Source organism: Eptesicus fuscus, chromosome 14 (genome assembly GCF_027574615.1).
Source record: "Eptesicus fuscus isolate TK198812 chromosome 14, DD_ASM_mEF_20220401, whole genome shotgun sequence".
Lineage (NCBI taxonomy): Eukaryota > Metazoa > Chordata > Mammalia > Chiroptera > Vespertilionidae > Eptesicus > Eptesicus fuscus.
This window is the reverse complement of record NC_072486.1, coordinates 54,454,008-54,598,186: the sequence shown is the minus strand read 5'-3', so window position 1 is coordinate 54,598,186 and position 144,179 is coordinate 54,454,008. Positions and strand designations below refer to the sequence as shown.

The window sequence follows — 144,179 nt, the reverse complement described above, 5'->3', positions numbered from 1 at the left end:
TCTTTTTATTTTGAAAGAGAGAGGAAGAGAGAGACATTGATTTATTGTTCCACCTATTTATGCATTCATTAGTTGATTCTTCTTTTTTTGAATCCTCATCCAAGGAGTGAGGATATTTTTTTTCATTGAGACTGGAAGGGAAGGGGGGTGAGGGGGAAGAGAGAGAGAGAGAGAAAGAGGAGAGAGAGAGAGAGAGAGAGAAACATTGATGTGAGAGAGACACATCGATTGGTTGCCTCCCACACGCAACCCAACCAATGGGGGGTGGGGATGGAACCTGCAACCCAGGTATGTGTCCTTGATGAAACCCAAAACCCTCCAGTGTGTAGACTGATGCTCTAACCACCTAGATACAATGGTCAGGACCATTGGTTGATTCTTACATGTGCCCTGAATAGATATCAAACTGGAAACCTTGGTGTAAATCCTGACCAGGACCTCACCCATGTTTTTGATTTATCAACCTGTGGAGTGAAAACCTCTCACCAAGGTAGTTCAGACTCCTTCTTCAGGGTTCAGTCCTTTCCTCCAACATAGGACTTTTCTATTGTTGACTGAAGAATTCATAAATATTTGTTCCTAATGGACATAAGATGCCAATCTTCTGAATATCCTTAACTCTCAGGTCCTGGTAAGCCTGTTCAAGGGTCAGAGAGTGGCCGAAACCGGTTTGGCTCAGTGGATAGCGCGTTGGTCTGCGGACTGAGAGGTCCCAGGTTCGATTCCGGTCAGGGGCATGTACATTGGTTGCGGGCACATCCCCGGTGGGGGGTGTGCAGGAGGCGGCTGGTCGATGTATCTCTCTCATCGATGTTTCTAGCTCTCTATCCCTCTCCCTTTCTCTCTGTGAAGAATCAATAAAATATATTTTTTTATAAAAAGGGTCAGAGAGTGATTTAGTGACTTGTCCTCAGTGAACTGTTATAACCTACTAGAGGCCCGGTGCATGAAAATTCATGCACTGGAGAGGGAGTCCCTCAGCACGGACTGCCCCCTCTCACAGTCCAGGAGCCCTCAGGGGCAGGAGGCGACCCAGCAATCAGGGGAAGGCGATGCCCATCACACCTCTGCTGCTGCCACTGCTGGCAGTGCAAGCCTCAACCGGCCCTGGTTACCTGAGCCTCAGGCGGCCCTGGGTGGCTGGGCAGCCACCATCTGAGGCTTGCCTGCACCTAGGGTGGGCCCTGGGGGGCTGAGGGCCTGGGGGACTCTGGAGGCAGGAGGGGCTGAGGGACCTGGGAGCCGTCATCTTTATGGGGGGGCAGTCAATTAGCATATTCCCTCCTTATTGACTGTGGGCACTGCCATCTTTGAGAGTGGGGCAGTCAATTAGCATATTCCCTCCTTCTTGGCTGTGGGTGCCATCATCTTTGCAATGGTGTGAGGGTCAATTAGCATATTCCCTCTTTATTAGATAGGATGAGTAAATATATACGTATACTAATGAGACAGGTTTGAACCATGAAGCTGAATGTGGTGGAGCATGGAGGGTGAGAACATGGGATTTGGAGTGAAACGTGACTTTAAGTTCCTGCCTCCACACCTACAGGCTGTATGGCCTGGAGCTTTGTTGCTTCATCTATCTACTTTCAATTATTTTGAATTAAATGTTTCATATAATTCTTATGTTTTTATATATCACACAGAATTGTTATGAGGATAATGTTTAAATACTTTCTGGAGTGAGGTGTCAGCAAATAAAGAAAAATAAACGTGAAGTGTTTTAAAATATCAATTTCTGTAACAACTAGAAGGTAATTGTGCTGAGTTATATAAGTATCGGTTTGATTAAATTGGATATTCATTTGTTTCTATTATGATTTTTTAATTATTTGTCAGTAATTTAATGTAGCATTTTTTTAAAAAAACAGGGGTTACTTTAAAAAGTTATCCTGTGATTTTTTTTTTTCCATGAAATTTTAACCTGAAGTTCAAACGTCATGTTGGGGAACAAGAAGAGGATACTAATTTGTGGATTGGATACTGTGCTTTTCACCTGGGTGACTACAAGAGAGCTTTGGAGGTTAGTAAAAAGAGAATTTATAACAGAAGGGCTTTGAAAATGTTATTATAATAATACTTGCTTATGAGAATACATGCTTATGATAAAATTCAAACAACATAGAAGGGTACAAAGTAAAAAAAAAAAAAAAAGCTGTTCCCAATTGTACTTATTTGTTAATGGAGGCAGCCATTGGCTCTTTTTTGATGAGTTGCTTCAGAATTCTTTATATGTTCAAGTATGTGTATATATCTTGTTTCCTTTTGCTTTTAGATATAAATTAGTGACATTGTACAACATTACTATTTCTTAAGTCTTCAGGAAAGGAAAAATAAACTATTTTGATAGAAAAGATTTTATGAGTCTTTCTTCAAAAGAAGTTCATTTTTCTTTTGTTTGGTTATTTTTTAGAGATATGAAAGATTACATTATCTTTAATTTTGAAGTTGTTTTTCTTGGTCATTGTAATGAACAATGCATAAGATTATGGATCTAGATAAAATTATAGATGCCTTTTGTCAAGCAATTTTTAATTCATAAATGAAATTGTTTAAACAATTCCCACATATTCTTACTCTCAAAATGTAATCTAAGGATATTTAAAGAACCTGCATAACTAAAATGAAAGTATCCAAGATCAGGTAATGTGGTGAGATGAAGAACAAAAGCAACAAAATTGGTGAAGGAAAAGAGAAGATGTGAAAAGGATAGTATAGAGGCTGGTAGTGTTTGTGAAAGATGTAGGAGAAAGGAGATTAACCCAAATGTAATAAGAAAAAGCAAAGGCATCTAGTATAGACCGATAAATAGTAAGAGTATATGAAAAGTGTAGTTGACAAAATGAATCTCAGAAAGAGGTTGTGGGTAGGGGGGGAAAAAGGCTTTTAAAAAATGTAAAGCCAAATAAAGCCAAAGAACAATTAGAATGAAGTGAAATTTGTAGTGTAGTAATGCTATCAGATTTTAAGTTAACCGAACCTGTGCAGTTTTATAAAGTATATTTTGTTTGTCTTTTTAAGTTAGTAAAAATAAAATATTTTCATAACTGTTCATTTATGCAGTTTATAGCTCATATCATTGTTAAAAAGGGGAAAAAACAAGTGTAAGAGTCTGTGGACCACAGTCCTACACGGGTGGGATTGAGTTTTAGCTGCAGTGTTTTGTTTGTTTGTCTTTTGTTAATCCTCACCCGAGGATATTTTTTCATTGATTTTTAGAGAGAGTGGAAGGGAGGGAGGGGGAGAGACAGAGAGAGAGAAACATCGATATGAGAGAGACACATCAATTGGTTGTCTCCCACACACGCCCCAACCTGGGAGGAGATCAAGGCTGTAAGGTTGAGCCAAACGGTCTAGGGCAGTGATGGGCAGCCTTTTGAGCTTGGTGTGTCAAACTTCGCCAAAAAACTGAGCATAACTCGGGTTATGCATTCATTGCTTGATTCTTTTTTTTTTTTTATATATTTTATTGATTTCTTACAGAGAGGAAGGGAGAGGGATAGAGAGCTAGAAACATCGATGAGAGAGAAACATCGACCACCTGCCTCCTGCACACCCCCCACCGGGGACGTGCCTGCAACCAATGTACATGCCCTTGACCGAATCGAACCCGGGACCCCTCAGTCTGCAGGCCGACGCTCTATCCACTGAGCCAAACCGGTTTCGGCTGCTTGATTCTTATATATGTGCCCTTTCCAGAGATGGAAACGGCAACCTTGGTATATTGGGTCAACACTAACCAACTGAGCTACCTGTCACTTTGAGGAAAAAGCATTATTTCGCAAATGTTTCATCCTCGGCATGTGGCCGCCTCAGCGGCCGCGTGTCATCAGAAATGGCTACGCGTGTCAGTGCTGACACGCGTGTCATAGGTTTGCCATCACTGGTCTAGGGCTAGCTGCAGTGTTTTTAACCTTACAGGTAGGGAATAGTTGAGCATTCAGAGTCCCTAAGTAGGAAGTTTTCCAATCTCAGTAAGAAGTCCTATTCCATCATAGAAGGATGGCCCATCTATTGTGTTATTGCCGAAATAACATCACTGCTTAATACATATTTCAGGAATATGAAAATGTAACAAAAGAGGAAAATTGCAATCCTGAAGTGTGGGTGAATCTAGCCTGTACCTACTTTTTTCTTGGAATGTATAAGCAAGCTGAAGCTGCTGGATTCAAAGGTAAAATGGGGCCCTTTAATGTCTGATATTCATCACTAATTGTCAGAGTCATTTTGTTGATTTAAAAATTTAATTTCTATTTCTGTTGATGAAAATTCAAGTAATATTAGAAAACTAAAAAAAAAATAGCTTTACTCTTCAAAGAATATTGTTTTTGAGCAAATTTATGTCTGTGCTCTGGCCGAGTAGCTAAGTTGGTTAGAACGTCAACCCAATACACCAAGGTTGTGTGTGCTGCTCCCCCACCACCCTTTCTTAGAAGGTACAGCTTCTGGCAGAAGAATGAGGGAAGAAAAAGAGCAAGGTATCTTTCTTAGGCCCCAGCAGGATAGCATGTTCATGCTTTTGGTGGGAGTGGGGGATAGTTGTTCAAGCTCTTATGGATGTGGATTTTATAGCTGCTGTTTCTGCTTCTGAGTGAGAAGCCAAGTAATTTCAGTATGAAGAATCCGTACTTCTTTACTTTTGCTTTACTTGTCATGACAGTCATTTTGGAGAACTAGACTCAAATTTGCAAACAAGAATAGGGCAAAGGGAAATATGGGAGGAAAGATTAAGAATTAGAGTATGAATGAAATTAAATTCAAACAAAGGTAGAGAAAGTGGGCAAAGTAATATATTTTAAGAAATTTGTGCCCAGGCCAGTGTCGCTCAGTTGGTTGAGCATTGTCCCATGCACCAAAAGGTTGCAGGTTTGATTCTGGTCAGGGCACATACCCAGGTTGTGGGTTCGATCACCCATCCCTAGTCCGCGTGTGCAGAAGGCAGCCGAAAATTGTTTTTCTCTCACATTGTTGTTTCTCTCTCTCTCCCTTCCTCTCTCTCTAAAAAAATCAATGAAAACATATTTAAACTAACAAAAAAGAAATAAATTTGTAAGGGAAGAATGTATTCCAGGGTAGAATTCTTAGTGAATTAACTGACATACATATTTAGAATTTCAGCTCAAATTCATGGAAAATATGGAACTTAAAGCCTTACTTGATTTGTACCCAAATTGTGTCATATGTACTAATGTAGTTTTTCCCAATTATTTATAAAGGCCTTTAAGTTACTTGCTTTATCTGTGCCTAGAACAGTGTTAGACACACAGAAGATGATCAAGGTAGCTATATATCTTTTCATACATATTTTTTCATTGTTTCTAAATTTTTATTTATTGATTTTAGAGAGAGAGGGGAAAGGATATAGAGTGAGAAACATTAATTTGTTGTTCCACTTATTTATTCATTCATTGCTTGATTCTTATATATGTGCCCTGACCAGAGATGGAAACCACAACCTTGGTATATTGGGTCAACACTAACCAACTGAGCTACCTGGCCAGAGCTATTTTATTTTTTTATACATTGAAGTATGACTTTTGCTATAAAAAGATATAGGATTGAGTGTACAGAATTGGGAAATTCTCCAAGAGTGCAAAGAGGATTTTGAACTTGAAAGGTGATAACCTTTTTGCTTGGCTTCCTGTTTCATTGTAGCAGATTATCATGCTCGAAGATCTATGGAGTAGAGGCTGGACTAGCACTTAAGAAAATATCCTATTTAATAAAGAGGGAATATGCTAATTGACTGCCACACTCTCAAAGATGGTGGTGCCCACAGCCAATAAGAAGGGAATATGCTAATTGACTGTCACACCCTCAAAGATGGTGGTGCCCATAGCCACAAGATGGTGATGCCCAGTTCCCTCAGCCCCACCGGGGTGGCAGGCACGTTGCAAGGCTGGGCCCGCCCCCAGGTAGGCCTGGCCACTCTGCGCACCTGCCTCTGGAGTCCCCCAGTCCCCTCAGCCCACCAACTGCCCAGGACCGGCCCGAGGTGCCGGCAAGCCTTGGATGGTGGCTGCCCAGCCGCCCAGCTGCCCAGGGCCGCCCGAGGCTCAGGTAATCAGGGCTGGCCAAGGCTTGTGCTGCTGGCAGTGGCAGCAGCAGAGTTGTGATAGGGGTGTCGCCTTCCGCCCCTGAGGGCTCCCGGACTGTGAAAGGGGGCAGGCCGGGCTGAGGGACGCCCCCCCCCCCCCCTTCAGTGCATGAATTTTCATGCACCGGCCTCTTGTGGTAGTATAACTGTGGAAAAAGAGATTTCAGAAGGAATTGACCAAGCATACTGGGAAGAACAGCTGAATGAGAATGGATTCCTACATGTATTGAAATGACCATAACTGTTTATTTCCAGTGTTTGGTTCAGTGAACAGCACAGTGGTGGGCTGTGGTCCGCCATAATAGAATCAGGTAGAAAAGTGATTGGGAAGAGCAGAGCCTTAGGATGCTTTTCTTCTGGTTCTTGATGCTGTCACACAGGTGGAAACTAGACTAAAATAATATGTGTTGTTATGTAGCAGAGATATAGCAGGAGCAGATAAGTAAGGATTTGGGAAGGCTTATCTGAGTCTCATGTCATTCCTGCATGGGACTAAGTGCTGTAGGCAATTAAGTTCTTTAATAAGCAGCTTGGATTTTTCTTTTTTTTAGCTCCAAAAAGCCGACTTCAAAACCGCCTCCTCTTTCATTTGGCTCACAAGGTATTCATATTCTGATTTCACACATTTAAAAAATTTTTTTTCTTTTATTTTCTTATTACCAACAACGGTAAGAAATAATTAACTAGAAATTCTTGTTAATTATTAGAAATTCTTGTTACAATGTCTGCCTTTATCTGTAAAAACTCTTTTCCATATAAAGTCTACTTTGTCATATTTATATAGCTACATCAGATCTTTTTTGATTACTGTTGGCCTGTTATGACTCTTTACATCCTTTTACTTTCTACTTCTTTGTATCCTTATATTTTAAATGTCTCTCTTGTAAACAGCATATAAAAAAGGGTAAAGAGGCCCTGGCTAGGTAGCTCAGTTGGTTAGAGTGTTGTTCCAATACACCAAGGTTGTAGGATCAATTCCCTGACAGGGCACATACAAGAAACAACCAATGAATGCATAAATAAGTGGAGTGGCAAAATCAATGTTTCTCTCTCCTGTGTCTCCCTTCCTCTTTCCCTCTAAAATAATTTTAAAAAAAAGAAGAAGCCTGGCCGATGTGGCTCAGTGGTTGAGCGTGGTCGCTGGTTCCATTCTAGGTCAGGGCACATACCCAGGTTGTGGGCTTGATCCCCAGTAGGGGGGGCACAGGAGGCAGTCAATCAATGTCCTGCTCTCACATCATTATTTCTCTCTCTTTCCCTCTCCCTTTCTCTCTCTCTAATATCGATAAAAAACATATTTTTTTTAAAAAAAGAAAAGATAAAGAGAACAAGAAAATGAGGAAAGGGAGAAAATATCAAGAAAGAAATAGAACAGAAAAAGTAGGTAAGATAAAGAGGGAAGAGGGATCAAGTAAGTAATATGACCTCTAACTTAAAGGCTTTCCATCGTCAAGACTATGCTTCCAGAGGCTATTTCCATTCTTTCTCTGAAGGATCGACAAAGGAGGAGACAAGAACTGAAGGGAAATAGGGAGAACATAGAGACAAAATGGCTGGAGGAGGAGGAGTTAAAATCTCTATAACGTAGGTGTTGATATCTCTGACTATACTGTAATATGAATTTTTTTAATATTAAATTTAGAGAGAGGAAGGGAGAGAGAGAGACAGAGAGATACAGATGTGTTGTTCCACTTATTTATGCATTCATTGATTGTTTCTTGTAGGTGCCCTGACTGGGGATGGAATGTGCAACCTTAGTATATCAGGACAACACTCTGACCAACTGAGCTACCCAGCCAGGGCTAATGTGAAACTTCACATGTCTTTTTCTCTCTTACAATTTTAGTTTAATGATGAGAAGAAGTTGATGAACTTCCATCAGAATCTTCAGGATATCACGGAAGATCAGCTCAGTTTGGCCTCAATCCACTATATGAGATCTCACTACCAAGAAGCTATTGATATTTATAAGCGAATACTGCTAGATAACAGGTCTGTGTCCTTTTATGTCTACTCAAAATCTCATTTTATTAGTTTCTTCTGTAACTAGTTTGGCTAAAGATATAATGTCCTTTAGATCTTGTATCACCATGTGTTCAAATCTGTTAGCTAATCTGGTGAGCGTAAGAACTCTTTATTGTCTAGATAAAGGTTTTTCCACATTTATTTCATTATCACCCTTCCAAGGAGCCTTTTTAGACCTTCCCCCCCCCCCCCAATTGCCCTCCCATGGAATTATAATACCACATATATACTGTATATTTGTTTATGTACTGTATGTATAGCTATGCTTTGTATACAAAATTAGTATAATTTCCCACCTCTTTATAAGAACCAATTATTGCCCCATATACGAGTGATATTTCCCCTATTGATAATGTATGGTCTAGGTGTATCAATTTCAAAGTTGCAGTACCTTTTAGGTAACTTGGTGATGAAATTGGAAAAATTAACATTGCAACTTTATCACTGACCACTTTGCCTCTCTCCCACATCCCCCAAATATCTCATCCACCTCTCTTCTCCTTCTTTTGCTTTACTTTCACAGTCTCCCACTCATTCCCATTTTAAGTCATCAGGTCTACTTGCCTTGTCTGTCCCATCTTCTGTATGGTGTGTGCTTATTTGCATTTATACTCAATTATGTTGTACTAGAGGCCTGGTGCACAAAATTTGTGCATTGGAGGGGTGTCCCTTAGCCCAGCCTGCACCCTCTCCAATCTGGGACCCCTTGGGGGATGTCCGACTGCCAGTTTAGTCACAATCTGTGACTGCTGGCTCCTAACCACTCGCCTGCCTGGCTTCCTGATTGCCCCAAACTACTCTGCCTGCCAGCCTGATCACCCCCTAACCGCTCCCCTGCCGGCTTGATTGACACCTAACCACTCCCCTGCCAGCCCCATCACCCCCAACTGCCCTCCCCTGCAGGCCTGGTTGCCCCCAACTGCCCTCCCCTGCTGGCCATCTTGTGACAATGTGGGGGTGGTCATCTTGTGATGACATGGGGGCAGCCATCTTGTGATGCAAGGGCATGAGAGTCAATTTGCATATTACCTCATTATTAAATAGGATGTTAGTTTTTTTAACATGAGTAGGTAGGAATTAAACTTTTCACTTGCTTCTCTAATTATCATCCTTTTTTCTACTTATCAAAACATCCAAAATTACAATACCAAGAAAAATCCTGCACTGATTACATCTTGCCTTCTTTCTTCAAAAGGCAAATTCATATCCTTTTTGCCTTGCTGTTCTTGGCTGTTAAAAAAGTCTTTGTAGTTTGACAGCATTTCTGTTAACCTTTAATTCTTTTCTAATAGGGAATACCTTGCCCTTAATGTTTATGTGGCTCTGTGTTACTACAAGTTGGATTACTATGATGTGTCTCAAGAAGTTCTGGCTGTTTACCTTCAGCAAATTCCTGATAGCACCATCGCACTCAATCTTAAGGCCTGTAATCATTTTCGTCTTTACAATGGCAAAGCAGCTGAGGTAGTGATGGAAATTTGTTTTTTAACTTAATTCCGTTTCAAATTACCCTATGCTTCCTGGGTTATTAATGACACTATTATCTATAAGTCTTGATCAATACCCCTTTGTTATTGCCAGTGTGATTCTATATGAACCTAATTATTTCAATATTTATATTTATCAGATCTTCTAAAAAGAATCTTGACTTCTAAATTCTCTGTGTATGCCTAATATATTGTAGATGATCTTTTCCTAGATGCCCTACATTAACTATGTTAAAATCAGATATTTTCACTTCTTCCTCCAAAATATTTTTGAGGCTCTTTGGTTCACTATCAGCAATATGTAAATCACATCCAATCTTAGGATATCCATCACTCTCTTCTCCTTCATTCCCCATCTAATCATTTACCAGTTCCTACCAGTTCTATGTTCTAGATATCCCTTTTGTCTATCTGCTTTCTCTTTTGCCAGTGCTCTAGTCCTCATCACTTATTTCAGTTCTTTCCCTGCCTCTAGTCTTGTCCTCTCCGGCCCAACCAGTGAGTTTGCTCCATATGCCATACTCTCTAACTGCCATTACTTTGCATACACCTTTCTCATTCCTGGCCATCTTCCTTGGGTTGGTACACTTCATTGTCTCCTTCAAGGTTATTATAAGAATCAGTAGTGGTAGATGTTTTATAAATACTTAGAACTTAACTACCTTATAAATACTGTGCAGAATACTTTATATCCTTTATTTAGTTTTCCTGACAACCCTGTGGTAAATTCTGTTAGAACTCTCTTTTTATAGGAAACTACTGAGAGTACACAGGAGGCCATACATTATGACCCCCCTTTTATTTTATTTAACATTTCACACACACACATGCATGCATATATATACGGGTATATAGCTGTAAACATATATAGATAGAGAGCATGTACTATACTATATCTATGTACAGATTTGGTTATTTAAGGGGAGGAGGAGGTAGGATTACAGTTGTGAGTATGCAGAACACAAGAGTTTACTTTGTGTTATTATTTATTAATTATTTTATTATTTTTCCATACAAACAACTGTAAACCTATTTTTGCCCAACATTGTACAAATTTCTTTAAAAGAAGAATTTATTAGAGAGAGAGAAAGGGAGAGAGAGAGAGAGATAGTAACATCAATTAGCTGCCTCCTGCATGCCCCCTACCAGGTATTGAGCCCAAAACCTCATTGTGGGAATTGAATCAGCAAATTCCTGGTTTATAAGACGGTGACCAACCAACTGAGCCACACTGGCCAGGTCTTGTACACATATTTTTAAGTTAACTATGAGGCGACCATGTTTGGAAATTATTTCTTGGGCATTACTTTATGTCAGAAGCCACCAAAATTTAAAAGTAAAATTTCTGCATATGTCAAAATTTTTAAATCTTACCCTTATCCGAAAAACAGTTTTAACTGGTATCATGCTACCCAGAGTAAGAGGAGGAAAGAAAGAAACTAAAACCAGCAAATTGACTATATCAAAGTAAAATTTGTGAAAATGTAATACCAAGGAACTTACTTCGTGCTGACAGGATATTCAACTCCTCAGGGAAACAGTGTGAAGTAGTTGGCAGGGAAGGAGGAGGGGTGGAGAGCACATGTCTTTAGCATAAGCCCAGATTCACTTTCTGTGGCTTATGTCAATAAAGGTGGTTAGTTGTGGCAAAAGAAATGCCAGTCAACTAAATTGCTCAGTATATAATCGAACAGTCCATTTATATATTACATTAAAATACATTCTTGGGTGTGCTCATTTCAACTAAAGAGTCCCTTGAGTCTATCTAATTGGCTAGTTTCCAGCATCAGCAGTTTAATAGTAAACTGGGTTTGCAATTTGATCTCTTCAGAATTTTCATCCTTGGTAAGAACAAAGAAAAGAAATATATTTTTGCCTTTCTACCTTGAATCAATCTTGGGGACATTGCCAATTTTATTTGCACACGTTCTGTCTATAGTCTGGTGTGAATAGCATGGTTAACCAGTATTCTATAGGTGTAGTGCTATCCAAGTCAGGTTGCCAAACTGCACTTCCCATCTCCAAAAGGCATACCTTTTTCACTTGAAATTGTCAGTGCAGTTTACATATTGATTTTATAATGTACTCCAGCAGTAGATTACTGTCAGATGTATCCTGAAAAACTTTTATGTTTTATAGCAGTAGGATATAGTTTGTACTTAAGATAATTTTATTAAAATTTTTTTAAAAGATGGACATGCATTTTATTTTTTGTTATTTTTTAAATTTTATTTAATTTAATTTATTTTTTAATATATTTTATTGATTTCTTACAGAGAGGAAGGGAGAGGGAGATAGAGCCAGAAACATCAATGAGAGAGAAACATCAATCAGCTGCCTCCTGCACACCCCCCACTAGGGATGTGCCCGCAACCAAGGCAAATGCCCCGATCGGAATCAAACCCGGGACCCTTGAGTCTGTAGGCTGACACTCTATCCACTGAGCCAAACCGGTCAGGGCTAAAAATTTATTTTATTGATTTTGAGAGAGAAACATTGATATGTTGTTCCACTTATTCATGCATTCATTGGTTGATTCTTTTATGTGCCATGACTGGGGATCGAACCCAAAACCTTGGTGTATGGGAGGACACCATAACTAACTGAACTACCTGGCCAGGGCTGGTGATAATTTTATTAAAACATTTTTTTATTTTATTTTTATTATTTTTAATTTTATTAAAACATTTACAATCAGGCATTCCTCTAGTAACTTGTGTAATGAGTTCCATATTATATGGTTCATTCTCTCCACAAACACGAATGGCATTTGTTAGGTTTGATCAAATAATTGAATCTATACCCCTCCCTTGGGAACTGACCTTTAGGCAACTTCACAACGGACACTTCCTTTCACTTAGATCACATTCCACTTGCTCAGACCATTATCCCTCCCCTCCGGACCTTCCCAATCCTTTAAAAACCTCTGACTCCCCATCTTTGGGGGCTGGCGCCATTTTGGAGCTCAGCCCATCTGGTATCCAGATGACCTAATCTCTATATATAAAAGCCTAAGTGACCAAATGACAGGTCGACTGGTCGCTCTGATGCGCACTGACCACCAGGGGACAGACACTCAATGCACAGGATTGGACTCCCTCCTGTCTGGATCGGGCCTGCGGGGATCGGGCTCCCTCCTATCAGAATCAGGCCTCTGTGGATCAGGTTGAAACCAGCTAACTGACATCCCCCAAGGGGTCCTGGATTGTGAGAGGGCACAGGCCAAGTCGAGGGACCCCACCAGTGCACAAATCTATGCACCAGGCCTCTAGTAAATTTATACTTCCCTACCACTTTGGCCTCATGCATTCCTCCTTCAGCAGCCCTAACAGCTCTTCTCTAATAATCATGAAATAATTTGTAATGATTGACTTAATTCTTAATGTACATTTAATAACTTGCTTAAGATTTTACAAGTATCAAATTTAGGTCTCAAACCCATGTCTATCTGACTCTAAAGCCTTATAGTCTATTGATCCATTTGTTTATTCCTGCTCTCAGTACCATACTGCCTTAATTACTATAGCTTTACAATAAAATTTCACAGGATTCAGTTAGCTAATATTCCATTTAAGATTTTTATGTCAATACTTACCAGTTTGATTAGTCTATAATTTCTATTTGTCTCACCTATTTCTTTTTCTCCTTTTTTGGTCATTTTTTGGATTGGTTTTGATTGGCTATTTTTTATCTTTATATTTGTCCTTTGCTAGTTTCAGAAGTTATACACTCTGTTTTTATACGTTAGTGCTTCCCATAAAAATTACCACAGACATCCCTCATTTAACCAAGTTTAATGTTAATTTTTTTTTTTTTAAATATATATTTTATTGATTTTTTACAGAGAGGAAGAGAGAGGGATAGAGAGTTAGAAACATCAATGGGAGAGAAACATCGACCAGCTGCCTCTTGCACACCCCCCACTGGGGATGTGCCCGCAACCAAGGTACATGCCCTTGACCGGAATCGAACCTGGGACCCTTGAGTCCGAAGGCCGACGCTCTATCCACTGAGCCAAACCGGTTTCGGCTAATGTTAATTTTAATTCTCCTCCTAAGCAATACAAAGACTTGACAATATTTCACTTCATTTACCCCCTTCCTAAATCATATGCTATTTTTGTCTTGTTCTTAGAGTGAGAGAGAGGAAGGGAGAGGGAGAGAGGAAAAGCAACAACATTGATTGATTGTCTCCTGTATACATCCTGACATGGGACCAACCAAAACCATACCCTGGGCATGTACCTGACTGGGAATTGAACAGGCAACCCTTCAGTGCATAAGATGACACCCAACCAACTGAGCCACACTGGCAAGGACTTTAGTATCATATTTTAAAAAAATTATTGCTGTTAAATCTATTCATTTATTTCGTACTAGAGGCCCGGTGCATGAAATTCGCGCACGAGGTGGGTGTGGGGGTATGTGTCCCTCAGCCCAGTCTGCACCCTCTCCAATCTGGAACCCTGGTGGGATTGGGCCTAAACGGGCAGTCGGACATCCCTCTCACAATCCAGGACTGCTGGCTCCCAACCCCTCGCCTGCCTGCCTGCCTGATTGCCCCTAAACACTTCTGCTTGCCAGCCTGATCACCCCCTAACCACTACCCTGTGAGCCTGATCAACACCTAACCGCTCCCCTGACGGCCCGATTGCCTCAACTCCCCTGCAGGCCTGGTCACTCCCAACTGCCCTCCCCTGCTGGCCTGATCGCTCCCAACTGCCCTTCCCTGCCAGCCTGGTCACCCCTAACTGCTCTCCCCTGCTGGCCTGGTCGCCCCTAACTGCCTTCCCTTGCAGGCCTGGTCACCCCCAACTGCCCTCCTCTATAGGCCTGGTCGCACCCAGCTGCCTTCCCTTGCAGGCCTGGTCACCCCCAACTGCCCTACCCTGCAGGCCTGGTCCCCCCCTACTACTCTCCCCTGCAGTTCTGGTTGCCCCCAGCTGCCCTCCCCTGCAGGCCTGGTTTCCCCCAACTGCCCTCCCCTGCAGGCCTGGTCCCCCCCAACTGCCCTCCCCTGCAGGCCTGGTTTCCCCCACTGCCCTCCCATGCAGGCCTGGTCCTTCCCAACTGCCCTCCCCTTCATGCCTGGTTGCCCCCAACTGCCCTCCCCTGCAGACCTGGTCGCCCCCAACTGTCCTCCCCTGCCGGCCTGGTTGCCCGTTCACCCCTAACTGTCTTCCCCTGCAGGCCCGGTTGCCCCCAACTGCTCTTCCCTGCCAGCCTGGTCACCCCCAACTGCCCTCCCTTGCAGGCCTGGTCCCTCCCAACTGCTCTCCCCTGCAGGCCTGGTCCCTCCCATCTGCCCTCCCCTGCTAGCCATCTTGTGTGTTGGAGTGATGGCCAATTTGCATATTACCTCTTTATTATATAGGATTATCAACATTTAAATATAGTTTTTCCTTTTTATTCTTGTTTTGGAGGGGTACCTATTTTATTTTTTAATATATATTTTTATTGTTGATAGTATTACCCATATCTCCCTTTTTATTTTTACTTGTAACTGAAACCTTCCATCTGGGATTCTTTTTCTATTGACTGAAGTAAAATTTATCCTTCAGTCCCTGGCCAGGTAGCTCAGCTGGTTAACGCCAAGGTTTTGTGCTCAATCCCCATTCAGGATACATACGAGAATCAACCAATTAATGCATAAATAAGTGAAAGAACAAATCAATGTTTCTGTCCCTTTCTCTCTCTCTCTCCCCCTTATACTCTCTCTAAAATCAATAAATAACTTTTTAAAAATTAAAAATAAAGATTATCCTTCAGATTTCCTTTAGTTAGAGTCTAGTTGCAAATTCTGTTTTTGTTGGTCTTAAGATGTCTTTATTTTGCTTTTTTATATTATAAGATATTTTCATTAGGTATAGAGTACCTATTGGCCCATTGACGATATCTTTCCATGATCTTCTAGCTCCATTTTTATGTTAAGAAGTTAGCTATCATTCTAATTTATTTGAAAGTAATCCATCTTTTTAATAAAAATTTAATTTTAAAAACTTCCCATTGTTTTTATTTCCTTCAGTTTTACTATTATTTAACTAGATGTGAACTTTAAAAAAAATTTTGTCCTCACGGGACTTATTGAATTGATGGATTAATTATTCTAATCAGAGAAAATTCTCAAAAAAATTTTTTTCAGATTTTTCTTCTACCCATTATTGCTCATATTTCACTCAGGAACTTAAATCAGGCACATATGTTAGACCCTTTTACAGTATTGTCTAATCCTACCCTCTTTTCGTTATTTTCCTCCTTTTGTCTCTCTGTGCTATACTCTGCAGAATTTCTTCACACCTGTTTTCCCATTCACTAATTCTTTTTTATGACCTGTCTAACCTACTGTAAAACCTAGTGTAGGGTGTTCCAGGGATTTCAGGGCTGATCAACGAAACAGATATGACCATGAGGTGACAATAGCATGCACAAACTTTATTTGGGTGACTCTTTGAAAGGTTTTTTGGGGGACGGGTCTTTTAGAGCATGTGACTGTCTGGAGGCTATCGCACAGAGACCGTCATCCAGAATGGGAGGAGGAGGGTACAGTAACTCCAGGGAGGAGAGGATTTGGATAGGAGCTTATGTTGTCTAGAGGATGTCTCTCGGCAGCAGGGAGCGAGTGTCGGGGTCAGAGAATGCTTGAGGTCTGATAGGCAACTAGCAGCTTAGGTTCTTTTTAAAATATATATATGTTTTTATTGATTTCAGAGAGTGGAAGGGAGAGGGAGAGAGCGATAGAAACATTGATGAGAGAAACATCAATTGACTGCCTCCTGCATGTTCCCTACTGGGGATGGGAGCCCGAAGCCTGGACATGTGCTCTGACCAAGAATCGAACTGTGACTTGGTTCATGGGACACGCTCAACCAACTGAACCATGCCAGCTGGGCAGGTTAGGTTCTTTATAGCTCTAGGGTTTATCTTATCTATGGCTAGTAGATGTCTGGAAAGTTTGTGGGGTATAAAAACCAGGCAGGGGCCGAAACCGGTTTGGCTCAGTGGATGGAGCGTCGGCCTGCGGACTGAAAGGTCCCGGGTTCGATTCCGGTCGAGGGCATGTACCTTGGTTGCGGGCACATCCCCAGTGGGGAGTGTGCAGGAGTCAGCTGATCGATGTTTCTCTCTCATCCATGTTTCTAACTCTATCCCTCTCCTTTCCTCTCTGTAAAAAATCAATAAAAATATATTAAAAAAAAAAACAACAGGCAGAGTATCAGGATTAAAACTGTGCTTATTTAAAACAAACTGGATGATGGCATTGTTGAGGAACCAAGATGGCGGCATAAACAACTAATCTGCTGCCTCACACAACAATTTCAAAAATACAACTAAAAGACAAAAACGTCTACCACCCAGAACCACGGGAAAGCTGGCTGAGTGGAAGATTTACAACTAAGAAGAGAAAGGAGCACAATCGCTGAAAAGCTGAGGTACGGAGGCACACGAATCGGGCTAGCGGCGTGCGGCTGGGTGCGCGGCTTTTCTTCAACCCGCAGGGAGACAAGCTCCCGATCACTCTGAAAGCCAGTTTCTGGGGACACTCGGGGGACCCAGGCACCTACGGGGAGAAGCTGGACTCTCGGCCATCGGGTCGGAAAGTGAGAGTGACTTTTTTGCAGAGGTGCGCCCAGCAATCATTGTTTACTGCGCTGGAGCGCGGGGCGCAGGGACTTGGAAACGTGGAAAGGCAGAGACGGCTGACGGCAGCCATCGCCGTTGGCCACGCCCCAGCCTAGTGACGCCCTGAGACCCCGCCCAGCCCTGAGACCCGCCCCGCACATTCTACAAACCCGCCCAGGCTCCACACAGCGGCTTTTGCATATAAATGGCCTGTTCTGGAGCAGCCCAACCAAATTAACTGCAGCTCCAGTCAGACTGCTCCAAAACCGCCCAAGCAAAGGAGGAGAAAACTAGCCCTTGCTGTAGCTCCTGCTGGGGGACACACAGTACACAAGGGTACACCAAGAGTGTCCACCTCAGGTAACTGGGAGGCTGACCCGTTGAACCAATAGGACACCTAGTACACAAAACTACCCTACCAACTTAGGGAAGCAGAGAATATGAGAAGGCAAGGAAACAGATCACAAACCAAAGAAATGGAGGAGAACAAGCGACTGGACATAGAGTTCAAAACCACAGTTATAAGGTTTTTCAAGAAGTTCATGGAAAAGGCCGATAAATTCCATGAGGACCAACTAGAAATTAAACATACACTGACTGAGATAAAAAATATTATACAGAGACCCAAAAGCAGTCTAGAGGATTGCAAGAATCAACTCAAAGATTTGAAATACAAAGAGGCCAAGGAGACTCCTCCAGAGAAGCATGAAGAGAAGAGAATTCAGAAAGTTGAAGATAGTGTAAGAAGCCTCTGGGACAACTTCAAGCGAACCAACATCAGAATTATGGGGGTACCAGAAGAAGAGAGAGAGCAAGATGCTGAAAACCTATTTGAAGAAATAATGAACGAAAACTTCCCCCACCTGATGAAAGAAATAGACTTACAAGTCCAGGAAGCGCACAGAACCCCAAACAAAAGGAATCCAAAGAGGACCACACCAAGACACATCATAATTAAAATGCCAAGGGCAAAGGATAAAGAGAGAATATTAAAAGCAGCAAGAGAAAAACAGTTAGTTACCTACAAGGGAGCTCCCATACGATTATCAGCTAATTTCTCAACAGAAACCATGCAGGCCAGATGGGAGTGGCAAGAAATATTCAAAGTGATGAATAGCAGGAACCTACAACCAAGACTACTCTACCCAGCAAAGTTATCATTCAGAATTGAAGGGCAGATAAAGAGCTTCACAGATAAGAAAAAGCTAAAGGAGTTCATCACCACCAACCCAGCATTATATGAAATGCTGAAAGGTATTCTTTAAAAAGAGGAAAAAGAAGAAGAAAGATAAAAATTATGAACAACAAATACTTATCTATCAACAAGTGAATCTAAAAGTCAAGTGAATTAAAAATCTGAGGAACAGAATAAACTGGTGAACTTAATAGAATCAGGCATAGAATGGGAGTGGATTGATAATTCTCAGGGGGAAAGGGGTGTCTGTGTGGGGAGTATGGGAAGAGTCTGGACAAAAATCATACACCTATGGATAAGGACAGCGGGGGGGGGGGAACTGGGTGGGGGGGAGATATGTGGGGAAAAAGGAGAAACAATTGTAATCTGAACAATAAAGATTCATTAAAAAATAATAAAAAAATAAAACAAACTGGATGAGTAAAATTTAAGCTAATTTTTTAAAAAGCTTTTTTAGAAAGCTTTTGAGCTAATGGGTCTCAGCCTGCTATGAAAGTATAAACAAGCAGGGGGCCAATATACAGTCGTCATTTTTGGCTCATTTATATGACACTTAGCCATCCAGTTATTAATTTTGTTTAAAATATTTTATATTTCTAAAAGTTCTTTTTTTCTTAAAAAGTCTTCACTTTTTGTCATTTCCAGTATTATGCTTTTAAGCTTGTCTTTTATTGTCTTAAACATAGTCAGCATACTTGTTTTGTGATCTGAGTTTAATAATTTGAATTTCTGAAATTTTTGTGGCTCTGATTCTGTTTTTTTCTCGTTTCTCCTGGTTCTCCCTCGAGGAGTCTAGTGTCTTTGTATAGTAATAATTTAAGGCCTACAATGAAGGCACTTTTCTCCCTAAGTGATATGCATTTTCTATGTCAGATACCCCAGAGAACTGTCAGTTTGGGTCCACCTCGAACCAAGCTCAAGGCATGAGATTGCCTGAACTGCCTATGCAATCCTTGCTGGGCAATGATCCTTTGTTAGGGATGTGCCAGTTCTGTTCATCCTTCCCTTGCCAGTGGAGCTCTGTGGAGTCCTGGCTGGTTGCTGTGGTGCTGCTTTAAATCTGTGTTGTGGGCACCTACTTGCCTCACTCTTAGTTCTGGCTAGCCCTGCCTGAGATTTAAACTATCCTCAGAATACTAAAAGATGTTGTCTTTTCACTTTCATTCTCTCAAGTGTTCAACTTTTCCAGAGATAGTGTGATTTCAAAATATTTCAAATGGGTTACAGATATGCCAATCTAGCTGTCCTCTATTAAGCCAGACATTAAAGAGATTTGCAAAAATGAAAACAGTGAGACAGACCAGTAAGCCAGGACAAGTGGAATAGGGAAACTGAACAGATAGCTGAACAAACTGGTTGAGCAATTAACAGCCAGATACAGGCATTCACCTCCCTAGAGATAACATTCAGACCTCAGTTGTATTTCATTCAGCTCCAGGCCCAGTAAAGCAGCAAAAACAGATGGGAACAGCTGCGGGGATTAATGACCCCCTGCCCTGGCACTGACCAATCAGAGACCATGACCTTGAAAGAATACACCTGGAAAACTGATGAATATTCTCCCTGAAACCCTCCCCTAAGATACCTCCTGCAAGAGAGAGAGAAAAACCCTCAAGACAAAGGACTCAGCTCTTACTCCCCCTCCAGGGAGCCAACCTGCGCCATTTCTGTTCCCCTCTTCCTCTGCAGGTGTGCATCTCCTAAACTCTGAGGGTCCCCAAGAGACTTGCCACCAGTGGAGCCATGGGCAGCAGCCGCTCCTCTCAGACTAACCCCCAAAGCTGTCTCCAAGATCCCCTTTTCTCTGACTTCCCAGTGAGCCGGAGTTCTCCTGTTGCTTTCTATGCTAAGCCCTTTCTTGTTTCACTGTCCCCAGCTTTAATAAACATACCCTCATAATCATCTGAAATCTTTCCTGCATGAAATCAAGAACCCACACACTACCAGCTGGCCCTAGGCAGACCCGTTCAGGGCCAGGTCCCACTCTTCTCACAAAATTTTTGTCTTGGAAAGCATAATTGTTTTAAATTTTAAAAAGTTATTTACGTTAATGTATAGTAGATTTATATTTTTTGATTAATTGAATACTTAAATTTTTTTGTTTTAATTCAATAAATAATGATGGCTATAACCCACATTAACAACAGCTGTTTGGGATCCTTAATAATACTTAAGATTATAAAAGCGATCTTGAGATGTAAAAGCTTGAGATTGTCTACCCTAATATTACCCAATACTTTGGAATCGCTGCTGTGATCAAGAGAAGAGATTAATAAAAGGATTGCTGAGTAGACGTGCACTCCCATCTGAGGTCACGTAGTACAAGTTTATAGTGGTTAGTGTGCATAATCAAGAATTTAATCATTTTATCCACAAAACCTTAGCTACCCACTGATGAAAATAGAAAAAGGAGGAAGAGAGGAATACTCAAAATCATAGATTGGCAAGGTAGAAATAGCAGAACTCTGTGGAAGTGGTGAATAGTGTCTTAGTAAAGACACTGGAAATGACTGACCATTTATTCTAAGGGGTGATAAGGGGGTAAGAGAATGCAGAAGAGATCTAATAAATAATAAAATAGAAGGAAGAGCCGAAACCGGTTTGGCTCAGTGGATAGAGCGTCGGTCTGCGGACTGAAAGGTCCCAGGTTCGATTCCGGTCAAGGGCATGTACATTGGTTGCGGGCACATCCCCAGTAGGAGGTGTGCAAGAGGCAGCTGGTCGATGTTTCTCTCTCATCGATGTTTCTAGCTCTCTATCCCTCTCTCTTCCTCTCTGTAAAAAATCAATAAAATATATTAAAAATAAAATAGAAGGAAGAGGTATTTTATTTGATTGATTGATTGATTAATTTGAGGGAGATAGGGAAAAAAAACATGTCCATTTGTTGTTTCACTTATGTATGCATTCATTGGTATGTGCCCTAACCAGGGATCAAGTCCGAAATCTTGTACAGAGGTGACGCTCTAACCAACTGAGCTATCCTGCCAGGGTGGGAAGAGGCATTTTAATTGAGTTATGTAAACAAACAGCAATTCAGCAGGAAGGAGTTACTATGAGAATTCAGGATACAGGTGGAATGGTCAGATTGAAGGGTCAGCCTCAGTTGCTAAAAGTTTAACTCCTTGCGCAGTTGGTGTTGCTCAGTGGTTAAGTGTCAACCCACATAGCTGGTCAGAGCACACGCCTGGGTTGCCAGCTCATCCCTAGTAGGGGGTGGGCGGGAGCAGACAATCATGTTGATGTTTCTCTCTCATCAATGTTTCTATCTCTCCCTCTCCCTTCCTTTCTCTCTAAAATCAATAACAAACATATTTTTAAAAAAGAAACTTTAACTCCTTTATTACCTTTGGCCCTGAGAAAAGACTAACTCAAGGAGTCTTCAGACTTGGGTTCACCAATTTCAAACTTGCTGGTTACTGTAAGGTTCCAGTCACTAAACTTTCATAGGCCTCAATGTTCTCAACTGTAAAATGAGGATAATCATAATTACATTATTTCTTAGAGTCCTGAGGAACAAATGAAATAGCATATTAAATTCTTTGAAGCTATAAAGCATTGTGCAAATATGTGGTGTTCGAACTACATACGTGTTGTTTTCATAAATCTTTCCTTTTTCAATTTCAGGCCGAACTCAAAAGCTTGATGGACAATGCTTCTTCTTCCTTTGAATTTGCGAAGGAACTCATCAGGCACAATCTGGTGAAGAATAGTTTCCCGTCTTGAGTCCTATCCCATTTCCTACATCTCAGCCTTAGAAAGATGAACGAAGGGAGGAAGCTCAGCAAATATTCCTCTACTTCAAGGGAACTCCTTGTTGTCAAGGAGAGAAAATGTGTTTGTAAAATATCAGGTCCTTTTATCATGGAAATCCTTAGTGGGAGGGCAGTAATATATAGTGTGGGCAAAAGTAGGTTTATAATTATAATACAAATAAATAATACAAAAATAATAATACAAAAATAAACTGTTTCGTGTACTCGCAACTATAAACCTATTTTTGCCCATATAGAGGGTGGGGCATAAGTAGGTTCACAGTTGATCATATGGAAAATAACACAATAATTAATAATAGCTCAAGAATAAACTCTGTATCTTACAACTGTAAACCTACTTTTGCCCCACCCTGTTTATAGGAGAGGAAAAAAAAAAATATATATATATGGTTTTATTCTTCTAAGTTCTTCTGTGTGATCTAATAATAAAATTGACATGAGGCAGATTAACAAGAGAAAATAACCAAATGCATTACATGTGTACAGATAAGGGCTTCATTAGGATATGAGTCTTGAGGACAAACAGGCAGTTGAGGCTTATAAGCTATCTTGAGCTAAAGAAAAAGGGATTAGTGATTTGTACTTCAAATGAAAGGTAAGCAATTGATGGGTAGATGCAAAGAAGCAAGCATTTGGTAAACAAATTCTTAGTAGGGCCACCCAGAAACAATGGGTCTCTAGGAGTCAACAAACAAGGCTGCTGAGTTCCTCTCTGTCTACCACACTTAGGTTCACATGAAAATAGTTACCTATGCTAGCTCCCTTCCTGGCCAGGTGTTTCTTTTCTTTTTTTTTTTTTTAAAAATATTTTATTGATTTTTTTTACAGAGAAGAAGGGAGAGAGATAGAGAGTTAGAAATATCGATGAGAGAGAAACATCGATCAGCTGCCTCCTGCACACCCCCCACTGGGGATATGCCCGCAACCAAGGTACATGCCCTTGACCGGAATCGAACCTGGGACCCTTGAGTCCGAAGGCCGACGCTCTATCCACTGAGCCAAACCGGTTTCGGCAGGTGTTTCTATTTAAATTCCTTCACGCAGATAGGGGAGGTAAAAGGCTCAGAGAAAGTTATATAAATTCCTTCATGGGGTTTTTGATGTAGAATATCTGTCTAGAAAAAAGTTTCACTAATGATTGGGTACTTTAATAAGAGTTTTCTGCAGGTTTTTAAAAATATGTATTTTTAAATTAATTTTAGAGAGGAAGAGAGAGAGAAAGGGAGATAGAAACATCAATGATGGAAAAAATCATTAATTGGCTGCCTCCTGCACACCCAACACAGGGGATCAAGCCTGCAACCTGGGCATGTGCTCTGACTGCGAATCGAACCATGACCTCCTGGTTCATAGGTTGGTGCTCAACCACTGAGCCACACCAGCCAGGCTTCTGCAGTTTTTATGAAGAGAAAAGGAAATATATGCAATTTGTTTATCTGTTTTTTATACTTAGTATAATTTAGATTAATGGCTTTTTTTCTTTTTAAAAAATATATTTTTATTGATTTCAGAGAGGAAAGGAGAGGAAGAGAAACATCACTGATGAGAGAGAATCTTTGATCAGCTGCCTCCTGCACGCCCCCTGCTGGGGATCAAGCCCGCAACCCAGGCATGTGCCCTTGACTGGAATCGAACCTAGGACCCTTCAGTCCTTAGGCTGATGCTCTATCCACTGAGCCAAACCAGCTAGGGCTTTTCTTTTTTATTAATTCTCACCTGAGGATATTTTTTCCATTGATTTTTATTTATTTATAATATATTTTTATTGATTTCAGAAAGGAAGGGAGAGGGAGGAGATAGAAACATCAATGATGAGAAACATTATTGATTGGCTGCCTCCTGCACGCCCAACACAGGGGATTGAGTCCACAACCTGGGCATGTGCCCTAGCCAGGAATTGAACCATGACCTCCTGGTTCATAGGTCAACTCTCATCCACTGAGCCACACTGGCTGGGCTCCATTGATTTTTAGACAGTGGAACAGAGGAAGGGGAGAAGGGAGGAAGGAAGGAAGTGAGAGAGAAAAGCATTGATGAGAGAGAGAGAGACATCAATTTATTGCCTCCCGCATGTACCCCGACTGGGACTGGGGATGGAACCTGCAACCTAGATATGTGCTCTTGAATTGAACCCATGACCCTTTGGTGCATGGTCTGATGCTCTAACTACTGAGAAATACCATCCAGGACAGCTTAAAAAATTTTTTTAAATTGATTTTTAGCCTGAGAGAAAGAGAGAAGGAGAGAGAGAAACATCAAGGTGAGATCCAAACATCCATTAGCTGCTTCCTGCATACCCCCTACTAGGGATTGAGCCAGCAACCTGGGCATATGCCCTGACCAGGAATCAAACTGGCAACCTTTTGGTGAACTGGACAACGCCCAACCAACTGAGCCAAACCAGCTAGGACTAGATAATGGCTTTTTTTTTTTTTTTTAAGTGAGGTCAAAGTCATGTGTATAGAGAGCTTCAAAAATATATTCATTCTTCCCTGGTAGTGTGGCTCAGTTGGTTGGGCATCATCCTTTGCACCGAAAGGTTGCAATTTCAATTCCTGGTCAGGGCATATGCCCAGATTGCAGGTTCAATCCCTAGTAGGAGGTGTGCAGGAGGCAGTCGATTGATGTGTTGCTATCACATCGATGTTTCTCTCTCTCTCTTCCTCTCGCTCTAAAAATCAATAAAAATATTATATATGTATATGTATGTGTATATACATATGTACATATATATATACATACATATATATATGTATGTATATATATATAAATGCATCTTTTCAAATAATAATGAGTACCAACTATATTAGATATAGTGCTAGGGGATGAGAGTACGCAGTAATGCAAAGTTCCTTGTCATGTGGAGCTTATATGCTGGTGAGTGTAACAGATAAACAGATACAAAATATGTAAAATGAAGTGATAAGTGCTGTGAATAAAAATAAAGGAGTATAAGGGTATAAGACTGATAGTGAAGATGGATTTTAGATAGGGTAAAAAAGGAAATATTTAAATACAAGGATCAAAATCAAAGGGAGGAGGAAGGCGAATGGTTTGAAGCCCAGGTAATAGTTAGGCAATAGTACATTCAGTGAATGATACAAGTTCTCAAGATATTAACTGATTCCCAGGGCTATAAGAGTTGGGCATCATGTACCCACTTACAAGTCTCAGTTCCTGAAACATTTCCACCAATAAATATATTTGTACTCATTGCCATAATAACACAGCTTCTCTATCTCTAGGTTGTCTTCCGAGGAGGTGAAGGGGCTTTGCAGGTTTTGCCTCCCCTGGTTGATGTCATTCCTGAAGCAAGGCTAAACTTAGTGATTTACTACCTTCGTCAAGGTAAGAAAATTTTGTCTTGGTCTTGCTTATAAACATACACTTTAGAACATTTAATCTCTAATTGAACTATTTGCTTAGCTTTTAAAATCCACAATATTTCCAAAAATATATTTGCAGCCGAAACCGGTTTGGCTCAGTGGATAGAGCGTCGGCCTGCGGACTGAAAGGTCCCAGGTTCGATTCCGGTCAAGGCCATGTACCTTGGTTGCGGGCACATCCCCAGTAGGGGGTGTGCAAGAGGCAGCTGATCGATGTTTCTAACTCTCTATCCCTCTCTCTTCCTCTCTGCAAAAATATATTTGCAATAAGTTCATAGGACAGAGCAATATTTTTGGTTATTTGTTGTGCCTTTACTCTTTAGCTTCTCTTTCTTTCTCTGTTGCTTCTAACCTTCTCCCTCATTCTATTTTTCCAATTTCCTCTCCTTTGTTCTTTACCCATTGTATTTCAGTTTTTCCTTCCCATCCCTGGCAGTTCTTTCTTTTTCCTAGGGTTTCCCTATCTATCCTACATAATATCCTATATAATAAAGAGGTAATATGCAAATTGACCATCACTTCAACACACAAGATGGCCACCCCCATCTGGACACAAGATGGCCAGCAGGGGAGGACAGTTCGGGGCGGCCAGGCCAGCAGGGGAGGGCAGTTAGGGGTGACCGGGCCAGCAGGGGAGGGCAGTTGGGAACCACCAGGCCAGCAGGGGAGGGTAGTTGGGGGGGACCAGGCCTACAGGGGAGGGCAGTTGGGGGTGATCAGGCTGGCAGGGGAGGGCAGTTAGGGGCGACCAGGCTGGCAAGAGAGGGCAGTTAGGGGTGACTGGGCCAGCAGGGGGGGCAGTTAGGGGGGACCAGGCCAGCAGGGAAGGGCAGTTAGGGGGTGATCAGGCTGGCAGGCAGAAGTGGTTAAGGGCAATCAGGCAGGCAGGCAGGCGAGCGGTTGGGAGCCAGCAGTCCTGGATTGTGAGAGGGATGTCCGACTGCCCGTTTAGGCCCAATCCCGGTGGAATCGGGCCTAAACGGGCAGTTGGACATTTCTCCAGGGGTCCCATATTGGAGAGGGTGCAGACTGGGCTGAGGGACACACACACCTGCACGGGGCCTCTATATATAAAAGGCTAATATGCAAAGTGTCCCCTCAGGGGTTTGACCAGAAGACCAGGAGTTTGATCGCTTACTATGACATGCGCTTCCTTTGCTCCACAGGGCAGCATGGAGCAAAGAAAGGCCCCTGCCAGCAGCCGTAAGGCCCCGATCAGCCCTTATCACTAGCCAGGCCTAGGAACCCTACTGTGCACGAATTTTGTGCACTGGGCATCTAGTGTATAATATACATCAAGCATGTCAAACTCGCGGCCCACAACAAATATTTTTGTGGCCCAGCCAATATAACAGTATGTAAGAAATGTTTTAATAAAAATTTCATAATTTAATTTTTACAATATCCTGTTATACATAATTATTAATAACAAACTACAACGTTCACTAATGACTGATTCTATAATCATGTTGCATTCATTTCCCTTACGCGCCTTACACGCAGGCGCATCATTTCTCTCCACTAATATTAGCAGCGAATATTTTAGCAGCCAATTGCCCCTAGTCTTGTACTGACTTGTTTGGTGTGCGCAACAGGAATTATTTTGCTTTCGGAGAACAAGAAAAATAGGTTTATTTGCGTTACGCTTATTAATTTGTGCAGTTATAGTATCTGGTAAGTTAATATTCAAGAAAAAAATGTTAATTTTTATTAAAATGTTCTATTATTTTATGTTAACGATTACTCATTTATTTCAGCCCTTTGTATTCAGCATATCTCTATTGAAATAAACCTATGTTTCTATGAAAATTGAAGCTTTCGTTTATTTGCGGCCCACATAAACTTAAAACTTGTTTATTTGGCCCATGTTAGCCTTTGAGTTTGACATGCTTGATGTACACCCACATCTTCTTAAGTATTTTTTTATCATTAACTGTTTTTTATTTGCTCTAAGTGTTTGCCTTTCTACTTCTTTGTACTCTTGGTTTCTTATGAAAAAATATTTTGATTCAAAGAGAATGTGAAATTTATTGCCCTTAAGTAAAATTGTTAGACGTGTCCTAAAGCAGTTTTTTTTCTTATAGTTGTAAGTATAGGGTAGTAGCAGCCACGCATTAGTGGTGGCACTCCATCATGGACTTCAGACTAACAGTGTGGGACTTTTTAGATGCATAGTAGAAACCAACCAGACAACATAATCCTCACTGAGGAAAATGTGTTGATTAAAATAAAATCATGAACTTGCAAACAGTTCTCTCTATGTGATATGTAAGCACAAAGAAATATACTTTGTGATAAGAAACATCTGCCCTAGCTGGTTTGGCTCAGTGGATAGAGCAGTGGTCGGCAAACTCATTAGTCAACAGAGCCAAATATCAACAGTACAACGATTGAAATTTCTTTTGAGAGCCAAATTTTTTAAACTTAAACTATATATGTAGGTACATTGTTATTAACTTAATTAGGGTACTCCTTCAATCTCACTGTACGTGCGCGCCCGCACTTGGTATTTTGTGGAAGAGACACACTGAAGGGGCCAAAGAGCTGCATGTGGCTCGCGAGCCACAGTTTGCTGACCACTGGGATAGAGCATTGGCTCTCGGACTGAAGGGTCTGGGTTCAATTCTGGTCAAGGGCATGTACCTCGGTTGCAGGCTTGATCCCTGGCTTGGTTGAGCGTGTGCAGAAGGCAACCAATAGATGTGTCTCTCTCACATCGATGCTTTTCTCTCTCGGTTTCTCCCCTTCCCTCCCACTCTCTCTAAAAATAAATGGAAAGATATCCTCAGCTGAGGATTAACAAAAACTAAAAAAAGAAGCATCTTATATATTTTATAAATTAATCTTTTAATTGTCTTAATTTTTATTATAAAAATTTTCAGACATAAACAAAAGTAGTATGTACACCACATAATCATCCGAGATTCAATGGTTTTCAAGATATTGACAATCTTTTTTCATCTAGCCTCCCTCTTGTTTTTTTTTGTTACTGAGATGTTGGAAAGCAAATCATAGACTTCATGTCATTTCACTCCTACATGCTTAATACAAGAGTCAGCAAAAGTAGGTTTATAGTTGTGAGTACACGAAACAGAGTTTGTTCTTGTATTATTATTATATTATTTAATGATTATATTTATTTATATTATTTGTCTTATTATTATTGTTATTATTTCTTATCTTTACTTAGGCTTTATCTTTTAGGTCAGTGGTCGGCAAACTGCGGCTCACGAGCCACATGCGGCTCTTTGGCCCCTTGAGTGTGGCTCTTCCACAAAATACCACGGCCTGGGCGAGTCTATTTTGAAGAAGTGGTGTTAGAAGAAGTTTAAGTTTAAAAAAATTGGCTCTCAAAAGAAATTTCAATCGTTGTACTGTTGATGTTTGGCTCTGTTGACTGATGAATTTGCCGACCACTGTTTTAGGTAATGATGATTGATAATTTAACCTACTTTTGCCCACCTCTGTATATATATTTTTTATTGTTAAACATTATAAAAATGGTTGTTTTTCTTAGATAACTATAGAGTCATTGGTATGTAACACCCAATCTATATTCTTTGCCTGAACATTTTTTAAGTGCTCCATGGCTTAATATGGGTTTCCTAAGGATATTTGGTTATCTTTAGGATAACTATTCAACATTGAACTTGACAGAGACTTAGAGGACAGATAAAATAGATCATAATTCTCATGAATGTTTGAGTACTGAAGGATCTTACTTTTAGAAGACTGTTTCAGAAGAGTACTGAAATATGGATTAGTATAGCTACTTATTTTTTGTATTTCAGATGATGTACAAGAAGCTTATAACTTAATCAAGGATCTGGAACCTGCTACTCCTCAGGTAATTAAGAATGTGTTATATTTTTACTAACCAAGTTCTGTTTAAAATAGAACTTTGGAACAGTAGCTGGAAGACATATTAAAGGAGATTACTGCTTATAGAATCCCAGGAAAGTCCACGTATTGATCTAGGAATGTTTTGTGTGACTGTTGGTATAAGAATGAATGTTCTGGGGTTTGGGGTATTTTTAAACTCCTTTATATGTGGTCATTTCCCCCAAAGAGTTGAGGTTTAAAAATATTGGAATCTAGAATTCTGATGAAAGTAACGACTTACCGGTATATCGCTAGTATAATTGCCTGCAACTGGTCTCCCCCCACACCTGATTATTAGCTCCTTGTGTCTGCATTGTATCTCCAATGCTATGTACACTAAGCACACAGTAGTCATTCTACTTATGGAATGAAAGACTCCAGAAGTCTAAACAGGTATATTTCTCAAGTGCATTAAAAGCTTTAGCATCTTCTGTATGATTCTTTTTACGAGACTTCTTCAAAGAGAGAGAGAGAGCACCCATATAAAAATTGATAAAGCTGCCCTAACCGGTTTGGCTCAGTGGATAGAGCATCGGCCTGTGGACTGAAAGGTCCCAGGGCATGTACCTTGGTTGCGGGCACATCCCCAGCAGGAGGTGTGCAGGAGGCAGCTGATCGATGTTTCTCTCTCATCCATGTTTCTAACTCTCTAGCCCTTTCCCTTCCTCTCTGTAAAAAAATCAATAAAATACATTTTTTTAAAAAAATTGATAAAACTGCTAAGGAAGTTGTCTGTTAAAGAATAGAACCAAGTCTGACAAGGATATAGGTGAGGCCCTAGTACTCCAAAAGAGAATGCTTTACGGATGGAAACTAGAGGACACTTCATTTTTTTAAAGAAAGAATCACTAGCAAAGGAAAGTTATTATAGCATTGAAAAGGGGAAATAATGTATATGAAATGGTCACAGAGAATGGCAGTGGCTGACAAGGTGATACAAATTATTATGTAAACATTTTTACTGTTAATTTGTTTCCAATATATTGAAATGAAACAAAACCTAACTCCTAGAAGTTTCCACTGAGTTATTTCTGCTTAAGATTGAGAATTTACAAATATGATGGGTTCTGTTATATGGACACTTGCCTGCTGGAACCAAATGAAAATTTCTTAATTCTTTCATTCAGGCCAGGGATAGAACAGAGAAAAGTGGCTCTGGGTAACTTTTGATAATATATGTGAAGTACTGAGTTGTTGCAAATAATTAACTTGTAAGATATCTCATAGCTCCACATTCCTTTGAAATCAATCAGTGTTATTGCATGTTTCCAGGAGTATATCCTCAAGGGAGTGGTCAATGCAGCCCTTGGCCAGGAAATGGGGTCGGTGAGTATGAAATCACTGGTAATCTATAGTTTGCAAAGTTATAGTGTATGGAAAAAACAAAACAAACGCCAACGTTCAACCAGCAGCAAGCTTACAAATAGGCTCTTCTGCAGTCCTCATTTCTCCATATCCCCCAATCAGGTCCCATTGTAAAAAGAATTGTGTTAAAGACAAAAAAAAAAAGAGAAAAGTCTTTAATGCTAAGAATTGTTGCTTTGTTTAAAAAGAGCCCAATTTTTAAACAGTGTATATGTCTAATAACAACAAATCATTGCACAGCTCCATTCTTATTTTCAGTGACTTTTTTTTCAACATTGTACACCTCTGAGCTATAATTTTGGCATCTGTAAAATGGGAATAATTGTTTCTATTGGAATGCTTTTTATAAATACAAAAACTGTATCTAAAATTAAGCTCTTATCTAAATGTTATTCATCTAACATTCTAAAAAGAATAGGAATTCTTTTATTCTTTAGAATTCTAATATTCTAAATAATAATACTAAGTTCTTTTTGGAACAAAGTGGAATATAAAAAAATCTTATCTCCAGCTCACTTCACAGAGCCTCATTAAACAGATAGGCTATAAATAGTTATTGAATATATGAATGAGTTTGTTTAATAAATACTTGTTATAACCATAGTCATACTACAAGTTCTAATATATGGTAAAAGAGCAATAAATATTTGTTATGTGAATGAATGAGTACATGAATGAATTCATTTAATGATGGCACTTTTAGGATAGAACTTTGGGATGGATTTTTTTTTTCTTGTATTCTATCTGACCCATAGTAGGTTTTTTGGTTTCTTTAATCCTCACTCGAGGATATTTTTCTAATGATTTTTAGAGAGTGGGAGCGGGAGAGACAGAGAGAGAGAAACATCAATGTGAGAGAGACACATCAATTGGTTGCCTCCTGCATGCACCCCAACCAGGGCCGGGGCGGAGAGGAGCCTGCAACCATGCCCTTGACTGGAATCAAACCTGGGACCCCTCAGTCTGCAGGCCGACACTCTATCCACTGAGCCAAACTGGCTAGGGCCAGAGAAGGTATTAATGCAGTTTCAGGTTATCATTTTCTAGTTGTGTGCTAATCAAAATTCGTTTTGTTTGGGAGGATTTAAAACAAGAGTATGTGTTAAATCCTGATAAATATGTTAAAACCTTAAAGTATAACATAAATAAAATATTTTCATTTTATTCCTCTATAGAAGCTCTGCTTTGTTTTTCAGAGGGATCATATGAAAATTGCCCAGCAGTTCTTCCAGTTGGTGGGAGGATCAGCTAGTGAATGTGGTATGTCTAAAATATGTACTTATGAACATGATCCATAATTTGAGCTGGTTGTGTTGTATTGTCAGTCATCGAATGGGATACAAGACACCAATGAGCCAATTAATTAGGAGTCATTTATTGTGCGCAGCCCAGAGGTAGGTGTCTCTTTCCAAATCTTTGAGCCCCGAAATAGAGGAAGTGTCTCGTATTTATACTTTTTGAGCCTCTTTGTTTGCAGATATTACAAAGGGCTCTGTGTGAGTTATTGTTACAGACAGTTGTAACCTTGAATACATAATGAGTTTGTACTTGGCATAAGAATATGGGAATTATTATCAGTATTAGTCTATTACATTAGATGGCTAGCTTGCAAGGTCAGACAGTTAAGTTTATCTTTTTCTGTTATTTGAACTAAAAACAAAGTCATTTTACAGAATAACAGACTTTCTTAAAGTGACAGAGTTTATAATGACAGAGTTTACAGGACTAGGGACTATCTAACAATAGCGGAGAATTCAAACAGCAGTTTTATACAAGATGGAGATTACTATGCTTCAGTTGTATACTGACTGATCAAGTTTGAGTCTTTGGCAAGCATGTCAAACTCACAGCTTGCGAGCCCCATGCCTCATTTAAATAAATAAAATATTATTCATCTAACATTCTAAAAAGAATAAGAATAAGGGATATATCTGTTAGGTTTCCCATTATAAAGTGGGAAGTCAGATATAGGAGAGAATATTGGAATTAGCTCTTATCAGCATCTCAGCTGGAGTGGGATGAGAGAATTTAGAAATAGAGAAGAATAAATATATTCTTTAGTTTATGAGTTTTTAATTTTTTATTCTTTTTTTTTTATTTGAAATGGTAACTTTAATTGATTTTTCAAGAGCTCTTGTAGATATTTTTTCCCAGTGGGTCATTTGACTTTTAACTTTGCCTGTCGTATTTTTTCTTATATTAAACTATTTAAATCTTGTTTAATTAAGTTTATCCTTTCCATAATGAATTCTAACATGGGTATCAAGCTTAGACAGTGCTTTGACCCCTGCAGTTATATAATATCCACCCATATCTCCCACAAGTCGTTTTGTGGCTTTGTTTCTATTATTAAAGTATTGATTTCATCAGTCAAGATTTAGTGTAAGACTTGAGGAAGAGCTATAAAAAGGGCCAATAACCAGTCTGAACTGTATGGCTGTCCGTACCAGTTGTCTATGGCCAGCATCTATTCTGATGATGTGTTCATGCTGAACTGGTTGTTAAATATTTTTATCACCCCTGGATATTTTTTTTCAAATGTTTCACCAAAACCATTTATCAAATAATATTTCCTCTCCCCATTTCACTCATTCATAATATAAAAATTTATTGAGGTGTTGGGGATATAGCAGTAAACAAAACTAAAATCCCCCTTCTTTTGTGGAACATACAGTCTAGTGTGACAGACTATAAACATAACAAATAAATAGATTATGTAGTATATATGACTATGATGAGTTGCTATGGGGAAAATTGAGCAGAAACAGAATAAGGAGGATTGGGAGTGCCAATGGCAAGCGGGGAGGTTACACTAACCATCTGCTGCCTCAAATAGGAGTATGATATCAGATAGACGGTTGGGTCAGGATCAGGATCAGGTGGTTCCATGGCAAATTTATTCTCCATTTGAGATTGAAAGTGCGAGGTTGCCTGGCCAGCATGGTTCAGTGGTTGAGCATCGACCTATGAACCAGGAGGTCACAGTTCGATTCCCGGTCAGGGCACATTCCCCAGGTGGTGGGCTCGATCCCCAGTGGGGGCGTGCAGGAGGCTGCCGGTCAATGATTCTCTCTCATCGATGTTATCTCTCCCTCTCCCTCTCCCTTCCTCTCTAAAACCAATAAATAGATATATATTTTTGAAAGGGCTAGATTGTCCTAGATGAGTAACGATGGAGACCATGCCACATTAGTTATATGTGGAGTTGTCAGAGTTGGGTAAGAAAATAAAAAGTGATCTGGAGAATACTGTAGTCTGCAGGGCATGTGTTCATTTTGAACTCAGAGTTAACACAGAGAGAGATTATTGGTCACTCTGAAGTTCTGCGATCTCCATTATGCTGAGGTTTTGTCCACTAAACAGAATCTATAATTTCAGAATCTAGAAAGCTGTCTTGTAATACATTCCGATCTCTAAATTATAAATAACTGAAGTTTCTGCTAAAGATGCCTTTTAGTTTCATGAGTAGACATGGTATCTGCTCCCATTCCATTTCAGATACAATACCAGGGAGACAGTGCATGGCTTCCTGTTTTTTCCTGCTCAAGCAATTTGATGATGTCTTGATTTACCTCAACTCATTTAAGGTCAGTATAGAATTTTCTAGATGATTTGTATACAAAATACTATATATAATATGTCAGAGAGAAGATATTCTTAGAGATGGCCTTTTTATTATGGTGGCATCAGCTAATTCCCTATGCTTATTTTTGTGTTTATCTTATATAACTGATGTTTTTCTATTTTATATGATAATGCTCAATGTGACCTATTCTTGGGATGTTTTTCAGAGTTACTTCTATAATGATGACATCTTTAACTTTAATTATGCCCAAGCCAAAGCTGCAACAGGCAATACCAGTGAGGGTGAAGAGGTGGGTACCCGCTTTGGAAGGCATTCGAGTGACTCTGTGTAAAACATTGTTGTCTTTTTCTCACTGAAATAAAATGTTCAAGGGTAAAGGACTATTAAAAGTTTCTTTGTTCTTAGGTCACATTAGAAAGTACAATGTGAATAGATATATAGATTTTATGACCACATTAATGTTTTCCTTTTTTGATACATTTTATAAAAGCATAATATACATGGAGAAAAGTATACAAATCAAAGTATACACTGAGTGACCAGATTATTGTGATCTCTGAACGCATAATAATCTGGCCACTCAGTGTACTTATGTATAAGGGGAAGCTTGCAAATCTTGATATGTCAAGGGACCAGGAGATAGTGGCCCCCAGCCTCTGGCTAGTAAGTCCTCTGTTTCTTTCTAATTACCCACAATGCAGTTCTTATACATGGAAAAACTTTATTTTAAAATCCCAACTCTGTGGTCAGTCTACACTGAGTGACCAGATTATTATACGTTCAGAGATCATAATAATCTGGCCATTCAGTATATAGCTTGATGGATTTCTTAAGGGGAATAGAACCCAATAATTAGAACCTAAATCATGAAACAGAATATTATCATAATCCTAGAAACCCCCTCATCCCCTCTTTGACTTAATCTCTTTACTATAAGGCTAACAATGATCTTGCTTCTAACTTAATAGAAGTGATTTGTTTAAATTATTCAAAATAATTCAGTTGAATTATTCAATTGAATTTCGTTATTCAACAAATTATTCTACTAATTTCCATTATGATTCCTTTTTTGACTGAGATACTTTAAAATGTTTCATAATTTTCAAACATGCATTATCCTTCTCAGGTTTTAAATTTTGATTTCTAATTTAATTGTATTGTGGTCACAGAATGTGGTCTGTGTAACACCAATCCTTTAAAATTGCCCAGTAGCATGGTCATGCATTCTTGAAAATAATATGTATTGTACAATTGTTAATTATTTTGTTCAAGTCTTTTATATCCTTACCAACCTTTTGTCAGCTTGTGATATCAATAACAGAGAAGTATGTTAAAATTGCCACAATTTTGTCCTTCACTGTCTTAGCAGCCTGTATAGAATTTGGTCATCTATAAGGCTATGTTAAACATTAATGTAAGATAAACGGATATGAATGTTTTTACTACAAAACCATCTTCATGTTTATTCCCTTTTTTTCTTCTTGCAGGTTTTCCTTTTAATACAAAGTGAGAAGTTAAAAAATGATTACATTTACCTCAGTTGGTTAGCTCGATGCTGTGAGTCTTTTTTTTTTTACTGTAATTTTTTATTTTTCAATTACAGTTGACATACAATATTATATTAGTTTCAGGTGTATACCACAGTGATTAGACATTATATATCTTACTAAGTTATCACCCTGATAAATCTAGTACCTATCTGATACCACATGTAGTTATTACAATATTATTGACTGTATTCCCTATGCTGTACTTTATATCCCCATGATCATCCTGTGAGTCTTTTTTTTTTTTTTCTTCTTTAATATATTTTTATTGATTTCAGAGAGGAAGGGAGAGAGAAAGAGTAAAAACATCAATGATGAGAAGGAATCATTGATAGGCTGCCTCCTGCATGCCTCACACTGGGGATCAAGCCCGCAAACTGGGCATGTGCCCTGACCAGTAATCGGATCTGTGACCTCCTGGTTCACAGGTCGACACTCAACCACTCAGTCATGCCAACTGGGCTGTGAGTCTTCTTTCAAATGTTATAGAAGAATTATCTTTTTGTTCCCTGCTATATAATCTTCTGGATGGAAATTATACTGAGCATTTTCTAATTTCGTTTTGTGCTATAAAATAAGTGAACACCAAAATCGTGTTATTAATGCTGGTCAGTTAGGGTGGCCATGCACATATATAATTTTACCGTGTGATTAGGTCTGCCATGTAGCATTGACCTAGCATGTCCAGCCCTGACAGATGGCAGGTTCTTCCTGTTAAAGTTTCCAGAGTCTCAGTTTACAGTGTTGTTTTATGTGAAATAATACTGTTATGCTAATTTTATCTTTTCACTATGATGCAGGACTAAAATGGGGCAAAATGTCAAAAACATGATTTTTAAAATATTATTTAGCTTACAGTGTCTATCTATCTGTCTCTCTCTCTCTCTCTCTTCACTATCTTTTCTTGCTCCTTCTGTTCACCTAGAGTTAAAATGTTCCCTGAGTTTTAAATTTGCAGGAAAATTTTAGCAGTCAGATATTCTAAGTGAAGCTAAAAATATATGAGTAGAATTGAATGAATGATAGGTGTCCTCTTTTAAGCAGATGGCCTAAGTGGGAACTACTAGAAATCAACCCAACCTAAAAAGACATAATTATCTGAATACTAACTTCAATAAAAAATTTAAGTACGGTAGAATTCAGATAGGAAACCAACTTAATGTCAACATTGAGAGCTTTCCATGTAAGAGCTATTAAGCATTACTTTTTATATTTGAAACATAGAACTAAATCCATAAAATAGCAAGATGTAGAAATGTATTTCTTGAGCATTTAAAAAGCATAAATCTTTGTTTCTTTTTTGTAGATATAATGAATAAGAAACCAAGACTAGCCTGGGAACTCTATCTCAAGATGGAAACCTCTGGCGAGTCCTTTAGCCTCTTACAGCTCATTGCTAATGACTGTTACAAGGTGAGTCTGAATGAGGATACAGGGAAATTGAAGATCAGCATCACACTGCTGCATTAGCTAAGTGTTGAGGAAAAGTGTCCTACAGACTAAATGACTATTGGTGAGAAGATTTGCATAGTGATATCAGAAATGTCATCTCTATTATGAATGAACTGAGTTCAGAGATAGATAGCATGACGGGGTTTTTATGTGTATATGAAATAATGCTTTAGAGAGGAGGTTTTAGATTTCCAAAGGCTGTGAATCTTTAGATAGCATCCAGATACAGATATTCATCCAGGATTTGGAAATTTGGTTTTGAAGCTTAAGAAAGATGTCCTTTGACATCTAGAGACATAGATTTGGAGAAATCAACATTTCAGTAGTAATTGAAACCCTGAAAAACAGTGCAATTGCCCAGATAAGAAAGTAAAGTGAGAAAAGTAAATGGTTGCAAACCTTAGGGAATACTAATATGTAAATAGTAGACAGGAAAGACAAAGGAACCAGAAAAGGAAAAAGAAGACGCAGTCATTTAGTAAAGATCTGACTGTGTGTGTGTGTGTGTGTGTGTGTGTGTGTGTGTGTGTGTGTGTGTAGGACATTTGAAAGGCAGGGGGAGCTTTTTAAAAATTAAGAGCGTTTTTAAAAATTAGCCTCAAATTCCAGAAATTCCTATTTTTTGTATATTTCTACTTATCCAAAAGACAGGAAAATGTCAGGTAAAGGTAAAGAGAGTCTAGTGTTAGTCAAAATGAATCATTACAGCCTGGCTGGTGTGGCTCAATGGTTGAGCGTCAACCTATGAACCAGGAGGTTGCAGTTCCATTCCCAGTCAGGGTACATTCCTGGGTTGTGGGCTTGATACCCAGTAGGGGGCATTCAGGAGGCAGATGATCAATGATTCTCTCTCATCATTGATGTTTCTATCCCTCCCTCCCTCCCTCTCTCTGAAATAAAATTTTTAAAAAAAGAATCATTACAAAAATTAAGTGAGTTACCATCAATAAAAAAGGTTTTAAAACAGAAAACTTGAAATTGTTTCACATGACTTGGTGGATGGTATTGATGTTAAGTGAGTTAGGGGAGGCAGAGGGAAAAAAACATCAAAAGATGAGAATTTAGTTCAGTTTTAGATATAATAAATCTGAAGTGTGTTTGGGGCTCTTGGGCAGAGATATTACATGTGGAAAATTACTAGGGTGAGCCTGAAGCTCAGGTGTTCATGTGAGAGATCAGGATTAGAGACCAGTTTTAGAAGTTAACAGCAGTCATGGTGGTGGTGATAGGAGCGGCAGCAGCAGAGTATGGGAGAGAGGGGTTAACTGCGGAGTGGTATGAGAAACCATGTGTTTATGGACCAGAAATAGAAAGAAGAGTCAGTGAAAGAGACAGAGGATGAAGATGAACAGAAAGGGGGAAAAGAAAAAAAAAAAAAACAGAAGAGAGAAAAGGTGCTTTCCAGTACTTTTTTTCCGTTCCTATGTTGTCAAAAACCAAAGAAAGGAGAAAAAAAGCCAAGGAAGGAGAATGTCAAATCTGCACGCAGATGGAGTTGCATGAGGCCTGAGAAGCAGCAGTAGGTAGAGAAGAGAAGAGAATTAGAAAGCAGATGCAGTAAGCTTTTTGTGGACCGCAGTCTTTAAAAAACTGATGCTGAGGGTAAGGAGAAATGTGAAGCTAATTTAAAAGGGGAAACAGGTTAGGGATTTTGTGGGGGGAGGGACTTATTTTTGCTGGTGGAGAGGGAGTTCTTTTTCTTTTAGCATAGGGAGTAAGAGCATGTCTTTAGGTAGAGGAAGAGGAGCCATTGAACAGGAAGATTAAAGATTCAAGAGGGGGGGCATTTTTAATGGAGTAAGGCCCTACTGAAGATGAGAAGGGGATAGGGTTAAGATGAAAGGAAGATAATGACTTTGAAAAAGTTGCCCAGTGGATAGAGCCTTGGCCTGTACACCAAAAGGTCGATGTCTCTCTCTCTCTCTCTCTCTCTCTCTCTCTCTGTCTCTCTCTCTCTCTCTCTCCCCCTCTTCCTCCCTCCTTTTCACTCTTTCTAAAAATCAGTGGAAAAAATCCTCCGCTTAGGATTAACAACAACAAAAAGAAAAACAATTCGGCATTACCTCATGTCTCAGTGGTCCACAACTACCCACTAGTTCGGCGATTCACTGGAAGGACTCATATGACTCAACATAAAGTTATACTTATAGCTAAGATTTATTACAATGCAGGAAGAGGAGGGAAATATATATATGTAAAGGCGAAGACTAGAGAGGTCAAGCACACATTTTCTTGTCCTCCCTCTGTGCAGATTGCACAGCATGTCTTTCTCCAGCTGAAAACTGCAGAGATGTGTACAAGATGTCCTTGTTACTGAAAACAAAGGACCAACTGAAAAAAAGGCAGAGTTTGAGTCCTAACATCAATAATTGCATTAAATGTAAATGATCTAACTATAATAATTAAAAGACATATTTGACAGAGTAGATTAAAAAAAATGGCCCAACTCTATAAGAAACTCATTTTAAATATTATGATATAGGGCAGTGATGGGCAACCTTTTGAGCTTGGTGTGTCAAACTTCGCCAGAAAAACTGAGCATAACTCGGGTAGTGTGTCACTTTGAGGAAAAAACATTATTTCGCAAATGTTTCATCCTCAGGAGCAGCAAATGTTTCATCCTTGGCATGCGGCCGCCTCAGCAGCCGTGTGTCATCAGAAATGGCTACGCGTGTCAGTGCTGACACGCGTGTCATAGGTTCACCATCACTGATATAGGGCCGTGGTCGGCAAACTGCGGTTCGTGAGCCACATGCGGCTCTTTGGCCCCTTGAGTGTGACTCTTACACAAAATACTACGGCCTGGGCAAGTCTATTTTAAAGAAGTGGCATTAGAAGAGGTTTAAGTTTAAAAAATTTGACTTTCAAAAGAAATGTCATTCGTTGTACTGTTGATATTTGGCTCTGTTGACTAATGAGTTTGCCGACCACTGATATAGGGGGATGAAAATTAAAGGATGGAAAAAATATACCACAGTATAGTAGGCAGTTTTTTATCCCAGGAAATGAAAACCAATATCGACGTAAATACCTATTCACAAATGCTTGCTCTCTCAGGCCAGTTTGGACATGCTTGAGAGACCTGCCAGACTCTCTTCAGATACCTCAATTATATAAGTAAAAAATCTTCCATACCCTCTTGGTGTGTGTGTAGCATCATCATTCTTTTTTTAAATATATCTTTATTGATTTCAGAGAGGAAGGGAGAGGGAGGACAGATAGAAACATCAATGATGAGAGAGAATCATTGATTGGCTGCCTCTTGCATGTATCCTATGGGGAAGGAGCCCACAACCTGGGCATGTACCCTTGACTGGAATCGAACCCGGGACACTTCAGTCCACAGGTCAACGCTCTATCTACTGAGCCAAACTGGCTAGGGCAGCATCATCGTTCTTGACATCTAAACCAAACTTTGGGTGCAGGTCCTTTCTGCTTTTGTAGGGTTATATAACAGGAACAAAAACTATTGATGCATTCAGTAACTTGGAAAAACTAGGACATTATGCTGAATGAAAAAAGCCAATCTCAAAGAATCTCATACTGCTGTTTTATATATATACTAGTGGCCCAGTGCACGAAATTCATGCACATTAAAAGGGAATTAATTAGAAGAAATATTTTAATATTTCTATTTGCACTTTCTTTATAATAGAAGTATCAGAGATGAAAAAAAATTAGTAAAATGTATATAAAATCTCCCTCCTGCCAGAGTCTGGGGCGCACTGCGGGATCTAGAGTCAAGTCCCCACCCACCACCCACACGCACTTCGAAAACGCAGGAGACCCAGACCCGGCCGGCTCCACCTGCATTGGGTGAGACCCAGACCTGACCGGCCCCACCCCTGTCAAGCCCCTCCGGGCGGGGGGCGCAGCCTCAGGTCTCCAGGTCCGTCACTGGGGTGGGGGGCGTGGCCTGGGGTCCCGTCAAACCCTGCCATGCAGGGGACATGCGGGGGATGCAACCTGAGGTTTCCCGGCCTGGCGCTGGGGTGGGGGGGTGCAGTCTGAGGTCCCCCATCAAGCCCAGCCCCCCTCCCGCAGCATCACACCAGTGCTGAATGGGGACACACGCAGGCAGGCAGCTTCACCTCAGCACTGGGCAGGGACGCTCTCAGGCAGGAGGACATTAGCACTGGGGTGGCAGTCCCCGCCCCCGTCCCTGCCCACAGTCTGGTTGTGACTGGGTCACCATAATCTTTATACATATAAAGATTTCCTCTTTATATGTATAGATAACGTTCTTTAAATTTTATTTATTTATTTATTTAAATCCTCACCTAGGGATACCCCCTCTGGGCCCCTCCCCCCCCCCCCCCCAGGATATTTTTTCATTGATTCCAGAGAGAGAGGATGGGAGAGGGAGAGAGAGAGAAACATCTATGTGAGTGAGAAACATGGGTTCTATATGCCTTCCCCTCCCCTCCGACAAGGGATCAAACCTGCAATCTGAGTATATAACCTGGCATAGAATCAAACCTGTGACCCCTTGGTGCCCTTGGACAATGCTCCAACCAACTGAGCCACACTGGCCAGGGTAATTTTTATTGAGTTTTTAGCGAGGGGGAGCAGCAGAGAGAAGGGGAACAGAGGGAAAGGCAAACGGAGAGAAACACTGACTTGCTCCCCCAATCATTTATGCATTCACTGGTTGCTTCCTGTCTGTGCCCTGACCAGGGATCGAACCCATAGCCTTGGCATATCAGGATGACGCTCTAACCAACTGAACTATCTAGCCAGAGCTTAACAGTCTTGAAAATTATAGAAATATAGAAGAAATTAGTAATTGCCAGGAGTTAGGATGGTGAGCAGGGAGGGGAATGCATGTGACTATAAAGGGTTAGCACAAGGGAGATCTTTGTGGTGATGGAACAGTTGTGTATCTTGATAGTGGTGGTGGGTATATGAATCTATGCATTTGTTAAAATGACAGAACTATACATATATTGTAGCAACGTGCATTTTCTGGTTTTGATATTGTGATACTGTACTATTGTTATATAAGCTGTTAGGTGGGGCAGGATGGGGGGAATTGGGTGAAAGATATATGAGATCTCTCTGTACTATCTTTGCAACTTCCTATAAATCTATAATTCAAAATTAAAAGTTTATTATTATTTATTTCAGAGAGGAAAGAAGAGGGATAGAGATAGAAACATCAATGATGAGAGAGAATCATCAATCAGCTGCCTCCTGCATGCCCCTCACTGCGAATGAAGCCCACAACCCAGGCATTTGCCCTGACCGGAATTGAACCCAGACCCCTCAGTCCACAGGCTGATTCTCTATCCAGTGAGCCAAACCAACTAGGGCCAAAATGAAAAGTTTAAAAAAAATAAACCAACTAGCCCTACCTGTTTGGCTCAGTAGATAGAGAGTCAGCCTGCGGACTGGAGGGTCCTAGGTTTGATTTCAATCAAGGGCACATGTCCTAGTTAGGAGCTCGATCCCCAGTTAGGGGCATGCAGGAAACAGCAGATCAATGATTCTCACTCATCATTGATGATTCTCTCTCCCTCTCCCTTCCTCTCTGAAATCAATAAAAAAAATATATTTAAAAAAGAACACACAAAACAACACCACTTTATTTAAAAAATAAAATAAACCAACTAGCCTTAGCCAGTTTGGCTCAATGGATAGAGCATTGGCCTCCGGACTGAAGGGTCCCAGGTTCTATTCCAGTCAAGGGCACATGCCTGGGTTGTGGGCTCGATCCCCAGTAGGGGGTGTGCAGGAGGCAGCTGATCAATGATGCTCTCTTATCATTATGTTTCTATCTCTCTACCTCTCCCTTCCTCTTTGAAAGCAATAAAAGTATATGTTTTTTAAAAAGGGTGGAGGTGGGCTGGAGGGGATCAATAGGGGGAAAAGGGGGACATATGAAATACTTTCAACAATAAAGAATTATTTTTAAAAAACAATTAGAGTTATATCCAGCAATATAGGTGAATCTTATAAATATACACAAGACACAAGAGTATTTATAGTATTATTTTATATAGATAAAATTCTGAGTGCAAAACTCAATTATATTATCTAAAGATATACACATTTCCTCTCTGAAATAAATAATTTATTTTTATTTCTTGGTTTAATGAAGAATTAAAATTTATCTAACTTGCTAACAGCTTATAAAGAAAGTCAAAAGACTGATGACCATAAAAGTTGGAATAGTAGTTAATTCGGAAGGAAGGAGAAGGTTGTGGTTTGGAAGGGACACAAAGAGCTTCTGTTTTGCTGTCAATGTTTCCTTTCTTGACCTGCGTAGTGGTTACACTTGTATTCACCTTATAATCAAACATTAAAATGTACATTTATGTAGCATGCACCATTCTCTATGTGTGTTATTTCACCCTGAAAAGTGCTTAAGAGGACATAGGAAGAAAGGTTAACTTTGAAAAGGAATAGGAACACTTCTCGCCCTAACCAGTTTTGCTCAGTGGATAGAGCATCAGCCCATGGACTGAAGGCCTGCAGGTTTGATTCTGATCAAGGTCAAGTGCCTCGGTTTGCAGGCTCAATCCCTGGCTCCCATCAGGGTGTGTGCAGGAGGCAACCAATCAATGTTTCTTTCACATCAATGTTTCTCTGTCTGTGTCTCTCCCCACCTCCACTCTCTTAAAATAATAGAACACTTCTCCCTGTGAGATAGACAGAAAAGAGGGAAGGATGAATGAAGGTATAATTTAAACTGAAGGGAGGAAAGTTGTGTTTTCCCTGAAGTAGAGAAAAAGCTATGCTAAGAATGCAATAGAGCTCTTCAAGAAATTGGTAAATGTTTATGACAACAGTTTATAGGAATGGAGAAGTAACTAAACCACACTGGCTAGAGGATTACTCAACAATTTGAAGCCTTCAGTGAAATTTTTACATAACACCGTACGTTTTTGATTGCCAGTCAAGTAAACTCATGTAAGCAAAATTTAATGTTATTCAACATTTCCTACAAGGCCAAGGAAATATATATGTGAAAATAAATTAAACGTTTTAAAGAGTTGGTGTTTTAGAGTAGTATTCAGTATACATCAAAGCATACTGAGAATTTAGACGAGGTCAGGGAAAGACCATCCTCTCGGGTTGAACATGATCAAACTAGCATAAAAGGAATGATAGTAATCCCTACAGAATGTACTGAGAAGACATGAAAAATACTCAGTTCAAATCACAGTTGTTGGAATTTATTCTCAAGGTTAGAATTAGAAGAAATGACAGATGTGTTGCTTATAGAATAACTTGACCATATGTAAAAAACATATATTGTTGAAAACTGAATGAAGGTAAGCTAATTTAAATTGAACACATGTATGCAAACTGATTTTCTTCTTTCTTGGTTTAATAAAGAATTAAAATTTATCTAACTTGCTAACAGAAAATTTTGTCATTACCCATGCACTCATTTTATACAATTCTGCTTCATGGCATCTTTATGTTTAGTTTCATTCTGTGTAATCTTGTGACTACAAGTACTAGCACAATTCTTTCTTTTATTCAGATGGGCCAGTTTTACTATTCAGCCAAAGCTTTTGATGTCCTAGAGAGGCTGGATCCTAACCCTGAATATTGGGAAGGCAAGAGGGGGGCCTGTGTGGGCATTTTCCAGATGATCTTAGCCGGGCGAGAACCCAAGTAAGTGCACGGACAACAAACACTACCTCTACTCATTTGCTGGTTTGTGAGGAAAAAGAATTGTTTTCATGATGGCATCCTCTTCTGAAAACTCAAAATTACAAAATATTTTATAATGATGAATAAAAATAAAACTTTTTGATGTTATATATTTGTATCTGACCTTTTTCCTCCAGAAAATTTTTATTTTATAGAATCAGATCATTTTAAATCCTAATACTGGAGACATCATGCATACTACAGCTCTCAAATATATAAGCAAGATAAATATTTGCCTCTAAATGAATTGCCATTGCATAAACAAAGTCTTCTTCAATCTCTTCTATCTTTTCTTTGCCTATTAGCTTTTTCTTGTCTTTTAGTTTAGGCCTCAAAGAATTAGATGGAGTAGATGTGGTTAATAATTTTGTCTTCATTTGCCTCTAATATTCCAGAAAATACTAAGACATTAGATTAAATAAAATTAAGTGGCTTGTATATGTAACAAAAATTGAAATGCTTAAAACGAAATTCAGTGTTCTAAAAATAACTTTATGGAATGTATTTGTTACTTATTTATGAATAGGAGGTGTGATTATTTTATAAGTAAACAATCTTTCAAAAATTACCTCCCACTTTGTATCTACTTCCAGTCCTAAATAAAAGTTTAAAAGAATTTGGTTAAGTAAAAGAGGTTGTTTGAGGGTAAAAAAATAAGTCAAAAATATGAGAGAACTCTTAGGGAAGAGGATCAATATGCAGTTTCCTGTAGATTTGATAAGGTAGTAGGAAAGTTTTAGTATGCATTACTTAAAACACTAATTCTAATTATAATTAAATTTAAATTACTTAAAACATAAGTAATGGGCATTTGCTAACTCTTGGTTCTTAATTTTCTTCTTTTCTGTATTTTTAATATGTTATTTTTCTTGAGGAAATCATCCATTCCTCTGGCTTTGTAAAATTTCACAAATATGGCAGTGATACTCAGTTTATGGTAATTGTCACCTTAAACAAAGAGAAATCTGGGACTCAGACAAGTTAAGTGACTTGTTAGTAAGGAGCTAGAAGTGGAACCCAAGTCTGCCCCCAGCTCATTGATATACCCCCTTTCTACTCTGTCATGCAGAATAAGCACAAAAATGGAAATACTCATGTCTTATTAAGACAAAAAGATTAATACATATGTATAGATAGTATAAGTAAACAAGGAAAACTTGCGTTGGTGAAAAGGATATCATAGGATTTTCATTTTACTATGCCACCATAAGATAGAACACTAGGAAGTTTGTAATTGGTTTATGAATACACAGGGAAAGAGTCTGTTACCAAAAATGCCCTACTAGAAGTATATGAAGAACAGGTAAGCGTTTATTTTACCTGTTAGTATTCATTCTCTATTAAAACACTTTGTCCTTTCGAATTCTTTCCTCAGAGAGACCCTTCGAGAAGTGCTCCATCTATTGAGAAGCACAGGTAACACCCAAGTAGAGTACATCATCCGGATCATGAAGAAATGGGCCAAAGAGAACAGGGTGCCTGTCTGACATCCCTCCGGAGGCCTAGGGAACCAGTCACTGCCTTGACAGGAAATTGGGAATTATTTTCCTTGAGTTTAATGTAAGATGCAGGACTCTGTTTTATTGACGTTTTCCTTCCTTGTTCTTCAAGCCACAAGACCAGTGACTGCTTAGACTTGCCTCCAGGCTGAACCAAGTGCCATAGTCTGTGCTGTGGCCCCTGTGTGATCAGACCAGCAATAAGACTTTGAACTTATCCAGTGCCTTTCTTCCAAAAATACTCAGAATATTGTTATGTAATTTACTGACTTTAAGGAGAACAGCAAACTTTGTCCTTACATTAACATTCCATGGCGTTTTCTCCAAGCTGCAATAACAAATGTCATCAATGCTCAAGAGTCACCATCATTCTATTATCTTATTTTTAGTCATCTCTGTACACTATCCCTTGTTACTAGGGAATTCCATAAAGAGTTTTGTAATGCGTCTCTGAATCTTGGGAGAACAGAAGTTATAAATAGCTATATGATTCTAAGAATGTCAGTAAGAACCTTTATCCAAGTTGCCCGTTCATTAATAGATAATAGGCTTAGGAGTTAATCTTTCAGTAACTGAATTCTTGATGATAATAACATGTCACAGTGGAGTAACATTGCAGTTTTTTAAAAGGTGAGTACTATGAAAAAAATCTGTGTGGTACATTTAAGGAACTCTCATTTGTCATTTCTTCATTATATTTTAGGTAACAAAACAGATTAGGTTTTCCCTTCATGTATCTTGCTGAATAAACATCAATTTTGAAAGTAGGGCTGCAAAGGCTATGTGTATGCATTATGGCCATGTATTAATGTAATGGTGTAGAACTTGGGTGTGTAGAGCCCTATGAGGGATTTCCTAATGGCTGGGCTCTATCCTAAGTAATATCTCAGCCCCATGTTTCTGAGCTTTCGAAACATAATCCTATTATACAACTGAGCATTCTTAGGCTCACAAGCTATTTTCAGAAAATAGACCTGCATGTTTTTATGTACCAGATTACCTTTGTTTCTACACCATATTTTTTTCTTTGAGTTTAAGGCACCCAGTGTTACAGATGTAGAAAGTGCAGAGCCATCTGTATGGATGAAGAAGGTGTATAGACTAGAGATGGGAACATGGAAGGAGTCAAAGCAGCTAAGGAGAGATGATCCAAGACCTCAGATACTTCTGAACAGTTGCAAAGGTTCTTTCAGCTCTACTCAGGAAGATGACCGGTTTTCTTGTCTTTTATCTTAGACCCAGATCTAAGCAGTTCAGAGCACAAATCAAAAGAAACTGGCCTGAATAACTGAATTTTAGAAAACAAAGTTAAATCCTTTTTCATATGCTAAAACTTCTCTGTTTCCTCAATACGTTGTTCTACTTTTTCAATAATTAGTTCTCAGCAACCAACGTACTAGGTGCATCAGATCTGGGCAGAACCTGCTATAATTTTTAGAATCTTTCTTGTTATTCTTAAAAGATTAGGAAAGGTAATAGTGGAAAAAAGAAGAAACTCTTTGGTGGCTTTTGGCGATGAAATGTGCCTTTCAGTTAATTGCTGTTATTTTCAAATTCCCTGTATTTGAAAAGCTTTCCCACTGATGGTCATTTACTTTTAAATGAGCTTTTGTTGAATTTAATACTTCTCCCTGCGTTTTTCTGTCTTTTTTTTTGGGGGGGGGGGAGGTCAGATATTCCAAAAATAGCAATTCCCAGAATTTTAAACTAATTCTTAAAAAGTTTTTAATCTATAGAATTGAACAAAAACCAAACCAAACAAAAAACCATAAAGACTAGTTTAGGAAAGATACCATCCAGTTTCGCCATTCAGGATAGCTACTCTAAAAGGTCTTGGTATGGTCTCAAGACTGCAGAGTGGTTTGCACAACTGCTTTTCTCCATGTGACCATACAGGAGAAAGGAAGGTCCAGGCCTAGGAATGCTGTGTAACGTGTAAGGTTCATAGCATCTGAAAGGTTAGCATGGTTGTGGTGCACGGGCAGGCTAAATAGCCATCTCAGATGGTGGATAAAGAAGAATCGAATTTATTTAAGGAAAGGGGTTGGGGGGGTGGGGGTGGGATATCCCAAGAGAAGGCCTACACAGCACCAAGCCAAGGGACAATGGGGCAATGATGGCAGCACTCAGGAGCAGGAGTTTCATCCTTATATGCAGTCACTGGCGGGAAGCTCTTGTCGTCAGTGGGTTTGGGGACTGAATTGGTGGGCTTGGAATGCGGATGGAATGCAGGTGTGCGATCAAGTGTCTCCAGGACCCTTTCAGTTCCTTTTATGGTCTGATTCCTGGTGTCAAGCAAGTTTTTTTTTCCTCCCTGGTCTTTGTTCTCCTGTGGCAGGAAACTTACAAATGGCCTTTAAGGATCATATTGCCCTATAGTCCTAACAACATCTAGGTAGTATTTATAGTCTGCAGAAAATATTACTTGTAAATGTAAAAAAAATTTTTCAATGATTTTTGTACTTCAAAATAATTATTCTGTAACATATTAAAATTAAAGTTTATTATTTGGTTCTTATTATGATATTCTAAGTGTGGTGAGTGCGAGCCCTGGGTATGTCATGTGCTTTCTCCCCTTTCTTTCCTGACCTCAGAGTGAAGGGGAAAAAAAAAACAACGTTTGGGGCTCCACAAATTACACTTATAAGAGAGGAAAGTAGATACTCCCTAAGAATGCCTGTCCATTAAGGCTCATGGTTCCTGCTAAATCATATTGGATTTGGCTCTTTGCTGAGTTACAGCTCATCCCAGTGCATACGACACCACCTCACATAGAAAGCTCTCAAATACTTGTTGATTTAATAGTCATGCATATAGTAACTGGTAGAGCAGGGGACTTGTGACCTCATGTAATTTGGTTCCCATCTAATCATTGTTTGATCATGTGCTAAGCCAGTGGTCAGCAAACTTCTAGGAATATATTCCAAGAAACTAGGAACACAAGTCAGAAAGGATATATGCACCCCTATGTTCATAGCAGCACAAATAGCTAAGATTTGGAAACAGCCTAAGTGCCCATCAACAGATGAGTGGATTAAAAAACTTTGGTACATCTACACAATGGAATACTACGCTGCTGTAAAAAGGAAGGAACTCCTACCATTTGCAACAGCATGGATGGAACTGGAGAGCATTATGCTAAGTGAAGTAAGTCAGTCAAAGACAGATAAATAGCACATGATCTCACACATTTGTGGATTATAATGAACAACATAAACTGATGAACAAAAACAGATCCAGAGACAGAGAAGCATCGATCAGATGCTCAAACCTTGGAGGGAAGGTAGGGGAGGTTGGGGGTAGAGGGGAGAGATCAACCAAAGGATTTGTATGCATGCATATAAGCATAACCAATGGACACAGACAACAGGGGGTGAGGGTGAGGGCAGGATTGGGGGGGGGGGCGGGCAATGGGAGGATAAGCGCACATTTGTAATACCTTAATCAATAAAGGGGGGGGAGAAGATGTGGCTGTTGTCATCAGTAGGAACAAAGTCTTGAGAGGTAAAAGAAGGCACTGGAAATGATTGTATGCATGTAAATGGGGCACTGCCTGCCTTATTTGGGAGAAGCAGTCAGAATGGATCCTGAAATTCAACAGGTAGCAAGATGCTGAGGCTTCTGCCATGTGTACAACACATGCAACAGACATCCAAGTATACAGAAGCAAAGAGACTGCTTTCCTCTTCTTTGGCTTAGCACCTTGAAAAAGTTGCAAGCAGGTGGGCATTATATCACAACTAGAGGCCCAGTGCACGGAATTCATGCATGGGTAGGGTCCCTAGCAGCTGCCGGCCGGGGGGCACCTCCCTTTCCCCAGCTGCCAGCCACCACCACTGGCCCCACCCCCTGGTCGAACTCCCAGTTGAGGGGACAATTTGCATATTAGGCTTTTATTATATAGGATAATTTTATCTACTTTCTAATGGCAAAAATGAATTTGTTATTTACTAGTGTCTATATTTAGAACTGTCTCAATCTAACTTAGATGAATAGTCCTCTTTCTCTTTTTCATACTATAAAATACTTCTATTCTAAGGCTTACATATACACTGAGTGGCCAGATTATTATGATCTCTGAATGCATAATAATCTAGCCACTCAGTGTATATCCTATATAATAAAAGGCTAATATGCAAATTGTCCCCTCGACCAGGAGTTCGACCAGCAGGCAGGCTGGCCAACCACCCATGTCTCCTCCCCCTGGCCAGGCTGGCTGGACCCCACCCATGCACGAATTCATGCACCAGGGCTCATATATATATATATATGTATACACACACACACACACACACACACACACACTGAGTGGCCAGATTATTATGCATTCAGAGATCATAATAATCTGGCCACTCAGTGTATTTTATGATATGTTCAGACTGTATTTGGCCTATTCAGGGATGCTCTCAAAGCAGAACTAGAAGCTTGGTGATGTGCCTGTAACCCACCTTAACTGTGGACTGCAAGAATATGTGAAGAATACAAGACAGTACACAATACAACGCTATATGAATACAATAAGCTGATGTGTACACACTGAGTTGGTAGCCTATAGACAAGTTTGCACTTTTTCTTTGGCAACAAAACCCTTCCTTTAAATAAAATCTAAATGCCAGATACAACTAGGAACTGCCCTGTTGGTTAGAGCAAAGAGGAGGAAAGGAAGCAGACACAGCAGGTCCACCACTCAGGATGCCCCCTTGGGGCCACACAGTTTACAAACCTCAGATACAGGAAATAAATACTTGCTAGGTTATCCTCAGGTGAAAGAACAATGGGAAACTCAGGTTTGAGCATCCACAGCATAAACTGTGGATGCATTTTATCTAAATTGATTCATCATATTTTTTATATATTCATTCCTGTACTCATATATTAATTTGGTTAGTTACTTGTATTCCACTGTGTTCCAGAAGACATTTGAAATAATTTTCTAAAATATTGCCCTAACCGGTTTGGCTCAGTGGATAGAGCGTCGGTCTGTGGACTCAAGGGTCCCGGGTTCGGTTCCAGTCAGGAGCATGTACCTTGGTTGCGGGGACATCCCCAGTGGGGGGTGTGCAGGAGGCAGCTGATTGATGTTTCTCTCTCATCGACGTTTCTAGCTCTCTATCCCTCTCCCTTCCTCTCTGTAAAAATCAATAAAATATTTAAAAAAATAAAATATGGATAGAAGGCTTTTAAGAATTAAGGAAGTCACTAGTAAAGGTCATACACAAACATACACACCAGAATTACTAAAAATGGGCTAGAAATTCACCTTCAAGTTTCTAACCAATCAAATCAAAGAGTGAAACACAACCAGATACAAAATTCACTGTCTGTGTATGTGAATGAAGGCCCTAATGGGAAGAAAAACCTGGATTCTCATTGATCTCGGATTATTCATGGGTTTCTGAATTAGGTTTTCTGTACTGAAGCTTAGATACAACTATATGTGTAACAAAAATTTCAGGGAAATCTTACTGCCCTCTAAACATGTACAGGTCTTTCCTACTATTCAGTTAAATAAACATGTCCATCTATTTCTAATTTCCTCTATAAACATATAATTATACTCTTCTTTGCTAGTTTTTGACTGGAGTAGTTATTAATGTGGTAGAGTTGAGACAAGTCATTCAAGTTTTGTTTTTTTTAAATACATGTTTTTGCCCTAACTGGTTTGGTTCAGTGGATAGAGCATCAGTCTGTGGAATGAAAGGTCCCAGGTTCGATTCCGGTCAAGGGCATGTACCTTGGTTGCGGGCACATCCCCAGTAGGAGGGGTGCAGGAGGCAGCTGATCGATGTTTCTAGCTCTCTATCCCTCTCCCTTCCTCTCTGTAAAAAAATCAATAAAATACATTTATTAAAAAAAAAAAGATACATGTTTTTCTATTGATTTTAGAGAGGGTGGAGAGAAAGAAACATCAATTGGCTGCCTCCTGCACACCCCCTACTGGGTATTGAGGCCACAACCCTGGCATATGCCCTGACCAGAAATCGAAGCAGTGACCTTTCAGTGCATGGGAAAATGCTCAACCAAGTAAGCCACACTGGCCAGAACAAGTCATTCAAATTTTAAAAATTACAAGCGTATGCTAGGATGAAAATATAGGTAATATAGTGATCTAAAGAATAATGGCAAGGTACTATAAAAGCAATGAAATGCTGGGCTAGTATCGCTTATACATATACTGAGGAAAATCAGCAGTGTGAAGTAGGTTAAATAGAAAAGGCTAAATGGGGGCAGTGAATTGTAAGCTGAAACTTGAAGTACAAAATTTAACTAGGTAGAGAAGAAGCAGATGTCGGATGACCAGAACAGCATAAATGAAACTATAAATAATATATACAGATGTTTAACTTTAATTGTTCCTATATTTTATTTTCATACAGAGGTTAATTTGTTCTTTGAAAACCAGTATGGACCTATTTGCAAACTTGTAGTTTCAAACTATGACACAGAAATTGCACTCTTCAGTATGTCCAAGAGAGACTCCTGTTCATGTACACCAGGAGAGATGTACATGAATGATCTTCAGAGCACTCTCCCCCCGAAAAACCTGGATATGACTCAAATGCCCACTGACAGGGGAGTGGATAAATAAACTGTGGTATAGTCAGAATGGAATATTATACAAAATAAAATACATTTATAAAAAAATAAATAGCCCTAGCTGGTTTGGCTCAATGGATAGAGAGTCAGCCTGTGGACTGAAGGGTCCCAGGTTTGATTCTGGTCAAGGGCACATGCCTGGGTGGCGGGCTTGATCCCCAGTAGGGAGCGGGCAGGAGGCAGCCAATCAATGATTCTGTAAAAAAATCAATAAAATACCTTTATAAAAAAATAAAATTATTTAATTATTTAAAGAAAGGGTTTTGTTGAAATTTACGACAACATGAATGAAACTTAGCAATATATTGCTTACAGCAATATATTATAAGTTAAAGACAAATCAAACATAAATATGCAATCAAAGGGAAGCAGGAGAATTATGAACAAAGAGATTAGGATGATGGTTATCAGGAATGGACTGGGTTATAGAGTAGATAACACAGATTCAACCAAAAATTGATCCAACAGTATTGGGAGGATGTGGGCTGGAAAGTGCCCATGTTCCCGGGGCGGAGGGAGGTGAGAAATAGCTAGATCTTCATATTTCATTGCCCTATGGTGAAAAAAAAGTCTTCAATTTAGTTCTGAGAAGCAGAGGAGACCGAGCAAACCAAAGAATCACAGGGTCAAGCCATATTTGCAGGAAGCACTTAGCCCTGTAGCACAGAAGACACCACTGTGAACAGCTCCACAGGTGTGAATCAAAGGAGATGGCCAAGAGTAAACGCAAAACATGGAGTAAACGCAAAACCTGCAGGTGGGCACATGGCCCTGGGGGCCCCTGGCATGCATATTCACCAAAATGACTGGCCCAGGAAAACTCTTCTTCCTCAAAGATTAGTAACCAGAACAGCTAAGGGTCTATAGAAAATTAATGCAAGAGAAAAAAAGGAAGGAAGGAAGGAAGGAAGGAAGGAAGGAAGGAAGGAAGGAAGGAAGGAAGGAAAGAAGGAAGGCCAATGGTGGATGAAAATATCACTAGAAAATTGGTGATATGTATATGAAAGCTGTAACCAAATAAAAAATAGTAAAACTGTGCCCTGACTGGTTTGGCTCAGTGGATAGAGCGTCGGCCTGCGGACAGAAGGGTCCCAGGTTCGATTCCGGTCAAGGGCATGTACCTGGGTTGTGGGCATATCCCCAGTGGGGGGTGTGCAGGAGGCAGCTGATCGATGTTTCTCTCTCATCCATGTTTCTAACTCTCTCTCCCTCTCCCTTCCTCTCTGTAAAAAAGCAATAAAAATACATTTAAAAAAAATAGTAAAACTGACAGGAAGGTAGGAAAAAAGGTAGTTCATTTATATTTTATCTTTAAGGTATCTTTAAAGGTGATAAATAAGTATATGTATATTTTACAATATCAAGTCAATGTGTAGAAAAAGAGAAAATACATTTTATCATTTATTGATCATAGGATGGAATTATAGACATTGTCCAAAGAAAATGAGGATTAAGCACATTATAAAATCATCCCATTAGAACAAAATATAAGCCTTCCAAATTAACAGAAGTAACATACATAAAACAAAGCAAATTTCATTTGTGGGTTTTTAACAAAAAGGTTGAGAGGAGAAAATGTGACATAAGATAATGTGGCAGATCTATGCTCAGACATACCTCTCATGTCAAAAATGTAAATGGGCTTAACTCACCTATTAAATGAAAAAGATTGGCAGGTTGGATCACAAAGCAAAACCTAACTCTGTGCTGTTTACATATAAATGGTGACAATAAAAGATGGGCAATAGTACAATCAGGAAAATGCAAATAAAAAGAGAGCAGGTGTCACAATCAAACAAGGTTGAATCCAGGTCAAAATCATTAAGCAAGTCAAAGAAACACACTTTGAATGATAAAGGGTCCATTTCTCAATGGAGATATAACAGTTATGAACATGCATCAAAGGAAATAGCATCAATATTAAAAAAACAAAAAAGATAAGAGTTACGGTGACAGTAGGAGTAGATTACAGTTCATGACAGTTGAAATGGGAAAAAATGTAAGTGCATATAGGTAACTTAAATATCCCAACTACTAAGGAATATATTGTTAATATAGCTTATACCTTGAAAACAGAGAACAGACTTCCTTTTCAAGGATCCATAAAACATTCATTCAATAAAGATAGCTATGCCCTGGCCAGTGTGGCTTGGTTAGTTAGAGCATCATCCCATACACTGAAAGGTCACAGATTTGATTACAGGTCAGGGCACATACCCAGGTTGTGGGTTGGATCTCAGTCGGGAAGGCAACCAATTGATGTTTCTCTCTCTCTCCTCTCCCCCCTCATGCCTGCCTCTCTCTTGAGAATCAAAACATGCACAGTGAGGTAGGTAAACCTCTTCTGTTCCTAAAACTGGCCACAGTGTCTCTTCCCAAATTGCTTGTCAGTTTTGTGCATATACATGAAGATATTTTATGTATATATAAACAATATATTATTTCTCCCTTTTAACATAGTTCTTTCTCTTTTTACATAAATTGTAGTATACTAAATATTGTTCTGCATATTGCTTTTCTCACTTAAGGATAGAGGTTAGTGATAAAAATTTTAAGATTGCATAGAGCCCTAGTTGGTTTTGCTCAGTGGATAGAGCGTTGGCCTGTGGACCAAAGGGTCCCAGGTTCTATTCCAGATAAGGGCACGTACCTCAGTTGCAGGCTCCTCCCTGGCTTGAGACCTGGTCAAGGCGTGTGCAGGAGGCAACCAATCGATGTGTTTCTCTCACATGGATATTTCTATCTTTCCCTCTCTCTTCCACTCTCTCTAAAAATCAACGGAAAAATATTCTTGAGTGAGGATTAAAAAAAAAGTTTCCATAGAATTCCATTGTATGGATTGATTCATGAGAAATATACACCAAAATTATTTAAGTGAAATATATCAATTTGGCAAAGATAAAATAGTTTCGCCCTGGCTAGTATGGCTTAGTTGGTTGAGCATCATCCCATGCACCAAGAAGTCACCAGTTCACATGGCTGGCGTGGCTCAATGGTTGAGCGTCGACCTATGAACTTGGAGGTCACGGGTTCGATTTCTGGTCAGGGCATATGCCCGGGTTACGGGCTCAGTCCCCAGTGTGGGGCATGCAGTAGGCAGCCGATCAATTATTCTCTCTCATCATTGATGTTTCTATCTCTTTCTCCCTCTCCCTTCCTGTCTGAAATAAAATCAATAAAAAAAAAAAAGTCACCAGTTCGATTCCCAGGCAGGGCACATGCTCAGGTTGTAGGCTCAATGCCCAGTAGGGGGCATGCAGGAGGCATCCAATCAATGTTTCTCTCTTATCTATTTCTCTTTCTCTCTTTCTCTTCCTCTCGCTCTAAAAAAATCTAAAATATATATTTAAAAAAACATGTTGCCAATGTATCTATACTAATAATAGCCTAGGTCAGTGATAGCAAACCTATGACATGCGTGTCAGCGCTGACACGCGTGTCAGCGCTGACACGCGTAGCCATTTCTGATGACACGTGGCCGCTGAGGCAGCCTCATGCCGAGGATGAAACATTTGCTGCTCCTGAGGATGAAACATTTGCGAAATAATGTTTTTTTCCTCAAAGTGACACACTACCCTAGTTATGCTCAGTTTTTTGGCGAAGTTTGACACACCAAGCTCAAAAGGTTGCCCATCACTGGCCTAGGTGGTCATCATGCCCTCACGCATCATGCCCTAACATTGTCACAAGATGGCCGTCACAAGATGGCTGTCACAAGATGGCCGTCACAAGATGGCCACGTGCACAGCAGAGGCAGGGCCCGGTGGAGGAGATGGGTTGCAGCAGGGGAGGGCAGTTGTGGGCGATCAGGCCAGCATGGGAGCAGTTAGGCATCAATCAGGCCAGCAGGGGAGCAGTCAGGGGGTGATCAGGCAGGCAGGTAGGCGAGCAGTTAGGAGCCAGTGGCCCCGGATTGTGAGAGGGAAGTCTGACTGCCAGTTTAGACCTGATCCCCACAGTTGGACATCCCCTGAGGGGTCCCAGATTGGACAGGGTGCAGGGCTGGCTGAAGGACCGCCCTCCCCCCATGCATGAATTTTGTGCACCAGGCTTCTAGTAGAGCTATAGAGACTCTCATACATTGTTGGTGGAATAGAAATTGATACTTTCTATGGAAGGCAATTTATCAAAGTTAGAAATGTACATATTTTTATTATATTTTATTAATCTTTATTGTTGAAAGTATTACATAGGTCCTCCTTTTCCCCCCATAAACCTCTTCCAGCTGCTCCCATCCTCCCTGCCCCAGACCCTCATCACCCCATTGTCTGTGTCCACAGGTTATACATATATGCATACAAGTTCATTGGTTAATCTCTTCCCACCCACCCTTTTCTGCCTTCCCTCTGAGGTTCAACAGTTTCTGTTCATGCTTCTGGGTCTATTTTTGATTATCAGTTTATTTGATGCATTAGATTGCACATATGAGTAAGATCATGTGATACTTATCTTTCTCTGACTGGTTTATTTCGCTCAGCATAATACTCTCGAGGTCCATTCATGCTGTTGCAAATGGTAAGAGTTCTTTCTTTTTTATTGCCATGTAGTATTCCATTGTATAAATGTACCATAGTTTTTTATCGACTCATCTGCTGATGGGCACTTAGGCAGTTTCCAAGTCTTAGCTATTATAAATTGCGCTGCTATGAACATAAGGGGGTATGTATATATATATGTATATATATATATTATTATATAATTTTTTGGTGCATATATTCTTTCACATATTTTTTGATACAGCAATTGAGCCAGGTTTAACATATTTCATTTGCTGTTTTATTTCCCTTCCTGTGAACTATTTGTTGATACCTTTTTCCATTTTTACTAGTATACCAGTATTAGGTTATTATTGTTGTTTCTCCTTGATCTATAGGAATTCTTTATAAATTAGGGAAATTTACCCTTTGTGAAATGTGTTGCAATTTTTTTGTTTGTCATGTCTATTAGTTGAAAGACTATTTTCCTTTCATCAGAAATTTATTTTAAATAGTTGAAATTATAAAAAATACTTATAAATGCCTTCTCTAATGTGAGATTATTTAAAATCTCAGCTGATTTCTTCTAAAGTTTTTATGGTTTCATTTTTGACATTTAAAACTTTGATTCACTAGAAATTTATACTTTCTAGTGAATACAATTTTATTCATGTGATACAATTTTATTCATGTCCATATGCCTATGTAGTTAACTGCTTATTGAATAATTCATTCTTTCCTCACTGATAAATTATTGTAAGGGTATGTGCTGGAGGTGGGAGTGGCTGGGGAGAGGTCAATGGGGTAAAAAGAAGACATATGTAATACTTTATTTATTTTTTAATTTCTTTATTGATTAAGGTGTCACATATTTGTCTTCATCCCCCCATTCCCATCCCACACCCCTCCCCACGGATGCCCCAACCCCCTGTTGGATAGGCTCATATGCATGCACACAAGTCCTTTGGTTGATCTCTTCCCCCTCCCCCCACCCTCTCCTATCCTCCCTCTGAGGCCCGATAGTCCGATCGATGCCTCCTTGTTTCTGGTTCTGTTCTTGTTCATCAGTCTATGTTGTTCATTTCCCCTAGATGAGCGAGATCATGTGTCCCTAGAGATATAAGAACTGAATGTGAGACGAGCAATAATAGTTATGCTGACAGGCAAATGAATCAGTCTGTAGTGAGTTTCTTTCTGGACCAACAGTTCTTTAGAGACCCAATTTCAATGTCCACCAGTTCCTCATGTGTACATGTCAGCACTGACCCCTCAGCTCTGGATGGTGGACAAATGGTGGTAACGGAGGTCCGACTCCCTCTGGTTTGGTCTCGGCCGGACCCAGGGGCACGGCTTCACCCGGACTCAGGGGCGCGTGGCCTCACCCAGACCCAAGGGGCGCATGGCCTCACCCAGGCCCGGGACCCAGCCTCACCCGGATCCAGGGGCACATGGCCTTACCCGGACCTGGGGGCGCGTGGCCTCTCCCAGACCCAGGGGCGCGTGGCCTCACCCAGACCCAGGGGCGCGAGGCCTCACCCGGACCCGGCATATGTAATACTTTAAATAATAAAGAATTTAAATTTAAAAAAGGAAAGAAATTATTGTATATTCAACAAGAGAAAAACAGGGAATGGAAGAAGGACAAAAAGAAAAATAGACAATGATTATAAACAGGAAATTTACAAAAAGGAAATTTAAAAGACTAACAGACATATGAAAAAGATGTTCAAATTCCTTAGTCATCAGATAAATGCAAATTAAAATAATAATTGCCAAAAATTAATCTGGATTAGGTGGTGGCAATGCAGTGGAGGCAGGAAGTGATACAGGAATTCACATGCACTGCTTCAGCTATTCTGGAGAGCAGCCCCTTAATGTGTATGGGTATCTTAGGACCCAACAGTTCTAACCTAAGTATTTGTCCCAAATACATTTTCACACAGATCCAAAGGACACATGAATGAGTATGTTCATAGCTGCTCTGTGGTAGTGAGGGGGGAGCAGGAGGCAATTTGAGTGCCCATCACTAAATGAATAGACAAAACATACCATTGCAGATAACTACTCAAAAGTTATAAACCAGCCCAGCCAGGGTGTCTCAGTGGTTGAACATCGACCCATTAACCAAGAGGTTGTGGTTTGACTCCCTGTCAGGGCACAGGCCCGGGTTGCAGGCTCAATCCCCAGTAGGAGGTGTGTAGGAGGCAGCCGATCCATGTGTCTCTCTCATCGATGTTTGTATCTCCTTCTCCCTCTCCCTCTGAAATATATTTTAAAAATATATATGGTGTTCAAAGAAGCAGGCTCACACCAAGACACATCATAATTAAAATGCCAAGGGTTAAAGACAAAGAGAGAATCTTAAAAGCAGCAAGAGAAAAGCAGTTAGTTACCTACAAGGGAGCACCCATATGACTGTTAGCTAATTTCTCAACAGAAACTTTGCAGACCAGAGGGGAATGGCAAGAAATATTCAAAATGATGAAAAGCAAGGACCTACAATCAAGATTACTCTACCCAGCAAAGCTATCATTTAGAATTAAAGGTCAGATAAAGAGCTTCACAGACAAGAAAAAGCTAAAGGAGTCATCACCACCAAACCAGTATTACACGAAATGTTGAAGGGTATTCAGAAGAAGAAGGAAGAGGAGGAGGAGAAGGAGGAGGGGAAGAAGGGAGAACAAGAAAGGGGAAAAAGAAAGGGAAGAAGAAAGAGGAAGAAAAAGGGGGAAGAGGAAAGGGGAAGAAGAAAGGGGAAGAAAAAGGGGAAGAAGAAAGAGGAAGAAGACGGGGGAAGAAGAAAGTAGAAGAAGAAAGAGGAAGGAGAAAGGGGAAGAATAAGGGAAAAGAAGAAAGGGGAAGAAGAAAGGGGAAGGAGAAAGGGGAAAGAGAAAGGGGAAGAAAGGGGAAGGAGAAAGGGGAAAGAGAAAGGGGAAGAAGAAAGGGGAAGGAGAAAGGGGAAGGAGAAAGGGGAAGAAGAAGGGGGAAGGAGAAAGGGGAAAGAGAAAGGGGAAGAAGAAAGAGGAAGGAGAAAGGGGAAGAATAAGGGAAAAGAAGAAAGGGGAAGAAGAAAGGGGAAGGAGAAAGGGGAAAGAGAAAGGGGAAGAAGAAAGGGGAAGGAGAAAGGGGAAAGAGAAAGGGGAAGAAGAAAGGGGAAGGAGAAAGGGGAAGGAGAAAGGGGAAGAATAAGGGAAAAGGAGAAGAGGGAAGGAGAAAGGGGAAGGAGAAGGGGGAAGGAGAAAGGGGAAGGAGAAGAGGGAAGGAGAAAGGGGAAGAAGAAGGGGGAAGGAGAAAGGGGAAGAAGAAGGGGGAAGGAGAAGGGGGAAGGAGAAGGGGGAAGGAGAAAGGAGAAGAAGAAGGGAAAAGAAAGGGGAAGGAGAAAGGGGAAGAAGAAGGGAAAAAAGGAAAAGGAAAAGGGAGAAGAAAGGGGAAGGAGAAAGGGGAAGAAGGGGGAAGGAGAAAGGGGAAGGAGAAGGGGAAGGAGAAAGGGGAAGGAGAAAGGGGAAGAAGAAGGGGGAAGGAGAAAGGGGAAGGAGAAAGGGGAAGGAGAAAGGGGGAAGGAGAAAGGGGAAGGAGAAGGGGGAAGGAGAAGGGGGAAGGAGAAAGGGGAAGGAGAAAGGGGAAGGAGAAAGGGGAAGGAGAAGGGGGAAGGAGAAGGGGGAAGGAGAAGGGGGAAGGAGAAAGGGGAAGGAGAAGGGGGAAGGAGAAAGGGGAAGGAGAAGGGGGAAGGAGAAGGGGGAAGGAGAGGGGGAAGGAGAAAGGAAAAGGAGAAGGGGGAAGAAGAAGGAGGAAGAAGAGAAAAAAAGAGATAAAATATGAATAATAAAATGGCAATAAATACATATCTCTCAACAATTGAATCTAAACATAAAAATAAACAAACAAGGAATCTAAATGAACAAAATAAACCAATGAATAAAATACAATCAGGGGCATTGAAACATGGAACAGACTGAGGAATCTCAGAGGGAAAGAGGGTTGGGTGGGAAGAGATTAACCAAAGATCTTATATGCATGTATGCATTACCTATGGACACAGACAATAGTGGTAAAGGCCTGGGGCGGGGCAGAAACCAGGTGGAGGGGGGCAATGGGAGAAAAATGGGGGACATCTGTAATACTCTCAACAATAAAGATTTAGAAAATATATGGTAAAAAAGGAAACAAAATGAGATATATAACATTGAATTTACAAATTAATAATATATGCATGCAAAATAATACACATATTTACAAGCTCCCACCCAAAGAAAAGTTAAACTTTAGAATTTCTGTTGGAGGTACAGGATGATAAGAAAAATTTCAGAGAGAGGGAGAGAAAGGAAAGAGATATTGAGAAGGGCCTTGCATAGACCAATGAGGATAATGTGCCACAAACTAAAAAAGCCCCTCAAAGTCACTAATAATTTCCATTTGCCAAATTCAGGAATCATCTCCCTGTCCTGGAGACCTGGCCCCTACCTCTTGCTGGGATTTATCTCCTTTATCTCTCCCCTATTTGTCCGCTGTGCTCCAGCCATTCTGACCTTTCTTCCAATCCTTCAAGGTCACGCCCTCTGCAGACCTTACCTTTGCATTTCTTTCTATGTGGTACGCTCCTTTATCATCCTCTCAAGACATTCTGTGTTAAATATGCCTTCCTCAGAGAAGATTAGCTAAGAAGTCATGAACTGTATTCCATACTATATATTAATGTTGATTCTGTTTGTCTCTGACATTGCCAAAAGTTTTTCCTAACTTTTAACTCCAGAGGGCAAACCATCTTACTTTGCAGATAAGTTGCAGCTAGGACAAAGAGTGATATAATACTATAAAAGTGTTTTAGAAGTAGTAATATCGCTCCATTGCAAGACTGGAGGAAGAGACTGAAGACAGAAAGGTGACAAAAATGCGACTCTAATGCAGAATCAGAAGAGGAGCCAAGGGAAAGAAGACACTGGAGGTAAAACAGAGTGCCGAGGGGAAAATGGCAGCATTTTAGAGCTGGGAGGGACCTCTGGAATCATCTTCAGGGAACGTACTAGGAGAGCAAAAAAAAAGTAACTACTCAGAATTCGTCTGTGACGTCACACGACTCAGAGCATCGTCAATGGGTGACATTGTTCTTATCCGGTTAATGGAATTAACAGGATTTCCTTCAGGATGTGCAGGGCGAGCCCTGAAACTTACTTCCTACTTAATGGATGAAAACTGACAGTAATCGTCATCCATTTAATATGTAATCTAATTAGTTTATCTGGGAGTGCCTCCAAGGCGTGCCCAATCCAGGTTTCTCCGCCACCCTGAAGTGGAACATTCAGCACCTCCTTTCAGAGAGTACGTCCCCTAAAATACCACCAAACCCTCTTAAGCACTTTGCGATTAACATCAACACTTTCATCTTTCTGAAAGACCCCAGAGCTGTTCACTTGCTTGTTCCATTTCCCAACTGCAAAACGTTTTTGAGCATTTTCGACCCTGCCACACACAATCCCCCCCTCCCCCCCTCCTCCCCCGGCCAAGCTAGGAAACTGCCGGTCTAGGGAAGGGCGGCCTGCGGGAGTCAGTGTTGCGCTCAGCGGAGGGAAGCCGCCGGGCGAGTCCGGCTGGAGTTAGCCATTTCCTTTCTTCCCCTCGATAAACTGGGGCTGCGGGAGCGCTGGGCGGGCAGGTACATCGGCTGGTCCTCGCATCCCTCTACCCTTTCCCCGAATCCGCCTGGAATAACCAACCACCTGACAACCCAACTCTAGAGCCGAGAGCGGGTGGCACGTGCCCGACGAGACGCAGCGCCATGACTAGGTCAGTCCCAAGCACATCCAGACGCTCGCCCTAGGCTAGCGCCTCGGGGTTTCCGGATGCGAATAAGAAGCTTCTCGGGAACCCCCCAGACCCCTCCCTTTTAGAAAGGGCGCAGACAGCGTCTCCGTTTCCCAGGAAACCGGCCTTGATATACGTCACTTCCGCTGACCTGTCTGGACTCCCAGACTGTTGGGAGGAAAACTGAGCCACAGCCACGAAGGTGGACGGGAGCGTCTCCTGACTGCGCATGCGCCCGCTCGCGGCCTGCTTCTATTTATGTGGGGGATCCAACATGGCGGCTGCGGCGACCCTGGCGATGGCGGTGGAGCCCATCAGGACATAGTGGCGGGGAAGGGGGCACGGTCCGCACTCACGGTGGCGTCGGCGGAAACGGCTGAGGGTGGTGGAGGGAAGAGAAACGACGGAGAGCAAGAGAAAGGGCGGACAGGCAAACAACTCGGCACAGACCTGAGCGCCGGCGCGAGCGAGGGCAGAGGGCCAGAACAGTAGGGATGGCGGAGCCGCGCAGAGTAGCGTTTATTAGCCTGTCACCGGTGAGGCGGCGCGAGGCCGAGTACCCGGGGGCCGAACGCGAGCCCGAGTACCCTCGCGAGCCCCCCCGGCTGGAGCCGCAGCCGCACCACGAGCCGGTCCGGGCGGAGCAGCCGGTCCCGCGGGAGGCTGCCCCTCGGTCGGACGCGCAGCCCCCGCCGCGGGAGAAGCCGCTCCCCCAGCGCGAGAGCAGCCGCCCCGAGCCGCCCATGTCGCTGCAGCGCGAGCCCCCGCGGCCCGAGCCGCCGCCGCCGCCGCCGCCGCTCCCGCAGCTTCACTTGCAGCCGCCCCCGCCGCGGGAGTCGGCTTCCCGGCCGGAGCCGCAGCGGAGGCCGCCGAGGGAGACGGTGCGCCTGGAGCTGGTGCTCAAGGATCCCACCGACGAGAGCTGCGTCGAGTTCAGTTACCCGGAGCTACTCTTGTGCGGAGAACAACGGGTACAGAAGGTTCCTCCCTCATCCCCGAGACCCCGGGAGCCTCAGGACCCGGCCGCCTTTCCCCAGTGGTTTGCACTTTCTGACGCCCGCCCTGCGCGTCTCGGGTCGCCCTGGAGGGTGGGCTGGTGGAGGGGGCAGGGGCTGAGCGGGTGGACCAATGGTTGGCGCTGCTTCCCTCTGCCTCCCGGCGTGAGCCTAGGCTCCCCGCGGCTCCACCGACCCCCGTCGCGAGCCGGAAAGCCGCTCCGAGCCGGTTTTCCTCCGCACCTTTCGAGAAACAGATTTTCCTCCTTTCTTTTTGCTTCCCACACAAATTCTGAGGGCCCTGCAAGTTGTGTGGGTGGGTTTTCCGCGTACAGCTCCAGCTGCCCTTTCCCGTGGAAAGGAAGCGAAAACCTTTGGGGGGACACGCCCCTCCTCCCAATCCAGCAGGAAAATCGAGTAACCCCTCCGGCATTACCCTCGGCGTCTTCTCTGTTATGCTTGGCGCTGTGGCTGCTGAGAGGCACTTGTGAGCGTGCAGGATTTTTCTTAATGGAAGGGGGCTTAAAATCAATCTAAACATTTTCAGACTAAGCATTCCACTTTAAAAATGAAGAAGTGTTAGTTATCTGGTCACTTGTTTTTCTCTCTTGTGTTAGTATTGGTAAACGTTTCTATATTTTTCTCCGGGGTTTCGTATTGTAATTGAAGGGGAAGGTGACTCTCCTGTTTTATTTGGCACCTACTACACTTTCTTATTTGAATGCATATCATTAGTTAATAAGTTTGAGTTGGCGGGTATTGCACTTGGCCATTGTACTTTTTGGAGAATGATGAAAAAATGTTAGCTTTGAGTTTTTAAAAACTTTATTGATAATATATAGCTGTGCCTTTGATAGAACTGGTAAACAATGGAGATAGGAGAGAGGTTCGTTGGTAATTGTAATTTTTGTCATGCGTTTGCGATTTTCAGAAGTAAACTAAAAGGGGAAATGATAGAGTAACAGTAATAAGAGAATAGTTTCCTCTTGTTTAGAAATTGTTCTTTATTAGGTTTTGCTTTAGCACAGGTCTAGTGGACTCCAAGAGTCACTTGTTTTGTTTTTATCCTCAACTATCTTTTTAAGAAATATATATGTTTATTGATTTTAGAGAAGAAGTGAGAGGGAGAGAGAGATAGAAACATCAATGATGAGAGAGAATCATTGATTGGCTGCCTCCTGCACACTGGGGATCAGCCAGCAACCTGGGCACATGCCCTGACTGGGAATCAAACAGTTCACAGGTCGACACTCATCCACTGAGCCATGCGGGCCCGGCAATCCTCAACTATCTTCATAGCTGAAATGAATGACTTCTTAGTTTAAAAATATCATCTTAAATAGTGTCACTAGATTTTCTTTATTTTATGGCCAACTAATCTTTTGATCATTATTTATAAATGTTGTTTGGTCATTACTAAATGTTTTCAAACAATGAATTAAGGGTAGAGATCATTTTGGTCACTTCCTCATAACATTTTACCCTTTAAGCTCATTTTAGTGTCCCTGTTAATTATAAATGTTGTCATTTTTTCCCCAAAACATTTTTTAAAATATTGGATTGCTGCATTTTTCAAATAAATTGTATTTCATCTTGTAATCTAAGTAGGTTGCAGTTTTACCTCTTAATCTGTTATAAATTGCAGATGAAAAGCATCCTTTTTGAGTGAAAATACGTAAGAATATCTAACATTTACTTAGTTCTTACAGTGTACTAGGCACAGTTCTAAGTATGGTGCATGGTTTATCTAGTTTCGTGCAGCAGAACTTCATGAGGTAGGAACCATTATCTCCATTTTACAAAGGAGGACGCTAATGCATCTTTGCAACAAAGATTTGTCATATTTTCCTATGATTGCTTCCAAAGAATATATTCATTACATAATTATAGAAAATACTTTTCTAAAATAAAGTTGTCCTAGACCCATGAAAGGAAATCCTTGGAAGAGAGACCATTAAAAAGCAAAGTGTGGACATTATCATTGGAAAGTGACAATTCCCAATTTTGGTTATTCTTCTCTTTAGGGGAAATCCAATTATTTTTAGGGATGTTGTAATATTTTCTAAATAGCTTTAATTTTGAGTTATTGTAATTGAACAACATACCATATACCAGAGTAAGAGTGGAAAGGGGAGGAAGAGAGATCTTACAAAAATTAAGAGAAAAATATTCTAAAATTTTGAATTAGCCATCTATCATTGAATAAGAAAATTTTAGCTTCAAATCCTTAAGTTGACAGGTATGGGTATAAAAAATGTGTTACCTGTGAACACCATCTATATTGAGGTGCATTTAAATCATCCCCCTTCATAAATACAAAATGAACAATAAGACCTAATTACCTGAATGCAGTATAGAATTTTTTTATACTCTATATTTTTTATTAATGAGGAAAAGCGAAATTAAATGAGCAAATGTTGGCAAAATATGAAAATCAAAATATCCTTCCAGGTTGTCAGGACACAGATTAGCTAAACCCTTAACCTTTGTTACTTATGTAGAGTATTGAGTCCTCATTAAGTGATTCAGGATGATGACTGAGGCACCGCAATCATCTCTATCCCGAGAGATTAATTTGTTCACCATTTCTGGCTAAATAGTAGAATTTAGGAATACATTTTCGTAGTAATTGCTACAAAAAAATTTTTTTTGACTCTTGCCCTAACCGGTTTGGCTCAGTGGATAGAGCGGCGGCCTCTGGACTGAAAGGTCCCAGGTTCGATTCCAGTCAAGGGCATGTACCTCGGTTGTGGGCACATCCCCAGTGGGAGGTGTGCAGGAGGCAGCTGATTGATGTTTCTCTCTCATCAATGTTTCTAGCTCTCTATCCCTCTCCCTTTCTCTCTGTAAAAAAGCAATAAAATATATTAAAAAAAAATTTTTTTGACTCTTAGTAAACCAGAAAAACACTTAATCAGAACATGAATTTGTTTTGGCTTTTTTTTTTTTTTTTAATTTTATTGATTCTAGAGAGGAAGGGAGAGGAAGAGAGGGATAGAAACACCAATGATAAGAGAGAATAATGGAGTGGCTACCCCCTACACTCCACTCCTCCCACTGGGAATTAAGCCCGCAATCAAGCCTGCAACCCTGGCATGTGCCCTGACTGGGAAGGAAATCTAGGCAATGACCTTCTGGTTCATAGGTCTATGCTCAGCCATTGAGCCACACTGGCTGGGCTTCTTTTGGCTTTTTTGTTTTTCAATTAATCCAGAATGATTAATTGAACATTTACTATAAAAGGAAAAATAAAGATAATCATGTTAACGTGATTATACAGTTATAGAATTCTATAGTATTCCATTGCCTTTTGAAAAAAATTGTGTTTTTTTTTTAATTTAGAATTTTTTAAAATTGATTTTAGAGATAGAGGAAGGGAGAGAGAGAGAAACATTAATGATAGAAAGAAACATCCATTGCTGCTTCCTGCATACTGGGAATCAAACCTGAAACTTGGCATGTGCCCTGACCAGAAATTGACGGTGACCTCTCTGTGCATGGGACGGTGCTCAATCAACCTAGCCACACAGGCCAGGGCCCACTGCTTTTTATATTGCATATTTTGGATAACATATACGAAAGATCTCCTGAAAATGGTTTTGAGTCAAGGTCAAAGAACAAAATTATTGTCTCAATTTTGCCTGGTGGCAGTTGGTAATTTTGATATTTACTAATTTTCAGATGTCTTTCACCTGAAACATCATACAACTTACTTAGAGCCTTGGTTATAGGTAGGGCGTTATTTCTTAACTGTGAAAGAACAGTGAGTCCGTTTTTGTAAAGTTATATTTGTAGATTGTTGAGTAAATACGAGATTTACTATTGATGCCTATATAAAGTCTACATAAAATATTTTAGAATGTCATATAAGGTGTTCTTTAAAAAACAAAACAAAACCATGTGTTTGTTTGCACATGTAAAACGAGTCAGACCAGTAGTAAGACCTAATATTTGAACTTCACAGTGACATGAAGGAACAGTTTATAATGGCAAGGCATGGTGATTGCTCACTGTCCTTAATGTCCTTAACTTTAGTCTCAACATAAGGTCGTACCCTAAACATGCCTAGTATTTCTTATTTTATTATCAATCAGTTCCAGCTAGGTTATTTCCTTTCAGATCATGTTTATATTTTCCATTGGTAACTCTTATTGGGATAAAGGATTCTGTAATTTATTAGTTATTATAATTAAAAAATTGATTCTAAAATTATTTCCTTTAAACTTTAAGGATTATCCCTTTATTCTAAATGCCCTAAGTATGATGAGTTGTTTTGTATTCATCCTGTCCATTTTTTTCTGTCATATTTTTTAGACTGATTATATCTCAGACTTTGTATCCAGAATGAAGTGTCTCAATTTCACAGTGTGCAAATATTTGTCCTTTGTGCATTTTTCCCCTTGCTCTTCGGGGTTAATCAAATCTGTATCCAGTATTTCAAATTTTCACATACTTTCATTATTAATTACTTGAAGATGATACTTCAGTAAAAACATGTAGCCTCCCTTTTTTTAAAAAAAATTAACTTTCTAGTCAATTGTCTTGTAGCTCTTTGTTTTGGCTTTTTTTGTATATTGAAAAGCCATATGTATGAAATGTTTCTGTTAAAATAGTAAACTTGAGTAAAAGATATGATTTATTTTATTGTTTGTTTTGTTTGTTTATACTTCGTTTTGGTATAAATGGAAAATGTGGGATCCTAGCTGTGTGTGATTAACACATATTATAATAAAATTTCACTCTCCCCTGCTAGAAGTAAACTATGTAATGTTTTCTGTTTGCAGTTATTTCACTTTCTAGCTTTGTTTAAAAGTGAAATGTATTCCCTGAATGGATAGCCATTGACAGGATGTAGGTGATGTAGAGGTTGATTCTGGGCCTCAGCAGAAAGCCAAAGCAGCTATAGATAACCTAGTGATAACACAGGGCAGATGATTAAATCCTGACTCTAAATTAATAACCTAGAGATTCCTTTAGAAGCATTTCCTGACCAAAGCAGTTAATCTTTGTTGGGAAGATCTCAAACTACAGTTATAAGTGGGGTTTTTATTTTTGCCTTCTTTTTAAAAAATTTTTTTTTTCTTTATTGATTAAGGTATTGCATATGTGTTCTTATTGCTCCCCCAATCCCCCCCCCCCCCACTCATGCCCTCATCCCCCTGGTGTCTGTGTCCATTGGTTAGGCTTACATGCATGCATACAAGTCCTTTGGTTGATCTCCCCCCTCCCCCCGCCCTTCCCTCTGATGTTTGACGGTCTGATCGATGCTTCTCTGTCTCTGGATCTGTTTTTGTTCATCAGTTTATGTTGTTCATTATATTTCACAAATGAGTGAGATCATTATGATATTTATCTTTCTCTCACTGGCTTATTTCGCTTAGCATAATGCTCTCCAGTTCCATCCATGCTTTTGCCTTCTTTTGAATGGGGTTACCATACAATCATTTTACAGTAGAGACAGTTTGCATTGTTAAGTTCTTATCCACCAAAAAAAAAAATTTAGAATGTATAAAAATCAGTTAAAACTGTAAATATTTTTATTACAAACCAACATTTCTTTCTAGTTATTTTTAATGCTTCTAACTTAATATTTGGAAAAAATGATTCTCATTGTTAAATTTAAGGATATATTGAACTCTGATTGAATTAATACTAATACTTTTATTTCTTTTCCCACTCACATTGAATCAGAAGAAGCCCATTCACTCAGAAGACCCATTTAATGATGAGCATAAAGAGAGGCAAGAAGTGGAAATGTTGGCTAAGAAGTTTGAAATGAAATATGTGAGTATAATAAAGTGTTTCACCTAGGTAATCATATCCTATTGGCTGATTTTCTTTCTGTGATCGATTGGGAGAGCATATAATACCCATTGCCTACCTTATCTTGTTTTCAAAAATTGAATCCAAATAAATGGTTATAGATAGTCAAATAGACATTCTAATAGGCTTGTGATGGCTATAATACTAGCCATCATTATTTTATTCCTTCTAGAGTCAGGCAGTTTGCTTAACATATATTAACTCCAATCCTTATAACAAAACTACAAGGTAAGTGGATTGACCACATTTTATAGGTGAAGAAACTGAGGCTCTGAGCTCAAGGTTAAGGAACTGATCTAAGGTCCCCCACTGGCAAGAACTAGACTGCATATCAAGGTCTATCTAACTTTAATCCTTTGCCCTTTCTACTGCCATTGAGAATGATACTTTGATGTCCTTGGTGTAGTAGTTCTCAACCCTTCCTGTCTCTTCAGGGGTTAAGAGAATAAATGTGTGTACTTCTGATCCTGAGATCAGAATTAGAAGCAGCATGACATTTCTTTGAAAGTGTTTTGTTTACCTTAAAAGTTCATGTACTTTTTTTAAAAATATATTTTATTGATTTTTTACAGAGAGGAAGAGAGAGGGATAGAGAGTTAGAAACATCGATGAGAGAGAAACATCGATCAGCTGCCTCTTGCACACCCCCTACTGGGGATGTGCCCGCAACCAAGGTACATGCCCTTGACCAGGAATCGAACCTGGGACCCTTGAGTCTGCAGGCCGACGCTCTATCCACTGAGCCAAACCGGTTTCGGCAAAGTTCATGTACTTTTAATATTCTATGCCACAATAGATTGTTTCTTTTTCATAGCAAAGCTTTTTATTGCAGTTACTAGAGGTCGGGTGCACGAAATTTGTGCATAGGGGGTGTGTGTCCCTCAGCCCAGCCTGCACCCTCTCCAATCTGGGAGCCCTCGAGGGATGTTCGACTGCCCGTTTAGGCCCGATCCTACCGGGATCGGGCCTAAACGGGCAGTCGGACATCCCTCTCACAATCCATGACTGCTGGCTCCCAATTGCTCACTTGACTGCCTTCCTGATTGCCCCTAACCATTTCTGCCTGCCAGCCTGATTACCCACTAACCACTCCCCTGCCAGCCTGTTTGCCCCTAACTGCCCTCCCCTGCAGGGTCACCCCTAACTGCCCTACCCTGCAGGCCTGGGTCCCGCCCAACTGCCCTTCCCTCCAGGCCCAGTCGCCCCCAACTTCCCTCCTTTGCCAGCATGGTCACCCCTAACTGTCCTCCCCTGCAGGCTTAATCACCCCCAACTGCCCTCCATTGCAGGCCTGGTCACCCCTAACTGCCCTCCCCTGCAGGCTTGATCGCCCCCAACTGCCCTCCCTTGCAGGGAGGTCCCTCCCAACTGCCCTCCCCTGCTGGCCATCTTGTGTCCACATAGGGGCAGCCATATTGTGTGTTGGAGTGATGGTCAATTTGCATATTACTCTTTTATTAGATAGGATTAGTGAAAGTTGCACTTCAAACTGAAGCTAAGCAACATTAAAACGGTTAGTCTTTTTTAAAATCAAGGATTAAAAACAAATATAACAGTCTGGCCAGTATGGCTCATTGGTCAGCCCATGTAACAGGAGGTCCTGGTTTGATTCCCTGTCAGGGCACATGCCTAGGTTGCAGACTCGATCCCCCAGCAGGGGATGTGTAGGAGGCAGCCATTCGATGTTGATGTTTCTCTCTCATCGAAGTTTCCTCTCTCTCTCTCTCCCTCTTCCTTTCTCCCGCTCTCTCAAAAACTCAATGAAAATATATTTAATCAAACAAAAAACAAATATAACATACAAAGAGAGCCTTTTCTCTCTTTTTTTTAAAGGTTGCATGGTATTCCATTGTATGGACATACCACAATTTATTTAACCAATCCCCAAATGATTTAGTTTTCCAAAAATCTGCTCTTGTAAATGGTGCTATAGTAAATTATTAGTAGCATGGCATTAAGTCTTGCTGGGGAGTCCTTGGATAGTATTTGACAGAAAAATAAGTGTTCTGAAATTAGTTGATGTGTAAAATTAAGTTTCCACTGACTGGTGTATATCCAAGCATTGTCATTGTGCAGGGATAAAATGTTGCTCTGATTCTAATCCAAATTAAGGGACTGTATTTCTTTCCTAGATTTTTATATTACCTACTTACTCTCTGATTTTCATTCTTTTTATTTTTTTATTTTTATTGATTTCAGAGAGGAAGGAAGAGGGGGAGAGAGAGAGAAACATCAATAATGAGAGAGAATCATTGATTGGCTGCCTCCTGCAGGCTCCCTACTCGAGCCCACAACCTGGGCATGTGCCCTTGACCGGAATCAGTCCTGGGACTCTTCAGTCCACAGGCCGACGCTCTAGCTACTGAACCAAACCAGCTAGAGCTGATTTTCATTCTAAGTAAAGATTTAAAATACCTTGCCTCACATCCGATCAATGATTCTCTCATCATTGATGTTTCTCTATCTCTCCCTGTCCCTTCTTCTCTGAAAGCAATAAAAAAAATTTTTTTAATAGTGAGGATTAACAAAATTAATAAATAAATAAAATGCCCTGTCTCATGAAGGCTTTATGTGCATAAACCTAAAAGGACATATAGAGGAGGTACAATGGATGTTTCTCTCGCTCCCTCTTTTCTAAAATCACTAAATATATCCTTGGGTGAGGATTAAAAAAAAAGAAAATCATTAAGCTAAAACAAAGATTTTATTGGTGCTTAGCAGTAGCAAATTCATATGTCTATAGGTATATTTATATTTTTAAGTAAAAAAATCTTTTATATATATTATATGTAAAATCATGTTAACCCTCCAAAGTTAGATTTTCTTTTTCTAATTATTTTTTCACCTGACGAGAAAAAAGAGGGCTTAATTATTTAAGGTTTATAAACACAAAACTTGTATCCCTAGCTATCTTTTCTTATTTTTGTTTCCTTCATATTACAATTTAGATGTCTTTGTCATTATATCTGAAAATTAATGAAGGCTGTTTCTAGCCTTTGTCTTGGAATGAAAGATGAGTTATTTGTTAAATTTTGTGTAGAAATAATGAAGCATTGAGCATTTACAGTAGACGCAAAATGCAGCATAACAGTTGCCGTCTCCTGGAAAAATCTTTCACAATAATTGGTAAGACGAGATATGTGTGATATACAAGTGCAGTGCCAAGCAGTTCCATAGAAATGAATGACTCTCCTTTGGGGATCTGAAAGTGAGTGAAGGGCCAGTTCTGTTCTTGAAATCAGAATGAATTTTGTAGAGTTTGGTGCAGAGTCATTGAATAGATACTTCCAGTCTCCTGTTTAACTACATTTCTCTGTAATCCCTGAATAGCTTTTCTACCCTTTGTAGGATAGTAGTGGATGAGAGGCAGTAGAGGCAGTGTATTGTAATGGAAGGAGCCACAGGACGTACGAGTTAACACAACTGGATTCTGAGCCTATCTTTGCCATATTAACTAGGGTGACCTTAGTGAAGGCTCTTGTCTTTTTTATAATTTGGTATCTGTGAGGGGCAATAAGATCTGCCTAGCCAACCTTATAGCACAAGGGTTTTATCAACATCAGATTAAAAATTAGAATATTAGTCTTAGCCGGTTTGACTCAGTGGATAGAGCATTGGCCTATGGACTGCAGGGTCCTGGGTTTGATTCCGGTCAAGGACATGTACCTTGGTTGCAAGCTCAATCCCCAGCCCTGGTCGGAGCGTGTGCGAGAAGCAACCAATTGATGTGTCTCTTTCATATCAGTGTTTCTCTGTCTCTACCTCTCCCTTACACTCTAAAAATCAATGGAAAAATATCCTTGGGTGAGGATTAACAAACAAAAAAATAATATTAGTATGTGAAATATTGGGAGTGGGGAGTGCTTTCTAACTGTGAAATACTTTTTAGTCATGTAAACATATCACTCTTTTATTTTGTACATGTCATAAATGCTTTTTAACATAAACATCTATGGGATTTTAACCTCTGTTAATTGAATAACCCATTGATTTTGATCTTTTAGCTCAGGCATTCTATTCCAAATGGACTTTCAGTCACTTTTAATTGATTCTTCTTAACTATTGTGGTCTTCTTAAAGACCACAACAAATTATTTGGAACCTTTTAAGAAAATCACACTAAAAGTGACCTGGGAGAAGATAACTTGTCAGTGTAGGTGCTCACAAAAGATCACTCTTAAATAGCCAACAAAAATCTTTATTGACTTGGTTTACTGTCCTATAGTTTAGGAATAGCAAATTTCACATGTTGTCACGGTTTTTGCTGTTCAATCAGTGAAGTAGGCCAGATGGACAATAAATGTGGACAATTGTCCGAAATAGTAGATAGCACATGCCCTATCTAAAGGACCAGCTGTTACTCAGCTCCATCCCTTTGTTACTCTGCAGGAACTTGGGCTTAGGTTCCTCTAATATCTCATTTATTTATTTGTTTGTTTATTACGTTTTTACTGAATTTGTTGGGGTGACATCCTATCTAATAAAGAGGGAATATGCTAATTGACCATCACTCCATCACAAAGATGGCTGCACCCACAGCTGAGGCCAAGTTCCCATAAAGAGTCTTAACGAGCAATCAACGGGGACCTGAGGCTACACCCTCCCCCGCTCCCATGGGGCTTGACAGGGGACCTGAGGCCATGCCCCCCACCCAGCGGGGCTTGACGGGATCTCAGGCCATGTCCCCCACCTGGCAGGGCTTGATGGAGGACCTTAAGGCACGCCCCCCTACCCCGATCTGGCTGGGGGACCTCAGGCCATGCACCCTGTCCTGGCGCCGGGCCAGGGGACCTGAGGCTATGTCCCCTGCTTGGCAGGGCTTGACAAGGGTGGGATTGGCTGGGTCTGGATCTAGCCCAATGGGGGGGGGGGCTGCCGGCCAGGTCTGGGTCTCACGCGATTTTGAGGTGCATGTGGGTGGGCTGGGACTTGACTCTGGGTCCCGCGGTGTGCCCCAGACTCTGACAGGAGGAAGGTTTTCATATACATTTTACTAATTTTCTTTCATCTCTGACACTTCTATTATAAAGGGCAAATAGCAATATTAAATTATTTCCTCTAATCTCCTTTTTTTTTCTTTTCCTCTAATCTCCTTTTAATGTGCACGAATTTCATGCACCAGGTCACTAGTTTTTTAATAAAAGTTATATATGTTGCCGAAACCGGTTTGGCTCAGTGGATAGAGCGTTGGCCTGCGGACTCAAGGGTCCCAGGTTCGATTCCGGTCAAGGGCATGTACCTTTGGTTGCGGGCACATCCCCAGTAGGGGGTGTGCAAGAGGCAGCTGGTCGATGTTTCCCTCTCATCGATGTTTCTAACTCTCTATCTCTCTCTCTTCCTCTCTGTAAAACATCGATAAAATATATTGGAAAAAAAAAAGTTATATATGTTTCAGGTGTAATTCTATAATACATCTGTATATTTTATCGTGTGTTCACTACCCCAAGATAATCTCTTTAACATTTCTTATTTATGTATTTACTTATTTATTTTTTAAATATTTTTATTGATTTGGGAGAGGAAGAGAGAGAAACATCAATGATGAGAAAGAATAATTGATCGGTTGCCTCTGCACGCTCCACAATGGGGATCTAGCCTGCAATCCAGGCATATGCCCTGACTGGGAATGGAACCATGACCTCCTGGTTCAAAGGTCGATGCTCAAACACTGAGCCATGCTGGTTGGGCTATATATATATTTTTTAACTTTAATGTTGAAAGAACATCTCTTTCTTTTAAATGTTGGTTTCTATTTAGAACACCTACTGGGCCAAACAAAATACAACTTTGGGTCAGTTCTCAAAGCCTGGTTTCAGATGTTGATGAACTTGCTTTACTATTTTTTTCCTAATATATTGAACTCACCAGTCCATCTACTTTTACATTGTGCCTTTTCTTCTCTGTGAGCAGAGTGGTTGGTGGTATACTAGGTGTACCAGTTAATAATGCGGATTTTTTTCAATAGATGGAGTTACACATATGTTGATATATATGTGATTTGATATGTATGCTATTTTGTTGTATTGACAGCAAGCTTCAAAACTTCATATGTCAAATTTGCTGAAGGTGTTAACATCATAGATATTTTTACGCTTAAAAATGTTGAATTTCGTGCCAAAAAAAGAGCATTTGCAGGAAGTTTTAATTCATTATTTTGAAGAAAAAGTTATCATATACTTCGGGAAGCTTATGGTGAACATGCTCCATCACAAGATACTTATGAACGCTGGTTTAAACTCTTTAAAAGTGATGATTTTGATGTGAAAGACAAAGAACGTCCAGGTCAACCAAAAAAGTTTGAAGACCAACAATTATAAGCATTATTGGATGAAGATGCATGTCAAACTCAAAAACAACTTGCACAGAAAAATTAAATGTTGCTCAGCAAACAATTTCTGATTGTTTATAAGCAATGGGAAAGATTTTAAAGGAAGCAAAATGGGTGCCACATCAACTGAAGGAAAGAAAATGGAAAACCAATAAGTCATCAGTAAAATGTTGCTTCAACGGCACGAAAGAAAGTCTTTTTTGCATCAAATTGTGACTGGTGATGAAAAGTGGATTTATTTTGAGAATCCCAAACACACAAAATCATGGGTTGATCCAGGTCAACCATCAACATCAACTACAAGGCCAAATCGCTTCAGAAAGAAGACAATGCTCTGCGTTTGGTGGGATCAGGAAGATGTGGTGTATGATGAGCTTCTAAAACCAGGTGAAACCGTTAATACTGATTGTTACCGACAACAAAGAATCAATTTGAACCACGCTTTGATCGTGAAACGACCAGAATGTTCCAGAAGACACGGCAAAGTAATTTTGCTTCATGATAACGCACCATCACACACTTTAAAACCAGTTAAAGACACATTAAAAGATCTTGCCTGGGAAGTATTAACCCACCCACTATATTCACCAGACCTTACTCCTTCAGATTACCACTTGTTCCGATTGATGGCACACGTACTTTCTGAGCAGCACTTCAAAACATACGAAGGAGTGGAAAATTTGGTCTCTGAATGGTTTGCCTCAAAACAAGAAAAGTTCTATTGGGACAGTATCCACAAATTACCTGAAAGGTGGGGGAAATGTGTAGCTAGCGATGGACATTACTTTGAATAAAACACTTTTGATGTGTCTCCTGAAATTATTGTGTTTTCTTTGATTACAAAATCTGCCATTATTAACTGGTACACCTAGTATGTGGGAGGATATGCCATTTCCATTGTGGAGGAGAATGTGTTTGTAAGAAGTTTCAGAGAACTGAGCAAGTTAAATTCAATTGGGAGTTTCCAGATTTGAGCAAAGATAATTGGTGATGTTAGTGAATGCTGTGGTTGGAGAAAGACCCGAGTGGCAAGTTTATGGGCTTTTTGTGGTATTTCACATGTGTAGCTGTTGCTTGTGCTGGAGAGGAATTGCATGAAGTGGAGTAGGCTACCACTTAAGGGAGAAGGGAAGGATAACCTAGATAGGATGTGTCCTTTCTCTTGTGGCAGTTGCTTGGGGTAGAAGGATTGAGTAAGTAGTTGAAAAGCAGTGATAACAGAAATTACAGGGGTAGAAACTTGTTAAAGGAGCACTCAGTGTTGAATAGTTTGTGGTTTTCTTTTCCTGGTCTGTCCTATATTCATTGCCTATGTCCTATTTCCTGTTGTGTTACTCTTTAGGTGATGTGGCAGTGCATAGTCAGCATTGATTGCTAAATTTTTGGGGGTGGCGGGAAGGGGTATTATGACCTAGCGATTACTAAATTGATTGTTGTACATAAATCTTATTAAATAACTAGGTTCAAGTTTTGACATCTTGATGGGCTCCAAATTTGTATTGGTTACTGTAGAAGGGAAGCAGGATACCATTTAAATATGCCCCCTTGTTGACAGTTTTTTTTGTTTTGTCTGTTGTTTTTTTTATATATAGTTTTATATATGTTTATTTTTTATTTTTATTGATTTCAGAGAGAGGAAGGAAGAGGGAAAGAGATAGAAACATCAATGATGAGAGAGAACCCCACTGAGCCACACTGGCCAGGCCTTATTCTCAGTTTTAAGGCTCCAAATATTTAGGCTAAATAGCCTAGTTTCCAATTCAGTTTTTAGATAGTTTCTAGGGTGAATTCGCTTTTTCTGAGGCCATGTATATTCTTGACAGGGAATGAGGTTGAGTTTGATGGGTGTAGATTTGTTTCTAAGCCTCCTAGGGCAGATGTTCGGAAGATTTCTTTTTCTGTTTTTTTTCCTCCCTCTGTTACCCAGCCATCTTCAAAGGTCATGCTATTCTAGAATTGGATATAAATTCAGCAATCTAAATGAAAGTATGTAGCACAATACTTGGTGTCTAGCAGGGGTTGAGTTAAGACTATTTGAATCTGAATGATTCTCTGAATAGGAAGATATGTATTCTGCCAGGCATTTATTAGTATTTATGAAATCACATTATGACTTTAAAATCTACTTACTATACTGCGTAGACTTTGAATACCACTTTGATGCTTAATTCTATGTGATTTTGGACTCTCAGAGCCTAGTAGCTTCATATTTATTTTTAAGGAAAGATAAGAATATATTTGATGGTATGAAAGTAGTTTCTGAATAGTCTTTTAAATAAAAGTTGATCAAATTGAAGTAACATTGTTTTTACTAAAAACCAAAATATATATATAGGCTAATATGCTAAGTGTCCCTCCCTCCATCCAACTGGTCACTGTGACGCGCACTGACCACCAGGGGGCAGATGCTCAACACAGTGACTTGGCAGTGGCGGTTCTCGGGTGATGCATCCCAAAACTAGAGTGGAGGGAGCCCAATTCCTCAAGTGGCTGTGCAATTCCACCAACGTCCATGGGTTATGTTGTTACTGGGGCACTGTCGGCCCGAATCTGGTTTACTGCACACTTGCATTTGCATTCCACATGCTGTCCGACAGCAACTTTGCAGAGTGCCCTCTCGCACTCCGGGACCCCTCGTGGGATGTCAGAGAGCTGGTTTCAGCCAGCCCAGGTCCCGCAGGTCAGGCTGAGGGACCCCACCTGCCAGAGGGACCCCGCTCACTCCACAGATGCCTTTCGAGCCACAGCACCATCCCAGGTGTGGCCAGTCTGGGAGGGACAGCAGGAGGTTGGCTCCAGGGCATGTCTAACCCGTCTTGCCAAGTCCCACCCCACTGGCCACCTTCTAATTAATTTCCTTTCAATTGCACAAATCCGTGCACCAATTTACTAGTATATTCATAAAAAGTCTTGAGTGTGTGTGTGTGTGTGTGTGTGTGTGTGTGTGTATGTATCTTTTGTTTTTTAAAACTGACCTTGTCCAGCCCTAGCCGGTTTAGCTCAGTGAATAGAATGTCAGCCTGCAGACTGAAGTGTCCCAGGTTCAGTACATGCCCGGGTGTTTGTTTTTTTTTAATATATTTTATTTGTTTTTCACAGAGAGGAAGGGAGAGGGATAGAGAGCTAGGAACATCGATGAGAGAGAAACATCGACCAGCTGCCTCCTGCACGCCCCCTACCGGGGATGTGCCCGCAACCAGTGTACATGCCCTTGACCGGAATCGAACCCGGGACCTTCCAGTCTGCAGACCGACGCTCTATCCACTGAGCCAAACCTGTTTCGGCAGCACATGCCCGGGTTGTGGGCTCAGTCCCCAGTAGGGGGCGTGCAGGAGGCAGCCGATCAATGATTCTCTCTCATCATTGATGTTTCTAACTCTCACTATCCCTTCTTTTCTGAAATCAATAAAAAATATATTTTTAAAAAACAATGGACTTTGTCCAGAGAGGTTTTTGTTGTTTGTTTTTAAAAAATATATTTATTTATTTTTAATATATTTTTATTGATTTCAGAGAGGAAGGGAGAGAGAGAAACATGAATGATGAAGAAGAATCATTGGTCAGTTGTCTCCTGTACGCCCCCTACTGGGGATTGAACCTGCAATCTGGGCATGTGCCCTGACTGGGAATCAAACTGAGACCTGGTTTATAGTTTGACATCAACCACTGAACCACACCAGCCAGGCCAGAGAGGTTTTTTGTTTTTTTTTTAATTTATTGATTTTTACAGAGAGGAAGAGAGAGGGATAGAGAGTTAGAAACATCGGTAAGAGAGAAACATTGATCAGCTGCCTCTTGCACACCCCCCACTGGGGATGTGCCCGCAACCAAGGTACATGCCCTTGACCGGAATCGAACCTGGGACCCTTGAGTCCGCAGGCCGATGCTCTATCCACTGAGCCAAACCGGTTTTGGCGTCAGAGAGGTTTTAAAGAATGGGAATATCTTAGAATAACTTTCTAATTTCCGATGAGTGACTTCTTCATAGTAAGTACCACTCAACTGAGTGGAAAGGATATTAATATATTTTTATTGAATTTTTTTAACAGAGAGGAAGGGAGAGGATAGATAGTTAGAAACATCGATGAGAGAAAAACATCAATCAGCTGCCTCCTGCACACCCCCCACTGGGGATGTGCCCACAACAAAGGTACATGCCCTTGACCGGAATCGAACCTGGGACCCTTCAGTCCTCAGGCCAATGCTTTATCCACTGAACCAAACCGGCCAGGGCGAGGATATATATTTTTATACTTAAAATAATTATAAATTTTTATAATAATAAAAATCAATAATTATGGATTTTTAAAAAAAAGGTGTCCACATATATGGGACTGACACAAGTGGGTGTTATAAAGCACTTATGCACTCTTTCTGGGAGTTTTAAGAATTCTGTCGTTTACTCACATTATTAGTTGATCATTCACATTTACTGAGGGGTTACAACTTTTTTTTTTTTTTTTTAGTATATTTTGTTGATTTTTTTTACAGAGAGGAAGGGAGAGGGATAAAGAGTTAGAAACATCAATGAGACAGAAACATCGATCAGCTGCCTTGCACACCCCCTACTGGAGATGTGCCCGAAACCAAGGTACATGCCCTTGACTGGAATCGAACCTGGGACCCTTCAGTCCGCAGGCCGCCATTCTATCCACTGAGCCAAACCGGTCAGGGCAAGGGGTTACAACTTTTTTGGGAACTTCCTTGACTGGTTTTCCTGTTTGTTTTGGCCTTATGTTGTGTCTGCTCACTAAGGATCAACTTGGAAGGGCTTTAGGTAAAGCAGTTTGGGCCAACTTCTTACCACCACCAGCAAAATAAATTCTACTTACAAAGCACAAATAACAGTGTTAGTTTCTGTAGACCAACAACAGTATGATATTACATATACTATAAAAATATAATAACATTTTAAAACAAACTGAAGGGGGGTGTTAAAAAGGACAAGAAAGAATTCTCAATGCAAATAATAGTTTCTTTATTTCAGTTACTGATTATAACCACTTGTCATGACTTGCCTTTTAATTCCTTGGCCTCTTTGAGCTGAATAACTCTCTTCAACTTCCTTAAATCCCTTAGGAACAATTGAGAATCAGCAGTTTTAGGGTATCTGGGGGGAAGGCCTTGTATCCATAAGTGGTGATTATAGAAATCTGGGTGTACTATTTCTGTGCTGTGAAATCAGCTCTTGGCTCTCTTCCCACTGATTTAAATCTCTACTATTTCTTGTTGATAGGTTAAGAAAATCAGCAGAGGTGGAGAAAGATTAGGTTGTGACAGGACTGGGACAAATAGGGAAGCCTTGTGACCAGGGGATATTTTCTTCTAAATTGTAAGACTGAAATCTTAGCAATAAGTGTCATGCTTGATCTGTCTTCCATAGGTGATAAATGGATGTTGGTTATTAATTAGATTTCTTATTTCTTGGAGGCAATAAGGGGTCCTGTACCAAGAATATCTTGTTTATTTATATGTTTTCCAGCTTAGTGTTACAGTGTAATCAGACTGCATTGGCTTGAAACACTGAATATCAAGTTAAGCAGGTACTAATGACTCAGTAAGTAATTTTCTTCTGAGTCATAGTCAACTAATACCCTAGGGGAATCATCTTAAAAGGGTTCCTTCATTTTAGATGTAGCAAAAATTCAAGGGTTGTTTTTTTTTTAATTTGGAAAATCTGTATATATAAAAGGCTAATATGCAGTGTCCCATCAGGAGTTTGACTGGGAGAACGGGAGTTCGATCACTCTCTATGACATGCACTGACCACCAAGGGGGCGGCATGGAACATGGTGGCGCCCAGTGGCAGTGGTGGGGCGCTGAGGGAGTGAGGGAAGGAGAAGACGGGGAGGCTGGGAACCTGATCGGCCCTGATCTCCGGCCAGGCCTAGGGACCATACCTCTGCACGAATTTCGTGCACTGGGCCTCTTGTACATTTTGTATTTTTGTAAGATGTATTTATTATGTAAACTGTTAACATTCACCACAGAGATCCAGAGAATTTATCAAGTAAGACTTTGATTCTGCTGCAAGGAATATTCTTTTTTTTTTTTTTTTTTTTAAATATATTTTATTGATTTTTTACAGAGAGGAAGAGAGAGGGATAGAGAGTTAGAAACATCGATGAGAGAGAAACATCGATCAGCTGCCTCTTGCACACCCCCTACTGGGGATGTGCCCGCAACCAAGGTACATGCCCTTGACCAGAATCGAACCTGGGACCCTTGAGTCCGCAGGTTGATGCTCTATCCACTGAGCCAAACTGGTTTCGGCGGAATATTCTTGATAAGGCTGCTGAAAAAGCACTTCAAAATAAGTGGTAGGGAAGACACTATAAAATAATCCTTTGCCAATCAATTTTGAGTTACTTTAGTGTAATGTTAATATTTTTAAAAAATATATTTTTAGTGATTTCAGAGAGGAAGGGGGAGAGAGAGAGAAACATCAATGATGAGAATATCATTGATTGGCTGCCTCCTGCACACCCCCTACTGGGGATTGAGCCTGCAACCTTGGCATGTGCCCTTGACCGTAATCAAACCCGGGACCCTTCAGTCCACAGGCTGACGCTCTATCCACTGAGCCAAACTGGCTAGAGCTGTAATATTAATTAATATTTATGAGTTAACTGGTTTGTGCCTTTTTTGCAACTGTCAGAAGTTTGGTTCCAGTTTATACCATTTGCATGTCACTGACTTTTGGCATAATTGGGGAACTAGAGAACTGAAGTTGGAGAATATAAAAGGGGAGGGGGAAGGCAGGAGACAGGCAGGGGGAGAAGTTTTTCCAGGGAAGGACAGAAGCTGAAGAAAAGTAAACTGAGGTCAGAAAACTGGTGGCCTCTATGTTGAAGGAGGTAACTGGATATGCCTGAAAGCCATTAATAGGTAGAGAAAAGACTGTAACCTTGGCTTTTGGAGAGGGATTTAAGGAAGAGCTATTAAGGCATGGGTGTGTCAACTATAGGTTATCCAAAGCTCTTTGCCCAGTGGGATTGCAGTCAAAAACTGAATGCTGTTGAACATGTGATGGACCAGACCTAAGAAAATAAAATTTCTTGAATGGATAATATATGTACTTAACCTTTTGCACTCGGATGTCGAGTGTGACTCAACACGGTTAGCATTAGAATAAAGGAATCGAGAAAAAAGCAAGTGAGTGCAAAGGGTTAATAAAACGTCAAAAGATAATATGAAAAGTAAATCTCTCTACCCCAGCCAACTGGTGTCCTCCTCAGAGATAATTGCTGTTTGAGGTTTTTCCAGAGACCTATGTTTATGTAAACATTTATATATCTCAAATATTTTGTTCATTGTAAAGAATGTATAAATACAAATAAACAGAAGAAAGTAAAAATCCCCTAGTAATGTATAAATCCATTGCTAGGCATAACCACTCTTAATGGCTTGATGATTATCCTTTCCGAGTTCTTTGAAATACATGTGTGCTTACATATATGCTCTCTTGCACCTAAAAATTTCTTTTAAATCACCTGAGTAACACATGAATACGTTCCTGTTATTAAAAACAAATTTAAGTATTATATATTAAGCCAAAGTTTTTCTTCACCACTGTCTCCAATTATATCCTTTTTCATTGCTAATAACCACAGTTATCTGTTTGTTATGATTCTTTGAGCATTTTATATATATACTAGAGGCCCAGTGCAGAGATTCGTGCACCAGTGGTCCCTCAGCCTGACCTGCGGGGATCGGGCTGAAACTAGCTCGCCAACATCCCCCAAGGGGTCCTGGATTGCGAGAGGGCGCAGGCCAGGCCAAGGGACCCCACCATTGCACAATCGGGGCCGGGGAAGGACCGCGGGAGGGCTCCAGGGCATGTCCAGACCGTCTCACCCAGTCCCAATCAGCCAGACCCCAGCAGCAAACTAACCTGCTGGTCAAAGCGTCTGCCCCTGGTGGTCAGTGTGCATCATAGCGACTGGTCAAATGGTCGGACACTTAGCATATTTAGCTTTTATTATATAGGATTATTATTTTAGATCTTTATTGTTGAAAGTATTACATATGTCCCCTTTTTCCCCCTTAGCCCCCCTCCAGCTCGTCCCCACCCCTCGCCCCAGGCCTTCACCACCCTATTGTCTGTGTTCATGACTTATGCATATATGCATACAAGGTCTTTGATTACCTCCCACCCACCCACCCTCCTGCCTTCCCTCTGAGGTTCCACACTCTGTTCCATACTTCCATGTCTCTGGATCCACCCTGTATAGCAAATGTCTGTGAGAAAGATGACCTCCTCACAGGAAACCGGGGTGTCTGCCTTGTGAGCTCTTACCCCAGAGCCCCGATCCTGGCTTCTGCTCACACAGCTCCAGTCCACTCTGCCCTCCCTCTGTCGGAGCACAAGGTGAGTGGCTGCACACGGAATTTTGTGCATTGGCCCTTTAAGAGGATGCCTGCATTTCCAGCCGTCTCTGCAGGAAGCAACCCCACTGCTTTTCACAGCCAGATGTTATGTGGGTGCCCTTCTCAGTTCTGTTGTTCTCTGCTGGGGGACCCAGCTTGGGGATTAGACCCCAGAGTTCTCAGTGGCAACCCCCCATACCTGAGATATCTCTCCGGAACCTCAGTTGCTGTATGTGGAAGCCTGGCCAGCCCTTTTGCACCTCTGCTCCTCCTACCATTCTCTATTGTGGTCTCCACTTTCGGTCCTCTGTTATCAGGGTTCTCTCAAATGAGTCTTCATTTGATTATTCAGGAAGTCTTTATTTTAGTTGTAATTGCAGTTTGCTCCTGGAAGCGTGTCTGTATAGCATCCATTTACTCCCCTGCCATTTTTAATCTTCCATTGATTTTTAGAGAGTGAAAAGGATGGGGGGAGGGGGAGGAGAAAGAAATATTGATGTGAGAGAAACACATCAATTAGTTGCTTCTGCAACCCAGGTAAGTGCCCTTGACGAGGAATCAAACCTACAACCCTTCTGTGTGGACTGATGCTCTAACCATGTATCAGCACTGGCCAGGGCAACCATGTTTTTTGTTTGCTTTTTAAAATATATTTTTATTGATTTCAGATAGGAAGGGACAGGGGGAGAGAGGTAGAAACATCAATGAGGAGAAAGAATCATTGATTGGCTGCTTCCTGCACGTCCCCTACTGGGGGTTGAGCCCGCAACCAGGCATGTGCCCTTGACCGGAATTGAATCCGGGACCCTTCAGTCTGCAGGCTGACACACTATCCACTGAGCCAAACCAGCTATATTTTTTTTTCAGGGCAACCATGTTTTAAAATGATTATTAACATTGAATGGATGTGTCATAGTATGTACAATTTATACCTTTATCATTGTTATGGTACTATAATTGATATACTAGTAATACTTAGTAAAGATCTTAAGTTTGTATGATCTTTTTTTTTTAATATATTTTACTGATTTTAGAGAGGAAAGGAGAGGGAGAGAGATAGAAACATCAATGATGAGAGAGAATCATTGATTGGCTGCCTCCTGCACGCCCCCTACTGGGGACCAAGCCCGCAACCCAGGCATGTGCCCTTGGCCGGAATCGAACCTGGGACCCTTTAGTCCACAGGCCGATGCTCTATTCATTGAGCCAAACCAGCTAGGGCTGTATGATCCTTTTTGAGATTAATACAATTATAATTAAGTAAAGCTTTAGATATTTTGTTTACTATCATTGATTATACTCATCTTTACTTATTTAACCATTTTCTGCATATATTAGATTATTATGGCCTCAGAACTATTAAAAACAACTAATGTTTCCTGTGGTAACTGCTGGTTTCCTTGACTAGACTTAAATGTTCCTAAATTTCCAATTATCCATAAGTTATTTATACTTATGCATATGGCTAATTCTGCCTATTACAACAGAAGCTATTTGGTTTTTATTGTTATTTTTTTTAGTTTTCCCTAGGTCAGTCTCATAGGCAGCTAGTGCCTAAACAAAAAAAAATATGTTAGGACAGCAAAAAAAGATCATTGTGATTTTTACGTTGAAAGCGCCAAGGAGAAAAGATTTAAAACTTGGGTTGAGCTGTGAAGGTGGGAGAATTTAAAGAGGATTAAGAGATTATTGCAAATAAGGGGAAAGAATGAGGAAAGATAAGCAATGTGTTTGGGGTGAGTGGATAGACTGAATGGATCAAAGTGTTTAAGATGGAAAATTTTAAGAAAAAGTTGGAAAGTTAGTTTTGAGTCAACATATAGAAAACATTTTGTTAATGCCATAGTAAGGGTTTTAGATTTATCCTATAATAGGTAGATTGCTTCTAAAGCATTTTGAGCAGGAGAAAGATATGAAATTCTATTTTAGAAATATTAATTAAAAGATGTTATGTAGGATAAATTGAGGATAAGGGACGAGAGGCTAATTAAGGCATCCATTAAATTTAAGTGAAAAATAATAGCCAACATTATAGCTATGGCAGAATGGAAAGAATAATCATATGAATAAAGCTTTGTAGAGGGAGAGAGTTGAAGTAGAAATAATCACAAGGCGTTTAAAAATCAGCATTATTGAAATATAATTAAAATAGATACAATTTATCAATTTTAAATGTGCAGTTTGATGAGTTTTGGCAAATGCACACATACTCTACTGCCACAATCATGATATAGAACAATTTCTTCACCCCAGAAAGTTCCCTTTTATTTCTCTACAGATAATCCTCTCCCTCCAGCCCTGACCTGACCTCTGGCAACCTCTGATCTACCTCCTGTCACTAGGTTTTTGGATTTTTTATTATTTTTTTTTTGCCTTTTCTAGAGTTTCCTGTAAATGGAATCTTCGGATCTTATGCTTCTTTCACTTAGCATCATACTTCTGAAATTCATCCGTGTGTTGCATGTGTTAGTAGTTCCTTTCTCTTTGGTTGCATAGTAATCCAGATCCATTCACTGGGTGATGGGCATTGGGTTGTCTTCAGTTTTTGGATGCTATGATTAGTGCTGCTCTGGGTACATATATATAATGGAATACGTATTACTTGACTATAAAAAAGATTGGAATCTTACTATGGATGGACCTAGAGGGTATTAAGCTAAGTGAAATGAGTCAGACAAAAGAAGACAAATACCATATGATTTCACTTATATGTGGAGTCTAAAGAACAGAATAAAGGAACTAACAAAACAGAAACAGACTCAAAGTGGCTGTATCATTTTGCACCAGCTGTGTAGGAGTGTTTTAATTCTTCCTCTTGTTAACACTTGGTATTACCAGCCCTTTTAATTTTAGCGAATAATAAAGTTTTAAGGCAGGGAAATAGAATGAATAGAATGATAGTTGTAGGTTCACGGGTTGATGCTCAACCACCGAGCAACACCAGCCGGGTTGTTGTTTCACTTTTTAAAAATTTTTTATCTGGAAAGAATTATAATCAACTCACAAGAAGCTGCAGATAATAGTGCAGAGAGGTCCCTTATACCCATTATCCATTTTCTCCCAGTAGTAATATCTTTTATGTAAGTAGAGTTATCAAAACTAGGAAATTGACACTGGCACAATACAATTAACTGTAATACAGACCTTATTCAAATTTCACCAGTTTTTGCATGCACTCATTTTTTTATTTTCTTGTATGTCTATGTGTATAATTCTATGGCAGTTTTAAAAATAAGAATAGTTTGGTTTATTGGAAAGTTGCAAAGCTAATATAAAGGATTCCTATGTAGTCCTCACCCACTCTTCCTTAGAACATCTTACAGCTATATAGCACATTTGTTACCTTAACAAACCAACATTGGTACGCTGCTACTAATTAAATTGCACACTTTTTCAGATTTTACTAGTTCCCCACTAATGTTCTTTTTAGTTTTTTCGGATACCATCCAGAGTACAGCAGCACACTTTGTCATTATGTCTCTTGAGGCTCATCTAGACTATGACAGTTTTTCATATTTCCCTTGTGGGGTTTTTTATTATTGATTTCAGAGAGGAAGGGAGAGGGAGAGAGAGATAGAAACATCAATGATGAGAGAGAATCGTTGATCGGCTGCCTCCTGCATGCCCCATCCTGGGAATCACCTGCAACCCGGGTATGTGCCCTGACTGGGAATTGAACCTGGGACCCTTCAGTCCGCAGGCCAATGCTCTATCCATTGAGCCAAACCAGATAGGACTTTCCTTGTTTTTTATAATCTTGACAACTTTGAGAAATACTAGTCAGTTATTTATAGAATATTTCTCAAATTAGTTTATTTGATGTTTTTCTCATGGTTTAGTTTGTCATGATGCTTTTCTCATTGTTTATAACTGGGATTATAGGCTTTTGAGAGAAAGAGCACAAAGGTAAAGTGCCATTTTTATCACATGATGTCAAGGGTATATACTATCAACATGACTTATCATTGTTGATGTTGACCTTGATCACCTGGCTGAGGTAATGGTGGCCGGGTTATTTACTGTAAGGTTACTTTGGCTGCTCTTTTTCATACTCTGCTCCTTGAGAGCAAGTCCCTAAGCACAACTTACATTCAAGACATCAGAGGACTTAAATTCAACTTCCTGGAGGGGAGATTGCCTACAGAAATTATTTGGGATACTTCCAACATGTATTTTTCAACTTTATGGAAATAGCATGAGTACTGAGTCATTCTAACATGTTTGTTCTTTGCAGGGTGGGAAACCCCGTAAACACCGGAAGGATCGGCTACAAGATTTAATTGATATAGGCTTTGGCTATGATGAGACAGATCCATTTATTGATAACTCAGAGGCTGTGAGTAATGCATCTTTAATATAGCAGTAATTATTTGTTGGGAATAGAAGTCAAGGGTAAGATAAAGTAAGTAAAATAGTTCAGTGAATGTTTTTACAAACTAATCCCCTTTTAATATACATTTAAATTGTTTCTAGTTTTATGTACCTACAAATAATTGAGCGTCTGTGTACACTTTGTGTACTTGAGTAAATATGTGTGTAAGATAATTATAGAGTGCAAATATATGTGTAGGATAAATTTCTAGCAGTGGAATTTATTGATCAAAGAGTATTTACATCTTGAATTTTTATTGATATTCCCAAACTTGGGCCAGGTGTGTTTTCAAATGACTTCCATATAAGAATCATGTGATCTTGAGAATTGGAGCTACTGGGTTAAAGTTAATCTGGAGACATCTTTAAAATTTACTTGATTTTGATTTTTTTATTGCTGCCAAGACTTACTACAATGGCGGTAATTTAATGCCAGCCTTTTACCAGCATGTTTTGATCAAGCCCTAAGCCTTTTCCCCTGGAATCCTCTTTCTCTTATAAAAGGAAGGGGATTTAAGAGAGCATTTAAAGCCTATGGCAGTCCAGTGATCCCATAGCAACTGAGGGAGGGTATGTCATGTTTTGGGTAGGTAAGGTATATGTTCTTACATTCTTCTCAGAGTACTAGTGTAGTCTTTAATATTGTTGTTAGGATATTCTTTTCAGTGCGCAGTGATTATGTAGGATATATAGAAAGTGACACTGAAGTGATTATTATACTACCCACAAATAAATATGTCTTTTTTCTGTTATGACAGTGCTTGGTTGCATAGATAATGACAAGGCATATGATGTAGTAGGAGAGTGATAGGACCGGCTTCGAGCATGAGACATACTGGAGACCCTGTCATCCTTCTAAGTTACTTTGGTGTTCTGACATAAACTGGTTAACCCTACCAGGCATCCTGGCTTGTAGAAGTAAAATACTGACTGTACCCTTTAGAATAGAGGTTGTCAATGAGTAGGTTAGGCCATAGCATATTGTCAAGAGTCTTGACTTGATTTGGAACTCAAGTCAAAAGTCCTAGATTCTAGACCTGACTGTTTCTAATTTGCCATAGACCCAGAGCAGGTCTTTCAGCATCATCCACTTTGCTATGATTGGCTTGTCCTGCAGAATTACTCTGAGACTCCAATAAGATAATGACATGCTGAAAAACATAAAGCATGTAAAAAGCATTAAAGCCAACATTATATGTAAAATAGACTTTGAATTTAAAATAACCCAAAAAGGAACTTAGTCATATATAAATGGACATCTCATGTACTGCGGCTTATATAAAAAGCATTTTTTAAAATTAATAAACTTAATTTAAGAGCAATTTCAGGTTCACAGCAAAATTGAGCCGAAGGTCATGAGATTTCCATGTATTCCCTGTCCTCACACATATACAGCCTCCCCCATTATCAGCATTCCCCCACCAGAGTGGTACATTAGTTATAAGGAACCTACATTGACACATCATCACCCAAAGTCCATAGTTTACTTTAGGGTTCACTCTTGGTGTTGTACATTCTGAGGGTTTTGACAAATGTATAATGACCATTATAGTACCATACAGAATAGTTTCACTGCCCTAAAAAATCTCTGCCCTGCCTATTTGTGCCTCCCTATGCCCTGGCAACCACTAATCTTTTTACTGTCTCCATAGTTTCGCCTTTCATAAATAGCATTTTCAATATTTTCTTCTTTAGTATTCAGAATTTTCAAATAAAGTGTTTTTGCAAACTGACTTTTGCAGTCCATAATTGGATTATATATCAATTTAGAGAGTGACCAGCATTTTTAAAGAAAATGAGATAGAAAATAATAGGAGCTGTCATAGTAAACCACTGATAGGCTCTGTGATTTTGTTTCTGTGCATGTGTGTGTTCATGTGCACTGGATTTTGATGTTGATGTGTAATGTATTTTTCACCTGGTTGTGGTAGAGAAAATTTGAAAGCTACAGCTTTAATAAATAAGGATAAATTTTGTAGGTATAAATTATATAAAACATATAATTACTTACATTATAGGATAAGGTACGTCACTGTTTTGTAACAGGGAGTCAAACTCAAAGTTCAGGTTGTTTAATGACAGATAAATAATTACATATTGTTGTCTTTAACAGATTATTTGGTTCTTTCTATGAGATAATTCAAACATAAAACAGTGTGATCCAACTAAATGATTCACTGTTCTTACCATTGATTATGTTGCCAGTAAGCTTTTACTGTTCTTATATTATTTAATAGAGAGTGAAAATAATCTGTTATAATTAATTTTCAGAATCATGTGCTTATTGCTATAAATATATGAAAATAAATGACATTGAAGATATTTTTAGTCTCACACTTAAATGCTTCCAAATTTTTAAAAGACTGAAAGAAAAATTTTTTCATTATTAATAAATAATAATACCAGACACGAGTAACACTTTTATTTAGGTTGTCTTTTTAATTTCACTAGAACTTTCCTCTTGTGTTACAATTCCAAAATATTGATGTTAAGTGATTTGCTCTGGGTCACAGTAACTAATCATTGGCAAAGGATTTGAATCCAAGCCTTCTGATTCTCAAGTGCAGTGCTCCATTGGATCTTAACACATTGTACCTGAAAGAATAAATGGCATTTGCATAGAGAATTTGCTCTCCTGAAGAGTGCTCTGGTAGGGAAAGCTCAGAGAATACTGCGAAGACACACGTTAAGCATATCCACCTGCTCGGACACCTCGTGATGAGGGAGTTTCCCGGGTGAGAAGCTGCTTGGGGTAGTGGATGGGTGGGGAGTCAGCCAGTAACTCTGCCAATAAAGCTAATAAAATTACTCTGGCAAGGTTCTTGACTGCTCTGAATCTGGTTTTCAAATGGAAAAATATTTGCCTTCCTTACCTCACAAGGGTGTCAGAAAGACCAAGTGAAACAATGTATAAGAAAAAGAATTGTACATTATAAAACAGTGTGCAAGTATATGTAAGCAGAAGGACAGGTGTATTTATCTTATCTAAATTACACATTTTCAAAGTAATTACGAAATAAAAGTCTTTTCACTTTTAATCCTTTACTCCTTCCATCACTCATTTACTTGTAGATAGTACTGGACCCCTTCTGAAAGTCTTACCTGTAGATCTTTATGTGGCCCATGGAGTGGAGCAACAAGAAAGGACTTCATGGATTTTTTTTCTTTTTCTTTTCTCACTTCATTTCTTTTTTTGATTCTAGATGATTAAACCAGATTTTTTTTCTTTTCCATTTTCCATATAATTTAAAAGGACACATGTTAAAATCGGAACTTTTGTACTTAACCTTAGTATTCTTATAGTAACTAGTATGTTGAATAGATTTCTTACGAATGGCAAAGAACTTTCTTTAAAAATCTGACTTCCTTAAAGACTAGTTATATAATAAGAACCCTTAAATAGATAGAGTTCTGGAGACTCCAGGTAGCAGATACCTCGTTTCTGTTAGATAAGTAGTTTCTTTTTTCTCTCCCGATACAAATGCCTTCATTTGGTTAAGATTGACCATTTAATGGTCGCACTTTGTCCATCTTCATCAAGTGAGATATGATAAGCTTTAAAATCCAGATTTAGAGGACATCAGCTTTAAGGATATTCTAAGTCAGACCTTCAGTCTGATTTAGGCAATTTGAGTCTCTTGCTCCAAGCACAGTGCCTAGCTCATTAGGCCCCAGTGTGTGCTTACTGAACACGGCAGTTCCTTTTCTGCTTCCCTTTAAAACATGTACATGCTGTTTTCCTTTTGAACGTTTAAAATTTTTTCTCCACTTAGAAACTTAGAGCTAAGACAAAAGAAATAACTTCGTTACTTTTTTTCTTTTCTTAAACATTTTATGTACTTATAGTGGTTTTCCTTGTTATTTTTTATAATCTCCTTATGAATAAAATTATATACTGATGTAGTAGGAAATGAAATTTATTATTTGTCTGGACATTTATTATTACTTAATTTATTTATTTAAAAATCCTCACTCGAGGATATTTTCCCATTGATTTTTAGAGAGAGGGAAAGAGAGAGGGACAGACAGACAGAAATATCGATGTGAGGGAAACACATTGATCGGTTGCCTCCTGCAAGAGACCCGACCAGGGCCTGGGCCAAGGAGGATCCTGCACCCGAGGTACGTGCCCTTGACCGGAATCGAACCAGGGACCCTTTGGTCTGCAGGCCGACGCTCCATCTACTGAGCCACACCAGCTAGGGCTGCCTGGACTTTTAGTCATCTGTTTTAACTTGTTTGAATTTCTCATCAGAATCATTGTCACTAAAAATAGTAGCAGTGATCCTTAACCCTTTGCACTCGCTTGCTTTTTTCTCGATTCCTTTATTCTAATGCTAACCGTGTCGAGTCACACTCGACATCCGAGTGCAAAAGGTTAAATTTTTCTCAGTAGATAATATATTTAGAATTTGTTCCATTGTTCCAGAAGTGCCTTTCTAATAAATGCTGAATGATTAGAGTTTATTTTTATTCTAGATACTAACTTTTTCCAAACTTATTCCAGAAACATGCTCACTGCTGTTAGTTTTGCAGTTAGGATTTAAGGAAGATGCTGACCTGGTGATTGAATTTATTTGGCATATTTATAGAATTAAAGATAATAGGATATATATGAAACTTTTTTTTCTTAATCTAGTATGATGAATTAGTTCCTGCTTCTCTAACAACAAAATATGGAGGATTTTATATCAACACTGGCACTCTACAGTTTCGCCAAGCTTCAGATACTGAAGAAGAAGATATTACAGATGACCAAAAGCACAAACCATCCAAAGTGAGTTTATTCGAAATTGCAACAGTAATGATAGCATTCAATTAATAAGATATGCTTTTTTGACTTTTACTTGTGCTTTACACTGTGACTAGAAGGGGAAGTAAATTGCTAACCATTCTTTAATGAATCCATAGTTAATTACATGCTTTAAAGTAAAATTATGTAAATATGGGGAAGTGATATTTACATCACAGAACTATATTTTAAAAATTTATCTCTACATATGTTGTCTAATAATCTGTTTTTGGGATATGGTTAAATTTCCAGGATATATGTTAAATCTTGGTATAGAAATGACTATTAATAACCATTACTTTTTCTAAGATACAATTTGAAAAGCAAATTCTATAGGATAGATATTGTATTTGGGAAATGGAGAGAGTGTTCTTAGATAAGTGTTCTTTGAAGTGTGGCAAAGATGTACCAAAATCACCAAAATGTTTGTTAAAAATACAGGTTATAAGGACCTATCACAAATAACTGAATCTAAACTGGGGTGGGAGTGCTTGTGGACCCCAAGAATCTGCATTTTCTTTTTTATATGTTTTTTTTATTTCAGAGCAGAGGGAGAGGGAGAGAGAAATAGAAAACATCAGTGATGAGAGAGATTCATTGATGGGTTGCCTCCTGCACACCCCCTACTAGGAATCAAGCTGAAACTCGGGCATGTGCCCTGACCAGGAATCAAACTAGGGCCTCCTGGTTCACAGGTTGATGCTCAACCACTGAGCCATGCCAGCCGGGCAAAATCTGCATTTTCAAAAATTAATGCAGACTGAAATTTGAGAAAAAACACTGCCTTTGGTGCTGAATTACTAGCATCAGAGAAAAGCGTTGATACTTAGATAAGTGATACATTCTTTTATCATTTTGCAGATTCCTAAAATAAAAGAAGATGGTATTGAGATGAAGAAGCGGAAGCGGAAAGAGGAAGGGGAAAAGGATAAGAAGCCAAGGAAAAAAGTACCCAAACAACTGGGGTATGTGAAATTAAACATAAGAGAACTGTTGTGACAGTGTGACTAGATCTCCTTTTAGAAAAATATATTTAGCATTAAATAATGTAGCTCAGCTGGATCTAATTTAATACAGTATTTATGAATACCAATGACCTATTAACTTACATTTTGATAATATTGTATTTATTAGTAAGTGGAAGGGTTTGTCATCTTAGAACAGGGGTGGGGAACATCCGGGCTGTGGGCCGTTTTAAGGCCCTCAAATCATTTAGTCTGGCCCTGCCAAGGCATTCTGGGTGAGTTAATTAAATGTTTGACCAAATATAGTAGGCTAATTTTTTTAGGGGTTTGTATAAAGGGTTGAAAATTTTATTTTATGTAATAGCAGGCTAATTTTTAAGTTGATAATTTTGTATGGCCCACGAATAATGTTGTAAATATTATGGCCCTTGGCAGAAAAAAGGTTCCTCACCCCTGCCTTAGAGCCTCACAGTGTAATAGATCAGATTTAGAAATTGGTTCATTAAGTATTTTGCTTATTACAACATTTTACCAATAAGAACCAGTTTGAAAAGATGGTATAAACATTGAACAAATTATTTTAATCTTTTTGTACTAAAACTAAACTTAGTTATCTGGAGATTGAGGATTGGCAGTAGTCTATATGTAAACGAGTTATATTGTGTTAATATAAAACAGTCATTTATTTACCTATCCTTAACACTTGTGAATTTTGCTAATAATATTGCCTCTAAAAACCAAGTTAGAATTTCTCAGAAACCATCAGTCATAAGAAAAAAATGTTTGTACCATCTATAATAATAAAAGCTTAATATGCTAATTAGGCCGGACGTCCTTCTGGATGACCTTCTGGACAAAGCCGGGGCTGTGAGGGAATCCCAGGTGCCTGCCCAAGGCCGAAGGAAAGCCCGGTGCCTGCGGGCAGCTGGAGGGAAGCCTGGGTCCTGGGTGCCAGAGGGAAGCCGGTACTGGCAGCAGGGGGAAGGAAGGCCTACTCTTGCACAAATTTTGTGCATCGGGCCTCTAGTGTAATCATAAAATTACCAATTGCCCCATCTCTCTATGGCTTTTTTAAAATACTAAGGTACAGCCCTAGCTGGTTTGGCTCAATGGATAGAGCGTCGGCCTGCGGACTGAAGGGTCCCAGGTTCAATTCTGGCCAAGGTCTCATGCCTGGGTTTCGGGCTCGATCCCCAGTATGGGGCGTGCAGGAGGCAGCCAATCAATGATTCTCTCTCATCATTGATGTTTCTATCTCTCCCTCTCCCTTCCTCTCTAAAATCAATAAAATATTTTAAAAAAAAAATACTAAGGTGCAGAAACTTGTGAGAGGCTGGATATTTCTCCCCTCCTTACCAAGGCAGGTACATCTGAATTTTGGGCTATAGATACCCAAAAATTTGAGGTAGGGAGGTATTTATACCCTCCTGAGTATGAGATTATAGTGACATTTGAGTTAGTAAGAAGTTGTTAAGCCTTGGCTGCTGTGACTCAATTGATTAGGCATTGTCCTCTACACTGAAAGGTTGCAGGTTCAGTTTGTGGTCAGGGCACATGCCTGGGTTGTGGACTTAATTCCCAGTAGGATGTCCCAAAAAAACATATGCACACTTTGAATAATTATAAAGGCAGTGTTTATTAAAATACATTTCATTTTCAAAATGTAATAGAAATCAGCTGTTACAGTGTGTATACATTTTTTTTTGGATACCCTGTATATATAACTAAAGGTTGTTTTAAGTGATTATTATTTACTAGAGGCCTAGTGCATGAAATTCATGCACTCGGCGGGGGGGGGGGGGGGGGTCCCCTCAGCCCGGCCTGCACCCTCTTGCAGTCTGGGAGCCCTTGGGGGATGTCTGATTGACGGCTTAGGGGAGTGGGCCTAAGCCAGCAGTTGGACATCCTTAGCACTGCCACAGAGGCGGGAGAGGCTCCCGCTACTGCTGCTGCACTTGCCAGCCATGAGCCTGGCTTCTAGCTGAGTGGAGCTCCCGCTGTGGGAGCACACTGACCCCCAGGGGGCAGCTCTTGTATTGAGCGTCTGCCCCCTGGTGGTCAGTGCGCATCATTGCGATCGATCATTAGCCAAATATTAGCCTTTTATTATATAGAATAAGTAAACTTCTTTGGGAATAAAAACTATACACAATGCTTTTTATTGAATTTACTAGAGGCCCAGTGCTTGAATGTGTGCACGGGAGGGGTCTGGCCAGCCCCACCCCTATCGGGGTGGGAGGGCCCGATTAGGGCTAGGCCGGCTGGAAGGAGGGTTCGCAGGTTGTTGGCTGGTGGCCCCGCACCCATCGGGATCGGGGGACAGATCGGGGGCCGGGCCAGTCAGGGGGAGGGGCTGCGAGAGGTTGGCCAGCCAGCTCCAGTCTGGGGGAGGGGCCGCCCCACATTCAGGCCAGTTGGCCAGCCGCAGTGCGCATCATAGCCACCAGTCATTCTGGTCGTTCCAGCGTTCCCAGTCGCTTGGCTTTTATACATATATATAGATCATTTTCTCAAATTTATGATCTATTCATTGAGTAAATATTTGTTAAGTACCTATTGTATACCAGGCACTGTTCTGGTTGTGGGTATATATAACAGTAAATGAAACATGGGCCTACCTTCAAGATTCTAATAATCTTTTAGGTTCTATAAGTACACATCTATCTATACTAATAAAAGAGTAATATGCTAATTAGACCGGGAGACCTTCCAGACAAAGCCATGGTAGTGGGGCTGAGGCAGAGGCTGTTAGGGGCGATCAGGCTGGCAGGGGGGAGGCAGTTGGGGGCAACCATGCCAGCTGGGAGGGCAATTGGGGGTGAGCAGGCTGGCAGGGTTGGCAGATGGGGGTGAGGCTGGCAGGGTTGGCAGATGGAGGTGAGCAGGCCAGCAGGAGGGGGCAGTTGGGGGCGAGCAGGCTGGCGGGGGTGGCAGTTGGGGGCAAGCAGGCCGGCAGGGGGCGGCAGTTGGGAGTGAGCAGGCCGACAGGGGGTACACTTGGGGGTGAGCAGGCTGGCTGGGGGGAGCATTTGGCAGCTATCAGGCCGGCGGGGTGGGGCATTTGGGGGCGATCAGGCCGGCAGGCAGAGTGGTTAGGGGCAATCAGGCAGGCAAGCAGGTGAGTGGTTAGGAGCCAGGGGTCCCGGATTGCGAGAGGAATGTCTGACTGCTGGTTTAGGCTGGATCCCCAGGGATGTTCCCCATGGGATCCCAGATTGGAGAGGGTGCAGGCCAGCTAAAGGACACCCTCCCTCCTGTGCACAAATTTTGTGCACCGGGCCACTAGTAGAAACATAAACCATAGAATTTAGAAAAGATTTTTGTCTAGCTGATTGCCTCACTACTGCTGTTCCTGGAATGGAAAGTGAAAAATGACCAGAGGGTAGTAGCAGATCAAATAGGATCTAGATAGAGAGCATGGTGATGGATGAAGGCTCACACATTGATACACAGGATTGTGTATTTCTTTGGCAGTTTGTAGCACAGCCTCCTGGGATATAAGTTTGAAGATGTACTATGTGGGTTTCTCTGGTTGTAAAGCAGCTCTATTTTCAGCAGAAGTACATTTCCCTACTTGGTTAATTCTTTAGGTAACTACTTTATAGATGTGTTAAAGAATGTGAACAGTCCAAAAGGAATAGTAAGTTAAATTCAGTATACTTTAGTAAACCTGAGCTGCTTTATTTTGTTCCTGTTGACTTTATTCCTTTCATTTTCTTCACTCAAATGTTCACTTACTTATCTACCTTTCATAAGCAACAATCCAGATGATGATGATGAAGATGATATTGTAAAAGTATAATTTAACTAGAGGCCTGATGCATGAAATTTGTGCAAGAGTAGGCCTCCCTTCTCCCAGTTGCCAGCCGGCACCTGGGACCCGGGCTTCCCTCGCAGCCCCGGCTTCATCCAGAAGGTCATCCCGAAGGACATCCAGAAAGATATCTGGTCTAATTAGCATATTGTGCTTTTATTATTATAGATAAGAGATTTACTTCCTGCCTATCAAATGATAATCTGTGCCTGCTTATTTACATGGGGCTTTAATCTTGAAAATCATACATACCCTAACTGATTACTTTTTTTCTTCACAGAGTTGTAGCTCTGAATTCACACAAATCTGAAAAAAAGAAGAAACGTTACAAAGATTCTCTTTCTCTAGCTGCCATGATACGAAAATTTCAGAAAGAGAAGGATGCATTAGAGAAGGAGTCTAACCCTAAAGTCCCAGGGAACTTAATGACCGCCTCTTTGAATAAACCCCCCTCCGCTGCTGTAACATTGGGAAATGATGTATCAGACTTAAACATGAACAATGCTGATCCGGACCTCCCCATTTTTGTTAGCACAAATGAACATGAACTGTTTCAGGAAGCTGAAAGTGCCCTAAAGATACTAGATGATATTGACTTTGACAGATTATTGGATGCTACTTCCGATGGTAGCCCCCTCTCTGAGTCAGGAGGAGAGAATGGAAACACCACCCAGCCAACCTACGCCTCTCAGGTTATGCCCAAGGTGGTACCTATACTCCCAGAGGGTTTACCTGTCCTTCTTGAAAAACGTATTGAAGACCTCCGTGTAGTAAGTGGAATAATTCTCTTGTGTGTGTGTGTGTGTGTGTGTGTGTGTGTGTGTGTGTGTGTGTGTGTGTTTACTTGTTGCACAAATACAACAATAAATGTATTTTTAAGACAAAAATGATAACTGACAATCCCAATACTCATATAAGCAACATATAATTTCTTTTTAGTTTTTTGACTATGTGCATAAACATTTGATTTTATTTATTTTATTTAAGTATAGTTGGTAATTATATTAGTTTCAGGTCTACAATATAGTGATTTGACATTTATATACCTTATGATATCTTCACACTAAACTAAGTCTAGTAATCATCCATCACTATGCAAAGTTATCATAAAATTGATGACTATATTCACCTTCACCTTTTTCACCTATCCCCACCTCCCTCGGCTCTGGCAACCCTCAGTTTGATCTTTATTTCTATGAGTCTCTTTTTGTTTTGTTTGTTCATTTGTTTTTTTATATTCTCCATATAAGTGAAGTCATATGGTATTTGACTTTGTCTGACTTAATTCCACTTAGCATAGTAACCTCTAGGTTTATCCATTTTGTCTCAAATGGCAAGATTTCATTCTTTTTTATTGCTAAATATTTCATTGTATATATGTATCACATCTTTTTTATTCTTTCCATGGACACCTAGGTTGCTTCCGAATCTTGGCTATTGTAAATAATGCTGCAGTGAACATAGGATGCATTTATCTTTTTTAATTTGTGCTTTGAATTTTTTCAGATAAATACCCAGAAGTGAAATTTCTGGGTGATGTGGGTATTTCTGTTTTTAGTTTTTTGCATAATTTCCATACTATTTTACACATAGGGGTCCTACCAACAGTGCACCAAGGATTCCCTTATCTCAGCGTCCTCACCAACACTTGTTATTTTTTTACTTTTTTGATAATAGCCATTCTGACTGGTGTGATTTGGTATCTCATTATGGTTTTGTTTTGCATTTCCCTGATGATTAGTGATTTTGAGCATCTTTACATGTTGGTTGGCCATTTGTATGTCTTCCTTGGAGAAATGTCCTATTCATGTTCTCTCCCATTTTTTGATCGGAGTGTTTATTTTTTTATCTTGAGTTGTATGAGTTCTTTATATTTTGGATATTAACCCCTTATTGGATATATCATTTGCACAAATATATTCTGCCATTTAATAGGTTGTCTTTTCGTTTTATTGATAGTATCCTAAAAAGCAGAAGCTTTTTAGTTTGATGCAGTCCCATTTGCTTATTTTTATGGTTGTTGTTCCCCTTCCTTGAGAGGACATAGCCAAAATGATATTACTATGACTTATGTCAAAATTTACTGCCTATCTTTTCTTCTAGAAGTTTTATGATTTCAGGTCTTATATTTAAATCTTTAGTCCTGTCCCTGTCCTGGTGGTTCATTTGGTTACAACATTGTCCCAATATACCAAGGTTACTTGGGTTTGATCTCTGGTCAGGGCACATAAAAGAATGAATGCGTAAGTGGAACAACAAATTGATGTTTCTATCTCCCTCCCTCTCTCTCTCTAAAAGAAAAATAAATGAAAATAAATAAATAAATAATGCCCTAGCCAGTTTGGCTCAGTGGATAGAGTGGCAGCCTGCAGACTGAAGGGTCCCAGGTTCTTTTCTGGTCAAGGGCACATGCCTGGGTTGTGGGCTTGATCCCCAGTAGGGGGCATGTAGGAGGCAGCCAATCAATTACTCTCTCTCATCATTGATGTTTCTTTCTCTCTCTCCCTCTCTCTTCCTCTCTGAAATCAATAAAAAAGTATTTTTAAAAAATGTTTAGTTCAATTTGAGTTTATTTTTGTATATGGTATGAGGGAGTGGTCCAATTTGTTTTGCACACATCTGTCCAGTTTTCTTAGCACCACTTATTTTTGGGTTCTCTATTGTTTCATTGATCTTTGTGTCTGTTTTTGTGGTAGTACCATACTGTTTGGTTATTGTAGCTTTATAATGTTGTTTGAAACCTGGGAATGTGTTACCTCCAGCTTTGTTTTTTTGTTTTGTTTTTCAGTAAATTCAGCTTTATTAGTGATGTTTATATTTATAATTTGTTAAAACATGTTTTTTATTGATTTCAGAGAGGAAGGGAGAGGGAGAGAAAGATAGAAACATCAATGATAAGAGAGAATCATTGATCGGCTGCCTCCTGCACACCCCCTAGTAGGGATGGAGCCTGCAACCTGGGCATGTGCCCTGACCAGAAATCAAACCATGACCTCCTGGTTCATGGGTTGACACTCAACCACTCGACCAGTGAGCCACAGCAGGTGGACTAGTATGGACATTTTAATGGTATTAGTTCTTCCAATTCATTAGCATGGTATATCCTTTCATTTATTTGTGTCCTCTTTAATTTCTTAAGTGTGTAAAAGTTTTCTGAGTATACAGGTCTTTTACATCCTTGGTTAAATTTATTCCTGAGTATTTTACTATTTTTGATGCAGTTGTGAATAGGATTGTTTTCTTAATTTCTGCTGATCATTCGTTATTTGTGTATAGAAATGTGACAGACTTTTGTTATTATGTTATCTGCATATAGTAACAGTTTTACTTCCTTCTTTACAATTTGGATGCCTTCTATTTTTCTTGTCTGATTGCTGTAGCTAGGACTTCCAATATTATATTGAATAATAGTGGTGAGAGTGGGCATTCTTGTCTTGTTCCTGATTTTACAGGAAAAGCTTCCAGCTTTTCACCATTGAGTAAGTTGTAGCTATGAATTTGTCATATGTAGCTTTTATTATGTTGTGCTAAGTTCGCTCTATACTTTACTGAAATTTTTTTCATTATTTGTTTCAATAGAAACAAATAGATGTTAAATTTTGTCAGATGAAAAAAAATTTGTCATATGCTTTTTCTGCATCTATTGAGATGATCATATTTTTATCCTTGGTTTTGTTGATTCAGTGTATCGTGTTAATTAATTTGTGGGTATTGAACCATCCTTGCATTCCTCGTAACCACTTGGTCATAGTATGTAATATTTTTACTGTATTGTTGAATTTCATTTGCTAGTATTTTGTTGACAATTTTTATATCTATGTTCATCAGTGCTATTGGCCTGCAGTTTTTTGTTTTTGTAGTGCCTGTCTGATTTTGGAATTAAGATAGTGCTTGGCCATGTAGAATGAGTTCCTTTCTCTTAAATTTTTTCAAGGATAGGTATTAATTCTTCTTTAAGTGTTTGGTAAAATCCACCTGTGAAGCTGTTTCTGAACTTTTGTTTTTTGGGGTGTTTTTTAATTACTGTTTCAATATCACTAGTAATTAGTCTATTCAGAGTCTGTTTCTTTTTGGTTCAGTCTTAAAAAGATGTATGTTTCTAGGAATTTATCCATTTCTTCTAGATTGCCCAATTTATTGGCATATAATTTTTCATACTATTCTTTAATGATCCTTTGTGTTTTTGAGGTGTTGATTGTAACCTCTTCTCTTGCATTTCTGCTTTTATTTATTTGGGCTCTCTATTTTCCTTGATGAATCAATCTGGCTAAAAGTTTGTGGATTTTGTTTATCCTTTCAAAGAACCAGCACTTAGTTTCATTGATCTTTTCTATTGTGTATTTTTAGTCTCTAAATCTTACATTTCTGCTGTGATCATTATTTCCTTTCTTCTACATATTTTGGGTTTTGTTCTATTTCTAGTTTTGGTATAAAGTTAAGTTGTTTATTTGGGATTTTTCTTTCTTGAGATATGTATTATAGCTATTAATTTTCCATATTAGAACTGCTTTTGCTGCATCCCATAAATTTTAGGGAGTTTTGTTTTCATTTTTATTTATCTCAAAACTAGAGGCTGGGTGCATGAAATTCGTGCATGGGGGGTATCCCTCAGCGCAGCCTGCACCCTTTCCAATCTGGGACCCCACCAGGATCGGGCCTAAACAGGCAGTCAGACATCCCTCTCACAATCCAGGACTGCTGGCTCCCAACTGCTCGCCTGCTTGCCTGCCTGATTGCCCCTAACCACTTCTGCCTGCCAGCCTGATCACCCCCTAGCCACTCCCCTGCCAGCCTGATCGATGCCTAACTGCTTCCCTACCAGCCCGATTGTCCCTAACTGCCCTCCCCTGCCGGACTGATCACCCCTAACTGCCCTCCCTTGCCAGCTGGTCGCTCTTAACTACCCTCCCCTGCTGGCCTGGTCACCCCTAACTGCCCTCCCCTGCAGGCCTGGTGGCCCCTAACTGCCCTCCCCTGCCGGCCAGATTATCCCTAACTGTCCTCCCCTGCCAGCCTGTCACCCCCAACTGCCCTCCCCTGCTGGCCTTGTCCCTCCCAACTGCCCTTCCCTGCAGGCCTGGTCACCCCTAACTGCCCTCCCCTGCAGGCCTGATCATCCCTAACTGCCCTCCCCTGCTGGCCATCTTGTGGAGGCCATTTTGTGTCCACATGGGGACAGCCATCTTTGACCACAGGGGGGCGGCCATCTTGTGTTTTGGAGTGATGGTCAATTTGCATATTAGTCTTTTATTAGATAGGATATTTTTGAATTTCCACTTTAATCCATTGGTTATTAATAGTTAATAGCATGTTGTTTAGTCTACATGTGTTTGTGTTTTTTCCAGTTTTCTTTTTGTAGTTGATTTCTAGTTTCATATCTTTGTGGTCAGAAAAAAATTTTCTATTTTCAATGTTATTGAATTAATTGACATTTGTTTGTGGCCTAATATGTGATCATATTAGGCCTGATCAGTCTTGGAGAATATTCCATGTGCACTTGAAAAAAATGTGTACTCTGGGTTTTGCATGAAATGTTATAGGATTGTCTATTAAGTTGATCTGATATGACATTTAATGTTGTTATATTAATCTATCTCTGATTTGCCCAATGATGTTAGAGGAGTATAAAGTCTACTAATATTGTATTGCTGTTAATTTCTCCTTCTATGCCCATTAATATTTGCTTTATATATATATTTTTTAATATATTGATTTCAGAGAGGAAGGGAGAGGGAGAGAGAGAGAGAGGTATCAATGATGAGAGAGACTCATTGATTGGCTGCCTCCTGCACACCCACTACTGGGGATCGAGCCCACAACCTGGGCATGTGCTCTTGACTGAAATCGAACCTGGGACCTTTCAGTCTGCAGGCCATTGCTCTATCCACTGAACCAAACCGGCTAGGGCTGCTTTATGTATTTAGATGCTCCTATGTTAGGTGAATAGATATTTACAATTGCTGTATCTTCTTGCATTGACCCATTTATTATTATGTCTCCTTTTTTCTTTAATATATTTTATTGATTTTTTACAGAGAGGAAGGGAGAGGGATAGAGAGTTAGAAACATGGATGAGAGAGAAACATCAATCAGCTGCCTCCTGCACCCCCCCACCCCCCCCACTGGGGATGTGCCCGCAACCAAGGTACATGCCCCTGACCAGAATCGAACCTGGGACCTTTCAGTCCGAAGGCCGACGCTCTATCCACTGAGCCAAACCAGTTTCGGCATGTCTCCTTTTATAGTCCTTATTTTAAAGTCTGTTTTGTCGCATATAAGTATTGCTACCCCAGCTTTCTTTTCTTTTCTATTTGCATGTAATATCTTTTTACATCCCTTCAGTTTCAGTCTGTGTGACTTTTTATCTAAAGTGAGTCTTGCATAAGCAGAACATAGATGGCTCTTGTTTTTTATTCATTCAGCTACCCTAAGTCTTTTGATTGGAACATTTAGGCCATTTACATTTAAAGTAATTCTTGATAGGCATGTACTTATTGCCATTTGTTGTTGTTGTTGTTATTTGTTTGTTGTTGTTATTCTTTGTTACTTGTCTTAATCTCTTTCCTTTTTGTTTGCTGGTTTTCTCTAGTGTTTTGTTTGGGTCTTTTGCTTTTCATTGTTGTGTATTTCTTGTGTTTTTTGTTTGTGTTTTTTTTTTTTTGGTTTGTGGTTACCATGAGGTTCATATATACTAATCTGTATCTATAGCAATCTATTTTTTTTTACTCTTTATTAAAGTATTGCGTAAGTCTCCTTTTTCCCCCATTGACCTCTCCCCAGCCACTCCTACTCCCTATAGCAGTCTATTTTAACCTGATAGGTGTTTAAGTTCAAGCACATTCTTTGAATTTTAATGATGAGTTTTGTCCACTTATATTTCTTTTCTTTTGTTTAATTTATATTTTTTATTGATTTGAGAGAGAGAGAAAAAAAAAACATCAATTTGTTGTTTCACTTATTTATGCATTCATTGGTTAATTCTTTTTTATTTTATTTTTATTGATTAAAGAAAGGAAGGGAGTGGGGGAGAGAGAGAGAGAGAGAGAGAAACATCAATGATGAGAGAGAAATCATTGATTGGCTGCCTCCTGCATGCCTCACACTAGGGACTGAGCCCGCAACCCGGGCATGTGTCCTGACTGGGAATTGAACTGTGACCTCCTGGTTCATAGGTTGACGCTCAACCACTGAGCCAAGCTAGTCGGGCCCATTGGTTAATTTTTGTATGTGCCCTGAGTAGGGATCAAGCATGCAACCTTAGCATATCAGGATGATGCTCTAACCAACTGAGCTACTCAGCCAGGGCAAATAGGAAATACATTCTTAATCCAATAAAAAAAAGTTCTAAAAACAAAACAGCACTAAAGATGTCTATATAAATACGGACAAGTTTTTCTGTTTACTGAATTTGTCCCCTCAGTTGGCATATTGGTTAATATTGGGGGAATTAAGCATATAACCAAAGACACAGTATAACCTACAGTTTTGTTCATCCAAAAGTTTTTTTATTTAATCTTCTCAACTACTCCAAGTATGAAGTATAGGTATAGTTTTCTTCTTTTTTCTTTTTTTTTATTGTTAATCTTCACCTGAGGATATTTTCATTGATTTTTAGGGAGAGTGGAAAAGAGAGGGAAAGACAGAGAGAAACATCGATGTGAGGGAAACATGTCGATTGGTTGCCTCCTGCACAAGCCCCAACCAGGGCCCAGGCTGGGAAGGAGCCTGCAACCAAGGTACATGCCCTTGACCAAAAAGGAACCTGGGGACCCTGTGGTCCACAGGCTGATGCCTTATCCACTGAGTCAAACTGGCTAGGGTGTATTGTTTTCTTTTTGTGGTTGAGAAACTTAAATGGTAGGTTAAATAGCTTGGTCAAGTCCAACTATGAAGTGGTGGAGCCAGAATTTAAAATAGGTTGGCCAGATTCCAAAGTATATCCTTTTTGCTATTCCCATGTTGCCCCTCCCCTAGACGCTTTATAGGTTTTAAAAAGTGCTGATGATGTGATCCAGGTTTTCCAACATGTAATTGATAATAATTGCTATTGTTTACTTAGCAAATGCCTTACTGTGTATTGAGTGGTCACAAGGCACCATTTACCACTGAGGAGACCTTGCCCTGACTGGGTTTAATATACTTTACATACTGTATAGTCAGTCTAATCCTCCGACAATCATGTGGGGTAGGTAGTATTACAAGGTTCAAAAGGTTAAGTGATTTGGCCATGGCCATGTAATTTTTAAGTGGCTGAAGACATATTTCAAAGTGAAGATTTAAAGGCCGACCATCAAGCTCCATAGTTTGCACTTCCTCTGCTGTGTTATATGTAATTCATTCTCATTTAATAAACAAAACTGCTTAGTAATGAATGTGTTTTAATCTTGTAAAACTCTGTCATATTTCAGATACCAAAAATTGTAATTTTTCTCTGTAATAGTCATGCCAAGATTAAGAAGATTCGTTTTATTTACTGATGTCTATGAATTATCCATATTTTTTCTTTGAAATAGGAGATGGTGTTTTTTTCTTCAAGAGATGAGAATTCATCCTTGTGTCTGTCTCATGAGGAGTTCTTGTTGCTCTTTTCTCACTTTGAAACATTCTTCCATTGTTCAGCCTCTTGACATTTTGTTTCTCTTTCTTGAAGTTTAGTTTTCATTCTGGCTTTCTTCCTATATTTCTACTCTCTACACATACCAGGCTGCATCCTTTCTAAGAAGCGCTGAGACACATCTCAGAAATTTTATTCTTCTATTTACAGCATGTAAAATTGTCAAATGCTTGCTAGATTGGCAGAATCAGCAGGCTTGATATTTTACATCTCATGGAAGTTAAGATAAACTGTTCTTTGTGATTTCCCCAGTAAATTGCTTATGGTAGATTGTCTTGGTTTGTACACTCTTTGTTTCTGGTCAGGCTGGTTAAGGTGACAAACATAATGATGAAAAGATTATCCTTAAGCTCATTGAATTAATTTTTGCTTATACCTAGGCTAATGTTTTCTTTGTTAGTATGTAATTAGATAGAACCCAGGGTGGCAGTGTTACACAGGAGAAGTCAGAACGCTTCTGGTCTAAGTCCTGGGTCCACCACTTCTTAGCCGTGTGATTTGGGGGCATATCCTATAACCTATTTAAGATTTCGGTCCCTTGTTTGTAAAATGTGGGTATAATACCAGTTGTTATGAGAATTTAACATGGTAATGGGTATAAAGTGTAGAATATGAGACACATTGTAAACAATAATGTCTGTAGAAAGTGAGGCATGTGCTTTCTGTTATCTTGGAGACCACAGCAAAAATTAATAAACAAAATACACAAGACAACCAAAACACTAAAAAATCTTATATGGAAATTTTGTGAATTTAGGAAGATGGGAAAAAATTAAATACAGGCATAGAGGGAAAGAATGGTATGTATGCCAAAATTGTTCAGCACTCTTTAATTGCCTCCTTATGCCAGGTACTAAATTGGGTATTAAGAATACAAAGTGAAAAAATTATAGCCCCATCCTCAAAAAGCTGATTCTTTAGTAAATAAATATGGAAACCAGTAATATGTTTATTAAGGGTTATATTGTCAATTTTATGTTTCTCTAGGCTGCCAAACTTTTTGATGAAGAAGGAAGGAAAAAATTCTTTACACAGGATATGAATAATATTCTTCTGGAGTAAGTATTTTCTTCTTTGATTAAAATCCTTAAAAATTATTTAAACTTTAAGAATTTATTTAAAAATATAGTAGGCCTCGCCCTGGCCAGTTAGTCATTGTCTAATGAACCAAAAGGTCACTGGTTTGATTCTGGTCAGGGCAGATACCCAGGTGGCGAGCTCTATCCTAGTTGTGCATGGGGGCGGCGATAGGCACAGCTGATCGATGTTTCGCTCTCTTCCTCTCCCCTCTTGCTTCTCTCTCTAAAATTAATAAAAACATATTTTAAAAAATAAAAGCTATATAGTAGGCTTCTGAAATGCAAATACTGAGTGCCTGGCTAGTCTCATACATTACCTCTTCCCTTTCAGCCTCAAATGATGAACATTTGTTTCTCAGCAAAATTATGCTTCTGCATGTATTGGTTCTCTTGGACCCCTATGATAATCAAAGCTTCCAATATTATAACTGCCAGAGCAAGTGACCACTGTACAGGTTGAATAGTACTCTAGGTTTATATGTATACTAGAGACCCGGTGCACAAAATTCATGCACGGGGGGGGGGGTCCTCTCAGCCCAGCCTGCACCCTCTCCAATCCGGGACCCCTTGGGAGATGTCCAACGGCTGGTTTAGGCCCGATCCCGGGGATCAGGCCTAAACCGGCAGTCAGACATCCCTCTCACAATCCGGGACCGCTGGCCCCTAACTGCTCACCTACCTGCCTGTCTGATTGCCCCTAACTGCCCCCACCTGACTAACCTCTGCCTGTCAGCCTGGTCGCCCCCAATTTCCCCCCTCTGCCAACCTGGTTGCCCCTAACTGCGCCTCCCCAGCTGGCCTAGTCACCCCTTTCTGACCCCCTGCTAGCCTGGTCACCCCGAACTGCCCCCCCTGCCGGCCTGGTCGCCTCACGCAACCTGCTGTTCAGTCGTTTGGTCATCCCTCACTAACCCTCCTGCCGGCCTGGTCGCCCCACGCAGCCTGCTGTTCGGCTGTTACTGTTACTGTGATGACGTCCTGGATAATTTGCATATTCCTCTATTATTAGTACACATTTAACCAACTTATATATGAAAACATCATTCTGTGATAGCTCTGTTTATATTAAATTTGGTATAATTTTCTACTACTTTTCAGACTTTGGTAAAATACATTATGAACTCTTAAATCCAAGTGGAAAGTATGTTTTAATTAATAAATCATGATTGTGGGATAGGATTGAGTCCACTGTGGAAAAGATAGAAGTTAGATTTAGAAGGAGAGCGTGAAGGCTGATATATGATATAGATTATATTTAAAGTAGTGATAATTTTCATACTCACAGTTTGATACTAATAAAGCTGCAGATTCTAATGTTGTGATCTCATAAAATCTAATCTAATAATAGACAAATATGCAAATTGACCGCACCTTCGCTACACCTAAGCCACGCCCACAAGCCAAGCCACGCCCACCAACCAATCAGGACGAGTATGCAAATTGCCCCAACAAAGATGGCGGCTGATTTGCATATCAAGACAGTGTCGAAAGAAGCCAAGAGCTGCAAAGGGGAGTAAAGCTTCGAAGAAGCAAGCAAGCCAGGGGGGCGGGGGGAGGAGAAGGGAGGAGCGAAGTCAGGGCCGTGGGCGAAGGGAAACGAAGGCGGGCTGGAGGAGAAGGTGAGGCGGGTGATAAAGGTGGAGTGGAGGCGGGGCCGGGGGCGAAGGGAAACGAGGGCAGGCTGGAGGAGAAGGCGGGGCCAGTGACAAGGGCGGGGCGGAGGCGGGGCCGGGGGCGAAGGGAAACGAGGGCGGGCTGGAGGAGAAGGCGGGGCCGGCGGCAAGGGCGGAGCGGAGGCGGGGCCGGGGGCGAAGGGAAACGCGGGCAGGCTGGAGGAGAAGGTGAGGTGGGCGGCAAGGGGGGGCGGAGGCCGGGCCGGGGCCGAAGGGAAACGCGGGCGGGCTGGAGGAGAAGGTGAGGCGGGTGATAAAGGCGGGGCGGAGGCGGGGCCGGGGGCGAAGGGAAACGAGGGCGGGCTGGAGGAGAAGGCGGGGCCGGTGACAAGGGCAGGGCGGAGGCGGGGCCGGGGGCGAAGGGAAATGCAGGCGGGCCGGAGAAGGCGAGGTGGGCGGCAAGGGCGGGGCGGAGGCGGGGCTGGGGGCGGAGGCGGAGCCGGGGGGCGAAGGGAAAAGCTGGCGGGCGGGAGGAGAAGGTGAGGCGGGCGGCAAGGGCGGGGCGGAGGCGGGGCCGGGGTCGAAGGGAAACGCGGGCGGGCTGGAGGAGAAGGCGGGGCCGGTGACAAGGGCGGGGCGGAGGCGGGGCCGGGGGCGGAGGCGGGGCCGGGGGCGAAGGGAAAAGCAGGCGGGCCGGAGGAGAAGGTGAGGCGGGCGGCAAGGGCGGGGCGGGGCGGAGGCGGGCGACAATGGCGGAGCAAAGGGAAATGCGGGCGGGCTGGAGGAGAAGGTGAGGCGGGTGATAAAGGCGGAGCGGAGGCGGGGCCGGGGGCGAAGGGAAATGCGGGAGGGCCGGAGGAGAAGGCGAGGCGGGCGGCAAGGGAGGAACGGAGGCGGGGTAGAGTGCAGCAGGAAATCCCATTGCAGGAATTTTCCTGCAACGGGAAAGCTAGTATACTTATAAACCTACTAGTGGCCTGGTGCATGAAATTTGTGCACATTAAAAGGGAATAATTAGAGGAAATATTTTAATATTGCTATTTGCCCTTTCTCTAATGAAAGTGTCAGAGATTAAAGAAAATTAGTAAAATGTATATGAAAATCTTCCTCTTTGACCCAGAGTCAAGTCCCCGCCCACCCATGCGCACCTTGAAATCGCGTGAGACCCAGACCCAAGCCAATGCTCTATCCACCGAGCCAAAACTTTCTATGAAATAAAAAATAGATGGGCCCTGGCCCAATAGCTCAGTTGGTCGGAGCATCATCCCAATTCACCAAGGTTGCAGGTTCCATCCCTGGTTAGGGCACATACAAGAATCAACCAATGAGTGCATGAATGGGTGGAACAACAAACCATCTCTCTCTCTCAAAATTAATAAATTAAAAAAAAATTTTAAGTAGGTGGGCTCCAAAAAACTAGAGGATGTTTTAGAATAGATATGACAGGAACTGGCAGAGAAGCCAGTTAATGGAATGGTGCTTATTTGAGATGTTATTTCCCAAGGATGGTCTTTTGATTCTCTCAGGGAAGATATACTAGTAGCTATTCCCACTTACAGAAAAGTAAAATAAAAAAGAATTGTCTCCATCTTAGGAAAAGGACCTGATCTAGTAAACTTAGGGCTTTCAAATGGAAAGAAAAAGAAGAGCTAGGCAGATTCCTGATAATAGAATCTGGGACAGCTCTGATGAGAAATGTTATATTGTTTATTGAATCTGGGGTTTTAAGGGAGCTAGGTATAAGGAGCTGGTGCCAACAGGAAGCATTTGCCCTGCTCTCAGGCAAACAGAAACAACTTGAAAAGCCCTGGATTAAATAAAGAATAGGAACAAAATTTCACCATATTAGAAGTAGCATACTAGGTTGTATGTTTCATAAAGTCCATGGGACTTAAAACAGTTTTAGTACTACAGCATAAGAGAATGCAATTAATTAAAATGGTTGAAAGGCTGTAGGCAGTTGGCTGGCCAGCCGGCCCTGCGCCCTGGTTGAACTCCCAGTCAAGGGAACAATTTGCATATTAGCCTTTTTTTATAAAGGAGCATCTAATAATGATCCTTTCTTTTATTAGTGTTTTAAATTTATTAAGAATGATTTTTTAGAAAGAGGAAGTTGACATGGTAGGAAGATGTGCCATTTATCACCTTTGGGAAAATGACTGTATTTCTAGAATTCTGTGTAGAAAGGATGATACCATAGTCGTTATCACTAAATATTCCTCAGTAGGAGAATCTTGTTTACAAAGATGGCTGTTGCTTCCACTACAGATTTCCATGTTTCATTTCTTTGAAGCTTCTCCAGAGACAAAGGAGAGCCTTGTGTAGACAGGGATATAAAAGTGAGTTTCCAGGCTATTTACTCAACAGAACCCAATATTTGTTCTCTAGTGCATTTAATAACAGATGGTCCCAGTATATTTTCATTCATTTAGAACCTGTAGTGATCTCATGCTCATAATTTACTATCAGGTTCAAGGCCCATTATTAGTAACTTTCATGCATAGAAATCTGCCTTTGGATAGATTTCACTTAAAGAAGGAAAAGGAGCATGGTAGAAAGTAGGAGGCAGGGCTCAAGAAAGTTCACCTCTTCAAGAGAACTTTGTTTCTCTGTGAAAATAACTGAAATTCACACTTTTGGTGCCAAGTGTTTTTAGTTGCTTCCAGCTACTTATGGAGACTTAGAAGATTGGAATTCTTAGGAAAAAAATATTAAAATGGATCTGTGAGAGATGTGTACTTAAATACACTGCTTAAGAATGGGGGTACATTCTGAGAAATGCATTGTTAAATGATTTTATTGTGCAAACTGGCTATTAAATACCTAGTTTGTAATGCAGGCACAATAAAATAAACAAAGATGGATGAAACAGTCTGTATGTGCAGCCAGAAAAGTTTTACCTCTTTTGAATCTGAAATTTTCAAACAACTAAGGAAAAAGTACTCTGAGAACTCATATGTGACTCACTAGTATAGTAATTGCAAGGGGTGAAGGGAGTATGATCTCTTTGAGAAAATGAACTTCTGCTTAATAATGGAGTTCCTGTGCTTTCTTTACCCAAAAATGTAGACTTTTTTGCAGCCATGAAAAATATTATTTGCCAGCTTGTTTGAGATTATTTATATAAGTTCTCTGAAACTATGCTCATCGAAATTTTCTATAGCATCACTATTTATTAATTTATTTTCCTTGAAAAATACAGTCTAGAAAATCGTGGAAATGTAAAATGAGAAAAGAATCACTTCCTTTGCCTCCTTGCTTGTCTGTTGCTACCTGAAAGAAATTCTTTACTATTTATTTGTTGTTGTTTTTGGTCAGCATTGAGTTACAGCTGCAGGAACTAGGCCCTGTCATTCGAAGTGGTGTCTACTCCCATCTTGAAGCTTTTGTGCCATGCAATAAAGAAACACTGGTAAAACGTCTAAAGAAGTTACATCTTAACGTCCAGGTAAGGGGAGAAACAATGATATCTATATTGGGAGTTTTATCACCTGTAAAGAGGCTGGTTTCTTGTGGGGGATTTTGCATATTAATTGCTTTATAGTCATGTTGTATGAATATTAGTGGTACGTTGGATCCACTGAAAAAAATTACTTTTCAATAATTCACAGGTTTAGGTGAGAAATATTTTCTAAGGCATAGATTCTTGGACTAGTAAATCAACCTATTTCACAGCTAGCACAACTTTGCCTTCAACAAATAAACTGACATATTTATAACTCAATTTTCTTATTCTGGAAATGGATCTCTACAGATATTATGCAGACCAATGGAAAGAATCACATGATTGCATGTATATTTAAAAATTATCTAGTCCATATTTTGCTAGATTCTCCTTGACTACAACCCCACTAAGTGATTGTCCAAGATGAATGCTCCCATGGTCAGAAACTTATTTCAATACTAGAGGCCTGGTGCACGGGATTCGTGCACTGGTGGGGGCGTGGCCTGCAGGGATCGGCTGCTGTGGGAGCGCCACTCATCCCGGTTAGCCGAGCAGCGCTCCCACTGTGGGTGTGCACTGACCACCAGTGGGCAGCTCCTGTGTTTAGCATCTGCCCCCTGGTGGTCAGTGCACATCATAGCGACTGGTCAAGCGGTCGTTCTGCCATTCGATCACTGGGCTTTTATTATCTACTAGAGGCCCGGTGCACGAAATTCATGTACTTGTCGGGGGTGTCCCTCAGCCCAGCCTGCACCCTCTCCAATCTGGGATCCCTCTCAATCCAGGGCTGCTGGCTCCTCACCACTCGCCTGCCTGCCTGCCTGCCTGATCACCCCCTAACTGCTCCCCTGCCAGCCTGATTGACACCTAACTGTTCCCTGCTGGCCCAATAGCCCCCAACTGCCCTTCCCTGCCAGCCTGGTCACCCCAACTGCCCTCCCCTGCCAGCCTGATCACCCCAACTGCCCTCCCCTGCCGGCCTCGTTGCCCCCAACTGCCCTCCCCTGTAGGCCATCTTGTGGCAATGTGGGGGTGGCCATCTTGTGGAAGTCATCTTGTGATGACGTGGGTTGCCCATCTTGTGGCAGCCATCTTGTGATGACATGATGGCATGATGGTCAATTTGCATATTACCTCTTTATTATATAGAATAATAAAAAAAGGGTAATATGTTAATTAGACCGGATGTCATTCCGGACACCCTTCCTGACGAAGCTGGGACTGGAGGGAAGCCAGCCCGGGTCCTAGGTGCCTGTGGGCGGCCCAAGAGAAGCAGCCTGGGTCCTGGGTGCCTGTGAAAGCTGGAGGAGGGAAGCAGCTCGGGTCCTGGGTGCCGGCAGGCAGCCAGAGGAGGGAAGCATCCCAGGTCCCGGGTGCCAGAGAGAAGCCAGTGCCAGCAGCCGGGGGAAGGCCTACTCTTGCACAAATTTTCGTGCATCGGGCCTCTAGTATAGGATAATATCAGAAAGTTCTCCCATGCTTTTGCCAAACCCAGGTGCTTTCTAAGCTGTTGGTCCTAATTCTACCTTTGAAATCATATACAAATCTAACCATTTGTCCACTTCATTGCTTTCATGTTTTTGAAAGCTTTTATTATGTCTCCTCCTTCACTTCATATAAAATGGTTTTTCATACCTTCATTGTTCTGATTACTTATCACTTAGTGATTTTTTTGCCTCTATACTTAAAAAATATTTGTAACTTGCAAGTAATAGAAAATAACTTGAATGTAATTTAAGATAAAAAAGGACATTTTTTTTATGTATAAAGGTTTTTCATGGAATTAAGGGCAAGAATGCAGCCAGGAAGGATGGGAACTGATCATTTGGATTAACTCTTTTTCTACCTCTCTCCCCACAACTCATCTTTATCCCTTTATGTACATATACAGATAAGATTACTTGATCCTCCAGGTTTTACTTTACACAGAAAAGCTACACACACAGACTGACTCAGCTCACTCATCCCAATCCAAATTCCTGGGTCAAAAAATCTGATTTTAATATTTTGGGTCAACCTAAATTTTTCTGGTTGGGGATGGGAGTCACACAGCACAATATGGCTATCCAAGGTCTATCATGGTGCTAATGGGAGAATACATGTGTCTGGCTCACTGTACTAGGTGTGATCTGACAGACACAGAATTCTTTTTTTTTATATATATATATTTTTATTATTGATTTCAGAGAGGAAGGGAGAGGAAGAAAGGTAGAAACATCAATGATGAGAGAGAATCATTGATTGGCTGCCTCTTGCACACCCCTTACTGGGATCAAGCCCACAACCTGGGCATATGCCCTGTCTGGGAATCAAACCAGTGACCTCTTGATTCCTGCATCAATGCTCAATCGCTGAGCCACACCCAGCCAGGCAGACATGGAATTCTTTACTGTAGGTACTCTGCTTCTGTTAATAAAATACCTCTTTGAATTGAGAAACTATAGTTTTGAATTGAGAAATATTTTCTTTGAATTGAGAAACTATAGTTTTGAATTGAGAAATATTTTAATAAAATCTGTTAATAAAATACATCTTTGAATTGAGAAACTGTAGTTTTGAATTGAGAAATATTTTCTTTGAATTGAGAAACTAGTTTTCTCAATTCAAAGCAGTTAATGAACAAGTGAAATTTATCTAAAGTCTCAGAATTTGTCTCTATGCCTGGCTCCTTCAGGCATTTACAGTTGGAGCTTACAGCCATAAATTCAAATGACATAAATGGGTATTAATAAAAATAATAATTAGAAGTAGGAAGACAACTTTTTGCATATTGTAAAATATTTTGTAAGGGACATTTCAGGTTCAATATATCTACTGGCTAAGGAAGAAAGATATTTATCTTACCTTTGCTTTTCTTTATATGATTTTTATCATAAATATTTGTAAACATAAGCATTAAATTATTTGGTTTTACATGTTTTTGAGCTTCATATAAATTGAGTCATACTGTCTATTTTGTTCTGCAGCTGGCCTTTTTACACTCAACATTATGTAATTCAAATTTATCTGTCTGTACCTGTGGTGGAACTCCATACAGTTTTCTTTATTTTGTTTTGAGGATATGTTTATTAAAGTGAAACAAGGAAGGACTTATGATAGAAGAAGCAACATGAGAGACCCTAGGCAGGGCTGTTCTAGTTCTCTGGAAAGTCAGAGAAAAAGGGGCCTTGGAGACAGGTTCAGGGGGTTAGCCCGAGATGAGATGCTGCTGACTATTGCTCCCCTGGTTGAAAGTCTTGTGGGGTCCCATAGAGTTTAGAAGATGAAGTCCTGAGAGGGAAGAAAGGGGAGAGCGTGCCTCCATACAGTTTTACTTCTGTGTGAACACTATCACCCAGGAACCATGTGATACTGAGTGTTCACATTTTGAAAAATGGGATTTTATAGCAGACACTTTCATGTTGCAATAATATTCATTGGCATGCCTGAAAGAGGTAAATTCTTATTAGTAATAATATTTGAGTTTGGTTTTATTAATAAGATAAATGTTTATTAATAAAATAAAATGTTTTAATTTGCAAAATATACCTGCCATAACATGGTTAATGCATTCCTAAAAATCCTCTCCTTACCAGAAATCACATTTTAAAAATAGTTGTGACAGTGAAGAAAAGCAAAGTTTTATAATATTTCTGTACCTACGATAGTAATAAAAATGTGTTTTAATAATTACATATATTGTTACTTGCAAGATGAAAATAATTTAATTGGTTAATTAAAGCTGTCAGATACAAATTTACTTGCTTTTTGCCCTGAACCCATGTGAATAAGAGTTTCCCAATTTCCTTTTTCATTTTGGCCTTACGTTGCATTTTTGCTTGCAACATAACAATAAATGACAGAACAGGATGCCAACCAACATCCTGTTGGTAGTCTTCCACACTGTATCATGTGTTGCAGTGTTCCAAAGCAGTTTCTCTCCTTGTGGTACTTGTTCCCCATCATAATGAGATTACCCAGTAGTGGTCTGCACAATGTAGATTTTGTTATCTATTTAATCATTTGTATTATAGTTAAAGTATTCATGTAATTTGTCAGCCAAACATGAAACATTTCTAACGTAAAGGAGCATCTTTCTATATCCTATCTAATAAAAGAGTAATATGCAAATTGACCGTACTTCTGCTACGCCCACCAGCCAATCAGGAATGAGTATGCAAATTAACCCAACCAAGATGGCTGTGGCCACAGAGCGAGCAGGAGGCTTGGGTTTCAGTGGCAATGGAGGAAGTCAAGCTTCCTGCACACCCTGGCCGGCCCTGGACTCCATTCAAGGCTACAAAGTTTCAATTATAGAATATAAATAAATCCCAACAAAAATGGCGGCAGCCATGGAGCTGGAGAGAACAGGAGGCTTGAGTTGCCCCCGGCAATGGAGGAAGCCAAGCTTTGGCAGCCCTGGCCTGCCTTGGCCTCCGCTCAAGGCTACAAAGTTTCAATTATAGAAGATAAATAAGTCCCAGATACCAGGGCCTCCTCTTGGGTCGCCGGGAGACATGGCCAGCCTGCAAACCACCACAGGCCCCTCACCCAGGCTGCCCCACACTCCAAGGGAACCCCCATCCTGATTCGGGATACCCTTCAGGGCAAACCAGCTGACCCCCACCCGTGCACCAGGCCTCTATCCTCCTTCCTATCTAATAAAATAGTAATATGCAAATTGACCATCACTCCAACACAAGATGGCTGCCCCCATGTGGTCAAAGATGGCTGCCCCCATGTGGACACAAGATGGCCAGCAGGGGAGGGCAGCTGGGAGGGACCAGGTCTGCAAGGGAGGACAGTTGGGGGGGGGGGCAGGCCTGCAGGGGAGGGCAGTTGGGGGTGACCAGGCCTGCAGGGGAGGGCAGTTAGAGGTGACCAGGACTGCAGGGGAGGCCAGTTAGGGGCAATCAGGCTGGCAGGGGAGTGGTTAGGGGGTGATGAGGCTGACAGGTAGAAATGGTTAGGGGCAGTCAGGAAGGCAGGCAGGCGAGCGGTTGGTAGCTAGAAGTACTGGATTGTGAGAGGGATGTCCGACTGGTAGGATCGGGCCTAAACGGGCAGTCGGACATCCCTTTAGGGGTCCCAGATTGGAGAGGGTGCAGGCTTGGCTGAGGGACACACACACACACACACACACCCACCGTGCACGAATTTCGTGCACCAGGCCTCTAGTATATATGTAAAAGCCTAATTGAGCAGTCAGTAGCTATAAAGCCTCCACTCAAGCCTCTACCAGATGGCAGACATTCAACGCAGGAGCTGCTGAGCTGCGGTGACATGGCAGTTGAGGGTCTCGGGTGACGCACCTGGAACCAGAGAGGAGGGACCCCAATTCCAGGGTGCGTCACCCAAGAACTGCCCTCTCACAATCCGGGACCCCTCTGGGGATGTTGGAGAGCCAGTTTTGGCCCAGTCCGCACAGGCCAGGCCTAGGGCCCCACCCGTGCACAAATCCGTGCACCTGGCCTCTGGTTATTAATAATTATGCTAGGGCAGTAGGCAAAACCTGAGATTCTCCTTGGCTACCTGGGAAGTATGGTCATACTAATTTTATATCCAGTGTGCATTATGAAAAGTCAGTGTTGTAAAACCAATGTCTGTATTTAAATATATAAACATTTCATATCTATAATTAACGTCTAAAAGCATAAATGTTAATCATTTCAGGACCTGCTTACAAATTAAGTTTTATAAATATGTTTGAAAAAACTTTGTTTCTCAGGATGATCGTTTAAGAGAACCTCTGCAAAAACTGAAACTGGCTGTTAGCAATGTCATGCCTCAACAGCTATTTAAATACCAGGAGGACTGCCAGGCTCGTAGTCAAGCTAAGTGTGCCAAGTATGTACTTACTCTATTTGAACTAGGTTTTGTTTGATAAATATTTAGATGTTAAGGGTTGGTGTTAAGTGGACTTGATCACCAAGTAGACATCTACATTTACCTCTAAAATGGTATATTTGCGTCTTTGTACTATATGTGGGTATTATGCCAATAGGTGGGTCTTTATCAAAATATTTAAAACTTACCTAATAAGTATATTCTAAATGACACTTCACTTCCCACTTAGTTGCTTTGATTTCAAAGGCGAAAGGTCTGTTGATTTATTATATGGGTGTGGTCAAAGCAAGAACTGATACTGGTCAGACATTTCACATGTTGACCAACTTGACTGTCTGAGATTGGACACAAATATATTCTGAACTAAAAAATAAGTATTCATGCCTTTATATTATACTTTGAAGACCTTATTTACCAAATGACTTTATAACCCCAAATGAAATTCAAAGTATTATGTAAAAGGTAGATTCCCTATTTACCATGTCTTTTGAATTAACATCCAATTAGGCATTTCAACAAGTTTCTAGGGAGTGTATTATTATATGCAATGTTGAATTAAAACTCTGCTTCATAAAATGTTTTTTATTTTTAGGTTGCAAACAGATGAAGAACGAGATAAAAATGGATCCGAGGAAGATGATGATGAGAAACCAGGGAAACGTGTCATAGGACCAAGAAAGAAATTCCACTGGGATGACACCATTAGGTAAGATGTAACCAAAGCCTTGACTTGTAACTAAGTAGATAATGGAGATGTAAGGTTTTTATAAAAAGAATCTACAATAAGTCTAAGACTAGATTGGGAACAACCAAAGATAAGTATATAGAAAAAATTTATTCAAGAGAAGGTTGACATGGTCCTAATATTTTTAGAATGTTATCACTTTTATTTTTATATAATGGTTTTTTAAAGCTAATTATTTATCGAGTAAGTCATGTACTGGTTTCAGAAGGTGAAGGACTCAATATACATATGTAGTCAGTCATCTTGCTTATCAGCAGTTTGGTACCCCAAGTAAGGGTTTAGTTGTAGGACTATCTCTTTCAGTATTTGGTGCCTAGATTAAAGGTATCAAAGGAAATTGTTTCATGTGGGGATTTGGCTATAGTGCAATGAATAATATATGATAGAAATTATTTATCTTCGTGTCATCTTCTGATTTCTTCAGATAATAATTCTTTACTATTGCTGTCAGATTTATGTGCTTTATAAAAAATCTGTTTCAAGCTTAATTTTCTACAACTTTTCAGTCAGATTTATATATAAATATATATTTTTAATCTGTTTAGAACTTTGTTATGTAACCTTGTTGAGATCAAATTGGGATGCTATGAGTTAGAGCCAAATAAAAGCCAGTCTGCTGAGGATTATCTTAAATCCTTTATGGAGACAGAGGTGAAACCATTGTGGCCTAAGGGCTGGATGCAGGCAAGGTAAGAAATATGACATCCTAGATTTTATTTATTTACTTCCTTCTTATTGGCTGTTATTAACGATACATATATACACACACACATACATGAAATTCATTTTGCTAAGAACCTAATGTGTTTAAAATTCTGTATAATCATCTCAGATGATCTGTGCTTTGCAAACTTCAAGTACTTGAAAGACTAAAGAATGAGTCACATGGACATAGAGATGTAGAATATACATAAAGGTGATTTTTTTAACCGACCACTTTTACTTTTTCATCTCTAAATTTTGTAGTAGGGAGAAAGATGGTTTTGAACTTTGGAAGGGGAACTTCATATGGGTATTGTGAAGAAAAGGGACTGAATACAAGATTTAGAGGCATAACCATAGGTTCTGTTGAAAGTATTCAATATAGAGTAGTATCTCAAAAACTAATTTACAGTTTAAATATTTAAGTATTAGACTTGGCTGTCTCAACCTGTCATCTTAAAACATTCCATCTTAAATGAACAGAAAACATCTGTTGATCTGTTTAAGATTTAAAATAGAGGTAATATAAAACTCTGTGTAAGATTGATTATTGAATTTACTGATAACTTTTATTTGGTAAGTAAGCAAATAATAGATTGTTGAAAATCAAATGATTAAAAATGATAAAGTGATTATCATGTTATTTATCTACTATAAAAAATTAATTGTGTCCTTTAAATTTTCCAGAATGCTTTTTAAGGAAAGTCGGAGCGTGCATAATCATCTTACTTCTGCCCCGTGAGTAAATTCAGACTCTATTTTTATTCAAATCACGTGCTTTAGTAAACAGAAGTATCATTTATTGAATGCTAGTTGAAACCTGACTTAAACGTACATTTAGACAATCTCCATGTTACCAATGCCTCTTTTAAAAATATCATTTTTACCTTTGACTATATAGACCTCGAACACACTTATCTATTGAACAGTTCTCAGGGTAGTTTCCAAAAACCTGAATCCATAATGTTAACATGTATTGGCCTGAGATATGGTAGTAAGGAGCCATGTAAACAACAAGGCTCTGGTGGTTTCCTTTGTTCTTGGGAACCATAACATACCGTAACCTAGGTCTGTGCCCTTCAGTTCTTTTGTGCCCTTTTTCTCCCCCTGTTAATGACTATCTACTTAGGTAACCCTACACCTGTGCTTTCCAAGACAGTTCAGTATACATACCTACACTTCCTGGCCTTGCAGAGTGTTTTATTCCACAGAGGTAACCTACTCTTCATGTCCTTCCTTTTGTTCAAAACCAGGTATTTCCTTAGTGATGTGATTACTAAAGAAAGCTCTCTTATCCTCCTGACAGGCAGTAATAAAAAGGCATGGTTACATTTTTAATGAATACTGGTTAACTCAACAGAATTTTATTTTTACCTTCAACTTAGGGCTAATTCCCTATAGCCTAAAAGTGTAATATTAAGGGGTTAATAAAGAATAAAATTTAGCAAGTTACTGAGAATTTACTGAGCACTCTAATTCAGTATTCTGCTAAGAGGTCTTGGTAACATCCTCTGGGTAATATTACAAAATTCCCCCTCTCCTTGTATAAGTTATAATAGACTAGAGGCCTGGTGCACGAAATTCGTGCACGGAGGGGGGTTGTCCCTCTGCCCAGCCTGTACCCTCTCCAATCTGGGACCCTCGACAGATGTCTGACTGCCTGTTCAGGCCCAATCCCACTGGAATTGGGCCTAAACGGGCAGTTGGACATCCCTCTCACAATCCAGGACTGCTGGCTCCCAACTGCTTGCCTGCCTGCCTTCCTGATTGCCCCTAACCACTTCTGCCTGCCAGCCTGATCACCCCCTAACCACTCTGCTGCCAGCCTGTGTGCCCCCAACTTCCCTCCTCTGCCGGCCTGGTCACCCCTAACTGCCCTCTCCTGCAGGGTTGATCACCTCCAACTGCCCTCCCTTGCAGGCCTGGTCCCTCTCAACTGCCCTTTCTTGCAGGCCTGTTCCTTCTCAACTGTCCTCCCTTGCAGGCCGGGTGCCTCCCAACTGCCCTCTCCTGCTGGCCATCTTGTGGTGGCCATCTTATGTCCACATGGGGGCAGGATCTTTGACCACATGGGGGCAGCTATATTGTGTGTTGCAGTGATGATCAATCTGCATATTACTCTTTTATTAGATAGGATAGAGGCCTGGTACAGGGGTGGGGGCCAGCTGGTTTGCCCTGAAGGGTGTCCCTGATCAGGGTGGGGTTCCCTTGGGGCGTGGGGCGGCCTGAGCGAGGGGCCTGTGGTGGTTTGCAGGCCGGCCACGCCCCCTGGCAACCCAAGTGGAGGCCCTGGTATCTGGAATTTATTTTCCTTCTACAATGGAAACTTTGTAGCCTGGAGCGGAGCCAAACCTGGGGCTCCCTCCAAGGCTGGCAGCCGTTTGTGTTGGGGTTATAATTGAAACTTTGTTGCCTTAAGCGGGTGGGCCCGACCAGGGTGTGCAGAAAGCTTTGCTTCCCCTGTTGCTGGGAGCAACCCTGGCCTGCTCTCTCAAGCTCCATTCTGCCGCCATTTCTGTTTGAATTTGTTTACCTTCTATAATTGAAACTTTGTAGCTTGAGTGGAGGCTTAGGCCTGGCAAGGGCAGGTGGAAAGCTTGGCTTCCTCTGTTACCTAGGAAAGCTTGCTCACTGTGGCTGTAGCCATCTTGATTGGGTTAATTTGCATACTCACTCTGATTGGATGGTGGGCGTGGTTTGTGGATGTATTGGAGGTATGGTCAATTTGCATATTTTTCTATTATTAGGTAGGATGGAATTTTTTTTGCAGTTGGTAGGAAGGACATTTTCTTAGTACACCATCAGAGATGTATTGAGCTAGTTGTGGTTTTCAATTCTTACTTTTATTATTTTAGTATAAACGTGGAATAGCTTGGTTTCATCTACACTAATAAAAGAGAAATATGCAAAATTGACCATGCCTCCGTGACACCCACCAACCAATCGGGAGTGAGTATGCAAATCAACCCAACAAGGATGGTGGGTTAATTTGCATATGCAGGCGCAGAGTGGCCGGGCGGGGCAGGACCCCTGCTATGAGGGGGGGGAGCGGGGGAGGGAGCTACAGGAGTGGCTCTGGCCAGAGTGAAGGCGGAAGGCAGCGGCCGGAGCGAAGGCCTGGGTCCCGGGTGCCAGAGGAAAACCGGTGCTGGCAGCCAGGGGAAGGAAGGCCTGTTCTTGCACGAATCTTTGTGCAACGTGTGCCTCTAGTATATTATAGGTGTACTTTGTTGCAAGTGGTTTAGTTATCCTTCGGTGGGGAGATACATATGACTAATTTTCTGTTTTGTTTTGTACCAGAAAGTAGGAATCTATGGGATAGGTGAGCCTGGAAATCTTTTGCTCAATTGCTTTTTATTAAAAAAAAAACACATAAAAAAAAAAAACCGCACACACACTTTAAAAATTACTGTTGTCTTAATAAAGCTGTAGATTGGCAGTTTTAATTAAGATATTTGTTAATCTAAGTAATGACATTCAATTAAGTGAAACATATTCATACAATGCTTAGTGAAATACAAATATTCAAACAATGTGAGGTATTTTAGCTTGTCAACCCTTCAATTATTCAACAAATATTTGAGTACTTCCTCCTACTATGGAACTTATGAGTGTTTTAATCTTCAAATTTTTTCACACTGGCTTCCAAAGTTTCCATGGTATTTTTTCTTGCCTTTTTTTCGATTGTTTCAACATTTTTATTCGAGTATTTATGTTAAAAAATAATTTTTTAAAACATTTTTTAAAATGGCCCTAATGGTTTGGCTCAGTGGATAGAGCGTTGGCCTGTGGACTGAAGGGTCCCAGGCTCAATTCCAGTCAAGGGCATGAACCTTGGTTGTGGGCACATCCCCAATGAGGGGTGTGCAGGAGACAGCTGATCAATGTTTCTAACTCTCTATTCCTCTCCCTTCCTCTCTGTAAAAATCAATAAAATATATATTTTTTTTAAATGAAAGAAAACCTGTATGTCAACTGTAATTGGGAAAAAAATTCAAAGACAAAATTTTGCAAAAAATACTTGTGTGTGTGTGTGCGCGCGCGTGTGTGTGTGTGTGTGTGTGTGTGTGTGTGCGCGCGCACGCGCGCGCATAAATATATATATCAGAGAGGAAGGGAGAGAGAGAAAAACATTAATGATAAGAGAGAACCACTGATCAGCTGCCTCCTGCATGCTCCATACTGGGGATAGAGCCTGCAACCCAGGCATGTGCCCTGGCTGTGAATCAAAAAATGACCCTCTGGTTCATAGGTAGACATGCAGCCACTGAGCAACACCAGCTGGGAAAAACTTCTTTTCCTTTAAAATCCTAAGGATTTTGTGTTTTGTTTTAATGTTTTATTGACTGACTGATTGCTATTTTAATTTTAGAAAGATAGAGAAGGGGGTGTAGGGATAGAGAGACATTGATTTGTTGTTCCACATATTCATGCATTCATTGGTTGACTTTTGTATGTGCCCTGATAGAGATTGAACCAGAAACCTTGGCATATTGGGTTAACATTCTAACCAACTGAGCTATTGGGCAAGGGCTTTGTTTTGTTTTTTAAATATCTCATTTACAATTTCTTAGCATGATTTAATTTGAGCTGGAAGTTTTTCAAAGCTGTTTTCCTATAAATAATTATAAATTTTTACCAGTTCTTTGAAGTGAGAAGCCTTAGGCAACTTTGTTAGCCTATTTTGAGTTATTTTTATTTTATTGTGAATATTCACATTTAGTTTTTAAAAGAACTTTATCATCCTACATTTTGTATTTTGGTTGTCCATCAAAATTGGGGGAAATGTTGCTGTCTGTTCACATATGAATTGAGCACTTACATATAGTTCCTTCCTTCAAAGAGTTTTCCAAATAGCAGAAGAAATTATTTACCCATGTAATTACAAGATTATGTTATACTTTCCTAATGAGTGACCTAACTGCTACTGAAATGCCCTCCTTTTTAATTTTTTGTGTTAGGGCAAAGAAAAAGGTGATTCCTGCACCTAAACCCAAAGTAAAGGTAAGTTCTGAATTAAGTCTTATATTAGTCATAATGATGACTGTTGAAATGCATTCTTTTTAATTTAATTAATTGATTGGTTTATTTTTTAGATAGGTTTTTATTTATTTTAGAGGGGGAGAGAGACAGAAACATTGATGTGAGAGAGAAACATTGATTGCCTCCAGCATGCACCCCGACTAGGGATTTATCCCATTACCTGGGTATGGGCCCTGACCAGGAATTAAACCAGTGACCTTTCGGTGCATGGGACAATGCCCAAGCAACTGAGCCACACTAGCCAGGGCTTTTTTTGTTGTTAAAGGTGGGGCAGAGCCACTCTGGACAGATTGGGCCTTCCCACCAGCTATATGTAAAAAGTTTTTGTTTGTTTGTTTTTATTGATTTTAGAAAGGAAGGGAGAGAGAAAGAAACATCAATGTAAGAGAGCCACACCAGCTGTGTGCCTTCTTTAATTTTAGAGGCTCTTTGAATACAGAGCAGCACTGTTCTTTTTTTTTTAGTAACCAAACTACTTTGTCTTCTAAATAATATTGAGACAATATTTTATTAAATCTGTTGAGTTCATGCTTTATTTTCACACCTTATTTTTAAACAACTAATACCCTTTTTAAATTTTTGATACATCTGTTTAGATGTGATTAATTTATCAGAACTCTAATAATGGAAGTGTTAGGATACTATAGGGAAGTTACATGTTTTGTTTGTTTGTGATTAAATTACTTTTTCCTTTCCCCAAAATGGAAAACTGTATTGCTGACTTTTTTCCCCATCCCTCAGATATCTATTTTAGTTAGAGAGGTAATATAAGGACATGTTTACAGTAGAACATGCAAACAATAGGGAAAAGTAAGAAGGAGAAAAGTAGAAATTTCTGCTCACTCATAGGAAAAAAAAAACACTTTTAACTTTCTGGTTCACAGGTGCCCTCCCTTTCTCTGGATCTTTGCCCCTACCTCACCTCCTTCCATCTATCTTTCCAACCATTCATTTATCCAGATTGAGTTAACATTTTGTGTCAGTGGGATAACCTGCTTTTTTTACTCAAGTATACGTCCTGAACAATTTTTCTGCCGATATAAATCTCCACAGTACAGTGGATTTGTTATTGTTTTTTAACTTCATTTATTGATTTTGGAGAGAAAGAGAGAAACATTGATTTGCCATTCCACTTATGAATTCATTGATTGCTTCTTGTATGTGGCCTGATTGGGGATTGAACCCAAAACCTCGGCATATCAGGACGACGCTCTAAACAATGAGCTACCCACCCGGGGCCTGATTTGTTTTGTATGTTTGTTTGTTTTTTGGGGTTTTTTAAACCCTCACCCAAGGATATATTTACCAGCCTGAGAGAGAGAGAGAGAACAGCGATTGGTTGCCTCTTATACGCACCCCAACCTTAACCAAACTGGCAACCTAGGTATATACCCTGACTGGGATCAAACCCGGGACCTTTCAGTATATGGGACGAAGTTCCAACCAACTGAGCCACACTGACCAGGGCCTGATTTGTTAATTTTATAAAGAAAAAATATTAATAAGGTTATTTAAAACAGCAATTTTAGCCCTAGCCGGTTTGGCTCAGTGGCTAGAGCGTCGACCTGCGGACTGAAGGATCCCGGATTCAGTTATGGTCAAGGGCCCATGCCCAGGTTGCGGGCTCCATCCCCAGTGAGGGGCATGCAGGAGGCAGCCAGTCAATGATTCTCTCTCATCATTGATGTTTCTATCTCTCCTCCCTTCCTCTCTGAAATCAATACAATATATATTTTTTTTAAAAAACACCAGCAATTTTATACTGGTAACACTGCCAATATTATTCTGATACACTTTCCTACCCACAGTTTTTGTACTTTTTATTATAATGGAATTTTTTACTAATCATGTAATTACATGGCAGGCCAAAGTGAACATGTCACATCTGCATTAGCCATTCATGCTAGCAGACAATTTTGATCTTAATGCAGTTATCATGCAGACTTCTGAGAGGCAGTGAGGTTTTCATTCAGGGCTTTTAGAACAGAAACTTAGAAAAATTGCTCAGGACTTTAGAGTGCAATAGCATTCTTAACAGCTTGTTTACTGTAGTACCTTAGAAGGTGATGGTAAAGACCCTTCCTCTCCATTCTTTCCCACTATGGTTAAGGTAAGTGCTGTGGTCCTATAAATCAATATATAATGTAAGACCTTGGGCCTGGGTTTGTTTTTGTTCTTTTTAATCACCACCCAAGGAGAGAGGATATTTCCCCCTTGATTTTAGAGAGAGTGGAGGGGAGGGGATGAGAGGGGAAAGGAAGAGAGAGACATCGATGTCACAGAGATGCATCGATTGGCTGCCTCCCACATCCGCTCTATGCTTGAAAAAAAATTGGTTTTTACAGTCTCTAAAGAAAAGTTCCAGTAGAATTTTAGTAATCATGAGAACTTCTTAGTCTTTTAAAAACCAATACTTGTAACTTTTTATCTATCATTGTATTTTTTTCTAATACAATGCTGTTTATACTAGGAGTGTAGTCCAAAAAAGGACCAGAAAACTCCTGCATCCTTGGTGGCTTCAATTGGTGGTCCTTCTAGTTCTGTCACATCTGCCATGGCCTCCACCAGCTCTAGCTCTACTCCAGCCCAGGAGACGATCTGCCTTGATGACTCACTAGATGAAGACCTTTCTTTCCACCCACCTGCACTGGATCTTGTTTCTGAAGCTTTAGCTGTTATCAACAATGGGAACAAGGGCCCTCCAGCTGGCTCAAGGATAAGCATGCCAACTGCAAAACCTCGTCCAGGACTGAGAGAAGAAAAATTAGCAAGTATAATGAGTAAGCTGCCACTGGCTACTCCCAAAAAACTAGATTCTGCTCAGACTGCACATTCATCTAGTCTTATTGCTGGTCACACAGGGCCAGTACCAAAGAAACCCCAGGATTTAGCTCATACTGGCATCTCTTCAGGCCTTATTGCTGGTTCTTCAATTCAGAACCCTAAAGTTTCCTTAGAACCTTTGCCAGCCAGGCTACTTCAACAAGGACTACAGAGGTCAAGCCAGATTCATGCTTCTTCCTCTTCACAGACCCACGTCTCCTCTTCTTCCCAAGCCCAAGTTGCTGCCTCCTCTCATGCTCTGGGAACATCAGAGGCCCAAGATGCTTCTTCGTTAACACAAGTAACAAAGGTGCACCAGCATTCAGCTGTCCAACAAAATTATGTGTCTCCACTGCAAGCAACCATTAGTAAATCACAGAGCAACCCAGTGGTGAAATTAAGTAATAATCCCCAGCTTTCCTGTTCATCCCCACTTGTTAAGACTTCAGATAAGTCACTTATGTACCGCCTTCCCTTACCTACTCCCTCACCTGGAAATGGTTCTCAAGGGTCCCACTCCCTGGTTTCTAGGACAGTACCTAGCACCACTACCTCCAGTAACTACTTAGCTAAGGCTATGGTGTCACAAATCTCCACGCAGGGTTTCAAATCTCCCTTCTCAATGGCTGCATCCCCAAAACTTGCCGCATCTCCCAAACCTGCCACATCCCCTAAACCTTTGCCCTCACCTAAGCCTTCTGCCTCACCCAAGCCCTCTCTGTCAGCTAAGCCTTCAGTATCAACTAAACTTATTTCTAAATCCAACCCAACTCCCAAGCCTACTGTATCCTCAAGTTCTTCCAGTCCAAGTGCACTAGTAGCCCAGAGTAGCCACTCCAGCAGTAACAACCCAGTCCATAAACAACCCAGTGGAATAAACATCAGCAGACAGTCTCCCACCTTGAATTTATTGCCCTCTAATCGCACTTCAGGCCTTTCGTCTACAAAAAATCTTCAGGCCTCATCAAAGCTACCAAACTCATCATCCACTGGAACTGTTGGGAAGAATAGCTTGAGTGGAATTGCAGTGAATGCACCTGCCAGCAGAGGTAGCAACCTTAACTCAAGCGGAGCTAATAGGACTAGTCTATCTGGGGGAACAGGAGGTGGAACACAGGGTGCTACTAAACCGTTGTCTACTCCACATAGACCATCCTCTGCCTCAGGGTCTTCAGTGGTAACAGCCAGTGTGCAGGTATGTATGTTATATACATTCATGGGATAAAATGTATTAGTGTATAACCTTTCCTTATTATAATATATAGGTTGTTTGTAATAGCCAAATAGCCAGTAGTTTATTGCCAAGGAATGTTCCTAATGTTGACATCACAGTGATGGGGATACTTGGGGGTGAGATTTTTGTTGGAACGTGGATTTATTTATTTTTCATTCAAGTAATACTTGCTCACTTTCAAAAATGTTGAAAGACATAACTAAAATGCATATTTAAAACTACCTTATTGAAGTCCAGAACAAAGTAGTAACTTAGGAATTTAACATACTTCACTTGTCTCCTTTGTTCTCCATTATAGTCCCCTTTCTCCTGCCAACTGTCTTCTTTAATAAAATTTATACATGCATGTTATTTTTTCCTTTAACCTGTCTTTTTGAATAAAAATTTTATTTTGCAATTATTCATTTATAATTCTCTGTCAAATTAGTATCAGTAATCCTTTTATACCAAAGCTTCCTTCCCTATTAGCTCTCAGTTAATAGGAGTACCTCACTCAAAGAATATTTTCAAAAAGGCTAAAATGAAAGCTATTTTACCTTAGCTCTTACATATCTGGTCATTTCTGTGCTCTCACAGTTGAATAGTTATAGATTTCTTGGGTCACTAATTGTCTCACTTCAAATTTTGTAAATACTGTTCCACTGACCCTTTGTATTTAGGATTATAGAGGAGTATTGAGGGTGTCTTATCAGTGATGTGTTTTCTCTGCCTAAATGCTAGTGAGATTTTCTCTCTTTTGTTGAAATTCAAGTGTTTACAGACTTTGGCTTGGTTTATCTTGTTTTCAATAATTCTGTGCCTAGAACATGGAAAGTCTTCAATTTCAAACCTGGCTATTTTTTTTTTTTCAGCTCAAGAATATTTCATTCGATTACATGTGATAATTATTTCTGACCCATTTGGCCTAGAATTTTTGAGAACTCTTTATTACTCATGTATTTTATCTCTCTGTCTTCCATATCATCTTCTCTGTTATTGTTTCCATCTATATCCCACTTCGTATTCTGAGACTTTCACATTACTGACTTAGTTTCTTTAATACATCACCCCCACACTGGAAAGAAATTACATGCTCACTGTAGGCAAATTCAAAAAAGAAAATAAAAATCATCCATTATTCCATCACTGTGTATATTTTCCTGGTACTTTTTTAAGAAAGTGCGTTTTACATAATATTCTGTTTCATAATAAGCTTTTTAAAAATGTAACATTTTATGATGTGTTCTTAGGTTCTTAAATGTTCTTTGAAAACGTGACTTTTATTGATTTATGGAATTCTGTTCTCTTAACAAAGTGCTCTAACTTTATACTGCGTCCTGGTTATGTGGAATATGAACATGTAATGAAAGAATTTTCCCCTTGGTGTTTGTAGAGGTTCTCTGCTATTCAGTACAAGCTAAGCATTGGTATTCAATGTACACTTAAAACCAAAATTGTCACTGCCATTACTGTAGGCTTAGAAATGAATTGATTCCAGAATTCTAATAGAGAACAAAATTCAGTTAACTGATATTTTATTAATTAGAAACTAGGATTTATTGATATTTTATCTATATAATTTTACTTTTAATCAGAAATATGAAAGTAACACTAAAAACAAACTGATTAGGGATTGTATGTTAAAGTCTAAGTTATAACTTAAATCTGCAAGTTAGTCCACATTCCTGTTTGTATTACCTTTATTAAAATGCTGACTTTTTCAAATCTTTAATTTGATCAAAAGAATATTTGAGAGGATTATAATAGAAATGGCAGTTCCCTACTCCATATCCTCCTGCTTACTACTTTTAACTCTCTTCGCTTTTTCTCTGGCATTTTAAATAAGAATGAATGGGAGACTCTTAATTTATTTTTTTAGTATTGTCTTTGACTTCTCATGATAAATGAGGCTCTTAGGTCCCTTATATTTTTCCCATTCTCCTGAAAGAGTAAAATGACAACTTTTGGTAAAATCCATGACTATGTAAAATATTGTCTCTTTTGAGCTAAATATCGCACACGATGGTTTCATTTGCTTTCTTATTATAATATTTTGGGTTTTTCCTTGGAGTTAAAAAAATTTTTTCCACTTGTTTTGTTTTCTCTGAATTTAACATTAAATCTTTATCCTTTGTCATCTCCAGAATCTAGCAGTTTTATTTTTTTCCCCCAGGAATCCTTCTTATAATCATTTATGCTAAAAGAACACAGATACTTGGTATACCAGTTATTTATCAGTTAGTTTCTGAGCATGAACCTACATGACAAAATTTGTGTTTCTAAAATGTACTCCCTCCTGGTTTTCTTCCTCTCCAAAATGACTTTATGATTTGGAGACCTTAGTGTTCCTGCCTTCATATCCGATCCTTTTTGTTCACTTCTTACTGGTTTTACTGAAGAAAAGGTCAATAATTAAATAAGGTTGTTTCTAACTTTTGGTGACCTAAGGGGGTTTTTGTTTGTTTGTTTTTTTAATATAGCATCTCACTGAAATCTTATCAGCTACTTGTGGCCTCTAGATCCTGTCTCTCAAGTACTCCCAACACTAAAAACAGATTTCCTATCTGTGCTGCAAAGTATTTAACTCCTGTCTGAAATACATCATCAGCTGTCTACTCATTTGCAGAGTGAAAGTGACAGGTCTTGAGTTTATCAGAAGTTAAAATCTTTCTGGGTTCAGATTATTACCTCTACCTGCTTTTTATTGAATAATTTTCCTCTCAGCGTGTTCCTCTTCTTTCTTGCCCTTCAACTTATTGACTTTCTATGAATCCTGTCTTTGCCACTTGAGAATTCTGAAAATAATTGCTTTGTTAAGCAAATGCTTGCTGAGTGTTTAATATGTGCCAGGCACTGTTCTAGGTGCTGGGGAAATAGGGTGAACATTCATATTCAAACCCCCTTCTCTTTATAGAGCATATACAGTATTTTAGGTAGGAAAATAAACAAAACACAAATTTTAAAAATATGTGAAGTGTTATGAAAAAATAAAATGGAATAATATTATAAAGTGTGATTATTATTAACATAGATTAGGGAGTTGGGGGTGTCCTCTTTGAGGAGGCAGCATTTAAGATGAGAATTGAATAAGCAGGATTCAGCCTTTGGAAATAAGAGGGAACAAACAATCCAGGAAAAGTGGGTGGTGGGTGTGAAGACAGGAAAAAACAGGCGAGTAGACCTGTAGAAGACGCATAGACCTGCATGGGGAGACTAGGAAGGGTGGGTAGGTGATGAGGTTGGAGTTCAGCAATACCATGTGATGAAGCACCTTGTGGGCCATGATAAAGACTTTGGAATTTATTCTGTGTACAGTGGGAAGCTATTGGAGGGTCTTTTACAGGGAGGGCAGTGGTATGGTCTAATATTTCTAAAGATCACTCTTGATGTTGTAGGGAATGAGGGGGGTGGGTGCACTTACCAAAATACAAAATGTGGTTAAAAAAAAAAAAAAGTAATGCTAACCACAGGAAGAGAGAGCAAGGATTCTCTTCATATATTCCCCTGGGAATGATATGTGGAGATCATACAAAAAGTATTTTTGATTATGGGGCATTATCCTGAGCTGTTTGCCTACTTCAGGTTGACAGCTTCTCCTGTGTGCTTCTGAATGATACCACTGGTGGGATTCCCCACTTTGAAAGTTCTGCAAATTTTAGGAGAGAGAAATTTATACCCATGTAACAGATAATCTGACATTTCATTTTAGTTTTATAAGCAAAATTAGATACAGAAATGCTGACCGTACAAAAACGTTAGGCACTTATGTCATGATACCATTTTTTATTGCTAATACTCAATTATTTAATTTTGGAAGTTGCCTTAATTTACATTTTCCATCTATGTTTATTGGAGGTTTTGTTTTTGGGATTTTTTTTGTTTGTTTGTTTGTTGTTTTTTTGAGAGAGAGAGATGGTTCGGTTGCCTTGAGTACCTGCCCCAATCCAGGTATGTGCCCTGACCAGGAATCAAACCTGAGACCTTTCGGTGTGTGAGATGACGCTCTAAGCAATTGAGCCACACTGGACAGGGCATTTTCCATAGATTTTAATGCTTCAATTAGCCTCCTCCAGAAAAAATAGTTTTCTTTATTATCCTGAGACTACAATAAAATTATGACTAAAAAGAAGAAAGAACTGTTGTTAATTCTCAAATTGATGCAGGATCCTTTCTTCCTAAATTGCTTCACTTATTATTAGTTTTAACTTAGTAATTCTTTCCTTAATGTGCCCATTTTTTATATCACGATTGGCACAATAGAAAGATTGGAAAATAAAAAAGGTAGTTAATTCCAAGCAGAAAGTGATAAAGACTTATACTTGAGTGTTAGAGGAAGTTGTGGAAACAAAGAAAGAATGTGTATGTTGCCCACGAGCTCACCTTGTCCTTTACTTTTTAATGCCTGAAAACTAAGGTGTCAAACCTAAGTGGCAGATAAGAACCAGACTGTTGACGATAGCAGTTAACATAGCAGGTGATGATACGTTTAGTTGTGGACATGCCAAGTAGGTGAGTGTTAGATATCCAAGTTAGATTCTTCATTGAACTTCTAGATAGACAGGATTGAAATTGAGATGAGAGGTCAGGAGTGTGGATATAAATTTGAGAAATTAAAATTAAAGGAGATAATGGGAGGGAGGGTTATTGGAGAGAGAGTGGAAAAAAACAGAATGGGAAGCTTCTTGAGGTTGTTCTGCAATTCATGTGCAGCAGTAGCATGGACCACTAAGTATATACTATGTAATGTGGCATAGATGGATGGGAAGATCACCTATTATTATTCTCAAATATTAACTAAGTAAATTGATACAGCCTTTATTAATGAATAATGTTTACTGGTTGAATAATCAACACGTAAAATAAGCCTGACAGTGGCTAACATGTAAAATATTTGGTCAGGGAAATTTAGAATTAGTAAAATAAGGCTGCAAAAGAAAACTTAACAGTTGCAGAAACTATAATAGATAATATATAATACTGAGAAAGCTTATTATAATCTTTGTTGATAAATTCACATAGAAAAATAAGTCAAAATGGGAAAAGTTATTTAATTTCTGTATAGAAAATTGTTCAAAGAATTAAATTAGCTTAATAAAGTATATTTAAGTAATTGCTCAATGAAAGTTCATCAGTGTTAGCATATTTAGCATATTTATTTCAATGTTTTTATTCATAAACAGCATTAAAACCCAGGTAGGGCCCCGGCTGGTGTTGCTCAGTGGTTGAATGTCAACCTATGTACCAGGAGATCACGGTTTAATTCCCAGTCAGGGCACATGCCCCGGTTGCAGGATTTCCAATAGAAGGCGTGGAGGAGGCAGCTGATCAATGATTTTCTCTCATCATTGATGTTTCTATCTCTCCCTCTCCCTTCCTTTCTGAAGTCAATAAAAATATATTGTAAAATAACAAAGAAACAGGGGAGTGTCAAAGCACCCTCTAATTTACCTTTACCTTAAGGAGTTTAAACTCAGAAAAGTAGTAGAGATGGAAACGAACTTACGGGGGTAAGGAGAGACTAAATAACGTGGAAAGAGGAAGCTGTCATTCAGTAAGTTTGAGGATAAAAGGAATATAAATAAAGTCTGGTGGTTTCTAGAGTTGAGAAAGAGCCAGGAATAAGTGTTTGTAAAAAGAGATGAGTCCTGGCTGGTTTGGCTCAGTGGATGGAGTGTCAGCCTTCGAACTGAAGGGTCCCAGGTTCAATTCCGGTCAAGGGCACATACCTGTTACGGGCTCAATCCCCAGTAGGGGCCGTGCAGGAGGCAACTGATTTATGATGTTCCTCTCTCATAAATGTTTCTATTTCTATCCTTCTCCCTTCTTCTCTCTCTAAAAGTCAATAAAAATATATTTTTTAAAGAAAGAGATAAGAATTCTCTGTATGTGAGAAGGCAGAGGAAACATGGAAAAAGTGTGAATACTAGATTATTTGTACCAGGAAGTTCTACATTGATGGGATTCATGGAATAGGCCAGTTCATAGGTCATAGCTTTTGGAGAAGAGGCAGGTGAGGCTGATGAGGAAGAACATCCCAGGTGGTCTCATCTCTTCAAGGTGTTAGGATGAAAGTAAAGGACACAGAGTTAGGGGCTCTGAGAGAGTAATAATAGTCTGTAGCAGCAACTACAGGGACTGTGCCAGGAAAGAGTATAAGACAAATAGCAAAGGGACCAAGCAATTTCAGAGACCACATTGAAATTGGTTCAGACCCAGGGGAATCTAAGGTTAGAAGTGAATGGATTGAGAGGGTGAATGGGTGTTAATATAGGCAATAAAATAAGGAAGAGTCTAAACGTGATGAAGAGTTGAGTATAGGATTATTTACAAAACCAATATTGGTAGCTCTTTGAATTATATTGTTCACCTCCGTCTTCATTGCTATGTCAAGGTTTCTGTTAGAGCAAATATAAAACATAGTTTTGTGCCCATGAGGATATTAAATAAATCAATTCAGGTTAAAGATTTGATTTCTTATGTATTTTGACCCCTGGTTTCTGCAGTCCACAGCAGGAGCATCATTATTGGCTAATGCCTCACCTCTGACTCTCATGACATCACCTTTGTCTGTAACAAATCAAAATGTGACTCCTTTTGGGATGCTGGGTGGCCTTGTTCCAGTGACCATGCCCTTCCAGTTTCCCTTGGAGCTACTTGGCTTTGGAACGGACACAGCTGGAGTGACAACCACCTCGGGATCTACCTCAGCCGCTCTCCACCATAGCTTAACTCAGAGTAAGTGGGGCCCTTTGTTTACTTGGCTACCTAGTTTGACAGAATAGGAAACAAAATTATACTCATTATACCAGTTGGACTTGTGTAGATTATAGAATTTTTTAAAAAAGAAATGCAATGTATTTTATCTATGTATAATCAAATTACTGGACTCTGAGATTTTATTTATAATTTTTAAATGAACCACTATACCACATTTCTAAATGAAATTTATAATAAGAGGAAGTCAGATTTGCTGAGTGTTTGCATTCACAGTACATTTATATATGTAAATTTTTTAACATGTATGTACTCTAATTTAAGAAGGCCTTTGAAGTCAGGGCTGTGCTTACATTAGATAAATTAAACTATTTTCATTTTTGCTCTCAGAGGGCTCAACCAGATTTAAGAAGATCACTGACAAGTCTGTTTTCCTCTCAGATTTACTAAAGGGTTTACAGCCAGGAGCTCAGCATGCAGCAACACTTTCCCACTCACCTCTGCCTACACATTTACAGCAAACATTTAATGGTAAGAAAGCCACCTCTTTCTTCATCTCCTTGTTGTTTATATAGCTATATAGATTGGACTGGACATTTTTTTCTGAAAACATGTGAATGAAATGACAAAGGTTGAAAAAAACAGACTTTCATATGATTGAATCCTCATTAGCAACAAACTCCTTTTAAGAGAAAGGAAATAAGTAAAATGAAATCTCTTGTTACATGTGAAGAGAGTAGTTTTGAAAGTGTTATATGGAAGTGATGACAAAGAAGAGGGTTCATAAGGCAATGTGCAAAAGTCATATCCAGTAATTGTAATAGTTTATATTTATGGCAAGTTTACCAAGTGCCAGATAATCTTGTGACCACTTACATGCATTAGCTAATTTAATCTTTACAACAAGCCTGTGAATGAGATAACAATCTCCATTTATAGATGAGGAAACTGAATCAGAGATAAGCAGCTTGCCCAAGATGATACAGGAAGGTGTTTGATCTGAGATACAGATCTAGGAAGTCCAACTCCACAGACAGCTCTTAACTGTTAAACTTTGCAGTCCTTAAATTAATATCATCTCAACTCTGTACATGATATCCTTGCAGCACAGCTGTATCTTTCTAAAATTAGGTAGTAGACACTGGACATACACATCAGCCTCCAGCAGTTGACCTCAGTTGACTGCTGGTAGTATTCGGAAGGCCATTTTGAGGATCTTTTGAGCAGAAATAATTGCTCATCTGCCCTCTTAACTTTGAAGTTGACTGGGGCTTCACTATTCTTTTTGGCCACTGCATTTCATATTATCTTTGAACAAGTGTACAGTTGGTCACCATGTAGAAATGAAAGCTATGTAGCAATTTCAAAGCAACAAGTTGTAATGAATCCTGTAACAGACCTACATGGTAAGAATGAATATAAGATCACTGTTGTACAAATAGGGGACACAAAATAGACACAGATTCAGCAATCCTTATCTTCCTGAACTAGGTTCTAATGCTTAAGGAAAGTTGCCCTGTGACTAAAGCAGTTGCTGGTATAATGAGTTCAGTTTTGAGCTGTTTTTTCATGGACGGACTGCCAAGGACCTGTAAGGAATGAGACAAACAGGAACCTCATGGTTCAACATGACCCCAGTAATCCAGCTTTTATATGAACTTTCTTGTCTGAGCAGCACCACTCTTCCAGAGGGAGAAAGGAAAGTTTACAATTTTTTTATTTTAAAGACATTAAAAAGTATAAAACACCGAATTTGAAAATTGGGCTTCGATTTTTGAATCGCAAGACTGCCACTCAGAGCAAGTTTCTTAACTCGGTTGACCATCACTTTCTCTTGCTTGTAAACTGGGGACAAGAAGATGTTTTTAATAGGCTTCTTATGAGAATTTAATGAAAATAATTTATTTAAGGCTTCTAGCATAGTGCCTTATACATAGTAAGAGTTCAGTTCATTAATGTCAATTCTCTTACTTTAAAGACAGAGATCAGTAAGCTTTTTTCTATAAAGGCCCAAATAATAAATATTTAGGCTTTGCAGGCCATTTAGTCTCTATCACAACTACTCAACTCTGTAGTGTAGTGAAAATAGCCGTAGACAATATCTAATATGAGTATGGCTGAGTTCCAATACAACTTTATTTATAAAAAAAGGTATAAAAAAACAAACAAACAAAAAAGAGGTGGTAGCCAGGTTTGGCCCTGGGGGAAGGTCTTGCTCTAAAGACTCTCAGAGTCCACTTAATATGAGTATTTTATTTTGCTAATTAGCCAACGCTGCTTTGAGCAAAATTCTACCTTGCCATTTTATAAATTTAATTATGCCTGAAGTTAAATCATTTTTCTCTACAAATGCAAGTATATAATATCTCATTATCAATGAAAAAGCCAGTTTCTTGGATGTTGTCACCAAACTTATTTTAATAGTATTCTGTTTATACAGCTTTTGAAATAATCATCATATTTTGTTGATACATCTTTTCTTTAGTAGAGGCATTTTTTTTGGTTTGTGTTTTACCAGAGTAATTTAGATATCACATGAGTGGACCTAGCAATATGACTTTTGTGCTCTCCTCCAGCCTTAAGTTTGTTATTGTAGTACAATATTTTATTCTTTTCACCTGTGTATTTCTACCACACCTCCCAGTCTTTTTCTGTTAATCCTATCGGGTGGGGGTGGGGAGGTATCTTATTCCTTGTTAAGGCAGTGACCTGTTAGAGACTCCCTCTATATTTTTTTTGCTTTCAAAGTCACTGGGTCCAACTCTTACCCAGTTTAAATTTTCCTAGCAAAAGTTAAATAGCCATATGTAGAACTAGAAACCCTTGTTCCTAGTAGCAGACTTTCTGGTCAGTTAAACTTTTACAGGTTAGGGCCAAAAAAAAGACTCAGCTGGATTTTTCACTACCAATATGCCCCATCATTTACATAAATAATTGTGAATTATCAAATGCTATGTCATGGCAAGAAATTTAACTTTACTTGCAAAAGAATGAAATTGACCTTGTCTTCTAAATGAATCTATGTGGTATGTCCCTTGAAGGTAGGGATTATGTTTTATGATCCTTTATAATCCTCACAACATTAAGCATATTGTCTGTGAGGTACACACACACACACACACACACACACACACACACTCACTCACTAGAGGCCTGGTGCATGAAATTCGTGCACGGGGTTGTGTGTCCCTCAGCCCAGCCTGCACCCTCTCCAATCTGGGACATCCCTCTCACAATCCAGGACTGCTGGCTCCCAACTGCTCGCCTGCCTGCCTTCCTGATTGCCCCTAACCGCTTCTTCCTGCCAGCCTGATCACCCTTTAACCATTCCCCTGCCAGCCTGATTGATGCCTAACTGCTCCCCTGCCAGCCAGATTGCCCCTAACTGCCTTCCCCTGCAGGCCTGGTTCCCCCCAACTGCTCTCCCCTGCAGACCTGGGTCCCCTGCAACTGCCCTCCCCTGCAGGTCCAGTCACCCCCAGCTGCCCTCCCCTGCAGGCTTGATCGCCCCCAACTGCCCTCCCTTGCAGGCCTGGTCCCTCCCAACTGCCCTCCCCTGCTGGCCTGATCGCCCACAACTGCCCTCACTTGCAGGCCTGGTCCCTCCCAACTGTCCTCCCCTGCTGGCCATTTTGTGGTAGCCATCTTATGTCCACATAGGAGCAGACATCTTGTGTTTTGGAGTGACGGTCAATTTGCATATTACTCTTATTAGATAGGATAGAGGCCTGGTGCACGGGTGGGGGCTGGCTGGTTTGCCCTGAAGGGTGTTCCCTTGGGGCGTGGGGTGGCCTGGGCGAGGGGTCTGTGGTGGTTTGCAGGCCGGCCACGCCCCCTGGTGACCCAAGCAGAGGCCCTGGTATCTGGGATTTATTTATCTTCTATAATTGAAACCTTGTAGCCTTGAGTGGAGGCCAGGGCAGGCCAGGAAACTTTGCTTCCTCCATCGCCGGGGAAACCCAAGCCTCCTGCTCGCTCTGTGGCCACAGCCATTTTTGTTGGGATTTATTTATCTTCTATAATTGAAACTTTGTAGCCTTGAGTGGAGGCCAGAGCTGGCCAGGGTGTGCGGGAAGCTTGGCTTCCTCCATTGCTGGAGAAACCCAAGCCTCCTGCTCACTCTGTGGCCATAGCCATCTTGGTTGTGTTAATTTGCATACTCACTCCTGATTGGCTGGTGGGTGTGGCTTGTGGGCGTAGCGTAGGTACGGTCAATTTGCATTTTTCTCTTTTATTAGTGTAGATAAGCCTAAGTGACTGCCCAACCATTTGACTGTCCGACCAGTAGCTGTGTCACACAATGACCACCGGGGGGCAGCCACTCAACATAAGAGCTGCAGTGACTTGGCAGCTGCGGTTCTTGGGTGATGCACCCAGAACCAGAGAGGAGGGAGCCCGATTCTAGGTTGCATCACCCAAGAACCACCCTCTTGCAATCCGGGACCCCTTGGGGGATGTCAGAGAGCCGGTTTTGCCCCAATCCCTGCTAGCCAGGCTGAGGGACCCCACCTGCTGGAGGGACCCCGCTCACTCTGCAGACGCACTTTGAACCCTGGCACTGCCCCTGTGCGGCCAGCTGGGGAGGGACTGCGGGAGGTTGGCTCCAAGATGTGTCTGGCCATCTCACCCAATCCAGCCCCACCAGCCACTTTCTAATTAATTTCCTTTCAATGTGCACGAATCCTTGCACTGGGCCTCTAGTAATAAATACTTGTTGAGATAGTATTTGTAGGATGCTGAATACCTATTAAACCACAGTCATTTGAGATAAGAGAATCATTCTTGTTGAGTTTTTATCTCCTTTATGTTTCTCAACCTCTATAATACTATATATAGCATGTTAGATGTTAAAGGTTATCTCTTTAGCAATGTAATCCATATAAAAATTAAAAGTTAATTATTCTTTTTGCCTTGCTTCTTAAATCTATTTTTAATACCATGCCTTCCCATACCAATTAAACATCTCTTTTCTTAGATGGAGGCCAAAGTAAAGGGGACACTAAATTACCACGGAAATCTCAGTGACTTCCCAACAAGCAAAGGCGATGAGACACTCAGCTGGCTGATGGAATCACCTGATGGGAAAGTACTCATGTGGTCATAGGGCTGCTGTTCTGTCGATGTTTACATTCTCTCGTCCCAAGCACTGTGGTGAGGAGGAAAAAGGAAAGAAAACATTACTTGAGTTAAAACCAGGTGCAGGAGGAAGAAATGCTTTCTTGCAAAGTTAGTGACCTTTGGTCTCTTCTAAAGAAAGACAAAGTTACCATATTTACTGAATTGAAAGAGACTCAGTTGTCAAACCCACAGAAGTACAAATTTGTTTTTCCCCCTGAGGGAGGAAGAAGGAAAATTGAGGATTTGGGTAAACTCCATCCATCCTGGGGGTTGGATCTGAACACTTATAGTCATAATTGCATAATAAAAGGCAGTATATCTGGAATTAGGTCAGTTTGTCAGGAGTAAGGATCATGTCTATTTGAGTGGACTGTGGAGCAAATTTGCCATACAAAAAATAATAATAATAATGACCTTATGTCTGATACAGACCGTAGAAAATAGTATACCCTCAAAAATCCTGAACAAACTTGAATCTTCCCCAGTGTGTAGCAACTTCCCATGTGAATCAGTGGACTAAAGATGCTTTAGGAAAGTTATTTTAGCACAGTGATATGTATTATTAAATCATCCAAATTTTTAAAAGTCACGAAATTGAGCCTGTTGCTCTTAACAGACGAAACTTAGATGTCCCCTTTTTATAAAAGGGTCAATTTCATCTTCCTTTCAGAAGCAGGTACTTAACTCTCTTCTTCAGGTGATTTGTGCATCTGGTATTGACTTGTTAATTCTTATTTCCATTCTTGATGTTAAAATGTGACTGTTCACATTTTTCTCTTGAGAAATGGGGATCTTTGCTGTAGGGCTGTGGCTTTGATGCTCTTAGCCCTTGCAGGTCTACACTATGAACTAATTTCTCCCAACTTCACCTCAGTTCACAACTTCTGTTCTGTTAGCTATGTGGTACTTCAGGTGACTATTAAATATTGATATAAACAGGTATAAGTGTGTACTACATATGCTTCTGCATTGGTCATTCAAATAGCATATATATGTATATTTTTGGAATTTTCAAGATAGTATTTTAAAGGGAGAAATTACATTAGAATCATGTACAAGGGATTATTTTTTATAAAAATCACAGTGTATTTTTACTCCCTATATCCAGTATAGTGAAATTGATTTGGATCATTTCCTAATATTGACTCAGAATATTGACATGTGAGTAAATCTGCAGATAGTAAGACTCCATAGTTATCATAGCATCCTTATGCAAATAACATTCAACAGAGGACATTAAGGGAGAAATTTATGGTTTTTGTTTGGATACTTTTCTTTTTAAACCTCATCAGTCTAGCCTTTCTTTTCTTTCTCTCTTTTTTTCCTTCCTATTTAGGCTTCTAAATGTTTTCAAAGTGTACCCAAGTATGGTGTAAGCTTGGTCCATTTTTAATGATAGACTAGCCTAAAAAGCAGCATCAGATTGATAGATACAACATTTCTTATCTATATTTTCATTACAAATCACCCTATACTATTAAGTTTACTCAAATAAGAGTATTAACCAGGCCCTTTTTTTCCTTTTATAAGAAAAAGTCCCAAATAGCCTGTAGGACTGTGAATAAATTATTGCAGATCTGTTCAGATCTGTAGACCTATATTTGAATTCAAAGTCAGATTGGCTGGCTTCACAGCAAAAAGTTAGTAAGTAACTGAAACCTTTAGTTCCAAGAACTTGTTACAGTAAGAGCAAAAGATTATTTCAAAGGAATCATTGATATAATTCCTTGCATCTAAGAATTTAGATTACCAGTAAAACAAATCAGAATATTGCATCAGCCCTGGTAGATATATTGGGAGGATATTGGGATGTTGCAGAGAGGTTTGACTTGAATTGAGTATGTTTGATTAAAATTTGTTTATTTTTTTAATTAGGCAAGCTTACCCAATTCTTGAGTTATTCCAATGTAGCATACCTCTTTTATCTAACTTTTATCTAATGTGGGGAGAACATCTTTGCTAATGCTGTGTAGGAGTTTTCCTTTGGGAAGCTAGCCTTTGTTTTACTTCCCATACCAGGAGGGAAGTCAGAGTGCATGTTAATCTCTTCCTGCTGATAATTGTGCATGTACTCATTTGTGTGTGTGTGTGTGTGTGTGTGTGTGTGTGTGTGTGTACATATATTTATTCATATGTAACTTCATTACTATTTTAAGTCAAGAAATAATAATTTTAATTTCTTAATAACTCCATCATCAGTTCTGAATTATGCCTTGTGAGGATCCCTGGTGATTCTGCTGTCATTGGAGAAGAAGAGGATTATCAGTTCTTCCCCCAGTATCATTTTATAACTAACCATTAAAAGTAATCTGAAGGCCCTTGGCTATGAGAAGTC

The 144,179-nt window shown here is 40.1% G+C and overlaps 2 protein-coding genes across 2 annotated transcripts in view; both read left to right on the top strand.

Moving 5' to 3' along the window:
• The window catches only part of IFT56 (intraflagellar transport 56), a 50,532-nt gene extending 2,320 nt beyond the window's left edge, over window positions 1-48,212 (top strand). The window contains exons 2-17 of the mRNA XM_008150482.3: window positions 1,931-2,023; window positions 4,060-4,174; window positions 6,649-6,698; window positions 7,944-8,089; window positions 9,415-9,586; window positions 22,051-22,125; window positions 25,445-25,547; window positions 29,377-29,432; window positions 30,740-30,793; window positions 32,029-32,092; window positions 34,331-34,419; window positions 34,624-34,707; window positions 35,906-35,975; window positions 37,272-37,378; window positions 44,910-45,043; window positions 46,458-48,212. Coding sequence (XP_008148704.2) covers window positions 1,931-2,023; window positions 4,060-4,174; window positions 6,649-6,698; window positions 7,944-8,089; window positions 9,415-9,586; window positions 22,051-22,125; window positions 25,445-25,547; window positions 29,377-29,432; window positions 30,740-30,793; window positions 32,029-32,092; window positions 34,331-34,419; window positions 34,624-34,707; window positions 35,906-35,975; window positions 37,272-37,378; window positions 44,910-45,043; window positions 46,458-46,569 — 1,524 coding nt within the window. The 3' untranslated portion in view covers window positions 46,570-48,212. The remainder of the gene's footprint in view (window positions 1-1,930; window positions 2,024-4,059; window positions 4,175-6,648; window positions 6,699-7,943; window positions 8,090-9,414; window positions 9,587-22,050; window positions 22,126-25,444; window positions 25,548-29,376; window positions 29,433-30,739; window positions 30,794-32,028; window positions 32,093-34,330; window positions 34,420-34,623; window positions 34,708-35,905; window positions 35,976-37,271; window positions 37,379-44,909; window positions 45,044-46,457) is intronic.
• A 15,435-nt stretch (window positions 48,213-63,647) lies between these two features.
• On the top strand, window positions 63,648-142,778 carry UBN2 (ubinuclein 2). The gene is made up of 17 exons (XM_028159016.2): window positions 63,648-64,423; window positions 70,139-70,231; window positions 89,202-89,303; window positions 93,978-94,115; window positions 94,992-95,095; window positions 99,190-99,679; window positions 108,511-108,581; window positions 113,534-113,663; window positions 119,368-119,486; window positions 120,079-120,192; window positions 120,777-120,920; window positions 121,621-121,671; window positions 125,895-125,937; window positions 128,447-129,994; window positions 136,516-136,747; window positions 137,168-137,257; window positions 141,702-142,778. Exons 1-17 carry the CDS (start codon window positions 63,947-63,949, stop codon window positions 141,749-141,751), a joined length of 3,996 nt encoding a protein of 1,331 aa, XP_028014817.2. The 5' UTR covers window positions 63,648-63,946; the 3' UTR covers window positions 141,752-142,778.
• Window positions 142,779-144,179: the final 1,401 nt, after the last annotated feature.

What these genes read in the sequence shown, in the direction of transcription:
- UBN2 (XM_028159016.2), top strand. Translation starts at nt 63,947, where the DNA reads ATGGCGGAGCCGCGCAGAGTAGCGTTTATTAGCCTGTCACCGGTGAGG. An exon ending in CACTGGGATGACACCATTAG is followed by an intron (nt 120,193 to 120,776) that starts GTAAGATGTAAC and finishes TAATCTGTTTAG; the next exon opens with AACTTTGTTATGTAACCTTG. An exon ending in TTTACAGCAAACATTTAATG is followed by an intron (nt 137,258 to 141,701) that starts GTAAGAAAGCCA and finishes CTCTTTTCTTAG; the next exon opens with ATGGAGGCCAAAGTAAAGGG.